We start from the raw sequence: 144,179 nt of genomic DNA, 5'->3' as shown, positions 1-144,179 counted from the left end.
CCACCCATCTCTCCAAAACAAAATCCCAAACCAAAAAAGTCTGTGTAACCATGCACACATGGCTAAAAAAAAAAAATATGGCTAGAGCCCCTAAATTTACCCTGTCTTTATTTTTTTTTTCACTCATTGGATGGAAGAGCACTGAGAGCATAGAACTAACCTGAGATCTTGGGAGCAATGGAGTCCAGCCGGGTTGGGGCACTGGCAACATTGGGGCTAGCAGCCAGGCTCCCAGCTCCCAAGTCTAAATACCTACAGAAATTTTGTTTGTTTTTCTTAATCTGGTACTATCATATTAGATACTATAATGTGATCGTATCAATATGACCAAGTCTTAGAGGAATTTTAAATTTATAAACATATTATTAATAAAAAATTACCCCAATACATATTGAATTATCCCAGTGTAATGCTTATACTTTTTAAAAAAATTTTAATTAGCTTTTAGTTAAAATTTAAAGAAACAGTATATCATTTTTTTTTCTTATTGTACTTTAGAAGAAGGTTTGCAGAACAAACTAGCTTTTCATTAAACAGTACACATATTGTTTTATGACATTGTTTAGAAACTGTACAACATGTTAACACTCTCCCTTCTCAACCTTGGGTTCCCTATTACCAGCTTTCCTGTCCCCTTCTGCCTTCTAGTCCTTGCCCCTGGGCTGGTGTGCCCCTTTAGTCTCATTTTGTCTTAGGGGCCTGTCTAATCTTTGGATGAACAGTGAACCTCAGAAGTGACTTCCTTACTGAGCTAAAAGCGTGTCTCGGGGCCGTACTCTCAGGGTTTCTCCAGTCTCTGTCTGGCCAATAAGTCTTGTCATTTTTTGTGAGTTAGAATTTTTGTTCAATGTTTTTCTCAAGCACTGCCTGGGACCCTCCATTGTGATCCCTGTCAGCAGTCAGTGGTGGTAGGTGGGCACCATCCAGCTGTACTGGACTGAGTCTGGTGGAGTCCATGGTAGTTGTGGCCCATTAGTCCTTTGGACAAACCTTTCCCTTGTTTCTTTAGTTTTCTTCATTCTCCTTGTTCTCAAAGGGGTGAGACCAGTGGAGTATCTTAGACGGCCACTCATAGGATTTTGAGACTATTCACCAAAGTAGAATGTAGAACATTTTGTTTATAAACTGTGTTATGGCAATTGAGCTACATGTTTCCCAAGACTATGGTCCCCACAGCCCTCAGCCAGTAATTCGGTCCCTCAGGGAGTTTGGATGTGTCTATGGAGCTTCCATGACCTTGTCTTATACAAGTTGTGCTGGCTTCCTGAACAGTATTGTGTACTGTCTTACCTTCACCAAAGTAACCACTTATCTTTTGTCTATTTAGTGTTTTTCCATGGTCACTCCTCCCCTCCCTCGTAACCATCAGATTGTTTCTTTTTTTGTGTAAACCTTTTCATGAGTTTTTATAATAGTAGTCTCATACAATATTTGTCCCTTTGTGATTGACTTATTTCGCTCAGCAAAATGCCCTCCAGATTCATCCATGTTGTAAGAATGTTTCACAGATTCATCATTGTTCTTTATGATTGCATAGTACTCCACTGTGTGTATGTACCCTAGTTTGTTTATGCATTCATCGGTTCATGGGCATCTAGGTTGCTTCTGTCTTTTTGCTATTGTGAACAATGCTGAATGAACATGGGTGTGCATATGTCTATTCATGTACGGCTCTTATTTCTCTAGGATATATTCCTAGGAATGGGATTGTTGGATCATATGGTGTTTCTATTTCTAGCTGTCTAGGAAAGTGCCATATCATTTTCCAAAAAGGTTGTACCATTTTGCATTCCCACCAGCAGTGCATAAGAGTTACAGTCTCCCCACAGCCTCTCTAGTATTTGTTATTTTCTTTTTTTGATTCGTGCCAGTAATGCCAGGATGAGATGGTACCTCATTGTGGTTTTGATTTGCATTTCTCTAATGGTTAGTGATAGGGAGCATTTCCTCATGTGTCTGTTGGCTGCTTGACTGTCTTCTTTGATGAATTGTCTGACTATATCCTTTGCCCACTTTTTGGTTGGGTTATTTGTCTTTTTCTTGTAGAGATGTTGAATTTTCCTGTAGATTTTAGAGATTAGACCTTTGTCAGATTTGTAATAGCAAAATTTTTTCCCCAGTCTGTAGGTTCTCTTTTTACTCTTTTGGTGAAGTCTTTTGATGAGCATAAGTGTTTAATTTTTAGAAGATCCCAGTTATCTAGCTTATCTTCTGGAGCGTGTGTGTTGTTAGTTATGGTTTTTATCCTGTTAATGCTGTGTATCAGGGCCTCTAGCATTGATCCTATTTTTTCTTCTATAATCTTTATAGTTTTTGGTTTTATATTTAGGTGTCTGATTCATTTTGAGTTAGTTTTTGTGTGTAGAGTGAGGTATGGGTCCTGTTTCATTTTTTTTGGAGTTGGACATCCAGTTTTGCCAGCACCATTTGTTAAGAAGACTGTCTTTTCCCCATTTGATGGATTTTGGGCCCTTGTTGAAGATCAGGTGACCGTAGGTGAACGGATTTACATCTGGGTTCTCAATTCTGTTCCATTGGTCAGTGTATCTGTCCTTGTACCAGTACCAGGCTGTTTTGACTACTGTAGCTGTATAGTAGGTTCTGAGGTCAGGTAGTGTGAGTCCTCCTGCTTATTCTTCTTCAGTAGTGCTTTACTTATCCAGGGCCTCTTCCCTTTTCTTGTAAAGTTAATGATTAGATTTTCCATCTCTTTAAAGAATGTCCTTGGTATTTGGATCAGGATTGCATTGTATTTATAGATTTCTTTGAGTAGAATTGTCATTTTCACAGTGTTGAGCCTACCTATCCATGAAGATGGTATGTTTTTCTATTTATGTACATCTCTTTTGGTTTCTTACAGTAGTGTTTCATAGTTTTCTTTGTGTAAGTCTTTTACATCCCTGGTTAGATTTATTCCTAAGTACTTTAATTTTTTAGGGACTATTTTATAAATGGTATTGTTTTCTTGATTTCATTTTTGCCATTCTCTTTATTGCTGTATAGGAATCCAACTAATTTTCGTATGTTTATCTTGTATCTTGCCACTCTGTTGAATCTGTCAGTTTCAATAGTTTTCTCGTGGAGTCTTTTGGATTTTCTATGTATAGTATCATATCATCCGCAAATAGGGACAGTTTTACTTCTTCGTTGCTAATTTGCATGCTCTTTATTTCTTTTCCTTGTCTTATGGCTCTGGCTAGGACTCCCAGCACAACGTTAAATAGGAGTGGTGATAAAGGGCATTCTTGTCTTGTTCCTGGTCACAGGAGGAATTTTTTCAGCCTTTCTCCATTAAGAATGATGTTGGCTGTTGGTTTTGCGTAGGTGCCCTTTATTATGTTGAAGAATTTCCCTTGAGTACATATTTTATTGCGGGCTTTTATCAGGAATGGGTGTTGGACTTTGTCGAATGCCTTTTCTGCACCAATCAAGATGATCATGTGATTCTTTTATTTATGTGGTGGGTTATGTTGGTTGATTTTCTAATGTTGAACTATCCTTGCATGCCTGGTATGAATCCTTCTTGGTCATGGTGTATTTTTTTTTTTATTTTTTTTATGATGCTGAACTCTATTGGCTAGAATTTTGTTGAGAACTTTTGCATTATATTCATGAGAGATATTAGTCTGTAATTTTTTGTGGTGTCTTTACCTGGTTTTGCTATCAGGGTTATGTGGGCTTCATAGAATGAATTTAGAAGATCCCTTTCTTTTCTGTGTTCTGAAATAGTTTGAGTAGTACCGGTGTAAGCTCTTCTCTGAATGTTTTGTAGAATTCTCCAGTGAAGCTGTCTGGGCCAGGGCTTTTTGTTTTTGTTGTTGGGAGTTTTTTTTTTTTTTTTTTTTTTATGTTTTCAGTCTCTTCTCTTGTTATGGGTCTGTTCAGATTTTCAGCATCATTTTGTGTTAGTTTGGGTAGGTAGTGTGTTTCTAGAAATTTGTCCATTTCCTCTAGGTTTTCAAATTTGTTTGAGTATCCAAACCCACTGCCATCAAGTCAATTCTGACTCATAGTGACCCTATAGGACAGAGTAGAACTGCCCCATAGAGTTTCCAAGGAGCGCCTGGTGGATTTGAACTGCTGACCTCTTGGTTAGCAGCAGTAGCACTTAACCACTATGCCACCAGGCTGGGATGGATTGTTCATGGCACATACCAGGGCTGACAAGGTGGGCTGGAGGTCAGTGCAGGGCAAGTTTCAGTAGGCCATGCCTGTGCCGCTTGGAGGTGCAATGTGTAGCACATGGTGCAGATAGGCAGGAGAGTGGGGGAGGGGAGACGTGATGTGTAGCGCTAGGTTGGGTATAGGAAAGAAGAGAGAGAGGAGAGAAAAACAGGAGCCAAAACACTCCAACAGGAGCCTGCTGTTGGAGTGGAGAGGTGAGATACTGAGAGATGAAGAAAAGCAAAAAGGAAAAAAGAAAATTAAATAAATGTCCCTGGGGATCTCACTGACATGGCTGTGCAGACTGGGCAAGTGGCTCCCCAGCTTTGCAGTACCCTGGCTAGAAAGGGTGGAGATGGCACACAGCACCAGGTATTCAGGCGGTAGGAAAAGAGGGTAAGTGGAAAAAGGTGCGAAACTGAGAAATAAAGAAAAAGAAAAAAAGAAAGAGAAAGCAGACAAACAAACAAAAAAGAAAAAAAAGCCCCTAAGGATCCCACCAGTGTGGTGGTGCAGATTGGGGAAGCAGTTCTTAGGCCAAGCGACGCTTCACAGCCTGTGAAGAAGCAGCAAAGATGGCCACAGAGTCAGGTGTTTGAGAGAAAGGAGAGGGAGGAGGTGAGAGGCAGGGAAGAAACCAAAAGAAGCCAAAAAAAAAAAAAAAAAACCCACCACCAGCAACAAAGAATTGGCATTGAGAAGCCAGTTGATGTGGTTGGGGTGAATCCGCATGGCACAGAGCCAGTGCCTCCGGGGCCACAGTCTCTAGGCCCACTGGGAAGTGGTGGCTTGGCCTGCTGGGAAGTGGTGGAGGCCAGGCAGGGGGAGGGAGGATGGGGAATGGGAAGCATTTATCCCTGGTTACTGGCTGCTCTGTCTCCTGCTAGGTGCTCTGTGAATCTGCTTTCCCATACTCCCTGTCCACCAATCTCTGACAGGAGTCCAAGATGATATATCTGTGCTGCCTTAGCTGATAGGGGACCTCTGCTCATATCTCTCCTTGCTCTCTGTTTTCTGTCAATTTCTTATTCCATTTGGTGCTTGGTTGAGTTATTTTTCTGTTCATTTGACACTTAGGGTTCCAGAATTGACGATTGTTTTACTTAGTTTTTCAGGTCTTTGCTGTGGAGGGATGGCATGATGATTCTGCCTAGAGCACCATATTGGCTCTTCCCTCTCACTTACAAGTTGTTTACTGAGCCTCTTTATGTGATTATTGAACAGTGGGCTCTGTGCTGTGGTTTACTCAGCATAAGCCCCTTATGTCCTGACCCAAGGACCTTGAGAGGCACTCACACCACTGTGGTCAGGCTGAGTTTCCACTGGCAAAGTTGAACCCAACATCTTCCACCTGAAGCAAGATCCAGAGTAGTAACTTCTTCCCTTGTACACTTCAGAATGTCTGAAAATTCCCAAAGGTGAAAGCTGGGAAAGAGGAGGAAGGGAGGCATAGAGAGCGTGAAGGAAAGTGAGAGGGAATCTAGACTCAGTAAAATGAATAGTCATATCTGACCCTACCCCAGTCTATTGGCCTTTATAAGATAATGTACCACTGGCCAATAGAAACTCAGCTTTTCACAGCCTTAGGCATTCAGAAAAGTCTCTACACCAGTACCCAAAACTTTGGAAATGAGGTGAGACATCTGTCTTCAATGTTAATAGTTTTGTGCTTCCAAAACCAAAGTAAGACTACAAATACAAAATCATAGCAAACATAGAGACAAACAAGCATCATTTCTTCGAGGATCTTTTGCCTCCTCACACCAAAGGGGGGGAAAAACAAAGCAAGCAAGCAAATAAAAAACATCTCATCCTTGTGTTGATGACCAAGCCACTTTCTCTGTTATAAGGACAAATAAAGGGAGCATCTTGTTTTGTGCCTGAGTTGGAGATGTTACCATTCTTTGAGCAGGCACCAATTTTACTGATATAGTGGACATGTTGTTGACTATCCACCAGCTTAGGGAAGACCTTGAGCTGTATCCCCACCCAAAAACAGTTGCAGTGAGTTTCTCTAAATTGCTGTTTATATAATTCTCATCCCTTCCTCTGTCTTGGGGTATTGCTAAAGAATCTAAGTGAGTCAATAGGAGTCAGAAAACATCAGTAAGGAGCTAAGCAGCCTCACAACATAGGCAGACATCACTCCCTGCTGGGCGATACTTAGTTTAGGGTTGGCTGTGGTCTGATGAGAGTCCTTGGGTGGTGCAAATAGTTAACACGCTAGACTGCTAACTGAAAGGTTGGAGGTGTGAGCACACCCAGAGTCTCCTCAAAAGAAAAATCTGATAATCTACTTTTGAAAACTCAGCCATTGAAAACACTATGGAGCACAGTTCTACTCTGACTTGCATGGAGTCTCCGTGACTCAGAATGGACTTAAGGCAACTGGTGGTCTAAGGGAAGCCTTTTTCTCAGTACCTGTGGGAAGGGGTGATGAGCAGTGCTCCCTCTAGTGAATGTGGGGAGAGTCAGCTTCCCTCTAGCTGCCAGGTCCTTGAATAAAATGCTCCCTCAGAGTGACCTCCTTGGCTTTAAAATCCCTCATTCTTCCCCATGTGAGTCATCCGTGTGAGGCCTTCTCATCTTGGGCTCAGCTGCTCACCACTCAGCCTGTGGAACTTTCGCTTTAGTTTCATAGGAGTTGGGGTGGAGAGAAGCTGTGCTTCAATTTGACTAAATCATCTTCATCCGCCTATGAGCATAGAATTTTGAAACAAACAAAAGCCAGGAAGAAACTCCATTTTTCTCTGTCGTATTTCTCCCCTGAAAAAATGACCATGTAACACCTAGCTGCTTTGGCTATAGAAAGCAGAAGAAGAAAGGAGTGGAAAAAAGACAACCCCAGGAAGAAAAAGCAAAAACAGTGGTAAATATCTAAAAATATTATCCTGCCATGCTTGTTATGCTACTAGCTCTAAGCATGTATGCATACAAACTAACTATAAGCCCTACTTTATAGCTCCTTAAGGAGGAATTTAGGGGACCAGAAAATATAACCATGGAAAATAGCAACTTTGGAAATGTCTCACAGACTGACCAATGAAAAAGAATAGCATTAGATCAGTGGCCCGCAACAGGAATGGCACTGCTCACTGGGAGGTGTCAGAGTGATTGGTAGGGCTACTGTCATTTAATGAGAAAGGACCAGGGATGCAATATGCAGGGCAGCCTGCATAAAGTTTTCCAGCATTCTGCATTACTTTTAACTGACCCACAGAACATCCATGTAGATAAAAATCAGTGCATAACTATCTGAACCTAGAACTTAACTCTGTTTTACATATGGTCATATATTTTTTGCATAGTGTTGAAATATCTTAAATTTTCCAGGGATAGAGATACTGAGGGAAGATTGTACTTTATTTTGCCTGGAAATTATGAGGAGTCATTAACCATAACGGAAGACCATGCCTCCAATGGCATGATGCTGCTTGCATTTTCCCATTGACTTTAGGGTTAGGTCTAAGCATCTGATTCCATTGTATATTATAGCCGAGCTCAAGCAGTTCTATATTTAAGTATCTATTATTTTATTATAAATAATTTATCTTTCATGTGTCCTTTTACATTTCAGTAAAGGCCTCATATGAATTTTTTAAAATTATGTGTTGATTATAGTATTTATGAATTTCATTTCAGAATATGAAAGGGAGTATTACAAAATTTTTGTTAAAAAAGGCAGCATTGGGTCTTCTATGGTTTAGAATGACTGTATTAAGCATAGAAAAATACTGAAAAGCAATAGAACAGCATCTTACTTATTCTGAGAGGATGGGTAGCTGATTACTACTTTGGCCCACCCTCTCTTTCAGCCTCCTTAATGTGCTACAGTGCAATTTTTAAAAGATAAGTCTTTGGAATTATACTTCCTGAATGAAAACCTGGTCTTACTATTTACAGATTATATTATTTAAGGAAGGCTATTAAAAAGTTATATGATTCAGTTTCTTCACCTATTAGTAAACTAAGGATTGAAAATACCCATACCAAAAAAAAAAAATACGAAGAACATAGTTAAATGATTCTTGGGAAACACTCAAAGGCCCTTAGCCATTACCGCTATTGTTAGGTCTCCTAGGAAGAAAATAGGATTATCAAGCTAGGAAAGTGAAGGAAGGTGAAGTGTTGGATGGTGGTGCCTTTTCAGGTTAGAATTTTGGAGGACTCGTGTTCTCAGTCTTAATCTCAATTAATCGAGGGAACATATGCTGTTTGAGATGATTCTTTAATTCTGGAAAATGAGAAGTAGATTGGAATCATCTGTCTTCTGGAGGCCTGATCAAGGCTTTTGGTTCAAAAAGAGAGAGCATAAAGCACACTTCTTTTTATTCCTAAACTGTCCAAACCTATTTGCTAAGGTACACATGAGGCAGAGATTCAGGGCAACAGTTCAGCTAAGTAATAAACACTTAGCCGAAACTTTTTTTGTGCTGCCTTCCTTGAGAAACTCAGAGTATAGCCTATGTGTGGCAGAGGAAAGCACCCCCCTCCCCCCACACACACATCCACACCTACAACTTAGCAGTTAACAACCTAAACTCATATAACTTTTCCTATTCAGGGTGAGCAAATCACATTATATAAAGAGATTTTCAAGTGCTTCAGTCATTGCTTTCCTGATATAGATAAAATTTACAAGAGTACGTAAATGATTCATTTAGCCAAAATGGGTTGCATAAATTTTTATCAAAAATACTTAGAATAAGAGAGTTGAAGACTGTATGATACCTCAGCTGAAGAGTCTCCATTTATGATAGAGGCACATACCACTTTATCCAAAGTTAAGTGGCAACAAATGGCAGAAAATGCAAATACATACTTTACATTAGTGAACTCGCATTCTAGATCTGCCCACATGGCATGGGGGTGGTCCTTGGGGATGAGTGACTCCTGTTCTCAACCTTCACTAACAGCTATTAATCTTTCTTCTTTTGGGGAAAAATGTTAACATTTTTCTCAGGGAAATCGAGTACAATTGAGCATGTTGGATAATGCAATTCAATAAAAGAAAAGCTCCCTAGGAGCTTCTCTCTGCTATCACGGAGGGAGATCAAGAACACTTACCCTCTGCCCCATCACAAAACACCTAGCATCCTTTCCAGATTTCAGCAACCCTGGGTAACTGAAAATTCCACCACCTGCTTGGGATTGTTGTTGTTGCTGTTAGGTACCATGCAGTTGGTTCCAACACATAGTGATCCTGTGTACAACAGAATGAAATACTGCCAGGTCCTGCCCCATCCTCATGACCCTTGTTATGCTTGAGCCCAACGTTGCAGCCACTGTGTCAGTCCACCTCATTAAGGATGTTCGTCTTTTTCACTGTGGCTCTACTACTACATGATGTCCTTCTCCAGGGACTGGTCCCTCCTGATAACATGTCCCAAGTATGTGAGACAAAGTCTCGCCATTCTCACTTCTAATGCCTATTCTGGTTCTACTTCTTCCAAAACATATTTTTTCGTTCTTCTGGCAGTCCATGGTATATTCAATATTCTTCGTCAACACCATAATTCAGAGGCCCCAATTTTTCTTCAGTCTTCTTTATTCATTGTCCAGCTTTCACATTCATATGAGGCAATTAAAAACACCATGGCTTGGGTCAGGTGCACTTTAGTCCTTAAACTGACATCTCTTTTTTTTTTTAAAACACTTTTTAAAGAGATCTTTTGCAGCAGATTTGCCCAATGCAATGCATCCTTTGATTTCTTGACTGCTGCTTCCATGGGCATTGATTATGGATCCAAGTAAAATGAAATTCTTCATAACTTCAATATTTTCTCTGTTTATCATGATATTGCTTATTGGTCCAGTTGTGAGGATTTTTGTTTTCTTTATGTTGAGGTGTAATTCATACTGAAGGCTGAGGTCTTTGATCTTCATCAGTAATTGCTTCAATTCCTCTTCACTTTGAACAAGCAAAGTTGTGTCATCTGCATATCACAGGTCGTTAATGAGTCTTCCTCCAATTCTGATGCTGTGTTCTTCTTCATACAGTCTAGCTTCTCAGATTATTTGCTTAGCATAGGGACTGAATAAGTGTTGTGAAAGGATGCAACCCTAACACACATCTTTCCCACTTTAAACCACACACTATCCTCTTGTTTTGTTGGAAACAAACTGCCTCTTGTTCTAAGTACAGGTTGTTCATGAGCACAATTAAGTGTTCTGAAATTCCCATTCCTTGCAATGTTACCCATAATTTGTTATGATTCACAGAGTCGAATGCCTTTGCAAAGTCAATAACACACAGGTAAACATCCTTCTGGTATTCTCTGCTTTCAGCCAAGATCCGTCTCACATCAGCAATGATATCCCTCGTTCCCCATCCTCTTCTGAATCCAGCTTGAATTTCTGGCAGTTCCCTGTTGATATACTGCTGCAACCACTTTTGTATTATTTTCAGCAAAATTTTACTTGTGTGTGATATTAATGATATTGTTTGATAATTTCCACATTCTGTTGAATCACCTTTCTTTGGAATGGGTATAAATATGGATCTCTTCCAGTTGGTTACCCAGGTAGCTGTCCTCCAAATTTCTTGACACAGATGAGTGAGTGCTTCCAGCGCTACATCTGTTTGTTGAAACTTCTCACTTGGTATACTGTCAGTTCCTGGAGCCTTGTTTTTCACCTATGCCTTCAGTGCAGCTTGGACCTCTTCCTTCAGTACCATTGGTTCCTGATCATATGTTACCTCCTGAAATGGTTGAATGTCAACCAATTCTTTCTAGTACGGTGACTGTATTCCTTCCATCTTCTTTTGATGCTTCCTGCATCGTTTGGTATTCTCCCTGTAGAATCCTTCAGTATTGCAACTGGAGGCTTGAATTTTTTCTTCAGTTCTTTCAGCTGGAGAAATAATGAGTGTGTTCTTCCCTTTTGGTTTTCTGTCTCCAGGTCTTTGCACATTTCATCATAATACTTTACTTTGTCTTCTTGAGCGGCCCTTTGAAATCTTCTGTTCAGTTCTTTGACTTCTTCATTTCTCCCTTTCTCTTTAGCTACTCCACCTTCAAGAGCAACTTTCAGAGTCTCTTCTGCCTTCCATTTTAGTCTTTTCTTTCTTATCTTTTTAATGACGTCTTGCTTTCTTCAAGTACAATGTTTTTGATGTCATTCCACAACTCATCTGGGCTTCAGTCATTAGTGTTCAATGCGTCAAATATGTTCTTGACATGGTTTCTAAATTCAGGTGGGATATACTCAAGGTAGGACTTTGACTCTTGTGGAGTTGTTCTAATTTTCTTCAACTTCAGCTTGAACTTGCATGTAAGCAATTGATAGTCTGTCCTACATTTGGCCCTGGCCCTGTTTTGACTGATGATATTGAGCTTTTCCATCATCTCTTTCCACAGATGTAGTTGTTTAAATTCCTGTGTTTTCTACCCGGCGAGGTCCACATGTATAGTCGCCATTTATGTTATCGAAAAAATATATCTGCAATGAAGAAGTCGTTGGTCTTGCAAAATTCTGTCATGTGATCTCCTGTGTAGTTTCTATTACCAAGGACATATTTTCCAACTCCCAATCCTTCTTTGTTTTCCGCTTTCACATTCCAATTACCAGTAATTATCAATGCATCTTGATTGCATGTATGATCCATTTCAGACTGCAGATGTTGGTAAAAATCTTTAATTTCTTTATCTTTGGCACTCATGATTGGTGTGTAAATTTGAATAATAGTCATATTAACTGGTCTTCCTTCTAGCTGTATGGATATCATCCTATCACTGATAGTATTATACTTCAGGATGGATCTCGAAATGTTTTCTGATGATGAATGCAAAGCCATTCCTCTTCACTTTGTCATTCCAGGCATAGTAGACTATATGATTGTCTGATTCAGAATGGCCAATACCAGTCCATTCCATCTCACTAATGCCTAGGATATCAATGTTTATGCATTCCATTTCATTTTTGTTGATTTCCAATTTTCCTAGATTCATACTTCGTACATTGCACATTCTGATTATTAATGGATGTTTCCAGCTCTTTCTTCTCGTTTTGAGTCATGCCACATCAGCAAATGAAGGTACTGAAACCTTGACTCCATCCAAGTCATTAAGGTTGACTCTACTTTGAGGAGGGAGCTCTTCCCCCATCGTCTTTTGGGTGCCTTCCAACCTGAGGTGCTCATCTTCCTTATATCAGACAGTATTCTGCTGCTGTTCATAAGCTTTTCACTGGCTACTTTTTTTCATAAGTAGACCATCAGATCCTTCTTCCTAGTCTCTCTTAGTCTGGAAAGTTAGCTGAAACCTGTCCACCATGGGTGACCTCGCTGGTATTTGAATACTGGTGGCATAGCTTCCAGCATCACAGCAATATGCAAGTCCCCACAGTATGATAAACTGACAGTAATCCAGGTATTGATGAGATTAAATCTGCTGCTTGGCATCCCTGCTATCCTAGACCCTCTAGTCATCCAACCCCCCAAAAAACCTTTTGTCCTGGAATGAATTCTGACTTCTAGTGACCCTGGAGGACCCAATAAAACTGTCCCATAGCGTTTTCAAGGCTGTAATCTTTACAGAAGCAGATTGCTGTATCATTCTCCCTCGGAGCAGCTGGTGGGTTTGAATTGTAGTCTTTTCAATTAGCAGCCAAGCGCTTAACAACTGCACCCCCAGGGCTCCTTTCTAGTCATCCAGCCACTCCCCGGTTCACAGTCTCATAGTGCTCTAGGGCTCCTCTTCACTGGCTCAACCCCATCTCTTATTCCTTTATATTCCCTTAAATCTTTCTTGAGCCAGGCTTTTGCTCCATCCCCTCCACTGAAACTGCTTATTAAGGTCACAGATCACCTTCATGTTACTAATTCTATTGGTCAGTCTCAGTTCTTGTTTTACTTGCTCTTTCAGTAGCATTTAACTTAGTTGATGACATCTTCCTCCTTAACATAGCTTTCTCATCTGACGTGCAGAAATGTGCACTGTCCTGATTGCCCCCCATCATCTCTGCAGCTTCTTCTATCTCTTTTACTGCTTCCAAGGAGTCCTGGGTGGCACAAATGGTTAAGCACTCAACTGCTAACCAAAGGGTTCGTAGTTCAAATCCACCTAGAGGTACCTCGGAAGAAAGGCCTGGTAATCTGCTTCTGAAAGATTATAGCCTATGAAGCAGTTCTATTCTGTATGTGTGGAGTTGCCATGAGTCAGAATTGGTGGCAATTGGTTTCATCTTGTTTTTGACTTTGTTCCATAGCTCTTAATGTCGAAGAATCCCAGTGCTCAGTCCTGTTTTTTTTTTCTTTCATCCTATATTTCCTCCTTTAATGATAATATCATGCCTTTATATCACCAATGTGGACTTCTCTCATATATACAACTGCCCACTCAACAGCTATACTTGGATGTTTAATACAACATTTCAAACTTAACTTTTCCAAAACTGACCTCTGTTCTGATGCCCCCAGATCCACTCTTCCTACATTCTTTTCTGTTTCAGTTAAGGGCATCTTAATCTTTTCAGTTATTTAGACCAACAAACTTGGAGTCATTCTTGGTTCTTCTTTTTCTCTCACTCCTGCATCTGCCAGGAAACTTTAAAATGTATTCAAAACTGATCAATTCTCTCCACTTCTGCCTTCTGTTTTCCGGATGGGAGTGGCCATATCCTTCTCCTGGATTGTTGCTATAGTGTTGTCACTGGACTCCCTGCCTCCACCCTTGCCTCTCTACACTGTAGCTGGAGTCTATACGTGACAAAATAGCAAGGCTAATTTTTTTTAAACAATTGAATTTTGTCATTCATCTGTTGAAAAACCTCCATTGGCTCCCCAGCTTACTCAGAATGAAGCCAAAATCTTACAATGGCCCACAAAGTCCGTTATGATCTGCCCCCCACTTACACCTCTGACCTCAACTCCAGCTACCACCGCACCTCACTCCATTGTAGACCAGTGTCGAACTTGCTTTTCTATGCGCATCTAAGGATGCTCTATCTTAAGATGTTTCACTGGTTATTCCTTCTTCCTGGGAAAGTCTTCTTCTGGGTAACTTTATTTTAACTCCCTCACCTGTTCAAGCCTTTGCTCAAATGTGACCTTCCCAATGACCTTGACCATCCTAATTAAAATTACAGCCTATCCCTCCCAACACCCGTGATTCCTCTTAATCTGTTCTCTTTTTCAATAACACTTATCAGACTTTACCATAAACAATATATTTCCTTTGTGTGTTTTACTGCCTGAGTCCTCTGACTAGAATTTAATCACCATAAAACCACAGATTTTGGTTATTTTTGTATTTTTGATAACTGATGTATTGCAAGTCCCCAGAAGAATATCTGGCATAGAGTAACTATTCAATAGATATTTACTGAATGAACTAATGACTGAAATATTCTTTCTTCATTAGAACACCATTGGCATTTATAGTAAAATGTTCCCTATAATTATTTACAAAGTAGCAAAATATATAAAAAACAAAACACATTGTCCTAAAACAATCATAGTTGTATCTATCTACTTTTAAGCTTTTGTCTTCACATCCAAATGTAGCTGAGGTGGCTCCCCTACACTGCTGTGTGCCCTCTCTCCATCCTCCTAACCCCACCCTCACTCAGCACCTTTATGAGTCCCCTAAAGGATCTATCTACAAAACATCAGTGTAAACAACAACAGCTTACAGAAGAAAGAACATTAAGGGAATTGCAAGGAAATCCTAAAATCCTCATTAAACACCCCTTGTTTTCTGATGCCCCGTTATTATTGTTAGGTGCCATCAAGTTAATGTCAACTTATAACAACCCCATGTGACAGAGTAGAACTGCCCCATAGGGTTTTCTAGACTGTAATCTTTATGGGAACAGATCACCAGGTCTTTCTCCTGCAGAGCCACTGGGTGAGTTCAAACCACCAACCTTTCAGTTAGCAGCTGAGCTTTTTTTTTTTTAAGCGATATCCATTCACTGTATAAAATATGAGCTAAATATCCATCAAAATAGGAACAGATTAATAAATGATCACATACTCATAATAATAAAATACAGGAGGTTCAACAATTTACTTGAAAAAAATCTCAAAAACAATATTTACCAACAGCATGTGATACCATTTCTATAAAATTTTAAAGCCTGTAAACAATACTATCTGGTACTGTTGGATATACACATAGTAAAATGTAAAAGTCTGTGTAGATTGATAAACAACAAATTTAGGATAGTGAAGATGGAGAGAAATGACTAGGAATGAGATCAAGGAAAGACACTCAAGTCAGGGGAATGTCGAATGTATGTACTAAACCAAAACCAAACTGGTTGCGGTCAAGTGGATTCCAACTCACAATGACCCTATAGGGCAGAGTTGAACTGCCCCATAGGATTTCCAAGGAGTGACTGGCGGATTTGAACTGCCAACATTTCAGTTAGCAGAAGAGTTTTTAACCACCGTGTCACCAGGGCTCCAAATGTATGTACAGGTTTTTTAAAAGCACATTATGAAGATGTGATTTGAATATAACAAAATCCATCCATTCTTAAGTGTATAGTTAATGAGTCTAAGTGTAGAGTTAATGAGATTTGTCAAGTATATAGTCCCCTGTAACTACCACACGGGGAACTATATAAACCCTGGTGGCTTAGTGGTTAAGAGCTATGGCAGCTAACCAAATGGTCAGCAGTTCGAATCCACCAGCCACTCCTTGGAAACCCTACGGGGCAGTTCTACTCTGCCCTTTAGGGTCACTATGAGTGGGAATCAACTCGATGGCAACAGGTTTGGTTTTTGGTTTTTTGTAACCACCAACACAAGTAATAGAAGAATTCCATCACCCTCAAGGAATTCTCTTGTGCCCATTGCTAGTCAACCTTCCATTTTGGCCCATGTACCATCTTTCTTTTGCTGTAATTTGATTTGTGTCTTAGAGTTGTAAATAAACGGAATCATACTGTACGTACATCTTTGTGTCTGGTTTCTGTTGATTAGCATAATGACATTGAGATTCATCCATGTTGTTGTGGGTATCAGTCCTTCATTCCTTTTTATTGCTGTGTGGTTTTCTATTGTATGGATATACCAAATTTGTAAATTTACCTGTTAAGAGTGTTTGGGTTGCTTCCAATAATTTGCTATCATAAATAAAGCCTCTATGAACATTTATGTAGAAAGCCTTAGGTGGACTTTTTAAAAATTTTTTGTCTTGGGTAAATATCTGCTGAGTCATATGGTATATGTTTAATATTTTAAGAAAGTGAAAAATTGTTTTCCAAAGCTATTTTACCATTTTACACTGCCACAAGTAAATGCATGAGTAGCCTAGCTCTTAACTATTGTGCCACCAGGACTCCTTGCCCCGCTAGGCTCAATTGTCACTAGAAGTTTCTCTCTGATAACTTTTCCCTATGGCACCCAGTTTTGTTGGCTCCAATATATTTCTTACTCTGTCAGATTCAAATTTTTCTCTGTCTTTAGTTTTGCAAAGCATTCAGCTCTGCCCTAGTGATATATCAAAATCAATGAAAAATATCTGCAAAAGAAAAACACTGTCATTAAAGGACTCATTGTTTCAGAAGGCTGTAAAACCCAAACCCTTTGCCTTCGAGTGAATTCCAATTCATAGTGATTGATCCTATACAACAGAGCAGAGCTGGCCTGTAGGGTTTCCAAGGCTGTGATATTTACAGAAGCAGACTGCCCCACCTATCTCCCCTGGAACAGCCTTTGGATTCGCTGCTGAGCGCTTAGCCACTGAACCACCAGAGCTCCTTTTCAGAACACAGCTGGTCTTATATACAGAATTTTTAGTTTGCAGTTCATCTTTAAAATATATAAAAAATAACTTTCCACTATCATTAAGTATTCTGGAATGTGATTTTTTAAAATGCAATATGTGATGTAATTTTTTTTGTGTGTGTGCCAAAGCCCTATTGTTAGGCATTTGTGCACATTTACCTGATCTGAAAATGTTGATATAAATATATAAAATTTCCTATTTGTAGAGATTATCTTAACAAAATTTGATTTTATACTCCGTTTCTGTCGATTCCAACGCATAGCAACCCTGTAGGACAGAGTAAACTGCCCCACAGGGTTTCTGAGACTGTAATCTTTACCAAAGCAGACTGCTACATCTTTCTGCTGCAGAATGGCTGGTGGGTTTGAACCATGGACCTTTTAGCTAGCAGTCGAGCACTTCAACCACTGCACAACCAGGGCTCCTTATTTGATCTTATATAAAGTTGTTATATAATTTATTATCTTTTAAAAAGTGATTTCTTGTTTTTTAAAATGATTTTTTGTTTTCCTTTCTTTTTTGGTCTTTTTTGTATAGGCTACTTTGTTTTTTCTCTCTAGTAATTTAAAAGATAAACACTTCATTTTCATTCTAGTAGTGTCAGTTTTTAGGTAAATATATTAGTTATTTTCCTTAAGTATTGTTGTCTAGGCATCTATTAACCACCTCCATGTGTTATTGCAAATTTATTTCTAGTTTTTGTTGGTGAAATCTGAAATTTAAGCCTGTGTTATCATTTCATAGTTTTTATATCGTATATTGTCTTTCAAGATTTTTTATACGAAGCTTTGTAATGAATTAACTGTGGAAGCCCTGGTGGCATAGTGGTTAAGTGCTACAGCTGCTAACCAAGAGGTTGGCAGTTCAAATCTGCCAGGCACTCCTTGGAAACTTTATGGGGCAGTTCTACTCTGTCCTGTAGTGTCACTATGGGTTGGAATTGACTTGACAGCAGTGGGTTTAATGAACTAACTAACTACATTCATTCAAACAATTTCTTATTTAAGTAGTTTTCTTATCAGGTTCATTGAGCGTCTTGGATGGTCAGCTTTTCATCATTCATAATGTTAGGTAAATTTTCTGTCAGCAATTCTCCAATGATCCTCTCTCTGTTTTCCATTTTCTCTCCCTGTTCTGGAGCTCGGATCACTCACAAATTTTTGCTTTTGATTGTATCCCACATAATTCTCAGGGTTTCTTCATTTTTCTTTGTTCTTTTCTCTGATTTTTTCTTAAACAGAGTTGTATCCAAGTGTTTGTCTTCAATTTCACTGATTCTGTCTTCCATCATTTCAAACCTGCTCCTCAGTGCTTCTGTGACACTGTCTGTTTGTGAAATCTTGTTTACCTTTTAGATTTCTAATTGTTTTTGTATGATTTCTAGTTGTGAATTTATTTTGGCATTTTGTTCCTGAATTACTTTGCTGAATTGTTCCATTTTTTTTGGTCTGCATTTTCCATGAATTTGTCTGCCTTTTCCAAAAATTTGCCTATTTTTTCCTCATTTTTGTCTGCTTTTTGATTCAACTCTTGGATTGCTCTGAATATGAGAAATTTGAATTCCCTATCAGGTAGTTCTAGTGCCTTTTCTCCTACTGGAAAGTCACCTGGTGTTTTATTTTGGACACCTTCTGGAACCATCCTGTCCTTTTTTATATGTTTTGATATTGTCTGCTGTCTTAGGGACATTCACTAGTTATTTTTTTGTTTCCTGATTGTAGATTTGTTAGTTTCATCCTGCTTTTTTGTTTTATTTGATTATGTCTGAGCAGGGAGGCTGTGTGTTTTTTGTTGTTTGCTCGTCTGTAGTCATGATACTTTTCACTTCCTCGTCCAATGGGCAGGGACATTCATTCAGCTGTGGTGCAGCAGAGCAGGTCCAGCTGCAGGGAAGGGCCAGGAATCAATGCTGGGCAGGTTCCAGTAGGCTGTGCCTGTGCTGTTCAGAGGTGTGATGTTCAGTGCATGGTGCAGGTAGACAGGAAAGAGGGGTGAAGTTGTGATATGTGGAGCTAATAGGGGTATGGGAAAGAGGAGAGAGAGGAGAGAAAAACAGGAACCAAAAACAAACAAAAAAAAGAGTGCTAAGGTAGCTTGCCATTGGAGTGGAGAGAAGAGAAACTGGGAAATGGAGAAAAGCAAAATGAAAAAAAAAAAACAACAGAAAGAGAAAGAAAAAAAAAATAACCAGATAAAAATTTGGAAAAGAAAAAAAGCAAAGTAAAGCCCCCAGGAGTCCCAGAGTTCTACCGGTAGGGCTGCTCGGACTGGGGAAGTGGCTCCCAGGCTGCCCAGTATAGCCTGGCTAAAGGGGGTATAGATGTCACATAGCATCAGGTATTCAGGAGACAGGAAAAAAAGATAAGTGTAGAAAGACGAGAACTGAGAAATGAAGACAGACAAAAAGGGAAAAAGAGAGGAAAGAAAAAAAGAAAGAAAGAAGAACAAAAGAAAAAGAGAAATGCCCCCAGGGATCCCACCTACGTGGCTGCGCAGATTGGGGGAGTGGCTCCTAAGCTGTACAGTGCAGCCCGGCTAGAAGGGGCTCCCAAGCTGCAAAAAGGAAAACAAAACAAAGCAGAATAAATCAGAACAAGGAAAAAAAAAAAAAAAAAAAAAACTGCCAGCATTGTGTTTCAGGCCGGGAGAGGGGGAGGTGGTTCTCCAGTTGAGAGTGGCTTCACAGCCTTTCAGGAAGAAGCAAATATGGCACACAGAGCCAGGTGTTCCAGAGAAAGGAGGGGGAGGTGGTAGGAGGCACAGAAGAAACCAAAAGAGATGGAAAGAAGCAATACTAGCTCAAGGGCCTGGCCAGTGTGGACAGGGCGAATCTAAGCAACCTGAGGCCAAAGCAGTTGCCACCCGGCCAAGATGCTGGGGCTGACAGGAAGCAGAGAAGTCTGAAGGTTGTGGAGGGGAGTAGAGGGGAACTAGGAAAGCATATATCACTTGTTACTTGGTGGTCTGTCTCCTGCTGGAAACTTTGTGAAACTGCTTTCCCATATTCTCTGTCCGCTGATCTCCAACGTGGGTGGGGCAAATCCAAGTGGCACAGAAGCTGCACTTCCCAGCCAGTTGAGCCACCGCAGACAGCCAGGAAGCTCAGAGATTGAGCAGCGGGGAAAGAATGGGGGTGGGAAAACGTGTATTGCAGGTTATTGGGTCTGCTGATCCCTGACCGGTGTCCAAGATGGGGGATCTGTGCTTCGTTAACTGATGGGCCCTCCACATGTATCTGCTCTCGCTTTCTGTCCTCTGTCAGTTTCTTATTCCATTCGGTACTTGGCTGAGTTCTCTATGTCTTCATTTGGTACTTCAGGTCCAGGAATGATGTTTGTCTGTATTTTACTTAGTTTTTCAGATCTTTGCTGTGGAGGGATGGCATGGTGCTTCTGTCTATGGTGCCATGTTGAGATTCTTCTCTTATTTTGTTGAATTACTACTTCAAAAAATATCTTGTATTAAGTGTATGTGGGTAGTATACTTCCTGAAAACTTGCACATCTAAAAATATTATTTTTGCCCTTGAATACAAATTTACCCTTGTTTAGCATTCTTTCATTACAATTTTTCTCCTATAAACTTCATAATTGTTCCACTACTTTCTGAACTTAAGAACAGTGTAGATAAAATTTGGAGGTACACATGTCCTACACCATCCATCTAATGTGTAGGGGGAGAACATGCAATTGTTAACGTGTGGTAACTTTTTCAAAGGTACGGATAGTGAATAATGTAAAAGATAAATTATGTTTCTGTCTGTTCTGTGATAAGGTAAACTTTGCTATATTTTCATCCAGAAAAATGGAAATAATACAACTGATGTTGCGTTTCAATCTCACCACCTGTTCTGCCTATATCCTGCTTACATGCCTGCCCAAACATACCTGCTTGTTTATGTTGACACTATACGATATTATCATGCATGGTAGACAAAAGCTCCTAAACTTCAGCTATTATTTGATGTAGTTTGTTTCTTGATACCTATTATGATTTTTAAAAGGTATCAAAATAAAACACTGTACTAACATTTTCACAATTTCTAATACATTCAACTAGTAAGTCAAAGAGTATAGAACAACTAAATATTTTATTATCAATAACTTTCCATTGGGTGCCAATATAATGAGAATATATTAAGGCTATAATATGAGTTTATAATCATGAATATAGCTTGAAAGTCATAAAAACAAGGGAGAAATAGTATCAATCAAAATTTACCTTTGGTAGATCACAACTTAAAATTTGAACACGTTTTGGTTTCAGATTTTTCCCAACATTTTGCATCTAGGAGGTAGTGTTCTCTCTTTTATGTCGTTTGTTCTAACAATAAAAAATTACCCATGGAGAAAACTCTTTACGGTACAAAAGGTTCTAGCTTAAATGAAACAACGACACTGGAAATTTTCAGATACTGTGGCTGGGCAAGGAAGAATAAAGAGAGAGAGTTCTGGCAAAATGTCTGTTTATAGTCTGGAGGCAGAATACACCTAGGGAAACTCCCCTTTTGCTCTTAAGGCCTTCAAGTGATTGGATGAGGCGCACTCACATAGTGAAGAGTAATCTGCTTTATTTAAGACCAAATGATTTAATCACATATAACTACTTTATAACAGAGCCTAGACCTAGTGTTTGACCAAACAATTGGGCACCATAGCCTAGCCAAGCAGACACATAAAAATTAGCTGTCACAGTGTCACACAAATTTTAGTTTTTTTTTTTTTTTTTAAATTTTTATTAAGCTTCAAGTGAACATTTACCATTCCAATCAGTCTGTCACATGTAGGTTTACATACATCTTACTCCCTTCTCCCACTTGCTCTCCCCCTATTGAGTCAGCCCTTACAGTCTCTCGTTTCGTGCCAATTTTACCATCTTCCCTCTCTCTCTATCTTCTCATCCCCCCTCCAGTTAAGAGTTGCCAACACACTCTCCTGTGTCCACCTGATTTAATTAGCTCACTCTTCATCAGTATCTCTCTCCCCCCCACTGACCAGTCCTTTTCATGCCTGATGATTTGTCTTCAGGGATGGTTCCTGTCCTGTGCCATCAGAAGTTCTGGGGAGCATTGTCTCTGGGATTCCTCTAGTCGCATTCATACCATTAGGTGTGGTCTTTTAATGAGAATTTGGGGTCTGCATCCCAATGGTCTCCTGCTCCCTCAGGAGTTGTCTGTTGTGTTCCCTGACAGGGCAGACATCGATTGTGGTCGGGCACCAACTAGTTCTTCTGGTCTCAGGATATTGTAGGTCTCTGGTTCAAGTGGCCCTTTCTGTCTCTTGGGTTCTTAGTTGTCATGTGACCTTGGTGTTCTTCCTTTGCCTTTGCTCCTGGTGGGTTGAGACCAATTAATGTATTTTAGATGGCTGCTTGTTGGCATTTAGGACACCAGGTGCCACAATTCAAAGTGGGATGCAGAGTGTTTTCATAATAGAATTGTTTTGCCCGTTGATTTAGAAGTCCTCTCAAACCAAGTTCCCCAGACCCCAGCCCCTGCTTCGCTATCCTTTGAAGCTTTGATTTTATCTCGGAAACCTCTTTACTTTTAATCCTGTCCAATTAGGCTGACCTTCCTTGTTTTGAGTGTTGTCTTTCCCTTCACCCAAAGCAGTTCCCATCTACAGATTGATCAATAAAAAGCCCTCTCCCTCCCTCCCTCCCTCCCTCCCCCCTTTGTAACCACAAAAGTACAAATTTTAGTTTTGATGAAGTTCAGCTTCATCCTTTTGCATGTGAATATCCAGTTGACTTAGTACAATTTGTTGAAAAGATTATTCTTTCCCTAATAAATTGTTTTACCACACTTGTCAAAAATCATTTGACTATAAATGTGAGGATTTATTTCTGGACTCTCAATTCTATTCCATTGATCTCTATGTCTATAGAAAATTTTGTGAAAATAATTTTATAAAAATTTTTATACTTATCTCCTAGTCCACATGGGCAAAAGTGTCTCCAGCTGTATTTCCATGAGTAATCAGTTTTTACAGCTTCTTTTTTAAAATAGCAGTGTTTGTTCCACAATCTAGTGTGTCCCCTCTGTCACATACAAAATTACCATATCTACTTGACATGGTTTTACTCCATTCCTTTTCTCAATTTGTCCATCATTGCCGTAGTATCACAGTGACTTAATTTCTATAGCTTTACAATAAGCCAAGGCACTTGTACAGTCTTACCTCCTCCTTTTCAGAAGAGTGGCTTTTTAGAAGAATTTTGCTTTTCCATATACACTTAAGAATCAGCTTGTCCAGTTTCATTAAAAAACTTAAAAATAAAAACAAAAACTTGTTGGGGTTTTGATTGCAGTTGTATTGAAATTAGAGATTAATTTGAAGGAAATTAAAATTTTTATATTTCTATAGTTGTCTTGTGCCATTTCTAAGAGACTAGAAGCACTTGGCCATGTGTTGACCAAGGTCACAAAGATATCCTCCTGGTCTTCCTCCAGAATCTTTAAAGAGTTATACTTTAGGTCTGATACATCTGACATCAGTTTCTATATATCATATGAGGTAAGTAGCCAAAGATTTTTTTTTTTCTTTATGAATTTCCAGTTGTCCAGAAAAAAAAAAAATTTTTTTTTTTTTTAAGACTAATTTAGGGTTTTTGAGTAAGGCTATGGGATGTTCATGGATGTATTTTCAGGAGATGGCTGTGACATCACTGGGTAGTAAGGCTGGCTTCTATGAGAATCTGGAGATTGTTAAACCAACTAACAAGATTTGTAAAATGCAGAAAAGAGGTTTCCCATGGCCACGACCCTGAACTATGAGCTATGACCATAACAACGAGAAAATGAGATATGACTTACAGAAGGCCAGTACACTTGAGCCTGCATACCATCCTCCTTCCCTTCCATGCTTTTTTGTTAGGGTCAGTTTGGTATCTATTCCTTTTTTCTAAGCAACTTGATCTGCATGCACTTTGAAGGCCACCATTCTTATAGCTTTTTAGAAAAAGATTTATCCCACCGGTGGGTTTCAGTTGTTAATGACAAGAATAATGTTGCTGATAAAACCTAATACTATTTGCCTGTTGTTGTTAGTTGCCCTCAAGTTAGCTCTGACTCACGGTGACCTTATGTTTAAAAAAACAAAATATTGCCGACTGCTTCATAATCATTGGTATGTTTGAGTCCATAGCTGTAGCTATCACTGCCTAGTGTTTTCCATAATCACAAAATCGACTTATACATTAACTAATTTTAGGTCAGACAGAAATAACTAATTTCATTTTTATATAAAACAGGCAGATAGATATAGTGAGGATGGTGAGACTTCATCTTGCTTACTTTGGACATGTTATCAGGAGGGACCCCTCCTTGAAGAAGGACATCATGCTTGGTATAGTAGAGGGTCAGTGAAAAAGAGGAAGGCCCTCAATGAGATGGATGATACAGTGGCTGCCACAATGGGCTCAAACATGTGAGAATGGCACAGGACCAGGCAACAATTCCTTCTATTATAAATGGGGTCACTATGGCCCTAACAACAACAACAAAGTAAGCATCAGTGAAGTTCAAAAATATTTTGTCTTGGCTATTTATCTAAGAGGCAAAAAAGCCTGTCATCCATCCTTTGTTTCGTAGTATGCTGACTACGTTCTACTCTAAATGCATCAGGGGATAAAATATGCATGCAGTTAGAAGGCCAAAAATCTATAGATTTGAGTCTAGCCCCACCACTTGCTTTACGACCTTGGGCTTTCAATTAACTTCTCTGAACAACAACTGTCTCTGTAAAATGGGGGTGATAAATATCCACCTGCCTTGTAGTAATAATTAAGAAACACAGATGTGAAAATATCCTTAAAGATATACAAATATAGTTTTTATATTTGATGACATGTATAGCAAAAAAGCCTAGACTTTGGAATGAATTAGCCACTTATTCAGATTTAAGCTCTTAACTGATTTTAGTCTCAATTTCTCCATCTGTAAAATGGTCACCATAGTACATTATAGGGATTTTTTTTATAGATTAGGGATAAAGTATGTAGTGAGCACAGTGTTTTGTGCATAGTGTATGTTTTGTATGCTTTAAGCAAGCTGTCCAATTAAAAAAAAAATCTCTCCTTCAATTCTTGATATCAGCTTTCAATTTTAGTTTCTGGTTGAGGTAATTCTGAAGCTTACAGAATGGCTTATGCATTGTTATTTACTAATTTAAGGTGGTTAGATTTGTGTGCTTCTGGCAGCACCATTTACACAGACTAGAGTGTGACTGATGCCTCATGGAATCATGCAGTTTGGTGGCCTGCTTGTGTCTTGTGTTCTCAGTATGATTCTTATTTATTATCTCTACTTTCTGGTTTGAATTTCTGTCACTGACTCAGGTCTGGCTCTGCAGTTAAGCTAAAATTTTAAATCATATATGTCTTGAAATTTACCCAAAGAAACTGCTCATAAAAACACACAAATGTAATCATTTAGATCGCTATATACATTCATAAACCAGAAAACCATTGGCTCTTGAATCTATTCTGACTCATGACCACCCATGTCTGTTAGAGTTTCCTAGGTTGCAGTCAGTACCGCAGTAGATCACCAGATCATTTCTCCCAAAGAGCCTTTGGTGGGTTCAAACGGCCGACCTTTCAGTTAGCCCCTGAGCACTTAACTACCATGCCACCGGGGCTCCTTACTTCACAACATAAAGGTCTCAGAATTAAATCTGAAAAAATGTATTTTCTTTGAGGTGGAGCCAAGATGGTGGAATAGACAGACACTTCCGGCGAGCCCTCTTTACAACAAAGACCAGAAAAAACAAGTGAAACGAGTATATTTCTGACAAGCTAGGAGCACTGAACATCAAAGGCAAGCTTAGAAAAAAAAAAAACAGAGGGGCAGGGGTAGGAAGAGACGGTTCAGAACCGGAGAGGAATTACCAGACCTGAATCATGGAGATACCTCAGGCACCATTCCCGGAGCCACAGCGGTGGGCTGGTACTAGCATTCAGCCACAGTTTCCTCAGGGAGAAGCAGCCAGCCACACAGCTTACTCAAACCTCCGGAACCAGAGAAGAATGGCGCTCTCGGTAAAAGCTAAGTACTTGCACATATCTTAATGCACCCCCTCCACCCCCAAGCTGGGTTCAGTGGCTGAATTCCCTGGGCCTCAGATAGGCACTGTTGAGCACCTAGGGCCATCCTGCTGGCCTTGTAGAAGGAAAAAATATGCATTTGGGGGAAAAAATAATTTGCCAGCTCCACCTTCTGGGGGAGCTCAGGACAGAAGCGGCTCCTGTCCAGGTGTAAACGGTCTGTGGACTTTGAGCACCTTTCCCCTCTGCATGGACCTGTGTAGGCCTATTTCGGGAGAATAGGCCCTTGTTGGCAGACTCCAACCATTTCAGCTGTGCAATGGAGAGGTGCATGTTTGATGTTTGACATTGCTTTGCCTATTAAACAGGATCTTCACCTACCCACATCAGGGGCCTAAGGACTGGTAGCTCCACTTGGGTCACCCAGCCACCTGTGACAGGGGTCCAAGGATAACTGGTACTTCCCAGTTCTTACAACCAAAAACATTGGGTGCCCTTGGTCCATCTGCAGAACCCACCCACCTGCACGATCTAAGGAACAGGGGTGCGCTTTCCTTAGAGACACTCAAGGGTCGGTTCTCAACCCCCTGCCTTGTTCAGAGCATGACCCCCTGCTGCAACCAGATAGTGATACCTACACCAATCACCCCTGCACCTCTAAGACTGTAGGACAGAGCCTGTACCACATACTTGATGATCAGCTACCTGGACATGTCAGCTGAATTCATACAAGAAAAGTGAATGGACTCCCAGACTGATATACCTGATAACAGCTCTAGCCATCTGGGGACAGGACATCAGAGCTCCAAAGGCAAAAATAATCAAGTTAGCTCACTCAAGCAACACATTTGGGCATATCAAAACAAAACAAAAGAAAACAAGAAGCTAGGATACAGTAAGCAAACATAAACTAATAAGATAACTTATAGATGGCTCAGAGACAACACTCAATATCAAGTCACATGAAGAAACAGACCATGATCACCTCAACAAGCTCTCAAAACAAAGAATTAGGGATCTTCTAGATGAAAGTGCATTCCTGGAATTACCAGATGCAGAATACGAAAGTTTAATATACAGAACCCTTCAAGACATCAGGAAGGAAATGAGGCAATACACAGAACAAGCCAAGGAACACACAGATAAAGCAAATGAAGAAATTAGAAAGATTATTCAGGAACATAATGAAAAATTTAATAAGCTGGAAAAATCTATAGACTGACAGCAATCAGAAATTCAGAAGATTAACAATAAAATTACAGAAGTAGACCACTCAATAGAAAGTCAGAGGAGCAGAATTGAGCAAGTAGAAGCCAGAATTTCTGAACTTGAAGATAAATCACTTGGCACTAATATATTTGAAGAAAAATCAGATAAAAGAATTAAAAAAATGAAGAAACCTTAAGAATCATGTGGGACTCTATCAAGAGAAATAACCTACGAGTGATTGGAGTACCAGACCAGGGAGGGATAACAGAAAATACAGAGAGAATTGTTGAAGATTTGTTGGCAGAAAACTCCCCTGATATGGTGAAAGATGAGAAGATATCTATCTAAGATGCTTATCAAAATCCACATAAGGTAGATGTTAAAAGAAAGTCACAAAGACATATTATAATGAAACTTGCCAAAACCAAAGATAAAGAGAGAATTTTTAGAGTACCTACAAAGGAGAGCCAATAAGAATAAGCTCGGACTACTTGGCAGAAACCATGCAGGCAAGAAGGCAATGGGATGACATACTTAAAAAATTGAAGGAAAAAAATTGCCAGCCAAGAATCATATATCCAGCAAAACTGTCTCTTAAATATAAAGGGGAAATTAAGACATTTCCAGATAAACACAAGTTTAGGGAATTCGTAAAAACCAAACCAAAACTACAAGAAATTTCTTTGGTTAGAAAATCAATAATATCAGATATTAACCCAAAACTAGAACACTGGGCAGAGCAATCAGAAGTCAACCTAAACAGGGAAATCAAAAAAAACAAAGCAAGATTAAAAAAAAAAAAGGTCAAAACAGGGTAAGAGCAATGTTATTATGTAAAAGAAGATAACATTAAAATAAAAAGAGGGAATAAGAAATGTAATCATAGACCTTCCATATGGAGAGGAAGATATGGTAATATAAAGAAGTAAAAGTTAGTTTTAACTTTAGAAAAATAGGGGTAAATAATAAGGTAACCACAATGGAGACAAACTCTCCTCATCAAAATAAAATACAAGAAAAAAATAGAGACAGCAGAAACAAAATCAACAACAACAAATATGAGGAAAGGACAATATATAAAGATAATCTACTCAGCACATAAAATTCAGTGGGAAAAAGAAACTATCAACAACACACAAACAAAAAAGACATCAAAATGATAGCACTAAATTCATACCTATCCATAATTACACTGAATGTAAATGGACTAAATGCACCATTAGAGAGACAGAGAGTGGCAGACTGGATTAAAAAACACAATTTATCTAATGCTGCCTACAAGAGACACACTTTAGACTTAGAGACACAAACAAACTAAAACAAAGGATGGAAAAAAATATATCAAGCAAACAACAATCAAAAAGAGCAGGAGTGGCAATATTAGTTTCTGACAAAACAGACTTTAAATCCATCATAAAGGATAAGGAAGGACACTATATAATGACTAAAGGGACAATAGACCAAGAAGATATAACCATATTAAATATTTATGCACCCAATGTCAGGGTTGCAAGATACATAAAACAAACTCTATCAGCATTGAAAAGTGAGATAGACAGCTCCACAATAATAGTAGGAGACTTCAACACACCACTTTCGGTGAAGGACAGGACATCCAGAAAGAAGCTCAATAAAGACACGGAAGATCAAATGTCACAATCAACCAACTGGACCTCATAGACATATACAGAACACTCCATCCAACAGCAACCAAGTACACTTTCTTTTCTAGTGCACATGGAACACTCTCTAGAATAGACAACATATTAGGTCATAAAGCAAGCCTTAGCAAAATCCAAAACATTGAAATATTACAAAGCATCTTCTCTGACCATAAGGCCATAAAAGTGGAAATCAATAACAGCAAAAGCAGGGAAAAGAAATGAAATACTTAGAAAATGAACAATACCCTGCTCAAAAAAGACTGGATTATAGAAGACATTAAGGATGGAATAAAGAAATTCAGAGAATCCAATGAGAATGAAAACACTTCCTATCAGAACCTTTGGGACACAATGAAAGCAGTGCTCAGAGGTCAATTTATATCAATAAATGCACACATGCCAAAATCAAAGAATTACCCCTAAAATTTGAACAAACAGAGAGCAACAAAAGAAACCCTCAGGCACCAGAAGAAAACAAATAATAAAAATTAGAGCAGAACTAAATGAAATAGAAAACAGAAAAACAATTGAAAGAATTAACAAGACCAAAAGCTGGTTTATTGAAAAAAACAACAAAATTGATAAACCACTGGCCAAACTTACAAAAGAAAACCAGGAGCGAAAGCAAATAACACCAGTAAGAAATGAGATGGGTGATATTACAACAGACCCAAGTGAAATTCAAAGAATCATATCAGATTACTATAAAATTGTACTCTAACAAATTTGAAAACCTAGAAGAAATGGATGATTTCCTAGAAACACACTACCTACCTAAACTAACACAAACGGAGGTAGAACAACTAAATAGACCCATAACAAGAGAAGAGATTGAAAAGGTAATCAAAACAACGCCCAACAAAAAAAAAGCCTTTGTCTGGACGGCTTCACTGCAGAGTTCTACCAAACTTTCAGAGAAGAGTTAACACCACTACTACTAAAGGTATTTCAGAGCATAGAAAAGGACAGAATACACCCAAACTTATTCTATGAAGCCAGCATATCCCTGATACTAAAACCAGGTAAAGACACCACAAGAAAAGAAAATTATAGACCTATATCCCTCGTGAATGTAGATGCAAAAATCCTCAACAAAATTCTAGCCAATAGAATTCAACAACATATCAAAAAAATAATTCACCATGACCAAGTGGGATTCATACCAGGTATGCAGGGATGGTTCAACATTAGAAAAGCAATTAATGTAATCCATCACATAAATAAAACAAAAGACAAGAGTCACATGATTTTATCAGTTGATGCAGAAAAGGCATTTGGCAAAGTTCAACACCCATTCATGATAAAAAAAAAACTCTCAGCATAATAGGAATAGAAGGAAAAATACTCAACATAATAAAGGGCATTTATACAAAGCCAACAGCAAACATCATCCTAAATGAAGAGAGCCTGAAAGCATTTCCCTTGAGAACGGGAACCAGACAAGGATGCCCTTTATCACTGCTCTTATTCAACATTGTGCTGGAGGTCCTAGCCAGAGCAATTAGGCTAGACAAAGAAATAAAGGGCATCCAGATTCGCAAGAGAGAAGTAAAATTATCTCTATCTGCAGATGACATGATCTTAAACACACAAAACCTTAAGGAATCGTCAAGAAAACTACTGAAACTAATAGAAGAGTTCAGCAGAGTATCTGGATACAAGATGAACATACAAAAATCAGTTGGATTTCTCTACACCAACAAAAAGAACATCGAAGAGGAAATCACCAAATCAATACCATTTACAGTAGCCTCCAAGAAGATAAAATACTTAGGAATAAATCTTACCAGAGATGTAAAAGACTTATACAAAGAAAACTACAGTACACTTCTGCAAGAAACCAAAAGAGACCTATGCAAGTGGAAAAACGTACCTTGCTCATGGATAGGAAGACTTGACAGTATAAAAATGTCTATTCTATGAAAAGCAATCTATAGATTTAATGCAATTCCTATCCAAATTCCAATGACATTTTTTAATGAGATGGAGAAACAAATCACCAACTTCATATGGAAGGGAAAGAGGCGCCGGATAAGTAAAATATTACTGAAAAAGAATAACAAAGTGGGAGGCCTTACTCTACCTCATTTTAGAACCTATTATACCCCCACAGTAGTGAAAACAGCCTGGTCCTGTTACAGCAACAGATTCATAGACCAATGGAACAGAATTGAGAATCCAGACATAAATCCATCCACATAGAAGCAGTTGATATTTGACAAAGACCCCAAAACAGTTAAATGCGGGAAAAGACAGTCTTTTAAACAAACGGTGCTGGCATAACTTGATATCCATCTGCAAAAAAATGAAACAAGACACATACCTCCCTCCGTGCACAAAAACGAGCTCAAAATGGATCAAAGACCTACATATAAAATCTAAAACGATAAAGATCATGGAAGAAAAAATAGGGACAACGTTAGGAGCCCTAATACATGGCATAAACAGTGTACAAGACATTACTAACAATGCAGAAGAAAAATTAGATAACTGGGAGCTCCTAAAAATCAAACACCTACTATCATCCAAAGACTTCACCAAAAGAGTAAAAAAATTACCTGCAGACTGGGAAAAAGTTTTTAGCTTTGATTTTTCTGATCAGTGCCTGATCTTTGAAATCTACATGATACTGCAAAAACTGAACTGCAAAAAGACAAATAATCCAATTAAAAAATGGGCAAAAGATACGAACAGACACTTCACTAAAGAAGGCTTTCAGGTAGCTAACAGATACATGAGGAAATGCTCACGATCATTAGCCATTAAAAATCAAAACTACAACGAGATTCCTTCTCACTCCAATAAGGCTGGCATTAATCAAAAAAACACAAAACAACAAATGTTGGAGAGGCTGTGGAGAGATTGGAAGACTTATACACTGATGGAAATTGATTTAGTGCTTCCTTAAAAAGCTAGAAATAGAACTACCATACGATCCAGCAATCCTACTCCTTGGAATATATCCTAGAGAAATAAGAGCCTTTTACACGAACAGATATATGCACATCCATGTTCATTGCAGCACTGTTTACAATAGCAGAAAGACGGAAGCAACCAAAGTGCCCATCAACAGATGAGTGGATAAATAAATTATGGTATATTCACACAATGGAATACTACACATTGATAAAGAACAGCGATGAATCAGTGAAACATTTCATAACGTGGAGGAATCTGGAAGGCATTATGCTGAGTGAAATTAGTCAGTTGTAAAAGGACAAATATCGTATAAGACCACTATTATAAGAACTCAAGAAATAGTTTAAACAGAGAGTAAATATTTTTTGATGGTTATGAGAGGGGGGAGGGAGGGAGGGTTGGAGAGGGGTATTCACTAATTAGATAGTAGATAAAAACTACTTTAGGTGACAAGCAAGACAACACACAGTATAGGTGAGGTCAGCACAACTGGACTAAAGGAAAAGCAAAGAAGTTTCCTGAATAAACGGAATGCTTCAAAGGCCAGCGTAGCAGGGGCGGGGGTTTGGGGACCATGGTTTCAGGGGACATCTAAGTCAATTGGCATAATAAAATCTATTAAGAAAACATTCTGCATCCCACCTTGGAGAGAGGCGTCTGGGGTCTTAAACGCTAGCAAGCGGCCATTTAAGATGCATCAGTTAGTCTCAACCCACCTGGATCAAAGGAGAATGAAGAACACCAAGGACACAAGGTGATTACGAGCCCAAGAGACAGAAAGGGCCACATAAACTAGAGACTACATCAGCCAGAGACCAGAAGAGCTAGATGGTGCCCGGCTACAACTGATGACTGCCATGACAGGGAACGCAACAGAGAACCCCTGAGGTAGCAGGAGACCAGTGGGATGCAGATCCCAAATTCTCATAAAAAGACCAGACTTAATGGTCTGACTGAGACTGGAAGGACCCCGGTGGTCATGGCTCCCAGACCTTCTGTCGGCGCATGACAGGAACCATTCCCAAAGCCAACTCTTCAGACAGGGAGTGGACTGAACAATGGGTTGGAGAGGGATGCTGGTTAGGCGTGAGCTTCTTGAATCAGGTGGCCACTTGAGACTATGTTGGCATCTCCTCCCGGGAGGGGAGATGAGAGGGTAGAGGGTGTTAGAAGCTGGTGAAATGGACACGTAAAAGAGAAAGTGGAGGGAGGGAGCGGGTTGTCTCATTATGTGGAGAGCAATTGGCAGTGTGTAGCAAGGTGTATTTAAGTTGTTGTGTGAGAGACAGACTTGATTTGTAAACTTTCACTTAAAAGCACAATAAAAATTTTTTTTAAATGTATTTTCTTCAAAGACAAAAATAATTTATAATCACTTTATTTCTTTTTCAAAATACATAGAAACAAGTAAAATTATATTTCAAGTGCTTTTCCATTTTCTTTTACAAAAGTAATCATAAACTGTATACTTCATAACAGCTTTGAGGTTTCATTGTTACATAATTCATCTGAACCTGACAAGTATGTTCACATATTCTAAAGAAGACTTTGTAAAAATACAGCAATGTGTAACATCTTTTAAAGGTGTTTGGAAAAACATTTTTTCTAATACAATTATATGCTGTCAAGTTTCACAAATGGCTGTTTACCACGTACAAAAGCCAGAAACACACAAATTTCAAAAGATTTTTTAAAATTCCTGTTTTATGATACAGAAGTCAAAGATATTGATTTGAACAATGGCTAAATATCAAGTCACAAACTGCAGTTAAAACATCACCTTATGAACAACGACTCAAGGGTATTAAAGAAGATAAAATCGGATGGATCGAAATTATTCAGTGTCATGTGCAAAATGAAGAACTTTAGTGGTTCCTGACAGTTTAGAATATTTGGCGAACATCTCAGACTATTATTGGAATCATCACACATACAATGTGAGACAGTTCTTTTCTATTTTGACCTTTTTGTTGTTCATTCTGAAATGAAGGTCTTACTTCATTGTGTTGTGTATTTTCTGTATATTTTACAGATGAACCAAATCCCCTTTTCAGTTGAGTGAATAACAAGTTAATGTGAATGTCATTAACTTGGGTTAGACTTTTTGTTTAAGAAACAAACAATAAATGTAGATGTTTTTCATGTTAAAGTTGGTCTAGTTGTTTTACTTATAAAGTAATAGAATGTATGAAGCTATTGACACTGGAGATAACTGTTCCAAAAAATGGAAAGCTTGAAACACCCTTTTAAAAAAAAATCAAACCTAGTGCCGCCGAGTCAATTCTGACTCATCGCGACCCTAGAAGGCAGAGTAGAACTGCCCCACAGAGTTTCCAAGGAGCATGTGGTGGATTTGAACTGCCGACTCTTTGGTTAGCAACTTAACCACTAAGCCACCAGAGTTTCCACACCCTTTAAAAGGCAAAACAAAATCAACATAATAAAATAAAACCCACAAAATTATCTTTATAGATATGAAGAGAATAAACAATGCAATTTTTTATAGAGAATGATCTGGGGCCAATTTGTAAATAGCCTTAGGGATTATAGTTTATTGGGTCCACAAATGTTATTTTACATCAGAATCATAGCGAAAACATAATACTCTATGTTGAAGTTAAGATTGAGAAAATAGAAAAACAATTTTGCAAGAGATAACAAAAAGAAATATTTGACATGTTAATCTTCCAACAATGAGAACTACTTCTCTTAACAATTTTAACTCATATCAGTAATATGTGTTGATATCCAATAAATTGTTTTTGAGGGAACAAACACATGAAATTGAATAACTGAAATCCATCACCCTGTACAGTGAATAGAGGTTCTTTGTACAACAGATGTAAACCACAACAAAATTTCTGAAGAAAATGGTAGATTTCCACACTCCAGTGATAAGATCAGACATAGTTTTGTCCTTCGGAGATGATTCTCTTTATCCAGGTGAGTTTGGAAGAAATTATTATTGGCTTGAGTTTGAAATATTTCCATACAAATACTATCTGCATCTATATAGCAGTCACTTCTATTGTCTCAGTGTAGATAAAAATAAACCACAACTCCATTGCCTTCGAGAGGATTCTGACTCATAGCAACCATACGGGACAGAGAACAACTACCCCATACATTTTCCAAGGCTATAATCTTTACAGCTGTACTTCCTCCAAGACAGATTTGTTCCTTCTTCTGCCAGTCCGTGATATAGTCAATATTCTTTGCAACACCATAATTCAAATGCATCAGTTCTTCTTCGATCTTCCTTATTCATTGTCCAGCTCTTGCATGCATATGAGGCCACTGAAAATACCATGGCTTGAGTCAGGCGCACCTTAGTCTTGGAAGAAGTACAGTCAGAATGGTCCTTAGAAGCGAGGACAGAGAGACTTTGTTTCACGTACTTTGGATATGATATCAACAGGGACAAGTCCCTGGAGAAAGACATCATGCTTAGTAAAGTAGAGGGTCAGTGGAAAAGATGAAGACCCTCGACGAGTTGGATTGACACAGTAGCTGCAGCAATATGTTGAAACATAGCAACGACTGTGAGGATGATGCAGAACTAGGCAGTGTTTCGTTCTGTTGTACATAGGGTCACTATGAGTCAGAACCTAACAGCAGCCACCTTTATGGAAGCACACTGCTACATCTTTCTCTTGCAGAGCAGCTGGTGGGTTCTAACCACCAACCTTTCAGTTAGCAGCCAAGAGCTTAACCACTGCGCCACTAGAGCTTGTTCTGATATCTCACTCGTAGCAGGAGTCTATTTAAATCATTTCAGGCATGGAGAAGCCTATTCTTTCTTTGGAGCAAATTCTGTTTGTTTTTTTAACCACTGTTTCCAGTATTTAAAATATTTTCATTCAGTAAATCCTTTTTATATTCCACCTTAGTTCTTGATTTAGTGTTTGTTCTCTTTTGTAAGGCTCTATTGCATGATATTGTAATGCTACCAAGTTAAACCCTGGTTACCTGTCTTTATGATGAACTGAATCAAAATAAACAATTTTTTAATTTGATGAGAAAACACCTGAACCTAATATTAATTAACTGCCACTGTTCAAATACACATCTTTCTGGTTAGCTGTTAATGGCAGATGACAATTACCAATATATCTGTTATTAAATTACCATTCACTGTAATTAACATAACATGAAATAAATGTAAAGTCTTATAATGGAACAGAAAACTCTTGCCTGAAAAAGTATCACTGAATAACATTGGAAATAGCATTTAGGTTAATGAGCTCTGTTTCTCATGTAAAATACAAACTTTTTTTTTTTAAATAATGGGCCCTTATGGTAGGTTCAGATGAATCATATCCTGAGCAATGTCACTGAGTAACTATTAAAATGCTGTGAAGTGGGGTTTTTGAACAGTGGTAGAGGATATAACTATATCTCCTCTAAAAGTTAAGGAGTTCTTTGATTTTGCATCTCAATATCTTTATTTTCATATGCTTTGACATCTTTGTTTAAGTGCCATTTAACTGTGTAGAATTTTACTTTAAATTATTTTACTTCCAGTGCTTTTGAATCATTTTTCATTGGCAGCAGTAAGTTATTAGCCTGCAGATTTGAAAGTTTAGATGACGTAAGTACCTCAGATCAACCAGAATTGTTTCAAGAACAATTTATGAAGCAAACAACTCCCTACATTCTATTTAGATTTAGTAGAGGCTGTATGATTTACTTAAATCCTTCCCAGCCTCATTTTTGTTTGTTTTTTAAATTATCAGGTAATAGGTTAGGAGGTTTGTTCCTTCTTTATGGTTCATAAAGTCATCACAACTAAGGTGACAATGAAATTAGATGTAACTTCATTCTATATAAACATATGTTCTTATAGATGGCACTGGGTTTGGGTTTTGATATAATATCAAGCACTCTTTTTAAAGAGGCAGATAAATTATCATGTGTTAAATGTTAAGATTTTGTGCCCCTTTGTTTGTAATAAATAGTCTTTGGCTCTCTTGGTAGCCCATTCTGACATATACAAGTTATATTTTGTTTTATGGGTAGTAAAATTTGAGAGAGTAGTAAATGTTTATTTTTTTCATTTTGAAAGCAATCATTAAATAAAAGCTTTGAAAGATTGACAGCTCTTTATTGAGTCTGCAAAATTTAAAAATAATAAACATTATAGCAGAATAAATACAGTTGGAAATGTCAATTAAATATCACAACCAAATAGGTGCAAATATATTTGCTTTTATCTAAAACCTGAGTCATTGTTGATCAGTTGTGATCTCCCTGCAGTAACTAGAACACACACACTCCCCAAAACTGCATAAGAAAGTGGGTGCTTTGCTCCGCACTTTTATCTCTATTTCCCTGGCACAAGTCCTAATAGTATTTTTTCCTGAACTGCAGATGTATTATATCAATGAATTTTTACATGTAAAATAAAGTACTAGACACACAGGGCTGGCCTGACAAAGAAAACTTTATATTATTAGAAAACCAGTATAAGAAAAACCAATTGTTCAGATTTTTGTGATAATACTGTATACTCCATAAACACTTAATGTTCTTTTCAGATTCTATTTACTCATTATTTTCTTGATTACTTGTTGGTGAATCAGGTTAAAAAAAAAAAAAACCTAAAAACTCGAAGAATATCAATGTTGTTAGGCTAATGAATCCATATTTGCTCCTTTTTCCCAGACTTATGTTTGGTAAGTCCCTGAATAAATCCCTGAATTAGGTATTCATCATATACCTAAGCTACAAATTCATAATGTATCAGTGCTGTCATTAAAATGTGGTTTCCCACACGTACTAGTGAAGGATATTTCTAACATGAAATCTTATTTTAAATGCTGAAACTAAACTCTTCCATCTTTAATCACAAGCAGAAAGAGGATAAGTTATGTGTGTAGGGACATGTGGTTGTATAGAGTGTAAATGTGTTACATTAAAAGTGGTAAGATGATGCTTTTTCCAATATGAGCTATCAAGTGAAATGATCATGCCTTATGAATATGAGGGCACATCTTCCTCATGTATTGCAGAAAAGGTAAGTTGTGGTGAATTTCCTCCTCTTAATTTTACTCTGGCATGATTAGTTTATGCTAAACACTAGGAATCAACTTTTTAAATATTTCTTTAAAAACTTATTTTAATATATAATCCTCAAATTAAAGTCTCCCGATTGGCTGATTGTTCTCATTTTTCATCACAAGTATTGGCTTTTCTCCTTAGGAAGCATGAACTTCTAAGGATGAATACAAAGTCCTGAAAATATGTTTTTGGGTATAAATAATTATTACATCACTTAAAAAAAAAAAAAAAGCCAAACCCAGTGCCGTCGAGTCCACTCTGACTCATAGCGACCCTATAAGACAGAGTAGAACTGCCCCGTAGAGTTTCCAAGGAGCGCCCGGCGGATTTGAACTGCGGACTCTTTGGTTAGCAGCCGTAGCACTTGACCACTATGCCACCAGGCTTTCCATCACTTAGGAAATGTAATTGCTGATTTACTTTAAGTTACAGCTATATCTACCAGTAAAACAATTTTCTCCAAAAATGTGATTCTATGAACAGTATGGAAACCCTGGTGACGTAGTGGTTAAGTGCTACGGCAGCTAACCAAAGGATCGGCAGTTCAAATCCGCCAGGCGCTCCTTGGAAACTATACGGTGCAGTTCTACTCTGTCTCATAGGGTCGCTGAGTCGGAATCGACTCGACGGCAGTGGGTTTTAGTAAGAGTATGACTTTTGCCTTCCCATTTGACAATTTTTATTTTCCAGTAAAACAAAGAGTTTCAAAGTAGAAGCATCAGGTTCAATCATTCTGCCTATGACAAGTGGTTCTTTTAGGCTTGCTAGTAGCCAACTGTTTTCAAACAAGTTTCTTCTCTTGTTTTCAATGGGAAAATGTTAGCTAGAAATACTTGTTTTCATTAGGATGGTGCCAACATTTTTGTTAAATTTAGGCAGAATTGTATTTGCTTTTAAAATCTTAATGTGTAAAATATTTACATCTTAATTAACAGTAATGTCATCCTTATGAGAGATACCAACAAACAAAATTTCAAGGCATTAAAAATTATTTTTTAATATTTAAAAAGAGATTTTGCTAAGATAAAAATCTGGCAATTGCTGTGGTAAGATTTTCTCATCCTGATGTATATGTTTTTAATTATATTCTAAGCTAAGATCTTATCTTTTTTCATCCTTCAAATCTCCTATTTTTTGGAAAATATATCCATCTCAAAAGTAAGTTTGGAGTAAATATATATATATATATATATATATATATATATATATATATATATATATATATATATATATAAAATCTTCTTATAGGGCCTGGAAGCAAGACAATAAAAAGTTGACCTGATTTAAAAGAAAGTTATGTCTTGCAAAACATTTGCATAGTTTTTACCACTATGGGCATGATCCTTGATCCTTATGAAGACACATGCCTTTCATGAAAGGACTATAGGTCTGGGCCTTTGGAATTCATTTGTTTATTTTTATTGAGCATTGAAGTATTGTTTGTAGTAAATTTATATAGTTTGCTGATAAATAAGTCCTCCTTTCTTTAAGAAAATACCTAATTCCTATGATTTTTTTTTTTTTATGATTAGACACTGATTGGGTTTAAAAGTCACCATTGCTTCATAAGCCTAAAGGACAATGAGCACAAAGTTTTATTGTACCTTTGGTGTCTGTTAGTATGGTCTATCAGAAATACATGATCTACATTACAGCTTCATGTCACAAAAATGTACATGTCACAGAACTTGAGAACCTTACAAACACTTAAAAAATGAACAACTTCTGATTCTATTCACTTGGGAATATTAATGCTACATTTGAGATGAAAATTATTAGAATTTTTAAAATATCAGTTACACGATGCAACAGGTATTTCAGTTAATGTAACATTAAGACAGTATAAAATAGTAGCCAAAATGGCTCTACCTCCATTTTATAGCTACTAAATATTACTTCTTAAATTTATATTCAAAATAGTTCTTTAAATATAGAGACTTATCTGTATGCTTTAAAGAACAAGCTTAAGTGACAAAATTTTGAGTTTGGCAAAGCCAAACCTAACCAAGAAAAGAATCTGCTTAGGATGAAAGAAAATATTATCAGATAAATAACATTAATTTGATTGCTCAAGGATTTAACACTAAGTAGGTTCGACATTTTCATTAAAGTTTATATAGAATTGTGTACAATTGGAAATGAATATACTTCTAACAAAATCAAAACCATACGCTTATGATATGGGCTACTTTATACAACAGCAGCATAAACTATATTTAATTTTATGTAAGTACTGATTCTTAAAAAAAAATTATTTCTTTGCTTCTGCAAAGAATTACAACTTATTAAAACACTCTTTGTACTAATAGGCATATGCCATGAAGGATAAAATACCTATGTAAGTAAGGACTAGTTATGTTCAAGTAAAATGTATTAATATATTTAAATTTAACTAACAATCAAAAAAGACCATGATGAAAAAGTTGCACATCAAGTTTATTCATTACCATGGATATACTTTAAATGGAGAAATCAAACCTTCCACTTTTTCTCGTTGATTTGATGAGCACATGGTTCTATGTTCTTACTATACTAGTCTCATTTTGGAGGCATTATGGCGTGGAAGGCGGTTTGGGAGATGAACAGGATCCTTGACTATCAAAACTGGTTGCCCGACCAGGTAGCTGAAAGAGAATGATTTCATAATATATGATCTAGTGCAGGACAACAAGTGAGAAATTGTTGCTACCTTTTAATAGTAAATATTCACCCATTATATACAAGTCTCTAAGTAGAATATATACATAACTCCCCCTTCCCTTCAGAACTTAGCTTCTGCAGTAGCATAAGATAACACAGATATCTTGCGGAGATATACACAGAGCACCACTGTACAGGCAACTATTTATGATTGCAGATTAAGTACAAATTTTATAACAATTTTTAGTTCTTTCCGTAAAATAATCAATCGTTTTCTATGCTGGAACAACTGCTAGGTAAGAGCAGTAAGATGTTCCAGACACAAGAGATCCTGTGTCACTTGCCGCAAGGTAGGAGGTGATTTTTATAGAGGCAATTAAAGTGAGGAGAGGGCCTGAGAATACTTTAAACAATACATTGCTGAAATGAAATGCAACTTTCCCAACACTTATTGAGCTCTTCAGAGAATACACGTGTCTATGTTTCTAAAACACGTTAGGGGAAAGTGCTCAGTGAATGTGCACCTGTAAGTGTGTGTGAATGTGCGTTCTCTGTGTCTGTCTTTTGTGATTTCCATTAAGCAATGAAGTCAGGTAAAAACGTGGACATTAATATACAAACAGATATAGATGATGACACTTCACCTCCCATTGTCTGAGCGTGCAAAGTTCATACAATGTTTATCCAGTTTTCCCTACAATATCCTGAGTAACACAGCCAAAGTCACCTTTTTGTGACTAAGCTGAGATTAGAACCTCGGCCCGCTGACATTTAGTCAATTACACCACACAGCTTCTCCCATGTAAACCAGTTCCTGGTGCCAGAACTAGAAGTAGATAGAATCTTACCCATGGAGAAAGGAAGATGTATCATTTATTTGCTAAATGTTCATTGTAACTATTCTTTTTAATGAATTGCATAAAATCCATCACTTAGTACACATTCTTTTGTCAACTTGTATTATTTCTCAATTAATCAGATCATATAAGTGATGTTGGAAACCAGGCTGCGCAGTGGTTAAGAGCTTGGATGCTAACCAAAAGGTCAGCAGTTTGAATCCACCAGCTACTCCTTGGAAACCCTATGGGGCAATTCTACTCTGTCCTGTAGGGTTGCTATAGGTCAGAATCGACTCAACAGCTATGTTTTTTTTTTTTTTCTTTTTTTAATAAGTGATTTACTTTGTGACTCTTCAAGGGACCCCAGCAATTGTCTTCGTGAGAGAAAGCCACTGAACCTAGCAGCATTGTGTAATGAGTAGATTGATGGCAAACTTCATAGTTAAAAGTCGTGACAAAAATTTCATGCTGATACTTCCTCTGGTTAATATAGCTATTAATAACAGTTGTAATAATAGCTAACGTTGTACCATACTCTGTGCTAAACAATAGTTAACATTTTGTTTAGTCTCACACGATGAATTTACTCCTATTACAGAATAATAGCAGAAACTTTGAGAGGTTAGAATAACTTGCCCATGGCTCCACAATATGTAGGCACATAACAGAAATAGGCTTTAAACTTAGGCAAGCTGACTCCTCAATATTTTAAAAATCTGTGAGCAGTTTTACTTCCTGACCAGAGTTGGGGGAGATATACCCGTTTCCTTACACAAAAGTTGCATTTGGTAACTGTATCTCTGTTTAGGGATTCTGGAGAACTTTAGGTTAGGTTGCTCTTTTTCACAAAAAAAGAGCACCAACATTTAGTTTCCAGTTAGTAATAAATTTACTAATTTGCTCCACCACTCACTGAGGTACGTTTTCACGCTATGCAAAGAAAATAATAGTTTCTATTTTTATGGGCTTGTTGTCCAAAGGTGTGTCAAACTCAGAAAGTCTAGTGGTGACAACGGAAATACAACTTTGAGTAGCAGACATTAGAGACTGTGGAACAAGAGCAAGAGCAATGTCTGGTTAAAAAATATATATGTATGTGTGTGTGTGTGTTTGCACATAAATGAATAAAACTTTAGATGAATGTTAGCAAATAAATAGTATTTAAGCAAAGAAGATAGCAAAGAGTAGATGTCAGGAAATCACAGAGCTTACCTCCACCAAGGGGTGCCAGTGGGTTATTGGTTTCCGGTGATAAGCCAGCATTTCATTCCAGTGGTCCCGCCCAAGACCCTCAGCATCCAGTCCCGTTCTGCACACGCCTATGACCTCATTGTGTCCTACCCTATGATTCACAGAATATTACACATTCATTTCAGACATTCAAAGAGAAATAAGAGCTTCACACATTTTGGTAGACTATTAACCATATGATTAAATCACTAGACTTCGCTATAGGTTCTAGATGATTTTGCAGATTAAACTTCTTCAGGTCAAAGAAAAAACCTTAAGTGAATTTTACTAAACAGGATCAGAATTTCATAGTAAATTTATGTACAGAGTACACAAAAACCAATTTAGTGCTCTATAATTTGAGCACATTTGCACAATAATAATAATGGTGAGAATGAAAAATGCCAGTATGCCCTTACCTATGTGATTATTTTCTTTCTCGAAAGCACTATTAAATTTAAGTGACATAAATCAAACCTTGTTTGTTCCATAGGCTTACTGTTTTATAATGATGTTTAGATTTCTCACCAAGAGCATAACACCCAGTTTTTTGTATCAATGGCCATATTTAACTGAGTCTAAATGATATGTCAGTGTACATTCCTACTTGTACTACAATTAAACAAGACAAGGCTATGTTCAGTACCACGGCCTTTGATTTAATGTATCACAGCAGTAGAGCATATTGGACAACACTCCTGTTTTTCTATTCATGTCTTGTTTTTGCAGCAACAAATCAAAATCAAAATAATTGCTAATATCTCTGAGAGCTTATTATGTGCCAGACACTGTTCTAAGTAATTTAAATGTACTGACCCACTTAATCCTCACACCATGACTAGGAGTATCATTATTATCGCCTCATTTTACAGAAAAAGAAACTAAACACCCAGAAGTGAAGTAGTGACCTGACTGCATACCAGTAAGAGGTGCAGACGGGATCTGAATCAGGGCAATTGACCCGAGAACACATGCGGTAAGTTGCTTCTCAAGAACAAAAAGGAGTTTAGAAGAGTTTCTTTACCATTATTTTGACAGATATTTCTGAGGAGACTTCTGAGAAGATTTTAGGACATTTCAATACTTTCTTCCTGTCATGGATCTAGAGATGTATATTTACTGTCATCTTCCTCAGTATGAAGTTTCACAAACAAGCATTTTTTTTAAGAAATCAAAATATTTTGTCTATTTGTCATCAAGACCCATTTCCTAAAATTGTGGGAGCTGTTGCTCAATTGTATCTACCTTCAATCACTGCTGTGAGCAATCAATAGTGGTAATTGGTGAACAGGACAAGGACTGCTGATAAAAACAGTAACGGAATTTTTAGTTTAAAATTTCAACTAATGCAAGATCTCTCTCTCTGTCCCTACACACACACACACACAATCTAATTAGTCACAGTTTTTGTACTTTGATATAAATTCATTTCAAATAGATGATGTAAATTTTATTTTTCAGTGCTTTAGTGCTTAGTTTTGATGGTGGCGCAGTGGTTAATCATTCAGCCGGTAACCAAAAGGTTGGTCGTTCAAATCTACCAGCTGCTCCATGGAAACTCCATGGGGCAGTTCTGCTGTGTCTTACAGGGTTGCTATGAGTTGGAATTGACTTGATGGCAATCATTTTGTTGTGTTTGTTTATTTTGCTTTAAGTCAGAGAGTAGCACATTAATTTCCCAAAGGTCTAGGGTCCTCGTTGCTCCCATTTTCATGATACTATAAAATGGACCTTCTTTTTGTGTATTTGTATATGTGTGTTCTGTACTACTTTTGTCATCACTAGAATAAAATAAATGTAGTAAGGCACTGTCTAGGTGTGATAATTTTGTAGATTAAATATATAATGCTCCTTTCCAAAAGATTTATAAATATAAAAAGCAAAACAATAACAAGGAATTATACAGAGTTCAAGTAGGGAGATTATTCATCTAAGAAAGGCTTAATAGGCTGACCTGAGCAGGGCTGGGAAGCATGGGTGGGACTAGATACACAGAACAGGAACACATTTCAGACAAGGGGACTCAAGGGAGGGTGAAGTAAGGAGCTGTGTCAAGAAAACTCTTCAGAGCTGCACTGGGGAGTTTTGGCTTATTCTATGAAAGCGGAAGCATACAAGTTGGAAGAATGATCACAAGGCAGTGTTTTAACATTAATGTGAAAGCATCAAGGTTGTATCCCTATGGCCACTATTCACCTTACATTCTAAATACTCCCTGTTCATAACTGCATGAAAGCGAATCCAAAAGAGATTAGGTAACTTGTCCTTTCACACAGCCAGTTAATGATAGAGCTCAGGCAAGAACCAAGGTGTTCATATTCCAGCGCAGCTGGGAAAACAAACTCTGTTTTATAATCACTGTTATTGCACAAAGAAGACTTCAAAACAATGCTCTCTGTAATTTATTCAATACTGGTTCTGGACCCATTCTTCCACTAGCTCAAGTATCTTATCTTTTAACTTAAGAGTATCTTCTTTTGAAAAAGGAAAAAAAAAAAAAAAAAAAAAAACTGTAGCATAGAAAACAATGTTTTTTAATTGTACTGTAGATAAAAGGTTTACGGAGCAAACTAGTTTCTCATTAAAATAATTCATACACATATTGTTTTGTAACATTGGTTGCTAATCCCACAATGTGTTAACGCTCTCTCCTTCTTGACCTTGGGTTCTCCATTACCAGCTTTCCTGTCCCCTCCTGCCTTCTTGTCCTTGCCCCTGTCCTTTCGTCTCATTTTGGAAAACAATGAATTTTGAATGAATTGTTTTTTCCTCCTGAAATTTAAATTAAAACATTTATAGCAGTAAAAACCTCAAAAACTGAATTCTGCCTCTGTATCACTTAGTGAAGAGACCCTGGGTGACGCAAATGTTTAAGAGCTGGACTACTAACTGAAAGGCTGGCAGTTCAGACCTACCCAGAGGCACCTCGGAAGGTCAAAGCCTTGAAAACCCCATGGAACAGCTCTATTCTGCACGCATGGGGTCACCATGAGTGGGAATTGACTGGACAGCAACTAACAGCAACGACATCGCTCGGTGAGGAGACAGATAACACTTACCTATCGTAATCCATGACCGCAATGGAGAGGCTGACCTGTTCCACGTTCTCTGGAGGGATATCAAAAATAATGGCCTCGTTGTACACAGGGTTTAGAGTGTTCTTCTTTGTAGTTGTTTTTCTCTTTTTTAATCTTCGACCTTCACACATCAGAGACACTTTGACATATGGATCTAATTAAAATGAAAGTAATAGTAGAAACAAAACTGTAGTTCATTCTTACTAAATAAGAAAAATGATATATTAAGCACTTAAGCATTACCACTTTTAAGTTCAGATTACTAATTTGGGCCAATTCTCTAAGACTTCTTATTTTATATGTAAGCAGTTGATCTTAAATTAGCAAAAAAAGAATTAACTTGATCTCACTTTTTTTTGATACAAGAGAGAAGCCCAGTGGTTTAGTCAAAAGCCAGTTCAGAACTGTAATGCATCTTTTAGACACAGCTATTTGAGAACACGGAAAGCCTAGTGGCGTAGTGGTTAAGTGCTACAGCTGCTAACCAAAGGGTCGGCAGTTCAAATCTACCAGGAGCTCCTTGGAAACTCTATGGGGCAGTTCTACTCTGTGCTGTAGGGTCGCTGTGAGTCAGAATAGATTCGACAGCAACAGGTTTGGTTTGTTTTTTGGTTTATTTGAGAACACATTTTGATAGAGCTGATTTTGAGGAAATATAACCCTAACAAATACGAATACTTGTATTAAGATTAGTCTCCTTCAAAATGATTTAAAATAAGAAGACTCAGCAACATTATCTCTAGAAAAGTATATAGGCTCACGATGAATAGAAATCAGAAGCAAAAAAATTATAGTTGGAATTTTTTTCACTTGTTGGAAAAGCTACTAACATTAGAGGTATCACTTTGCAGTCATAATGTTGGCACTTGATGAGGAGCTCAGGTTGAAGAAACTATTACTACAAATAATTTATAAAGTGCATAGCAGTATATGATAATGACGATAGTTGATTTTAAGATGGATCAACAAGGAAGGCTCCTGATATGACGTTGTCTACATGGTGTCAGTTGGAAAGAGAAAGATTTACTTGGGCTATATTTTTATGAACCGAAAGGATCAAATAATTGTTAACACGTTCTGTCCCCAGTTGACTTGGTCTCCATCCTCTTACCCCTGCCACCTTAGGTAGAAAAATTGTTACAGTTTTACAGAAAATTGTACACTATCATACAAAAATTTCTGAAAAGCCTTATTTTGTACCCTTTTATTAACAGGAGGCAAGACTTTTGGAGGTTAAAAATCAGTGTCTATCTTCCTCAATATTCTTTTCATTTTGGCAGCCCTCTAACTGTACCGCGCCACTTCTTTTCTCCATGTCCACTGATATAGAAATAAATTTTGTTTCCTTCAAATAAGCCAATATGATGGAAATAATTAATTTATTTTAGCAGATTAATGACTTTTAAGCTCTAGAAAAACGTATTTGTATATTTCATTAGCATTCCTATCAAAGGGGAAAATGTATTTTGTGGCAAGAAATAGGATATTTAGAGGAAAACAAGATAAAAGGGCAATGGTCAATGCTTGTTTTCCATTTTTTTTTTAAATCTTTTTAATAATAGGATGTATATTCTAAGGAAGAAACTCGCTTTTGTGCTACACTTTTGTGTATGAGCTCCCGGGTTTAGGCCTTCTCATTAACAATGACAATGCAAAAAAAAAAAAAAACTAAAACCCATTGTCATCAAGTTAATTCTGCCTCATAGGGACCCTATAGGACAGAGTAGAACTGCCCCATGGGGTTTCCAAGGAGTGACTGGTGGATTCGAACTGTGTACCTTTTGGTTAGCACTGAGCTCTTAACCACTACACCACCAGGGCTCCACAATGGAAATGAGACATGCTTTATTCTTTCCTACCCCCATCATGCCTCTAACTACACTTCTCTACTTGTGACAAGCCAGTAATTTACTGGCTCCTTAGTTGATTCACAAGCCTGTTGTGAGAACTAATGAGGTGGTGTTCTCAAAGCAGTTTCTCTGATGAAAATCTTCGTGTAAATAAAAAGCAATCTTACACTTATACCTTTGATGCTGTTTGCTTGTGTGAAAATTTGATTTCTTTTGATGCATGGCAGAAAGAGTAGAAGAAACAATAGGTTGCAGACTACGCTGTTTATCTTAAGTTCTTCAACATTTACTGCCTAAGATATTTTCACAAAACAAATGTGGAATGTACTTGCTATTCTATCTTTATATATGAATATAAAGGTTATATAAAGGTATGCTTTATATAAGTATTTAAAATTTTAAAAAATTAATAGGGAGTTCATGACATAGTTCAAAAATCAAAATGATAGAGATGTACAATGAAAAGTCTGTCTCCCAGCTGTCTCCATTCTTCTTCATGCCTTATTGTTTGTGTATAACTCCAGTATTTCTTTATGCAAATATTAGCAATATAAGTATCCTAAAATTCCCTATTCTTACAGAGGGGAGCCGAATATCCATATTGATTCTTTGCACCTTGCTTTTTTATTTTTTTCCACTTAATATATCCTGGAGATCTTTCCGCATCAAAAATTAAAGATCACGCCATTCTTTTAGTAATGCAAATTTAATTCTTTTTTTGTTGTTGTTGTCTTGAAGAGCCACAAAGTTATAGAATTCCTCCCTCCAAAATGACATAAATATATATGTATATATGTACATTTATATATATATATCACTATTTCTTTTCTGTTTTAATTCAACAAATGCTTATTGATCTTTCTATACAGCCCTTGCCATTTTTCTTCTACAAAGCTGTGCCAAAATTCACGTATTAAGTTATAAAGAAACCCCTAGAACTGCATTCATTCAAATGAAGGAATGAAGGAGCACAAGAGAACTTTCCTTTAAGAATTCCTTTAATAAACTTCAAGAAGCACTCATTTACTTTGTTTTTTCTTCCGGTCTCTACAGCTGCCCAAATTTTCAACTAGAAAGATGGCAAGAATGCAAATGCAAATGGTGGCCTGGCACACATCTCCTTCTCTGCAGATCAGGCGAGGGAAATAAATTCTGTCTAAATATGTCTGTCTATGGCCCTCACAAAGTAATACAAGTTTGAGTGAATTGCTTTAAAGTCCAAGAATCTTCCTTTATAAGCACTTTAATAGCCGAAAGTGGGGAAGTAGATAATAAAATTATGTATTTTTTTAGAAAGAACTATATCAGTAGAGAAATAAATAAAAATAAGAACCTACTTCAAAGTCAATATACTTGATGACAACTTTCAAAAATTTCATAATGATACACCAATTAAAGAGGAAAGTTGGTGCAGTTTAATTTGTAATTCTTTCTTTTCCTTTTATAGTACCCGTCTACAGACAAATGAACTCAATAATTCAATAGCCATATATAATTTTAGATAGGTAGAATATTTTATTTAGGAATGCACCCTTGATGTGATAGCCAACTGTGTACATACCTGATGAGCCAGTAATATCCATAGCCTTCAGATTTCTACACTTGATGACTGTCAATGTCATACGCCCAGCGGTAGGCAAATAACAAAGGGAAAACATGATTTCCCCCAGGTCTATACTTTCCTAGAAAGGTAATCGATAATGTTAATGATTTCAAACACCAGATAATGAAAACAAAATATAATCTAAGATGTTGAATGAAAAATCGTTGTAATAGAATGTCATTTTAAATTGTTTCATCAATTTTTTTTTTTTTTTTTTTTATGGATAGCATAGCAAGAAAGCTCCTCTGAACAGAAGAAACGAAGTATATAAACCATCTGTTCATTGGGTATCTCCACTTATATTTCTAACAGGCATCTCAAACTTAAGATGGCCCAAACCAGACTCCTGAGTCTAACCTGTTCCCCATCATCTTCAAAACCTATTCTTCTGTCAGTATTCCTAAAATCAGCAAATGGCACCACAGTTCACCCAGAAGCTGAAGCAAAACACCTAGTATTCATTTTTATTTTTTTCTTTCCTTCTCTTCTCTATCCAACCCATGGGCAAGTCTTGCTATACTATATAATATATCCCAAATCAGTGAATTTGTTTTCATCTCTACTACCACTGAAGCCACCATCACCTCCTGCCAGGATTACATCAATAGCCTTTAAAACTGATAGCCCATCTAATAAGTTAATCTTCGTAAAACAGTCAAAGTCATCATTATATAATGCAAATCAGACCATATCACTCTCCTGCTTAAAACTGTTTAAGGGCTCACAATGGTAAAAAAAAAAAAAAAAAAAAAAAATGGTACTGTAACAAAATTCAAACTCCTTACCCTGGTGTATATGTGGGGTAATTGTAAGTCTTGGTTTGCCTGGGAAATTCTTGGCTTATACTTGTTGTCCTGGTACAATTACTAAAAACATCCCTCTTCCACTCTTAAATATGTCTTTGTTTGGATAAAACATTACAAGGTCACTCTGTGGTTTATAAGGCCCCACATGATCTGGACCTTACCTGTTGCTCTAACTACATCTCTTAACTCTCACCCCCAGTTCACTCTGCTGCTGACACAAAAGTCTTCTCTGCTATTCAAAGAAATTAAGTTTGTTCCTGCTTTTGGACCTTTGTATTTTCCCTTTGACTAATACTTTTTTTTCTCTTATATCTTTACATAGCTGGTTTCTTCTCACCGTGTGGGACTCAGCTCAAACACCATTTCTTCAGTGAGGCCTTCCTCCATCATTCATTTTAAATCAGTCCCCCTTCCTATTTGATACCCACCTACTCCCAGATCCTTCACTTTTTTTTTTCCCCTAGCATGCATCACTGTCTGAAATAATCTTTTTAACTTATTTTATGCCTTCCTTGAATCCCATACATAAGGTCTAGGAGAGGAAGGTTCCTGTGTGTCTTATTTTCCACATCCTACTGCAGAGTCTGGTACATAGTAGGTTTGCAGTACATATTTTTATTGAAAGAATGAATAAATTAATTAATCTATAGAAAAATGACCTGTTTTGTTTCATTTATAAAGCAGAGCTGTCCACAGTGACCCTGATACAGATATGTTTGCTGTCTTTGGCTGCATAGATGGTAGCTAAATGAAAATGAGTATGGACAATAAGCAGTTTAGGATGGTTGCCAAAGAGTTGTGTTACTAAAGGATTCAACTGAATCATTCCTGGTGTGGCAATTTGTGGTATATTTAACTTTGGGAGATATTAAGTTGTTGACTATGGATCTAGGTACATAGAACTAGGTTCTTAAAAATTCTTCATGATGAACTATTAGCATTTATTGGACTTACTCTTACAGCTCACCTTCTGATTTATGTAATTCCCATCTCTTTAGTCATGCTCTAGAAGTAGTAGTACCTAATGGTTAAGATCATACACTTTAGAGCCAGTTAAACTAGGTTTGCCCCTCGGCTCTGCTACTTCCTACTTATGATATCTTAGGGAATCTATTTGAGCTCTGAGTCTCAGAAAACATCATTTTCAAAATGAGGAGAAAGGTATATTCAAATGGGTCTCACCTGGGCTGATGGACTGCTGCAGATCAAAACTAGGAGAGTGCTGAGGAGAGATAGGAACAGCACAACCTCCAGCTAAGGATTCATTCTTTTCATTAAGTAGCAATTACTGAGTATCTGTTATTTGCTAGGTGTAGTAATAGGTCTGAGTTCAGAAGGGAGAGTAGGCTTTAAAAGGCTAAGAAAATAAGTCTGAATCCCTTTTCATTTGATGGTCCTCTCCTTTTTCTCTTTCTGTCTCTTTTTCCAAGTGTTTTTTTGGCATAGTCTTTGGGCTGAAGTTTTCTGTCTGCTAGCCACACCTCTTTCTCACTCCCTAGCTTGGATATTTCTTCTTCCAGAAGCTATCAATAAGAGTAGGCATGTTTTGTTGCCCGCTGGTCAAAATTAAAGGATCCTTCAATATTTATAAAACATTATATGAAGTTCCACCAAGAAACATGGTGGGCTGGCGATGGAGAAGCTAGGAAAGAAATAGACATGGCCTTAGGCATAAAATGCTTAGAATCCAACAGGAAATGCACCACATGCAAACAAAAGTAAGTACACTAATAGTACATCTAGGTTAATTAATAAATAAAGCATATTTTCTTGTGCCCGACTAAATCGGTTTCATTTTTACACATTAAGCAATCTGTGGAAGTAATCTTTCTATATCTCTAGATATGTCACATGCTTTTTGGCTGAACAGAGTTTGGTTTCATCTCTCAGAGATGCTTTCTGTGGATTTTGACAATTTATTCTTAACAGGTATTTTAAATAGAGGTTAAACTGAGGAGTTGGTCAAAGCATTGGCCCAAATAAATCAAAAGCAAAGAGCATCATTAAAGAACACATCCCATTAGTTCTATGTTTTAAGCTAGGTGACTTTTTACCTAAAGCAGTGGTAAGAAATCTACTTAAATGTTCAAACTTCATGTAGTCAGAAGTTTTCAGGAAACTGAATTAGGTGGTAAAATTTAAAGTACACATGTGTAATGACTATACAAAAGTTTGAGTCTTTATTAGATTAATCTTTTTTCTTTTAGAAAGTTTAAATGTTAAAGGACTAAAACAACCTACATCATGAAAAAGGAAGAATGCTCTTTAAGGTAAATATCAGTATTCTTCAACATTTTAAATCTGGAAAGTATCTAAGAGATAATCATGAGAAAATGAACTTAATGGAGGTAAATGACTGCATGACCTTAATAAAGGTCCTATACCAGATGTAACAGCAGAGCTCTATGTTTGGGCTAAGTGCTCTGGCTACAGTGAACACTATTTCTCAGTGGCCACCACTGAGTTTGTCCCTGAATTGGCTGTCCAACTCCAGTAAGCAGGTCACATTTTAATTGCCACTCCCTCTCAGTCTGCCCTATACCTCTGAGGTTTATAAGGTCATACTTAGCCCCAACAACCAGAACTCTCTGGTGTCCAGCAAAGAGCCATAAAATGAGCTCAAAAGTCTCTGAATGTTGTTGTTGTTAGCTGCTGTCGAGTTGGTTCCGACTCATAGTGACCCTATGTACAACAGAACGAAACACTGCCCTGTCCTGCACCATCCTCACAATCGTTGTTATGCTTGAGCCCATTGTTGAAGCCACTGTGTCAGTCCACCTCGTTGACCATCTTTCTCTTTTTCGCTGACCCTGTACTGTGTCAAGCATGATGTCCTTCTCCAGAGACTGATCCTTCCTGACAACATGTCCAAAGTATGTGAGACGCAGTCTCGCCATCCTTTCTTCTAAGGAGCATTCTGGGTGTATGTACTTCTTCCAAGACTTATTCGTCCTTCTGGCAGTCCATGGTATAGTCAATATTCTTTGCCAACACCCCAATTCAAAGGCATCAATTCTTCTTCGGTCTTCCTTATTCATTGTCCAGCTTTCATATGCATATGATGCGATAGAAAATACCATGGCTTGGGTCAGGAGCACCTTAGTCTTCAAGGTGACATCTTTGTTCTTCAACACTTTAAAGAGGTCCTTTGCGGCAAATTTACCCAATGCAATGCGTCTTTTGACTTCTTGACTGCTGCTTCCATGGCTGTTGATTGTGGATCCAAGTAAAATGAAATCCTTGACAACTTCAATCTTTTCTCCATTTATCATCATGTTGCTCATTCGTCCAGTTGTGAGGATTTTTGTTTTCTTTATGTTGAAGTGCAATCCATACTGAAGGCTGTGGTCTTTGATCTTCATTAGTAAGTGCTTCAAGTCCTCTTCACTTTCAGCAAGCAAGGTTGTGTTATCTGCATAACGCAGGTTGTTAATGAGTCTTCCTCCAATCCTGATGCCCTGTTCTTCTTCATATAGTCCAGCTTCTTGGATTATTTGCTCAGCATATAGATTGAATAGGTATAGTGAAAGAATACAACCCTGGTGCACACCTTTCCTGACTTAAAACCAATCAGTATCTCCTTGTTCTGTCTGAATAACTGCCTCTTGATCTATGTAAAGTTTCCTCATGAGCACAATTAAGTGTTCTGGAATTCCCATTCTTCCCAGCATTATCCATAATTTGTTAATGATCCACATAGTTGAATGCTTTTGCCTAGTCAATAAAACACAGGTAAACATCCTTCTGGTATTCTCTGCTTTCAGCAAGGATCCATCTGACATCAGCAATGATATCCCTGGTTCCATGTCCTCTTCTGAAACCAGCCTGAATTCCTGGCAGTTCCCTGTTTATATACTGCTGCAGCCACTTTTGAATGATCTTAAGCAAAATTTTGCTTGCCTGTGATATTAATGATATTGTTCTATAATTTCCACATTTGGTTGGATCACCTTTCTTGAGAATAGACATAAATATTGGATCTCTTCCAGTCAGTTGGCCAGGAAGCTGTCTTCCATATTTCTTGGCATAGATGAATGAGCACCTCCAGTGCTGCATCTGTTTGCTGAAACATCTCAATTGATATTGCATCAATTCCTGAAGCCTTGTTTTTCGACAATGCCTTCAGAGCAGCTTGGACTTCTTCCTTCAGTACCATCGGTTCCTGATCATATGCTACCTCTTGAAATAGTTGAAGATTGACTAACTCTTTTTGGTATAATGACTCTGTGTATTCCTTCCATCTTTTTTTGATGCTTCCTGTGTCTTTTAATATTTTCCGCATAGAATCCTTCACTATTGCAACTCAAGGCTTGAATTTTTTCTTCAGTTCTTTCAGCTTGAGAAACACCGAGCGTGTTCTTCCTTTCTGGTTTTCCATTTCCAGCTCTTTGCACATGTCGTTATAATACTATACTTTGTCTTCTCGAGCCACCCTTTGAAACTTTCTGTTCAGTTCTTTTACTTCATCAATTCTTCCTTTTGCTTTAGCTGTTCGACATTCGAGAGCAAGTTTCAGAGTCTTCTCTGACATCCATCTTGGCCTTTTCTTTCTTTCTTGTCTTTGCAGTGACCTCCTGCTTTCTTCATGGATAATGTCCTTGATGTCATTCCACAACTCGTCTGGTCTTCGGTCACTAGTGTTTAATGCGTCAAATCTATTCTTTAGATGGTCTCTAAATTCAGGTGGGATATACTCAAGCTCATATTTTGCCTCTCATGGACTTGCTGTGATTTTCTTTAGTTTCAGTTTGAACTTGCATATGAGCAGTTGATGGTCTGTTCCACAGTCGGCCCCTGGCCTTGTTCTGACTGATGATATTGAGCTTTTCCATCATCTCTTTCCACAGATGTAGTCAATTTGATTTCTGTGTGTTCCATCTGGTGAGGTCCATGTGTATAGTCACCATTTATGTTGGTGAAAGAAGGTATTTGCAATGAAGAATTCGTTGGTCTTGCAAAATTCTATCATTAGATCTCCAGCATTTTTTCTGTCACCAAGGCCATATTTTCCAACTACTGATCCTTCTTCTTTTTTTCCAACTTTTGCATTAAAATCACCGGTAATCATCAATGCATCTTGATTCCATGTTTGATCAACTTCAGACTGCAGCAGCTGATAAAAATCTTCTATTTCTTCATCTTTGGCCCTAGTGGTTGGTGCATATATTTGAATAATAGTCATATTAACTGGTCTTCCTTGTAGGTGTATGGATATTATCCTATCACTGACAGCATTGTACTTCAGGATAGATCTTGAAATGTTCTTTTTGACGATGAATGCAACACCATTCCTCTTCAAGTTGTCATTCCTAGCATAGTAGACTATATGATTGTCCGATTCAAAATGGCCCATACCAGTCCATTTCAGTTCACTAATGCCTAGGATATCAATGTTTATGCGTTCTATTTCATTTTTGACGATTTCTAATTTCTTTAGATTCATACTTCCAGAACTCTCTGGTGTTTAGCAAAGAACCATAAAATGAGCTCAAAAGTCTCTGAATATACAGCATAAATATAACAAAGTTATACAGTAACATTCTGTGGTGTAAGGAGACTACAACAGTTCTTATTCACCACCCATTTACTCATTTCAGAAAAAAAAAAATCTAATGAGAGTGTTTACATGGTTTATTAGTCTACAGCAGGTCAAAACTCACAAATACAATGTGGAGTTGTGGGACCTAGTAGCAGTAGATCTGGTGAAGGCGACAATAAATGATAGCTGCAAAGACACAATACAAACACATATAGCAAATACTCTACAAATTATAGCAATCCGGAACCACTTGTATTAAGAGGAATCGGTCCTAATGATGCCTCCGTAACTTAAAAACTTAACACTTCCTACAGCTCTGAACAGTAATTAATATTTAAGTCATCAAGATAAAGAGACATACCCCATATTTTCTGTTTAAGAAGGTAGAGAAAGTGATGGTTTTCCTCACGTACTTAAAAGCAAGAGGTATTACTAGATCAAATCAGCTTCTTTATCAAGCTATTAGTCCTTCATCCACCTGTTTACAAAATGAAGCTACAGTGAAATGCAGACAGGAATGAGTCTACTGGAGTCAAACTACTTTATTATTCCCATTTCTCTCAGACTGCACCTCCTGTTCACTTGAGAAAACTCATAAAATTTAACCTTGAGTAACCCATTTAACCTCCACTTGACCTCAGTTTCCTTGCTATAAAATGACCATGTTCAGAGAGATGAATTCATTTATTTTCAAGTCCCAAAGTTTCATCGTATTAAGCTTTGGTAAAATGAGAACTAAGAAGCATATTTAGTTCAGAAATGTCTGGATAAGCCCTCTCAGGCATTGTTGATATACAGCTGGTAAAACCTCATTGGAAAGATCACAGAGGATCACTTGGTGCTATTGGCTAGATAAAGAACAAGTGGTCATAAAAATGGCTATCATTTAATTAAATTTCCAGACAATGTGCTGTAAGAGGAAAGAACCAATCCTCAAGGCAGAGAGCATCAAGGTTCATCTGGTTGCAGATTCATGAGGAAAGACCATTTTGGACAATATTGTCCTCTCATTCTGCTAAAAATCTCAGGGGGGTTATGACTGACTCTTTGATATGTGTTGGACACACAGAGCCTACAATACAATATAAAATCCAAACTCCTTGACATGACAGCTATGGTCCCTAACTTCTTTTCTGCTTCTCCTTAAGCTCCCACAACTCCAAAACTCTGCACTTCAGCTATATATCAAATGCCTTTTCATTCTCTAAACATTCTTTCCTTCATTAGCATGCTCACACTGGAGAACATGATGATCAAGACAAAATTTTCCTCCATATAGGGCTTATGTCCACTACCCATCTGTCAGTTTGCCATACTGTGGTGACCTGCATGTTGCTATGAAGCTGGAAGTTATGCCATTGGTATTTCAAATACTATCAGCGTTACCGATGGTAGAAAGTTTTAGCAGACCTTCCAAGCTAAGATAGACTAGGAAGAAAGGCCTGGTGGTTTAATTCTAAAAATTAATCAGTGAAAACTGTATGGATCAAAACAGAATATTTGATATAGTGCTGGAAGATAAGTCCCCCAGGTTGGAAGGCAGTCAAAATACACAGCGGTGTCAACAATGGGCTTGAGCATACCAACGATTGTGGAGATGACAGGGGACCAGGCAACATTTCATCTCTTGTACGTGGGGTCACCATGAGTTGGAGTCAACTTGACAGCAACTAAGCAAAATAAGAAGGGCTTATGTGTGAGTTTGGGCAAGTCGTTTCACCTCTCTGAACACCACACAATTAATTAGGGATCCATCACACATCATACAATTAATTAGGGAAAAAAGTTGAAATAAAAACACACGTCTGCATAATTTAAAAGAATATGCTTTTTGGATATAGTATTATAGGTGCTTTTTAGAGGAATTCTTGGGTTTTAACTCTAGGGTCGCTATGAGTCAGAATTGACTCGACGGCACTGGGTCTGGGTTAATGATAGGAATACAGAGGAAAGGGACCTGATTCCATGAGGATCCTAGAGGGGTTCAGAGGGGGGTGACATTTAATCTGAACGTTTAAGAATGATTAAAGGTAAAGGGAATTCAGAACAGAGGGAGAAGCATATAAGGAGGCATGAAGGGTCCAACAAAGACCAAAAGATGCAAAAGAGACCACTTGGCTCTGGCAAAGCCAGAGATTTTTAGCAAGACCAGAGGATAATCTAAATGACAATACACTGGCCTTATTCTAAATGTACCTTTCTCAGAAATGCTGAACAAGATCAACCCTGACTTTGTCTGCAGTCTATGTGAGACCCAGCTTCATGGCTAATAGCAATTACCTGGAAGGGCTGAAGTTAGATGTAAAAGGGATAATATAAAAGGATAATACATGTAATGGGTCCAGCTTGCAGTCTGACACACAGTTGATGCTAAAAAAATACTCCTTTTTTTCTTGTTCATATCAGTGTTTTTGGAGTCAGTGACCGACGTAAGGTTGATGCTCAACAACAAGCTTGTTGGATGAGTAAATGAATAAATCATTATAAAGACATCAGGTCACATCATGATATCAGTGGCAGTGGCGCAGGGACATCTACTCTCTAAAGGAGAACACTTCTCAGTAATCAGTGAAAAACTAACCCCCTAGTGAGCAGAGGTGCTGTTTATGCATCTGCAAGTTATGGTGTGTGATCTATGTGAATGAAACTCCCTAGATTGTGCGAGGGCATGTCCATATGTGGTGGCCGTGAGCATAAAATAAACTAATAATCATAACAGTTTTGAGACATTTAAAGATGGGGTTGGAAACTAAAGGATCCTTATCTTGTCCAGTGTAATGTGGGATTATTTTCCTTAATCCTGTAATGCACTGGAATTTCAGAATCAGTGTATCCCTAAAATCTATGAATTGCCTTTTTTCTTTACACACCTGGTCAGCTTCCTCAACCAGCTAGCACACAGAATCTTGTGCCTTTGGGAGGCAAACAAGAAGGAGGAAGCTGTTTGATTGAATACAACTAGGGAATGTAAATTAACTTTATAACCCTTCTCTAGTTGCTAGCTCACTTCCTCCCTTTTCTTTCAAAGAAGCACATGTTTCACATAGCACTTCCTCTCTGCCCTTCCTTCATCCAGTTATTCTGATTAAATCCAGCTTTCATTGTATTCAGTGGGAAAGGGGCAAAAAATGGGGAAAAGAGCCCTCTATCACTTTTGGTTTATCACAAAACGTGGTTAAATTCTTGGAGGTTTACATCATATTTTCATTACTGATTCTTTCTCCACCATCCCCACTTGAAGACAGAGAAAAGCTCACTAAGTGCCCTTTAGCAGAACCTCCCTGTATTTCTGCTTGAAGGAAGGAATGCATTTTGTATTAAGCACATATTCTTAAGCATTGTGCTTGGCCATGGCACAGAGTCCAATTGAAGTCAGGGCAGAAAATGGTCAGAGACTATGGCAGTGTTGGAGATGGGCCAATCACAAATCCCACCAGGCATTAATGTAATGGTTACTACCCAGAGCTACTACTGTCAGGGATGCTGTTTAATAGTGCCCAATCTTCTGCTCAGAAGGAGATCTATTTTCAGTTCCCACTCCAAGCAGAAAGTTCTGTGCCTGCCAAAACAGTTTTGCTCTTATCCAACACAGCCATGAACTTTAGCTATCAGGAGTCATGGAATGCTCAGGTTATAAAGACAGAGTTCTGAGGCCTTTAGACGACCATTCCTAGATTTAACAAGACAAATCTCGTTAAGTACCTGTGTAAGAAGGACTATGAGGTGTTTGGGGGAAAGCTGAGTATAGACACTAGGAGAAGAACAGCTTGGGAGATAAGAAGAAAATATAAATGATAAGAACTCTTCCTTTAATCATGCAGGTTAAGAGATACCGTAAGCTTCATGGTGAAAGAACCAATTTATTTTCAAACCTTATATCATTATGCATAGATGGGGGGTATAGAAGCTTGTACAGTAAACTATATACAGCTCTTCTTAGAGTTTTCAATACCTTTCAACACAATTTTTGTTGTTTTTTTTTTTGGTCTTTATAAAGTTCCAAATAAAAAGAACTATTGTGTATATACCGTTGGTGTATGGAGACACCTAGATTGGATGAACTTGGTTGCACTCTTTTAGAGTATATCTTAAATTGGTTTCTGTGGCTTTATCCTTGCCCGGCAAAGTAAGTCCATTCTCTACAAAGTAGCTAAGAATCTTACTGATACCGAAGTGTGATTATGTCTCTTTTCTAATCAAAAAGCTTCAGTGGCCTCATGTAGCACTCACTTTAATTCTAACTATGTTAAGTACTTAAACCAACCAAAATCAAACCTGTTGCCATCAAATCAATTCCAATTCATAGCAACCCTATAGGACACAGTAGAACTGCCCCGTAGGGTTTCCAAGGGGTACCTGGTGGATTCAAACTGCCAACCTTTTGATTAGCAGCCATAGCTCTTAACCACTACTCCACCAGGGTTTCCTGTTAAGCACTTAAAACCCTAAGTACTTAGAGCTTCTAATTCTGTAGGCCAAACATTGAACTTCAATGTTAAGAAGAAAATTCTTTTATTTCATTTTAGTATATTCCAAGAATGGTAAAACTCTAACATAACTCAGAAAAAAAAAAAAAAGCAACACTGAACTAGGAGTTACTTAAAGATTTAACTCCTGTTCTGGCTCTTTTAAACAGCTGTGTGAATTTAAGTGATTTTCCTAATGTCCCTGGGCCTCCATTTTCTAAAATATAAAATGAAAGAATCGAACTTGGAGTCTCATCAATTCTAAAATAATAGGATTATATGAGCTGGATATGAGACTTCTCAAAATCATACCTGGAAGACACTTGTGAACTTTCAAGTTAATATGAAAAGACTTTCAGTCTCTTACAGTTTCACACAGTTCACTCTGAGAAAAAGACCCCAGGTTCTTATTTAAGAGTTACCGATTATAATTATACACAATTGTAAGCAAAGTAGGTACTTGGTTGCGCAACGTAAAAGCAACAGATCAGAGAAGAAATTCAGGAAGCATGTAGTAGAGATGAAATAGTGTAACAGATGGACCACGAACAGAAAAAAAAAAAATCTGCTCATTTTATTTGTTATAATAATTCATGGTCATAAAGATCACCACTATTTAGAAAAAATTAAATTGCAGTCAGTATATCCTACTTAAAAAGCATGGACATACATAACGTTTTGTAAGTATTTCTATTTTAGATTTCCAAAGTAAGAAATTGGGCACATACAATATGTTTTGGAGCCTATAAAATTAAATAGTTATTTTTCTAGACTATTCTAAATAGATACATCATTTCTGTCTGAAATTTTGATTTTTAAGAGGCATTCTAATTTTTTTCATTTGCATTGAAATGTGAAATTTAAGGTGTTCTGTCAAACTTTTCTATTTGGTAAAGAGTAGAGAACTTTAGCGATAGTCATGGTTCTTTTCCATTTTTTTTCATTGAAAACTTGTCTTGTTATCAAGTTTTTAAAGGGCTGATTTGGCTTCTCCAAAGGTAATGAACACACAGGACATCTCGGACACATGGCATAGTCCAAGAAGGTTATAGGAAATTAAGCTGTTGTAATCAGAGATCATTTTCTTTCTTTAGGATATCATCAGGAAACAGATGGCTCACTCAAAATTTGAGTAATTCCAGAGGGCTTAATGAAGGGAATATTTAAAGAGATATGAGCAGGGAGTAGGGAAACCACAAAAGATAGGGTAGAACCCTGGAGTTGATAACCACAAATAACCACCCCTAGGTCTGCGAGGGCTAGGGAGGGTATAGTTACCAGGACTCAGAGGAAAGTGGTAGGAAGAACAGGCTGTTTTGAGAGAAACTATAACCTTCCAGGTGACGAACAAAGCCAGCCTGAGGCAAACTTGCAGTGAAGGACCTGAAGAGAATAAATATCCTACCGTCATTCTCTTCCCTGCTTAAAACCTCTTGCGGGAGCTCAGAGAACAGAGAGCCTATGGACCAAACAGGCCAGCTTCCTTCATTGCCAAACAGGGTGGAGGATGAATTTGGAGAGTGAATCAGGAGGGACAGACAGAAGACATCCAGTATCATTTGCCCCTGAGGTTTTGTAGTATGCACCTCAGTAAGTGCATGTACAGGCTAGTGAGGGAGGAAGTGCCTAGTGGAAACAGAAGTGAATCACGTCAGGCATCTCTGAGGAAGAGATAATCTGAGTTGAATCTAAAAATCTAGAAACTTGAAAAATAATGTAATGACTATGGTGATTTATTGAATATTAAATATTCATGAGACTTTTTTTCTTTTCAACAAAGTCTGGCCTAGTTGGGCAGGTGTTAAGGCCAAGAAGCATTGTGCTTTGGGAATGCTCATAATTTATGATAGGCTCTATGACACTCTATGATAGGCTTTATTAATTTAACACTTAGATTTAATTTTATCTTGAAAAAAAAAGAAGATGCTTCCTATAAATTCTTCCAAAACGACTAAATTATCATCATCACTGAGGTGATTAGGGACTCATCAACTTTCAGGTGTGGTATTTCAAATGCTTCTTTTGTATATACAATAATGCATTGCTTAATGTCCATGATACGTTCTGCGCAATAGGATGTTATATGATTTGGACGTTGTGCGAACACCATGTGATATACATGCTGTCCCCGGATTACAAACAAGTTCCACTTCTACATCTATCTTTAAGTCGAATTTGTATGTAAGTTGGAATAGTTAGGTATGGTTCATATCTCATGTTTGTCAAATGTTTGTCTGAGTATATAGGGTACATTTCTATGCATAAAAAACATTAAAGAAATACTTCCAGATACACTAAAACATGTTTAACTTAATAATACAGTAATAATGATGTTTTGATGCGAGTGGTAAAGTAGTGCCTATTTGTTGTTACAAACCATTGTATGTACCTCGAATTTTTAGTATGACAGGTATGGTGGGGGTTGGTTTCTACCTACCAGTTGTACATAAGTGGGACATTTGTAACCCGGGGATGATAGAAAGTGCAGTGCATGCATAAGCCAGTAACATAGGTGTTTATTATGGCTATCAAGACATATATATTATAGGTTATATATCTACTGTACCATTATACACCTGGCAGCACAACCGCTTTGTATACAAGAAACATGAGATACACATGTTGCATGCGGGAAGCTATTGCATTTGCTACATCTGGTTACGTTTGCTACGTCCCGTACTCCAATCGTGATTTCTGAACCCCATTATAACCTTATGGGACCACAGAAGTATATGCGGTCAGACGTTGCCCAGACGGATGTGATGTGGCACATGATTGTATGTAGGTTTTTTTTTTCTTCTAAAATAGCACCATGAGTCAGTTCTCGTCAATGGTGCTGATGGCAGAAGCCATCCATGGATGCTGCATCATGTGATCTTCTGGTGACCCATTGTTGCTGGAGTTGTTAACTGCCATCAAGTCAGCCCTGGACTCATGGTGACCCCATGAACAACAGGATCAGACTGCTGTGATCCAGAGGGTTTTCACTGGCTGATTTTTAGAAATGATTTTTCTTCCTAGTCTGTTTTAGTCTGGAATCTGCTGAAACTTGTTCACCATCATAGCAACACAAAAGCCTCTACTGACAGGTAGTGACTGCACTTGAGGTGCATTGGCTGGGAATCAAACCCTGCTGTCCCACATGGGGGTCAGGAATTCTACACCTAACCACCACTGGAAGCCCAGTAGCAGGTGTATAGTCTGTAACTCTCCACAGTCAGATTTACAGCAGAGAAGAAACAGAAAACTAAGAATGCTCCAACATGGGTTCATTGTCCCAATCTTTAGGCCTGTGGCTAAAACACTGCTTGCTGCACTCGGGGAATTCTAGTGGAACAGACAGCCCCTGACCAAAAAATCTGCTCCTTACCGCCCTGAATTCCATCACACTTTTTTCTTTATAATGAAGTTGGAATATTGCCTCTCTTTAAAATATTATTAGCTAAGACATTGTTCCATAGTTAACGAACTTTAGGAGAGTATTCATTGATAGCTAAATGCAAAAAAAAAAAAAATACAGTATTATTCTGATCCTGGTATAGATCCAGGAGGATTGGGGTTAGATTTAAAAATATAAAACTAGAATAAAACTAATTTAAGACAATCTAAAGTGTTCAAAGATTTTAATAAAGTGTAATAAAATAGGTTCCTTCAAACCCAAACTCAGCTAGTACATTTAGTACTGTAAATGGTTGATACAATAAGCCCAACAGTTCCTTTGTATTTGTCATGTCAAGGCCTACTCTTTGAAACAATACTTGACAGGTGCTTAGTTAGAAGATAAAAGATTCAGACTTATTTTATAGCTGTAAACCAGGTCAACGTGGTTATGCACGTGTACCTTCCTTTCTTGTGAGAATTCCTAAGTGTCAGAACATGGTTGATGTGGGGGAAAATGTTCACTGAATAGATGAATAAATAAATAAATACAAAAAATTAATTTGGTTCTGTTTAAGAAAAAAAGCGGAATTATGCTTTCAATAGCTTCTTAACTATGATTGGGAAAACTACATTTAAATGTTCAAAATAGATCAGTCTTTGTAATGACTGACTTTAAAAAAAAAAGTTATTTAAGCACTTGAATAATACTATGCATGCATGGCTTAGAATTAAAATATATATAAAGCAATATATTGCAAATCATTTCTTTTTCATATTCATCCAGTTTCTACCATTTTTTTACTCTAGGTAAATACTATTATTAACCCTGGTGGCACAGTGGTTAAGTGCTTGGCTGCTAGCCGAAAAGGTTGGTGGTTTGAACTCACCAGACGTTCCATGGGAGAAAGATATGGCAGTCTGCTTCTGTAAAGATTACAGCCTTGGAAACCCTATGGGGCAGTTCTACTCTGTCATATAGGGTTGCTATGAGTCCAAATCGACTCAATGGCAGTGGGTTAGTATTAAGTTCTTGTGCATCCTTGCACAGACTTTTTTTGCATATATAAACAAATATGAATAGATATTTCTCCCTCTGGGCTTACACAAGTAGTGAGACTGTTCTTCAGTGTGATTTTTCCCTACCTTGGAGATGTTTCTATGTTAGTATGAGAGGTAACTGGCTTGCCATATCTGTGGTATATAGTAGGGTGCTCCTAAAGTGGATAAAGACACCTTTGCCATTCAGTCTCAAATTTAAAAAAAAGAAAAAATTGGTAATTCCTGATAAAATATTAACCCTTCTCTTATACAAATAACTTACCTGTGATGAAATCATAAATGCAAAATATGTGACTTGCTTCAATATGATAGAATTTTGACAGTAAATTTAAAATAGTTCTGGCTTATTTTAAATATGAATTGTGCCATATATTGTTGAATAATTTTTAATTTTTTTGCCAATAGATATAGTAAATGCTAACAAAATATAGCTGCATATACTTACTGATTTAGGGTCAATAGGGTATATGATTGCCTTGTTTTTTCCTCTCTTGGTGGTAGATTTATACTTACATACATTCTCACACTTGACCTTGTATGAAAATTTGCTAACTTTTTAATTCAACAAGTATTTATTGATTAACCACCGAACACGCATATGTACTACAAGGGATGCAAGACATATATACAAGATCATTTCTGTCTTCCAGAAATTCAGAGTCCAGTGGCAGACATAAGATGTATACTTATAGAATATTTAAATAAGTAAATGTGACAGACAATGCTTCCATTAATGTATATTATTAGCTCCTTTCCATCCCCATTGCTGTCAGCCTCAGTCAGGCTTTATTTCATCTGATCTAGACAGTCGGCTGTGTTAGGAACCCATCTGGCCTCCCACATTTCACAATCCTCCTCTTCTATCCACTGTACACATAATGTTGCCATATGAGGTAATAGCTCCAGTAGTTTCACTCTCCTGATAAAATAAATATAAATCCCTATGGCTTTAAAGACCCTCCTGATTGTAGTTTACATTTGACATAAAAAAAAAAAAAATTTTTTTTTTTTTCTAGTTTGTGTTCTCTTTACTCCCTTTTTCATCTCATCTTCCCCACTCCGAGTCTACTTTTTTTTCATGAAAACATTCTACACTGTCTTGATTTATTTCCTTTCCCTCATGCTGTTTTCTCTTCAAGGAATATCAACTCCTCTTTTCAGAATTCTATCATCCTCCCAGGGCAATCTTAGGTAGTATTTTCAAATAATATATAGCCTATACCAAAAATGTGTGTGTGCGCGCAAGTATGCGTGCAAGACTACATTTGTGGAGGTTATCAGGAAAATATTATTTAGTATTATTCACATACTGCTGTATACTATATTTTTATTATGCATTTAACCAAATCTTACCTTTGCAAATTTTTAAGATATAAACTCCATAGTCCTATACAATTTATTTCAGTAATTGGGTTAATAATTAGTTTTATATATCAAAGAAGATCAAATATAAACCAGTATGTTGGTGGGATTATTACTTACTGTGGTAGCACAATGAATATCTTTCCACACCGTGGCTTCCCTGGAGAGATCAGAGACTTCAAACAGATTATCAAGAATCACTTCCCCAATCATGTCATGTCTAGAAAATCTGTCAAAATCATATACACTGAAATGTAATTTTCGGTTGCTTAGTTGATCGTATGCTACAGGAAACTGAAAGGTTTCATCAAATAGAGGATTTAAAGTCTTTCTGTGCACGCGGGTCTGAAATTTCTTTTTCCTATCTGGAAGAAGATACATCTTCACATATGGGTCAGAAGTTCCTGTGAAGTCTTTAGCAGGGAGATCTAAGGCTTTGATAATTTTAACAACTAGAAGTTCATTTTCATAGTTATACTGGAGGGTGAAGTTAAGCTTCCCACAGGTTTTGACATCTTCACTGTTGCCCTCAGAGTCAACTGATTTCTGTTTGTAGAGCTCTGGTTTTATCCTTCCAATGCTGGTTGTAGTTTCTCCTCTTTGTAAAACAGGTTCTGTGCCCATGCTAAAATCAATACTGGAAACCTGCATTTGCCTCGGTAGGTGTCTCCGGAAGGAATTGTGGCTGTACACACACACACATACAAACAAACATCATTTAGGTAGATCATTTTGATGACAGTGTTACACATTTGCATACCAACTCTCCCCCATACCCAGGATAATTAAGATATACAATCAAAGAGCTACTTTTGAAAAAGCAGAAATGCAATATTTAAAGGAAAATTTCTCCAAAACTTATACAAACACCCGAAACATACAACTATAATATTTTTAATGAGTTTTTGGAAATTTGTACTGTCCATCAAAAGCACATAATAAAATATAATTACAAAAAGACATGATTACAACAAAGTTCAAAATTCCACACAGTATTATAAATGTTATCAATCATCTGAGTATATCTCAATATAAACATTATGTAGACAAAAGCATTCAGGTGGCTGGTTTCTTTTCATCAAGATTTGGGTCTCATGCATTTTACGTTTCAGTCACTACAGTATTGAAAAATACATAAGTGCACGTATTCCTATGTGGTAATTATTTCTAATACTGGAAATAACTAAATAAATATTTACTTTTAAAAAGAATATATAGTTGTGACAGCCAAAATGAGTACATTTTCCTTTTTTCAACATGGAGTGGGCTTCTGAAGTTCTAAGGATAAATATAGAATTTCAGACATTGGGGCTAACATAATAGAATTTTTAAAATTAAAACTGAGCTTCCTGTGGTCACTGTTACTATTCATCTAGTCAACATTTTTAGAACATTAAATATGTCTGCTTAATGTCTTGTAAATGTGACTTGCGTTAAGATCTACTTATATTCCTCCATGATTTCTGGTATGAGCTGTGCCAACCTATGTGTCTCCTCACGGCTTAGTCTTAGATCTTCTAAGACTGATTATCCGTTCCTGAATTATAATTATTAGCTTGAAGCTGATGGTTCCCCAACTATAACTTCTAGTCTCATATTTCTAAATCTCTAAGGAAGATTTATAAGCTGATGTTCTAATTTTGCCTCAAACCCAAACAAAGTCATAATTTTTTCCCTTCTGGTTTCAAACCAGTTCTCTTCCTCCTACAATCTCTGACAATAGTGCTAACATTTTTATTAGTCATTCATGCAGTATGCTTGAATACCTTCCCTTCATTCAGTAAATTTAGTTAATTTTCTAAATCCTATTGATGCTTCCTTTGAAGTATCTCATAAAGTCATCCATTCCACTCCATTGCCATTCAGTCCAGATCGTCATCACCTTATATTTTGTTTTCTCTATTAGCTTTCCACTGGCTTTCTTTCTTCCTGCTTCCTCTTACACTTAATATCTACCCAGTACACTGTCAGGGCACGCACTTCAAAAACTTTTACTTGCTTCTCTTTTCTACTGAATCAGGTTTATACCTTTACACTGCCAGGTAATACTGAGTACATTGTTTAATGAATACTTGATTAACCGATGCACACACAGAGATTGATTTATTTAAGCCAAATAAAAAATTAGTGAACATTTGGAAGTGAGATACCTATGCATGAAAATATTTGAGAAGTAGTTAGAAGTAGCTGTTGAACCTAGGAAGGAGACGAGGCAGAGGCAAAGGGCAGAGGGCAAAGATGAGATTAATGCTAGCTATCGCCTTTTATTATCGCCACATGTAAGGTGGCCATAAGTTGGAGTCAACTCGATGGCAGCTAGTTTATCTTCTAGTATCTGAGGACAGTCATGACTATTGCATATTGAAAAATGTCTCATTAAGTTAAAATCTGATTATAATTAGAGGCTTTTTTTAAATTTCTATGTAAAGAAACATAATACTTCATCTCGGGTGACGGAATTAGCTCTGAATTGTAACTACTGAATTTAAGATCCAATATTTCAGTTTCTGTATCCTAGTGAATATATGGATCTCTGGTGGCACAGTGGTTAAGAGCTATGGCTGCTAACCAAAAGGTTGGCAATTCAAATTCACCAGCTGCTCTTTGGAAACCCTATGGGGCAGTTCTACTCTGTCCTATAAGGTCGCTATGAGTCACAATCAACTTGACAGCAATGGGTTTGCTTTTTGCTTTTTGAACAAATACATATATAAAAGTCTTAATTTAAGACCTAATTTAAGACCTGAAATGATCTGTTTCTTCAGATCTATCCCATCTTAATGCATTAGGCATGTAATTAAATGTATTTGACCTTTAATCTATTCCAGATATATATGATCTAGAGGATAAATTAGGGTCAGAAAAAGGCCAGAAAACATTTATGAAACATAAAAATATTAAAAAAAGGAAAAGAGACAGTATATGTTGTTCTGAATTATTAAAGAGGTCAAATATAATCTAGTTTGTATATTCAATGTTCCTAAAGTATTCAGGATATTTTATTAAATAAATAATCTACTACTCCTGTGAAAATCACTTTCACTTATGCACTATGCAATAAGATTTTAAAATATTTCTATTAATTGTTGTGAGCAAAAACATCCAAGAAATTGATTTCTTATAGATAATAGATATATTTCATAATTTCACACCTACTTGTGCTTATTAGTATAATACAAATTTAATCTTATATCCCTACCTTTTAAAAATCAATAATTCCTTCTTTATGCCTCTGAATATAATTGTGCAGCTGTAAAGCCTCTTCTAAGAGGAATCAAAAAGTATAACATTTTTGTCCTAGTAAGCCAGTGCTCTAATTATAGAGTAAATAGTGCAGATTCTAAGTCACAGTTTAGCTAGTCAGTTACGTGAAGCTTTAATTATTACAATGCTACACTATTGCCATGACAACACAGATCTTTTTCTTCTTGGCTTTCCCTCCCCCCACCCCTTTTTTTCCTGTTTTGGAATGACAGCGATAAGTAACTATTTAGACTTAAGCAAATATCCAGTCAAAGTACAGGCCACTTGACTATTACTGATCCCATTCTTACCCTTCAAACTTAAGAGGACACTATCCATGTACCTTTCCAAATAGAGAAGGAAGAACTTTCCCCATCCCACCTGGAACATCTGAAGATGACTCGATATAGTCAATATTATTTAGTGCTACAGGAATTTAATGCACTAAGATGCTGGTTTTCAAATATTTATTGTCAACAGATCTTTCCCTTCAAATAAAATCTAAGTTCAGAAGTTGAATATATATAGAGCCACTCTGGTGGGCAAGTGGGTAGTGTCCTGGAATCTCACTCCAAACCAAACCAATTTTTCCTCTGCTCAGAAGAAAAGTGTGAAGATCACTACGTTGAGACATGGTGGAAAAGTGCTGGACTGGAAGTCCAGCAGCTTGGTCCCAGCTTCCCAAGTAGTAAGGACAACTTTGGGCAAGTCTTTTAACTTGTTTGAGTTTTAATTTCCTGGTCTATAAAGTAGTCTTTTCACAGTTTTTGAGACTATTAAATGAGATATTATAGATAAGATGACTTTGAAAACTATAATTTCTCGTACATATATTAGGTCACTATGGGGCATGTGACAGTCACCACAGGGTCACCGTAAGTTGGAATTGACTCGGGAATCCACTTGACAGCAGTGGGATTGGGTTACAGGAGCCCTGATGCCCAGTGGTTAAGAGCAGTGGCTGCTAAGCAAAAGGCTGCAGTTTGAATCCACCACCTGCTCCTTAGAAACCCTATGGGACAGTTCTACCCTATCCTATAGGGTTGCTATGAGTCAAACTCAACGGCAACGGGTTTGGTTTTTCTATTAGTCATTACTATTAAAACTCAGGACACAAGGAGCTGAAGTGCAAACCCCATAATGAACTCTCTAGTCCTGATAATCTCAAATCTAGGTTTTCTATTTGAAGGCACAAAGTCATTCCTGTGTGACCATGACCAGGACCACTACCCTGGACAACAGGGACCCTCTGACTAAATTGCTTCTCAGCATCTAGCAGTTCTTTTATCCTCCTGTGTATTTGCAGTGGCTTTGTTGCTGTTATTGTTGTTGGGTGTTGTCAAATAAGGTTCAACTCAGAGACCCGTATGACAGAGTAGAACTGCCCTATAGGGTTTTCTTGGCTGTAATCTTTACAGGAGCAGATTGCCAGGTCTCTCTCAGAGCCACTGACCTGGATTATACCTCCTTAGTGGACTTTCTGCTTCTATCTTTGTGCCTCTTCAATGTCTATTCTCAAATCAGCTGACAGAGTAATCCTTGAAAACATAAGTCAGATCATGCCACTCCTCTGCTTTAAAACTCTCCAGTGGCTTCCCATCTTACTTAGGGTAAAAGTCAACCGTGCTCCCCACTACCTCTCCTAGAATGGTAGCACAAACAGTTAAGCACTGACTATAAGCCAAAAGATTGGCAGTTAGAACCCACCTGGAGGTACCTTGAAAGACAGGCCTGGCAATCTGCTTCTGAAAAGTCACAATCTTGAAAACCCCGTGAAGCAGTTTTACTCTGCACACATGGGGTCTCCATGAGTTGGAATTGACTGGATAGTAACTAACATCAACAACATCATGGTGCACCTGACCCAAGCCATGGTTTTTTCAGTCACCTCATATGCATGGGAAAGCTGAAGAAAGACTGAAGAATTAATGCATTTGAATTATGGTATTGGTGAAGAATACTGAATATACCATGGACTGCCAAAAAAACAAACAAGTGTGTCTTGGAAAAAGTACAGCCAGAATGCTCCTTAGAAGTGAGTATGGCATGACTTCATCTCATGTACTTTGGATGTATTATCAGGAGGAACCAGTCCCTGGAGAAGGACATCATGTTTGGTAGAGGGTCAGCAAAAAAGAGGAAGAAACTTAACAAGATGGATTGACACAGTGGCTGCAACAATGGGCTCAGGCATAGAAACAATTGTGAGGATGGCACAGGACTGGGAGGTGTTTCACTTTGTTGTTCACAGGTTCACTGTGAGTCAGAAATGACTAAACTGCACCTAACAATAACGTATCTAGTTCTAAATCCGTAGCGCATACATGTCAGCGATTTCTTCCCATGTGCATTTTCCTGCTTTTTTTCATTTTCAATTGTATCTGCTGTTATGTTTCCTAATTGCCTATTTTTTTTTTTGTAGGTACTTAGAATCCTCTCTAGCCACCTATATAATTTCTCAATCTCAACAAATTATTTTGCCACTTACACTCATCGCATTTTGACACCATTAATGAATGCACAATCGGTCTTCATACCCATCCCTAGGAGTATACCATCATTAACCTCTTTCTAATATGAACATAATGTTATTTCACCACCTGATGCTGTCTTTAAAGGAGCAAAGGGGAATGGAGAGATCAGTCAATCAAAAGCATTCATTTGATGCTTATTATGCACCTACATAGTGCTGGAAATTAGAAGGATATAAAAGTAGGTCACACATTCTTTGTTCTCCGAGAACTTAGCATCTAGTATGGCAAACAGCTAGAGGCCAATATTAAGACAATAGATAATTGTTAGACTATAACTTTAGATAATAAAATGTGATAGCTTATAACTGACAGGGAAAGTAAACTCTCAGATGCATTTTCCTTAAAGATCTTATAGTAGATAAGAAAGATGTGATCATTATAGAAAGGGAGCAGCATGAGTCAAAGCAAAGAGGCAGAAGAGAGCTGAAGTCTATAGGAAAGTAATAAAAAGACCAAGTACGCTTCTAGTGAGCAACCATGAAGGATCTGTTTGGATAGATAAGATAAGGTCATGGACTTTATTTATTGCTTTTTTTTTAATTCAAATATTCCCTGAATTCTTATAGTACTTTGTCTAGATCTCAAGAGCAATAGCGAAGTGAATATTACAGATTTTCTGCCTAAGAAAACTTATCATTTAGCAGTAACTATTTATATATATATATATATTTTTATATTAGAAGTGGAAACCCTGGTGGCGTAGTGGTTAAGTGCTACGGCTGCTAACCAAGGGTCGGCAGTTCAAATTTGCCAGGTGCTCCTTGGAAACTCTGTGGGGCAGTTCTACTCTGTCCTATAGGGTCACTATGAGTCAGAATCGATTCAGTGACACTGGGTTTGTTTTTGGTTTTTTTATATTAGAAGTGGAAACCCTGGTGGCGTAGTGGTTAAGAGCTACAGCTGCTAACCAAAAGGCTGGCAGTTCAAATCCACCAAGTGCTCCTTGGAAACCCTGTGCAGCAGTTCTACTCTGTCCTATAGGGTTGCTATGAGTCGAAATCTACTCAACTGCAATGTTTTTTTTTTTGTATTAGAAGTTACCATATGTCCCATTTAAATAGTACACATTGAAGGGTATAGGAGTTCAAATAAAAAGAGGGTCTCTTCTGGCTGGAGTGAGACTGGTCTAGGAACTGTTGGTAAAGTTTCTAACTGGTGAAGAAGGAGGAATAGAGCCCTTTACATACTGGAAGCAGGGTAAAGAAAGCTCAGGGGTAGGGAAGCACCCAGAAAAAGAGGAGTTTCCTAGTTTATTTGAAATGTAGAGTTACATGTTTGGGGGAATATGGGACCAAGTGCTCTAATGGTGGCTCTGCATCATCGGATGATAACAGCCTTGAATGTCGGGCTTTTAAAAGGTTTGAATTAGACTTGGAAAGACTGAAGTGTTACTTAATGTTTTATATAAGGGCTCTTAGATTCTTACTTTACAATTTCAGAGGTTTCCATCTTTATTTACTTATTTTTGACTTCCTGATATTTATTGTGCTTCAAATACTGTATTAGTTTCAAATAGATGTCTTCCTCTAGAGTCCATCCTATGTAGAAACTTTCACCAGATTAATTATCCTAAGATATAGTTCTTATCCAAAAAAACTCTTCTGCTGCAAATATTTATGACAGGATAGACTCTGATCATCTTAGCCAGGATTTCAAGGCCTCCCAATAATTTAATTCTAGCTGACTTGATCTTCCAGTATTCCTCCACTGAACTCCATTTTCTGAGCAAGGTAGCTTACCTGCTGTTTTCTGAGCAATACTTCCTGTTCTATGACTTTTTATATAAAATGTTTCCTAGTTACATAAAATGAATTCCTAGTTTCCTTCAGCCTCAGCTTAATGATCTTTCTCCAGGCCTCAGCTGCTGGAAACAAGTTCTCTAGTCTCTGAATTCCACATTCTCCACCATACATTTGGCACTTACAATTCCTTTTATTAAAGTTGGTATTATATGGCTTATCTCCACATTATTATTGTAAATTTCTTTACAGCTTCTGAGAGTTTGCAGGATGGACGGAGTGTGCAGAATACACTGCCTATACCTGGATGTAAATATCTGTTGAATAATGCTATTAGGTGAACAATGAATCAAGGGGAATACTAGAAGACTAGAAGACAGCTAGTAATAAATACACAAATGCCAAGTGAGTTGTTGCCTGGTAGGCTGGTGAGGTCTAATGTCCAGGTCTTTGAAAAGGGAGATGAGAACTCAGGAAATGTGTCAGCTTCCAGCAATGCAGTTAACTCCTGGACCAATCAGGATGCTATTAAATATAGAGACAAATACAATTTTAAGGGTATGTTGTTTATCATCTACTGTTTGATCCAAATAAAAGGGAGTCCTAACAGCAGACTGGAGGTGTAACATCCCAATAAGGTGAGGAAACCAAGTATTAAAGTTACATTCATTGTGTGTGTGTGTGTGTGTGTGTGTAGGTTTCATTCTGTTACATCATTGTGAGAAGTTGGCCTTTGAGCAGAATAATTTGATTTATAATAATGTACCTTGGTCTCTGTGTCCAAGTGGACTGCAATAAATTCAATAATTTCCTCTTCCTCTCCACATGAATGCAATTTCTGGAAAGATGAAGTAATTCATGTAGATGAGGGTTTTTTTCAGAGCTAGGAGTAATCAGGCTTTCTGCAAGGAATTCATCCCAAAGCCAAAGAGTTTAAAATCATGACCTTAGTCAGTCAGGATACCACATGCAATTCCAGACTCCTAGTTGAGTAAAAGGAGCAGGAAGATGCCCCTGTCCTCTAACTGCCAGACTACCCATCCTCAGCAGATTTTGTAACTGACATCTTCGATTGCAGAAAAACTACATTCCACTGGGTTCAATTAAAACGTGTTCTATCAGTCTGGATAAATTTAAATTGCACCTCTTGCCAGTTACATGACTTTAGGCAAATTTTTTAATCTCTCTGGGCTTCGGTTAACTCACATGTAATGGGGGTAGTTAATAATATTTCAAGCTGGTGGCACAGAATTAGCAGGAGTACCTGGCATAGTGACTAAATTTCAAATGCTAAAAAAAAAAAATAATACTTTTTCCTCCTTCCCCAGCCAACCATATAAAACAAGGAAAGTCAAAGGCAGACCAAATGACATCAAAGTTCTAGGAAAACTATGAATTTGTATTGCACTTTTCTCTTAGAACATATGAGATATTTACAATCTAATTTTTGTTTTGTAAGGTTAAGAGAAAAAAATTTTTTTCTGGTTTATTCTATTTTGCATAATTAGTGAGGGATCCAGAGCTAGGATGTGTCGGATGTGTCTTCATTCTAAGTGTATGTTATTCCCAGAAACCAATTCTGTATTCAAATCCAAGTCTTCGCAATTGTGTTTTTAGTATACATTCTTTCATTCTCCCATAGCTAGGAATAATCAAATAATCAAGAGATAATATTTGGAGAGAGTATTTTGGCTTTTTCTCCTAAAAAACACTTTGGCAAGCAGCAGAGAGAGCTTACCTCAATTTTTCTTCATTAATTGCGTGTCCTGATGTAGGGTCCACTTATCAACTAAAAGAGTTGAGTAATTCTGAATGGTAAGTTTTTCTATATTTATAACTGTCATTAACATTTTTAAAAATGTTTTTCAGATTAATTGAACATTTCCTCTGAATTTCTCAGTATCTTAAGGCTTTGGGGACATCAAATATCATCTATGGCCACAGTTCCCAGGGACGATAGTAATAGTAAGCAAGTAAGCACATGAGATAAGTTTAAAGTGGTTTTCCAATAGTTATAGTGGGACATACATTTTGGGGAAACAAGCAAGTCCCTCCAAAGGTATTTTTACATTTCTGTAACATTTAAAAAAAAGTGGTATATGAGAATATTATTTTTATAGTTACCAGTCATATCCATAATAAAATTAACATCTACTGGATTAGTTTACATAAAAGTCGTGAATAAGAAAAATTAAAAATGACTCCAAATGCCACTACTCAGGAAAACTAGCTATAATAATAAATATTAGGCATGCCTTGGTTATAGAATTCAAGTAGCACAAAAAAAATGTAACATGGAAAAGATACCCTCATCCATCCTTCCTTCCAAAATTTCTTACCCCAAAGTTAACAGTTATTAACAGCTTCTTACTTATCCTGTAGAATATATTTCAGAAAGAAATAGATTTATTTATAGATACAATCCTTTCTTTAACTTACACAAAAAACATGTTGAACATTCTTTCCATCCTAGTAGCAAATATGACTCACATATAGTTTTTTAATTTGATAGCTTTCTAAACCCACAAAAGTATGTCATATCAGAAAGCATAGATGCACCTTACTCAGATTTAGAGCGGTAGGAGGGAAAGATTAGGAAATAAATTAGTTAGCAAGAAACAGCTATTACCTCCCCATAGTTGATTTTACCCTGCTTTAGGGTAAACCGGAAACCCTGGTGGTGTAGCGGTTAAGTGCTACGGCTGCTAACCTAAAGGTCGGCAGTTCAAATCCACGAGGCGCTCCTCGGAAACTCTATGGGGCAGTTCTACTCTGTCCTGTAGGATCGCTATGAGTCGTCATCGACTCAAAGGCAATGGGTTTGGTTTGGTTTGGTTTTGGTTTAGGGTAAACCAGAGAAAAATGGCTACCCCCATCTTGTTGTTCGTTTTAAGAATTGAAGACCATACTTAGTAGAAAGAATGCCTCTTCACAGGAATCTTTTTCCTTTAGACTTAAGACAATTTGAAATACACTACAACAAATTCCTTTCATTCAAACAAGACTTTTCTGATTTTTCCATGCTAAGTTAAAATATATTGTCCTTAAGGAAGTCTTCCTCTTCCTCCCTTAATTGTGTACATTCCTTAGTATTCTCGTGATATTTAGGCTCTCGTAGGACTTATCACACTAGGGCCAGTATAAGATCTTGGTCTATGAAAGTTGAGTAAGTAATGAAATGTATATTTCCCAGCAGTTCCTTATTTATGGTATTTAAAAAAAAAAAAAAAAACAGTTCTCATCAGGTCAATTCCAAGTCATGGGGACACCATGTGTGCAGAATAGAACTGTGTTCTTCAGTGGCGCCTCTGGGTGGGTTTCAACCACCAGCCTTGTGGTTAACAGGCATTTAACTGTTTGCAGGACTCCTGTATATGGTATAGGTGCTAAATAATTGTAGACTAAACATTCGTCTCTTATTCAGTTGTGACTGTGAACAACTAGATAATTTCTGTTTTTTTTGTGCCTCCATGATAAGCATTGACAAAAGATGCTTTGTCAATATTTATTGGCTGAATTGAACTGAATTATAAGATTGCAGGTAGCAGCTAGTCAACCAATGATATTTTAAGGGAAAAAATATATATATTTTTTTTATTTTGGTTAATAAATGATGATATTCTGTAGTTTTATTCCGTAGTTACATGATTTTACCGGATCCTCAAATTCTACTAAGCCCCTTTCCTGGTACCCCTCCCTAATTGGCTTCTTTGTCCTCAATTTCTCTCTCCAGCTACATATTCTGCCCTACTCACTTCTTTCCTACCATTTCCCTCTTTTTCAGTTATCCATTTTGATGTCTTTTCCATTTCTCTTGTTTCTTTTCTCCCTTCCCATCCCAGTTTTTCTCTGTTATGAAATCACACCACACACACATAATTTTATGTGTTTGATGTTTCCTTACCGGGATGAAGATGTAGGCTCAGTGGTTTGTCTTTGCACACGTGCATGTTTAATCAGATGTTCTTTTAAAGCAGTCTGGACTTCTGCTGGGATATCAGGGGAAGTGTGGCTGATTTTTATTGAGGGTTCAATAACTGTTAGTGCCGGCTTTCCATTTTCTTTAACCTCTTTTTTCTCTTCAGTCTCAAAAACTTCAGTAGGAGCACTCGAAATGCTCTGTGGAAGGGCACTGACATTGGAAGTTACAGGTTTGCTTTTCCAACAAGGCCAGCACAACTTCCAGAAGACGAAGAGTGAGACAACCAACAAGGCCAGGCCACAGAAGCTGACAATGACTGCTAACAGGCTGACCGAAATATCTGGAAAAAAATGACAATGCGAAGAAATATTAATTCATCGATATTATACATAAAAGGGCAGAAATGGTAAGGTAATTTTACATTTTGATTATTATTAATACTTCCCTGATTTATAGTTTCTAAAAAGAACTTTCAAATTGTCTTTGCAGGTAAGAAATAGTAATAACTATGTCTAGAAATTCTCAAAGGAGATATGTGAAAAATTCCAGCCCAGGAATAGTTTCCAACTGTACACAGGAAAAGCATGAGATATACATACAATTCCCAAGAATGCTACAAGAGGTCCAAGATTTTGCAAAATGAAGATTGGCAACCTGCCACGAAGCCATAAAGTTTAAGAAACTCTGAAAACGCACACAACAGAAAATGCTTCTGTTTGCTCCATATTTGATCTAAAGATGCAAATTTCTCATTAACTAAGCAGGGAATCATGTTAAATATAAACTGCTTTCTGTAATCTAAGTGAGAATAACAGTGCTAATAGAGGACGGATATACTATTAGCTACATTTTCAAACTTCACAGGCTCTTTCTTATAATCTTGTATGGTCCTCCTTTAAGTCCTAAATTAATGATTTGCTATCTAGCTTTCTTTAAAAGATTATTTTAAAATAATTACAAAATGAATATATGCTTGTTGTGTAAAATGATCTAACAAAATATGCTAAAAATGTTAATAAGACTGAGTAAATAAATAAATGGAAGAGACAAATCTTCCATGCAGAAGAATTCCAAACAATTTATGTAGGTGCTTCACCATCTGGAATGGGAAATGTAACTCTCCACTCCTCAGGTTTGGGCTGTACATAGTGAATTCCTTCCAAAGAATACTATATGGAAAGTGGGAAAGAAGAGTGGCTTTACAGTGGATAAACCTACCAAACACTATCTCAGCAAGGTGATCAAGGTCAACATCAACAGTGATAAGCCATGTTGATAGTATGTATCCTTGCTGTGATGTGATAAAAATGGTACTTTACCTCTGAGGTCTTCCTCACAAAAACCCATAGGACAAATATAATCATGAGAAAAACATCATAAAAATATCAATAGAAGGGTATCCTACAATATACCTGACCAGTGCTCCTCAAAACTGTAAGGCCAGCATAAACAAGGAAAAGTCTTGAGACCTGTCACAGTCAAGAGGAGCCTGAGGACCATCTAGAATACTCCACTGTTCTCACTCCTTCATGAGCAAGGAAGAATGAAGAAAACTAAAGATACAAGGGAAAGATTAGTCCAAAGGACTAATGGACCACATCTACCACAGCCTCCACCAGACTGAGTCCAGTACAACTAGATGGTGCCTGGCTACCACCACGCTCTGACAGAGATCACAATAGAGGGTCCTGAACAGAGCTGGAGAAAAATGTAGAACAAAATGATTCTAACTCAAAAAGAAAGACCAGATCTGCTGGCCTGACAGACACTGGAGAAACTCGGAGAGTATGGCCCCTGGACACCCTTTCAGCTCAGTAATGCAGTCACTCCTGAGGTTCACCCTTCAGCCAAAGATTGGACAGGCTCATAAAACAAAACGAGACTAAAGGGACACACCAGCCCAGGGGCAAGGACTAGAAGGCTGGAAGGAACAGGAAATAGGGAACCCAAGGTTGAGAAAGGTGAGTGCTGACATGTTGTGGGGCTGTTAACCAATGTCATATAACAATATGTGTACTAACTGTTTAATGAGAAACTAGTTTGTTCCGTAAACCTTCATCTAAAGTAAAATAAAAAAAAAAAAAAAAAAAGAGGAGCCTGAGGAGACATGACAACTAAATGTAATGTGGTATCTTGAACAGAAAAAGGACATTAGGTAAAAAGTAAGGAAATCTGAATAAAGTATGAACTTTAGCTAATCATAATGTATCTACACTGGTTCATTAATTTTAACAAATATACCATGATGTTAATAATAGCGAAAATTGGCTGAGGGATATATGCGAAATCTCTGTACTATCTTCTCACTTGTTCTGTAAATTTAAAACTATTCTCAAATACAAAGCCTATTTTTAAAGTTCATAACATCTCCCCACCCACTTCCATTTTCACACTTTGAAGATAACCAATGTTCAAGGAGCATTGGCGCACAACAGCTAAGTGCTTGGCTGCTAACTGAAAGGTTGACTGTCCAAATCCACCCAGCTGCTCCACAGGAGAAAAACCTGGTGATCTGCCCCCATAAAGATTATAGCCTAGAAAACTCTATGGGCCAGTTCTACTCTGTCACATGGGGTCACTATAAATCAGAATTGACTCAATGGCACCCAACAACAAGACAACCTGTGTTAGCAATCTAATGTTATAGCATTCTTAAAGTTTTGAAGACCAACTATACATTACATTTATCATCTACCATCTATTTCCAGATTTTTTCATCACCCTTAAGAGGAGTTTACTGCCCCCTAAACAATGATTCCCTCTTTTCCTCGCCCTCCCAGCCCTAGTTACACTAATAAACTTTGGCCTCTATATGTTTGCCTATTTTAGATACTTCATATAAGTGGGGTCATACAATATTTCTTCTTTTGTGACTGACTTATTTCAATCAGCATAATGGTTTCAGGACTCATCCATGTTGTAGCATGTAGTAGGACTTCATTTCTCTTTTTGGCAGAGTAATATTCCATTATATGTATGTATCGCATTTCATTTTTCCATTCATCTATGGATGGACATTTATATTTTTTCCACCTTTTGGCTATTGTGAATAGTGCTGCAATGAACATTGGTATACATGTATCTATGTTCCTGCTTTTAATTATTTTGGGTATATACCTGGGAGTGGAATTGCTAGATCATACGGTAAATCTATGTTTAACTTTTTGAGGAAGTGGCAACCTATTTTTCATAGCAGCTGTACTTTTTTACAATCTCACCAGATATGGATGAGGATTCCAGTTTCTCCACATTCTCACCAACACCTGTTTTTCTCCTCCCTCCCTTTTTTTATCATAACCATCTTAGTGGGGGTGAAGTGATATCTCATTGTGGTTTTGATTTGCATTTCCCCAACGCTAATGACGCTGAGAATCTTTTCATGTGCATGTTGATCATTTGTATTTCTTCTTTGGTGAACTGTCTATTCAAGTCCTTTGCCCATTTTTTTTTGATTGGGTAGTTTGTCTTTTTGTTATTAAGTTGTAGGCATTCTTTATATATATTCTGGATATTAAACCCTTATAGTTGTTGTTGGTAGGTGCCATCAAGTCAGTTCCCACTCATAGCAACCCTATAGGACAGAGCAGAACTGCCCCAATAGGGTTTCCAAGGAGTGGCTGGTGGATTTGAACTGCCAACCTTTTGGTTAGCAGCCGAGCTCTTAACCACTACCACAGCAGGGCTATAGAGTTCTCCCCAATTGTTTTCAATTCTGTAAGCTGTCTCTTGACTTTCTTGGTAAAGCCCTTTGATGAAAAAATGTTTTAATTTTGATGAAGTTCCATTTATCAATTTTGTTGCTTGTGCTTTTGATATCATATATAAGAATCCATTGTCAAATACCAACACTGAAAGCATTATGCCTGTGTTTTATTCTAACAGTTTTATGGTTTGAGTTCTTCATTTAGGTCCTTGATCCATTTTGAGTTGATTTTCTTATACGGTGTGAGGTAAGGGTTCAGCTTTATTTTTTTGTATGTGGAAATTCAGTTGTCCAAGCATCATTTATTAAAGAGACTATTCACTCCCCATTGAATGAACTTAGAGCTTTTGTCAAAAATCAGTTCCATAGATGACAGATATTCAGTTTTTTTCTGGACTCTCAATTCTGTCCCAGTGGTCTATATATATGTCTATCATCATACCAGTACCAGACTGTTTTGATTACTGTAGCTTTATAGTATGTTTTGAGATTGGGAAATGGGAGTCATCCTACTTGGTTCTTTTTCAAGATTACTTTGGCTGATTGAGGCCTATCTTAGGCTAGGTTCCCTAGAGGAGCAAAACCAATGAAGTGTATATATAAATATATATAGAGAGAGATTTATTTCAAGGAAATAGCTCATGGAATTGTGGAGGCTGGCAAGTCCCAAATCCATGGGTCAGTATGGAGGCTTCCCCTGAGTAATGTGGTTACAGGGGCTGATAAACCCAAAATCTGCAGGTCAGACAGCAGGCTGCTAGCTCATGGGGTACGAGAGCTGGTGAGTCCAAAACCTGCAGGTCAGGCAACAGGCTGAAGGCTTCTCATGTCCAAAGACAGGAGGTCAGATGAGACGAATACAAGAATTGAGAGAGAGGTTTGCCAGAACATACATTGATCTCATTGATGCAGGCCACACTCCAAGGAAACTCCTCTTCAAACTGGCTAAAAAAGAAAAACTACTCACCTCAAAACACAAAATGAGAAATGATTGCATACTGTCTGCCAAACCACTAAGAATCATAGCCTAGTCAAGTTAACACATAACATTAACCCTCACAAGGCCCCTTGCCATTTCATATAAATTTGAGGATTGCTTTTCCCATTTCTGCAAAGAAAGCTGTTAGAATTTTGATGGGGATCGTGTTGAATATATGGATTGCTTTGAGTAATATTGATCTCAACAATATTGCCTTGCAGTCCATGTATACAGAATCTCCTTTCATTTATTTAAGCATTCTTCAATTTTTTCAGCAATGTTTTATAGTTTTTGGTGTACAAGTCTGTCATTTCTTTGATTATACTTATTCCTAGTTATTTTCTTTTAGATGCTGTTATAAATAAAATTGTTTCCTTACTTTTCTTTTCAAAATAATCATTGCTGATGTATAGAAACTGAACTGATTTTTGTGTGTTCACCTTGTATCCTGCCACTTTGCTGAATTTGTTAGCTCTGGTAGCTTTCTTGTGGATTCTTCGGGGTTTTCTATACATAGGATCATGTCATCTGTGAAAAGGATATTTTTATTTCTTCCTTCCTGATTTAATAGTTTTTATTTCTTTTTCTTGCTATTTGCTCTGGCTAGGACTTCCAGTACAATACTGGATATCAGTGGTAAGAGCAGGCATCTGTATCTTGTTCTGGATCTTAAGGGGAAAAGCTTTCAGTTTTTCACCATTGAGTATGACGTTAGCTGTGGGTTTTTCATAAATGTCCTTTATTATTTTGAGGAATTTCTCTCATATTCCTAGTTTGTTTTTTTTTTTTTCCATGAAAGGGTGTTGGGTTTTATAAAATGCATCTATGGAAATGATCATATGGTTCTTTTCCTTTATTCTATTAATGTGGTATATTACATTGATTGATTTTTCTACTGTTGAACCACTCTTGCATTCCTGGGGTAGATCTCACTTGTTCATGGTGTATAATCCTTTTAATATGCTTTTGGATTTGGTTTGCTAGTATTCTTCTGAGGATTTTTGCATTTATATTCATAAGGGGTATTGGCCTACAGATTTCTTTCCTTGTGGTGTCTTTGCCTAGCTTTGGTATCAAAGTAATGCTGTTGTTGTTGTTGTTAGGCCTTCCTCTTTTTCATTGGCCCTCTACTTTACCAAGCATGATGTCCTTTCCCAGGGACTGATTCTTTCTGATAACACATCCAAAGTATGTAAGATGTAATCTTGCCATCTTTGCTTCTAACAATCATCCTGGCTGTACTTTTAAGACAGATTTGTTCGTTCTTTTGGCAGTCCATGGTATATTCAATATTCTTTGCCAACACCAAACTCAAAGGCGCCAGTTCTTCCTCAGTCTTCCTTATTCATTGTCCAGCTTTCGCATACATATGAGCATTGAAAACACCATGTTTTCAGTACCTTAATCTTCAAAGTGACATCTTTGCTTACTAACACTTGAAAGTAATGCTAGTTTCATAAAATGAAATAGGAAGTGTTCCCTCCTCTTTTATTTTTTGAAAGCGTCACTTCTTCTATAAATGTTTGGTTGAATTCCCCAGTCAAGCCAACTGCTCCAACAATGGTTTTCTTTTGGGGGAAGGTTTTTGATTACCGATTCAATCTCTTCTCCTCTTGTTATGGATTTGAGGCAGCTTGGGAGTTTATGTTTTTCTAGGAATTTGCCCATTTCATATAGATTATCTAATTCTTGGCATACAGTTGTATATAGTATTCTCTTTTGACCCTTTTTATTTCTGTAGTGTTGGCTGTAATGTCCCCAGTTTCATTCTTAATTTTAAATATTTGCATCTTCTTTTTTCCTTTGTCAGTCTAGTTAGGGGCTTGTCATTTTATTGACTCATTCTCTGAGGTAGCATTACCAAATAAAAACCAAACCCAGTGTCGTTGAATTGATTCCGACTCATAGCGACCATATAGGACAGAGTAGAACTGCCCCATAGAGTTTCCAAGGAGCGCCTGGCAGATTCAAACTGCTGACCCTTTGGTTAGCAGCTGTAGCATTTAACCACTACACCACCAGGGTTTCCGAGGTTAGCATTAGTTACTGTATATTTCTTTCTTCAAGGTGCTTTATTTTTTAATCAATAATACTTGAGGTCTAGTTTCATTGCCACATAGCATTCCATAATAATTATGATGAGTATTTAGATTGTCTGATTTTTTGTTATTATAACTACAAAGAGTATCCAGTACCTTTTGCCTTTTCATATTTGTGAATGTTTCTCTAAGGTAAATATCTAGAAATGGAACTTCTGGGTCATAGCTTATACACATACTTAGGTTTACTATACATTACCAAAATTAACCCCAGAGTTGCTGTAAGAAAATAGTACATGAATTTACTAATTCCCACAATATCAGAGAAATATTGTTGTACTTTAATTTTTGCTGATATGCTGGGGAAAATGATACCTTGTTTTAGTTAACATGTCCCTGATTGGTAAGATAAAATGTTTCATTCAAAGCCCCGTTTTGTCGCTAGTGGAGATCCAAGCAAAAATGGAAATAATTCCAGTTTTTACTGCTACTTAATTATAAGAATGCAAATTAATTTTGACATGCTATGATATATAGGCATCAATATTTTCCAGTTGCTTCCTAAAGCAATTATTAACTATGTTTCCCATTTCCATTCCATTGGTGATGGAGTATGTGATATTTTTATATTTTGCAGTTTATTTATTTTATTACTTTCTATTATTTATTAGCACCATAATGTCAGGAAAAGAGAAAACATGTAAATGTGCTTACTGATTATCAACTATGGTCTACAAATATTACAGTTAGGGTTTTATAATCTTCATGTATTTTTAGAGCCAGTAATCAAATGCATTAATATATCTGGTAATGAAATATATGAATTAGTCATACTAAGTGGGGTAATTGAAGACTGTAAGTAGCTTCATGCCAATTCAGGCAAGGTATTGATGCCAAATTGCCAAAATTACAAAATAATGTCCCTTTTCAGAGGTTTTGGTATTTCATCAATGTGGATAAAGTATTGTGGATCTGCACTTATTTTGCTTATGCAAATACCTCCTACCAGTACTAGCACTCCCTGATCCTTTGCATTTTTGTTTTTAATGTTTAGTATGAGTCAGAATTGACTCGACCGCAGTGGGTTTGGTTTTTTTTTGGTTTATATATTACATACTTAAAAAGGGTTTGCACAGCTACTGAATAAATATTTGGGGAGTTATTTGAAAAAGTCCTCAAATGTCTTTGGGTTTTAAGATTCTTGGATGACTAAAATTTGGGTGATTTGGAGGGAATATGCAGAAATCTTTCTATTAGGAAGACAGTATAACATAGTTTGTATTTTACAACCATTTAGACTTGGGTTCAAATGTCAACTCCAACACTGGTTGATTTTGGCAAATTGTTTAGACTTTATGAGCCTCAGTAAAATTAGAGTTTTGTTGTTGTTCATTGCTGTAGAATCAATTTTGCCTCATAGCGATCCCATGTGTGCAGAGAACTGCTCCGTAGGGTTTTCAGTGCTGTGACCTTTTGGTAGCTAGGACTATCTTCCAAAGCACCTCTGAGTGGGTTTGAACTACCAACCTTAAGTAAAGTGCTTAAGTGTTTGTGCCATCCAGTGACTCCAAAATAGGAGTAATTATATTTATTTCAAACATATGTTTGAGGTTTAAATAAGGAAATGTATGTAAAGCATTTAGTATCATAAATTACATAATAAGTGCTCAGCAATGGAATGGTATCATTATCAACTATTTGTCTTTAAACAAGAGTGCCTAGAAGAAAAGAAGTATGGATTGAATGGTGATCCACAGGGTAGTAAAAAGAGGAGAAACTCATCTTCTGATGATATTTGGCACTGAGAGAAGTGAATTTGTTTATCATGGAGCTCAACATATCAAAGTAGACTTCAGTGTCTCAGGAGACTAGTAATTTACACTCTATATTCTTACCCATTTGTGTTCAGAACAACTGACAGACACAATGATCAGACAGGTAGCAATTAAACTACTAGGGAATATCAGGTTAGGTCTATCAGCAAATGGATTTGCTGATATATCACCCTGAATTAATTATATTTACCCATACAGTCACAGCCTTGGCTGGACAGCCATGGGTCTTCCTTATAGAGACATCTCTGTAAAACTTACAGCATGGAGGAGCAGAGAATGTTTGTTACCTGAAGATATCACGCATATGTCTCAAAGATGGGGGAATCAGATAAGTTACTTCTCAGGGAAAGGGAGTGGGGCAAGCTTTTATAATTATTCCTGTTGTGTAGCTCCCACCTGAAAACATAAAAAAAAGAAAAGAAAACATAAAGCAAGGAAGAAAGTGGTTTCTCCTCAACAGCTAAAATTTGGGCAAAATTTGAATTAGGAATGGGTGGGAAATGTGTTGAGTCAGATGTGTTTGGCAACACTGCCAACATTCCACATCCTTGCACAGCTATCTATCTTTAGGACACAGCACAAATGGCCTTTATGTCTTTTACATCTTTTATAGATTCTATTATGAAAAAAAATTTGAATCATTAACACTTTTGATACAGCACTCTTAATGTGTGGAAACAAGGGCATCGCCAATTCTGAATCAAAAACCCATTCAGAAGAGTCAACAACAATTATATATATACATATATGTGTATATGTCACAAAACACTATGTAAACCTATGTAAACAACAAAACACTGCCCAGTCCTGCACCATGCCCACAATCATTGTTATGCTTGAGCCTGTTGTTGCAGCCATTGTGTCAATCCATTTCGTTGAGGGTCTTCCTCTTTTTTCTTGAGCCTGTATTTTACCAAGCATGATGTCCTTCTTCAGGGACTGATCTCTCCTGACAACATGTTCAAAGTATGTGAGATGTTGTCCCGCCCATCTTTGCTTCTAAGGAGCATTCTGGTTGTACTTCTTCCAAGACAGACATTTTTGTTCTCTTGCCAGTCCATGGTGTATTCAATATTCTTCGCCAGCACCGCAACTCAAAGGCGTCAGTTTTTATTCTGTCTTCCTTACTCTTTTTCCATCTTTCTCATGCATATGATGTGACTGAAAATACCATGACTTGGGTCCAGCGCACCTTAGTCTTCAAGGTGGCATCTTTGCTTTTCAACACTTTAAAGAGGTCTTTTGCAGATTTGCCCAATGCAATGTGTCTTTTGATTTCTTGACTGCTCCTTCCGTGGGTGTTGATCCAAGTGTGGATCCAAGTAAAATGAAATCCTTGACAACTTCAATCTTTTCTCCATTGATCATGATGTTGCTTGTTGGTCCAGTAGTGAGGATTTTTGTCTTCTTTATGTTTAGGTGCAATCCATACTGAAGGCTGTGGTCTTTGATTTTCATCAATAAGTGCTTCAAGTCCTCTTCACTTTCAGCAAGTAAGGTTGTGTCATCTGCATAATGTAGGTTGTTGATGAGTTGTCCACCAATCCTGATGCCCCATTCTTCTTCATATAATCCATCTTCTCAGATTATTTGCTCAGTATACAGATTGAATAGGTATGGTAAAAGGGTATAACCCTGATGCACACCTTTCCTGACTTTAAATCATGCAGTATCCCCTTGCTTTGTCCAAACAACTGCCTTTTGATCTATGTACAGGTTCCTCATGAGCACAATTAAATGTTCTGGAATTCCCATCCTTTGCAATGTTATCCATAATGTGTTATGATCCACACAACTGAATGCCTTTGCATAGTCAATAAAACACAGGTAAACATCTTTCTGGTATCCTCTGCTTTCAGCCAAGATCCATCTGACATGAGCAGTGATATCCCGGGTTCAGCATCCTCTTCTGAATCTGGCCTAAATTTCTGGCAGTTCCCTGTGGATATACTGCTGTAGCCACTTTTGAATGATCTTCAGCAACATCTTACTTGCACGTGATATTAATGATACTGTTTGATAATTTCCACATTTGGATGGATCACTTTTCCTGGGAATAGGCATAAATATGGATCTCTTCCAGTCGGTTGGCCAGGTAGCTGTCTTCCAAATTTCTCGGCATAGATGAGTGACCACTTCCAGTGCTGCATCCATTTGTTGAAACATCTCAACTGATAGTCCATCAATTCCTGGAGCCTTGTTTTTCGCAAATGCCTGCAGTGTAGCTTCGACTTCTTCCATCAGTACCATCAGTTCCTGATCATATGCTACCTCTTGAAATGGTTGAACGTTGACCAATTCTTTTTGGTATAATGACTGTGTGTGTCCCTTCCATCTTCTTTTCATGCATGTTGTTTGGAAAACCTGGTGGCGTAGTGGTTAAGTGCTACAGCTTTTAACCAAGATGTCGGCAGTTCGAATCTACCAGGTGCTCCTTGGAAACTCTATGGGGCAGTTCTACTCTGTCCTATAGGGTCACTATGAGTCAGAATCGACTTGATGGCAGTGGGTTTTGGTTTGGTTGCATGTCGTTTAATATTTTCTCCATAGAATCCTTCACTATTGAAACTAGAGACTTGAATTTTCTTCAGTTCTTTGAGCTTGAGAAATGCTGAGCGTGTTCTTCCTTTTGATTTTCTATCTTCAGCTCTTTGCATGTCATTGTAATACTTTTGTCTTCTCGAGCCGCCCTTTGAAATCTTCTGTTCATTTCTTTTACTTCATCATTTCTTCCATTTGCTTTAACTACTTCACGTTCAAGAGCATCCCATCCCATAATCGTCGTTATGCTTCAGCCCATTGTTGCAGCCACCGTGTCAGTCCATCTCGTAGAGGGTCCTCTTCTTTTTCGCTGACCCTCTACAGGCATGATGTCCTTCTCCAGGGACTGATCCCTCCTGATCCAGTGCCTCATAGTATTAAATTTTAATAATAATATGGATTGTTAACTACTGAAATTAACCATAATATGGCAATAAAGTATAACGAATGAATTTTGATAGATTACCTTACTAATTATAAATTAACAAAAACAATTTGGTACTTTAATGTCCTCTATTTTCATTATAGGCTTTTTTACGAATATATAAAGAGGCTATATTTGGAATTATAAGATTTCACAAATTGTTCATTTCAAACACACTAAAACCTTAACATGATTTTAGCGTTGATACAAATCAATTAGAACTGGCCGGGAAATAGGAGTAACAAACACCCGTATCCACTCAAGTGCATATGCATACATACATATGCATGTAACATTGTGTGTCATATTTAGCAAAAACCAAATCTGTTGCCGTCGAATCAGTTCCAACTCATAGTGGTACTATAGGACAGAGTAGAACTGACTCATAAGGTTTCCAAGGAGGGGCTGGTGAATCTGAACTGCTGACATTTTGGTTAGCAGTCAAGATTTTAACCACGGCATTACCAGGGTTTCATGTAATATTTGGATGACAGTAAATCTAATAAAAAGAAAAGTTTAGGATTTAGGTTATAATTAAACACTGATAAACCTTATTGACCGCTTATATGCCACTAACTACAACCAAAAGTATAATAGTTAAGAGCCTAACTTCACAAGCTTTTCCCCCAGTGCTATTTAATCTCAAAGATGCCGTTCTTTGCCCCTCCCCCATCTCCTCTTCTTCCTGTTTTTTTTTTTTTTTTTTTCTTTTTTCTTTCTGCTGAACCTACGTTAGGATCTAAGGAGCCCTGGAGTCTCATCCTAGCTCCATCACTAACTAGATATAATTTTGGGAGAAGTTACTAACATTTTCTTGGCCTTAGTTTTCACACCTGCAAAATGGTGATTTCTAATTCTAACTGGAATGACTAATAACAATTTTAATAATGATATAGTTATGTTTCCCGCACTACTTTCTGCTTAACCGAAGTACCATGGTTTAGTTTTACTATTGTAAATGGGTACAATACAGATATTCCCACTTTTCTAAAATGTCAGTAAGCTCAGTACATTTATTATGTAACACTTATTAATTTAGCTGTGGACTCATAGCTGTGTTTGAACCCACTCTGAAGAAAGTCAATGGTCGTCCATATGGTATTCAGTTGCTATTTCATGGGTAGGTTGCTCATTAAATTCTAACTCTAAATGCTTCAATTGCTGTAATTTCTGTCATTATTATGAACTACATATTTTGCATGCCTATCTAGGATATAATATTAAACACTAGGGACACAAAGGAAACCCTGGTGATACAGTGGTTAAGTGCTACGGCTGCTAACCAAAGGGTCAGCAGTTTGAATCTGCCAGGTGCTACTTGGAAACTCTGTAGGGCAGTTCTACAAAGATCTGATATATATATATATATAATTAAGTTTCAGAAGGGACTTGGGGGTTATTAAGTAGTATTCCTTGTTTTAAAAATAAATAAATTGAGGTTATTGAGAATAAATTAATTGATTCATTCATTCTTTATTTCATTGACAAATACTTACTGAGCTTCTAGTAGGAGCCACAGATTTTTTTAGGCATGGAGAATAAAGCAGTAAACAAGCCCTTGCCCTCAAAGAGCTTACATTCTATGACTTGCTGGTCAGAACATGAGTAGAATAAGATGTAGATCAGGAAGAAAAGAATTCTATTTCCAAATATAATTTGTTTTAATTGGCATTGAAAATTTCATTAAACATTTATGATAATGTTAGTCTTCTGCCAGAATTTCATACACAAAACCCATAAAGTTGTAAATGAACGCAGATCTATCCCCCAAAATGACTAACTTTTTCCATAAGAGCAAAATTACAATGATGATAAGGTCTTAAGAAAAATGTGATTTAAATGAAATGTACAGCTATATGCTTTTTATGTAAAATCACTCCTGTAAGAATTAGATTTAAGAGATTCAAAGCTCATAAAAAAAGGAAATACAGATCTTAGTTTGTCACAAGAAAATAAAAACGGCTAAGGTAAAAAAAAAAATCCTCCCAATATTGCCAAAATGTTGATGTTCATAATTGAGAAAAATAGATGTTTGCTGACAGCTGCTTGTCCTTTGAAGACAGCTGTTCATTTTCCTTTGGAGTAAATGAGAGCAAGTGTTGATGATCATGTGAGAATGAGATGAGGAATAGTAAAAGCTGGCCATTTTCAGGGAGGTGACAAGAGGAGGAAGGAAAAAAAATCCTTCTCATCCATCCTTCCTCAGATGGGCTGTGTGCCTATAATTCTGAATTCATTGTAGTTCAGTTAGTCTTTTTCAGATCTACAATTCTCAAGAAAAAAATCCACTAATATATGTTTCTAAACTGTAATTCTTTCTATTACCATTAGGATATGTGAAACTCAGAGTTATAACGGTACAGAGATTATAGCTTAACTAAATTATTTGGGTAGTCATTTGCTTTGTGTGTGTACAGAAAATCTATGAAGTGCCCCTACTCATTTTAAGCCCTCATTATAGACTCAAAATGCTTTAATCTCAAAGGAGAATCATGATATAAGTTTTAAAATTTCACTTAACTTTCTTTTTTATTAGCCAAGTAACTTCAACGACATTCTTTGCCATATACCTACTCATTGTCCCCACGTTTAATAAATTGAAGAATACACGTGTCAATTTAGAGGAATTTTTTAAAATATTTATTTTAGAATTTTTAGTCTCCAATTAAAATTGTGTAGAAATGAAAAATTAAAAGTGATGACTTAAATGCTTATTAAGAATATTTAAATTAAGGTTAGGTCTATACAATATGGTATAAGCTTAAGTGACTGTGAATTTAAGTGGGTTTGATTAGCTGTGATTTATGAAGTCTGTCTTTTAGGCAGCATGGGCTCCTTGAACCTCATAAGCATTTGGATATGGGTAAGCAGTTAAAGATTGAACAAAAATTAACCCAAATCCAATTTAAAAACTATTATGTATAGTGTAGTCAAATCACAATCTATCCATCTGAAAAACAACATGTGAGATCAATATATTGTTTTGCATTTCCCTTAAGCATCATTCTATTATTAAACCATATTGTGCATTAAGATGAATTTAGTGGGTGGCATATTTGTTTCGAGGAGGGGAGAAAATGGTAAAGAGGTTCCCAAAATCTGATTTTCTAAAAATTGTACTTGATGAGCTTTCTAGTATACTAGTAATGTCGAAGTATACAATGGCTCAAATAAACTATTCCCTAAGAGTAAATTAACTAGTGTTGGCAGAGCAGTCTAAGTCTTCATATATTTTACTAAAATATGGAATTGGCCAATTTGATTGGCAAATTCTCAATGACAATAATTCTGCTGCTGTTTCTGCTACTGATGTTATGGTAAAGAGGTGGTGATGCTTGCTATCTGTTGGTATTTAAAGAGACAGTAGGATAATATCTTATTTGTATATGTGATTCATAACTCTCTTAATGTAGAATGACTTTAATTGGAATTACCTGAATTTCTCTCCCTCTTCCCCTTTGTGAAGGAATCTAAAAATATGCACAGTCTGGAAGCCTGCCACTGTCACTGCAGCCTTAGCATAAATGACACCATCTGGGCAGTGATGATTAACATTCAAACTGAATAACCACTGTACCAGTCAACGTCATAGTCAGTGTCCTGTTACCAATAACATGCATCTTATTAAGCAAACAGAGTAGAAGAATCACCTACTGGAAGTGCTTATTTAGGGACCTAAAATAAAAAAAAAATTTTTACACACTTCATAAGAAAATATACTTTAAAGAACAATGGGTAGCTAGAAGGCTAATAAGTATAATTAAATATTATGTAAATAATCTTTGAATCCACTTCATAGGTATCTGTTAATAAGGGTAGACTATTCTCAGATTAAAGTAGTTTACCTCTAACTGTTGCACAGATTTGCAAAGAGAAAATGTAAATCCTGTTGATCTTTATAACACACCACCTAGTAGGCTGGTAGATCTTTATAACATACCACCTAGGGGTAACCTTTAAATATATATGTTCATATATTCTGTTGAATACCTAGTTTGAATAGTTTATATTTCCCTTAAGGGGCAAAGAATATCCATGCAATTGTTTTAGACTAATTTTTCCCCAGTTTTGTTTTGGGAGGGAAAGTCCAAAAGAATTAGGGATACAACTGCTTCTCGTAGTGCTTAGGAAAAGCTCAGAACCTTTTGTACAGTCCATATACTGTGTTTTATCTTAAGCTGATATAGATTTGTATTTATTTAGAAGCTAGTATTTGGTCCCAACCTTTACACATTTTCTACATTACCAGCCAATCCAGAATCCAGGAAACTAATTATGTGTTGCATTATCACAAAAGGGGAAGAATGAGTTTTATTCACAGCATCAACTGTTATATGACCAAAAATAGGTTTTAAACTTAAATACTCTGGTTTCTTCTACTGTACCCCTTCTCTGAGTCTTATCTTTAGTATTTATGCCATTAAAAGACATTTCAGAGGAGCTTATGTAATATCACCACAATTATGAGTGCTTATCTCACGCTTAGGAACTATACACGATATATACACACAAGATGTTCCCCCAGGCCCTTCTAGTAGAATTACTCCTAGAAATTTAACACCTACAGTTCAATTTCATACACTTCTAGAAATATAACATGTACTAGGCAAATAGAAAAGACTCTGAGTTGTGTATATTCATTCACAGAATATCTAAGTTTCAAGCAAGTTGACAGTAGCAATGATGCTTCCTTCCGCTCCAGAGACCAAACAGCAGTATCTCCTCAGGTTCTGCCAAGCAGACAGAAGCCCCTCTTGGCCCCTGTTGCCAAGATCAGAGAATCTGAAAAGCCTGCATAGATGCAATTTAACAATGCTTTGTAAAAGCTGAACTGAATCCATTCTCACCCCTCACCTCCCCCTTTGTCTTCGTCTGGGGGTGGGCGGTGGGGTGGGATTCACTGTGTGTGCCCTCCTTTCCTCCTAATTAGCACGCCTGGCTCCTGACAGCTCTGCTCCGCCCAGAGCTTGGCATCCACTTCTTACTTATTGCCCTGGCTACCCTCAGGAGACACCAACAGGACACCAGAATGACAAGGCATGACAAGGGGAAGAAATAAGTTAACATGCTTAAAAGCTGCTGTTCCAACTGGCCGGTGTGATGTCGAAAATTAAGAAACTACTGTTCGTTTGCCTCCCAAAGCAACAAGTGACCCTCAAAGCGCTTATGAACCACTCGGCCGATACATAGCTCCCGAGCCCATCTCGCCTGTGTGACTAGTACAGCAGGCTGGACAAGCCAACTACTGCGCAGGTGGTTGAAACCCTTTCCTCCAAGCATGACTGAAACAGTGGGAGTGATAAAGTCTGGTTCTGATACAGGCACCCCCCCCCGGCCCCCAACACACATTCCTTTTTTAGCCTTGAGAAAAATCTTTCACTTTAGACTTATTTCCACCTCCAGATAGTTGATTGTCGATGTCCTCCTCCATCCCACCCATTTCCTTTCAAGTTTCTTGAAAGAGTAGGGAGGATGCCTGTATGCTGGGGTGTGAAAGCGTGAATGTGGAAAGGATTTATAATCCTTCCCTCTCTTCCACTTAATCGACATGTGCCCTGAGCCTTAGATGTCGCCTCAAAATGGGATCAATAGTCCCTGCGGTATGAAGTCCTAGAAAATGATGTAGATGAAAGGGTTTTGGAAACTGTCTAGCGCTCTACAGGTTGCAGCCCCGGGTTACACCGACGAGGATTTGCTCCTCTCTCCGTGGCCAAGCTACCCCATCTGAAAGGAGGTTCTGTGCGTCCAAGCACGAATTCTCTGGCTGGGTCCCTTCACCTAAGCCAGCTCGACCCGCGGGACAAGCAAGGGCACCCGAGTCCCCGCCGGCGAGCCGCCCCCGCGGGTAGCGGCGCCCAAGCGGTCCAGGCGCCGCCGCCCGCGCTTGCCTCTCTACTCCGGTAGGGAGATCTGGCGTGGGTGAGAGCGGAGAGACAGAGTGCGGGAGCCAGGGAGCAAGAGACGGCGCCCGCAGGCAAGAAGCAGGCAGAGAGGTGGAAGAAGCCGGGCAGGTAGAGAAAAGGGGGAAAGGACCCAAACAACCGCAAGGTCGAAGTCGCAGGAGCTGAGAAGAAGGAAGGAGCGAGGTGGGAAGACGCGGCGCCTGAAAGATGCTTCCAGCGCAGCGCCGGAGGCGCAGGACCCGGGAGCTTGGAGCTGAGCGCACAGGGTCCTAGCGGAGTGCAAGGGCCCGAGCCGACCCCTTTTCCGTTACCTGTGTTGCCTCCGCCCTGGCTGCCCCTGTCCGGGGGGAAGATACTCGAGCACTTCTCCCACTCCACCTGTCCCGCGAAGCACAGCTCGGTGACGATGTGCAGCGCTTTCTGGCACAGGCTGCTCACTCCATCCTCCTTGTGGAAACTCATCGTGTGGGTTTTCTTTTGATTTTTCCCTCTCTTCCCAGTGAGCCGTCCTTTCCCCTTCCTTTTACCTCGTGGCTGGCCGCTCTTGTGCCCTAAGCCATAGCCCGCCCGCGGGGACTTTGGCCGGAGAGCGCGCTGGTAAGAACAGGCAACTCTTAGGAGCCCCAAGTTGGCCCCATGGCGGGAGAGGAGGGCGCGGGGGAAGACTGCGGGAGCCCGAGCGAGGCAGTGGCGGCGAGGTTTGTGCTAACTCTCCCCCGGCGCGAGGAGAGCTGGAGGCAGAGACCCGGCATGGAGTGCGAAGGGGAGGGAGAGACGTAAAAAGCCAAAGCCCTCGACTCGCAAGAACGCCCCTCTCCTCCTCCCAGCGTGTTTGTGCTTCTGGCGGGTGCCTGGCGGCGGCGCATCCAATCGCAGCCCGGCGCGGGCCCGGAACAACGGGTGGCAGAGAGCGCGCAGGCCCCCTTTCACCAGTCAGATGGGGAGGGGACCGGCGCAGGAGGAGGGGCGCCGTCCGGCCCGGCCCGGCGCCTTTGCTGGGCCCTCCTGCTGAGGCTGGGGGTGCTCATCTTTGCAGCAAGGGGTCAGAGAAGTATTCTTCGTTTTCTTTGTGCTTTTCACAGCTCATCCTCCTCCCCCAACCTTTCCCCCCCGTCTCTCCAACTTATCTACAGATGCCCTTGTTCAGTTTTGTTGTTCGTAAGAGTCATTCCATGCCATCCACATCTGAAGAAAAAACGAAAAGCTGCAGTTTAAAAATTGAATATTCAAACTAAATCATCTAGAGAAAAAAGAAAAAGAGACGTCCCTGGAGGTAATTTTTAACATGATTGCCGATGATGATGGTATAGGGACAGAAAATATTTTACTTCGGAGGTCTTTATTGTAGTGAAATTCGCTATAACGTACATTTCCTGTAAAGCTAGTTCAGTTTTTCCTTATGCATACATGCTGCGTATAGGCAAATAAATTTATTGCCTTTGATTTGTTAAACGATTCTAGGTAAATCGCAAAAAAAGTTATCTATATTAATATTCAGTTAGGATTCTTTTGATTAATCAGTCATTGGCAATTGAGAATGTACAACTTGACTCCCTTTATCAGTATTGCTAGAGATGTAAATACTGAAAAGAAGACAAGGCATTGGTGTTAAAAGGGAGGGGGATTAAGTTCAAATCTGTCCCACAGCCTTGCTTAACCTTGAATAATTTGCTGTCAGGTGTTTATCCCAGTCTGTAAAATAAGAGGCTTGGACTGGAGTGTCTTGAGCTCACCTGTTCTTACAGTTCTGTAATGCAAATAGGTGCAAATTGTTAATGGAGCTAAAGCTACAAAATAAAAATAATAAACAAGTACCATAGGGATATAGCAAATGCATTTACATAGTTTTAAATCATTTTAGACATAATTAGATCCCATATTATAACCTAAGGATTGATTTGACAGTTATTAGGGGAGTCTTCTTAATTTTTGAGATGGAATATCCTGAGCTTTTTAATGTATCTATACTAGTAGAATTATTTTAAACTGGGAATCTGTTTCATGGCGCATTATTATTTGCTTTGTATCAGACACTATGGTAAAAGCTACTATAAATATTAGGCAAGCACTCTGGTAGGTAGGCATTCATTAGTTGAATCATTTTTACTTGATTCACAAGACAATTGGTTTAAGCAGGACTATTTTTACCATGAATTTAGACAAGCTAAAATCTACAGGCTTCATTTACTTTTTGTATTTATGCACATTGATTTGAGTAGTTTTTAGATCGAATCATCTAAAAAAATGATTTCACTGTCAATCAAAAAGATATTGTGCTTCTACTGTATGTTTGAAGCTAGGTAACACACTTTAATAAGGCCCTCTCCACTTTCCCTTGCCCTCCAGCTCACCACAATCTACTGGACAGACAGACCTGTATAAACAACCTGCAATGCAATGCTGTGCTTTCATGTTTAGTGTATGAACAAATGGCTGTGTGGGAGGACCAAGTGAGTAATTTGTCTTTATACTACTTGCAGACTCTAATTGCTTAAGTGGAGTAATGCAGAAGTTCTCATTAATGACCCTCTTATGTTTGATTTCAGGGTTAAATATTATTAAGTAAATAAATTCTGAAAATAACTTTCCTGGTATTTGTTTATGCTGTTACTGGCTTATTAGTACTCTTACTGCTGTGATTTCACAACAAGTAGATTTAGTTTCATGTAAATATTCATTTTTCTGAATTTAGTCTTTGGGCTTTTTTTTTTTTTTTTGCTTTCATCTAAAATTAATACCACAAGGTTTTGCTTTTTTTTTTTTTCTTTCTTTGTTCATTAGAGTATCTCACAGCTCATTAGAAGGTGAATCAAACCAGTTTTTCCTGTCATTTATAAACAGCCCCGGTAAGTTTTGGGGGAAAAGTAAAACTGCATTCAAGGTCATTTTTTTCCAATGCTGAAGGATAAAAATTAGGATAAGAATTTCAGTTCATAGTCTTTATTTTTCTGCCAACTCCTTCAATCACCAAGAGCTTAAAAGTAAACCAGAGAGTATAGATCGGCATTTACTTCTGTACCTACACTGTGGAAGAATTCTTAAAACAGTAAATGGAGGGGAGAGAAGGTTAGACTGGCATTTATGGAGCGTACTTTGATGTGCCAAGTGCTTACTAGGCATTAATAGCAAATAATAATAATAATACAGGCTCTAAGGGTCTCTGTGGCAGCTTCCTTCTGAATGACCTCTGCATTAAAAAGAGGAGGAATTTATTTCGAAATGAGAAGCCTAAGAGAATTCTTGTGGGAGTTAAGTGAGCTTCATGAGTGGTGATTTTGAAGTTCAACACTGTGATTTCCCTATTTGCTCAACCCTTGTCCAATTCCTTCTTCTTAGCTTCCCACGCCCCTTTCCAAACCTGAGGTAGGAGGAGATATCTTCTTAGGTAGATACATCCCTAAAGGAAGAGGATCTTGGGAATCATTCCAAGTCTAAAATTTAAATATTAATTGAAGCCCAAGAGAGGAACTAAGCAGGGTGGGTAAATGAGGAAATCTTAGAGCAGTTGAGTTCAGTCCGAATAAACATCACAGACAATGTTATATTTTAGCTTACTTAAAGCTTTACTACTTTCCTTTTCTGTGTTCTGCAGGCAGCTCAAACTCAAATCTGCCCAATTTATACTTTTCTTACAGACTTGGGCTTCCTCCAGTGTTTCTTAATTCAAAGAATGGCATTCCCACTCATCCTAACTGCCAATGATGATAACTAGATTTCTGGTTTGCCTAGATGGGTATCGCTTTTGAGAAGTCCAATTTCGTTCTAATTCCGGGTCCTTTTAATACAACCATGATTCATCATTCTGAGAGCTTTGGTGTCTTCTCTTTTCTCTTTGTGTTCACTTGTTTCATTCATCCTAATGGGCACTTAGTATTCTTTCAAACTGAGACCCACTTTTCAGTCCTTCAATTTTGAGAAATTATACTGATTTATTACTTTAGTGATTATCCTTCTTTAGTGGAGTTCCTTCTTGGAATTCCTTTCTGTTGGATATTTGACCACCTAGACTGAATCTCCAACTTTTGTTTCTCTCCTGTTTTTGTTTCTCTCCTGTTTTCCATCTCTATCATCCTCATTCCTTGTAATCTAATTTTTGGAAGAGTTCCTTCACTTTATCTTCTGAGCCTTCTATTAAATTACTACAATTTCCGCTATTAAAGTTCTATGCATACTGTCTTGTTTACTGACTGTTTTTATTTCATAGATACAAAGTCTTTGCTTGTTTCTCTGACCATATTAATTATGCATTTTTAACTTTTTTTCCCTTGGCTTCTGCTTTTGTCCTTTTCCTCTAGAAGACTTTCTCCTTTTCCTTAGCTTTTGTTCTTCACCATGGATGATCTCCTCAGGTGTCTGCTGATGCTTGGCTCTCCGCTCATATTTAAGAGCACTGTAGTAAGAATTTGAAGCCTTGAGTGCATCAGTGGGGTTTGTGACCAGCTGGCTGCACCGAGGGGTGACTCAGAACTGAGCTGTATTCTTAAATGGAGCACCTCCAAGTATCATTGTCAATAAGTTCTTTGTCCTGGAAGTTCTTTGATTTTTTCAGAGAGGGACTTTCTAACCTCTCACTAAAAAACTAGGGATATGGAATAATAACTAGAGTCCACCTGCTTTCACTTCACCCTTCTTTTTCAGTCTGGAGCCTCACTATCCCTCTTTGGAGTCTGACATCTAGGTCCGGAGGCTTTCTCGTTTAATATTTCCAGGAGTTAACACTTTTATTTGCATGTTTGGGGAATGGTAATCATCTCAACACAGATGTGTGGATGGAAATTTGAGCCTTGAGATTCTTTTAGAATTACACTAGCTCTAACTACTACTTTTTAAAGCTTCTTACCCTACTCCCATCTTCTGTGGAATTGGTATGAGGTGCTTCTATTTCTGGTGCTTCCTGAGGCTCTGTGGTGTGAATCACTAGGTTTTCATTGCTATTTGCCTCTGGAGGTTTAAGCTGTCTTTTCTCTGCTTGGCAAGGCAGAGCTCCCTTCACTGGTTTCCATCTTTAAACCTATTGACATCTTTTGTCGTCTCCTTTATTCTCTCCTATTCTTTTTGTGTTTTTGAGTTCATTGCTTTTTATTGCTGTACTGTCGTTTCACTGGCATTTCAGGAGGGGCAGGAACACATGCACTTCTTCAATCTATCATATTTAACTCTTTAAGAAGGTAATCCTGATCATGTCATTCTCCTTTTTAAAACTTTGTAGTATCTTCTCACTGTACTTTAGATACATCAAATACTTTTAGAGTGACCTGCAAAGCCCCACATGATCTGGCCTCTGCCTGTTTTCTTTGTACTTTCATAATTCTTTGACTTTGTGCTTTCTTTGCATCTTCCATTTCTCTTTTGTAGCACACATCGTGATTAAATCAAATAATTAATTTGATGTAAATTCAGAAGGTAGGGAACCTTGCTTCCTTCATCCTTTTCTTAGTGCCTTACACCATGATTAATAGCTACAGCTGCTAACCAAATGGTTCACAGTTAAAATCCACCAGCTGCTCTTTGGAAACCCTATTGGGCAGTTCTACGCTGTCCTATAGGGTTGCTATGAGTTGTAACCGACTCTATAGCAACGGGTTTCATTTTTGGGGTTTACACCATGCCAGTAGTAATAGCCACTCAACAAGTATTTTCTGAATGAATGAATAAATTAATGTATGTCATTTCTTAACCCTGTTTCTTTTCCTCTGTCATTGTTAGGTGCCATCAAGTCAGTTCTGAGTCATAGCGACCCTATGTACCACAGAACAAAACACTGCCCAGTCCTGCACCATCCTTGCAATCGTTGTTATGTTTGACTCCATTGTTGCAGCCACTGGGTCACTCTAGCTCATTGAGGGTTTTCCTCTTTTCCACTGGCCCTGTACTTTACCAAGCATGATATCCTTCTCCAGGGACTGATCCCCACTGACAACTCTTCCAAACTACGTAAGATGTAGTCTCGCAGTCCTTGCTTCTAAGGAGCATCCTGGTTGTATTTATTCTAAGACAGATTTGTTCGTTCTTTTGGCAGTCCATGGTATATTCAATATTCTTCGCCAACACTGCAATTCAAAGGCGTCAATTCTTCTTCAGTCTTCCTTATTCATTGTCCGGCTTTCACATGCATATGATGCGATTGAAAATACCATGGCTTGGGTCAGGCGGACCTTAGTCTTCAAGGTGCCATCTTTGCTTTTCAACACTTTAAAGAGGGCTTTTGCAGCAGATTTACCCAATGTGATAAGTCTTTTGATTTCTTGACTGCTGCTTCCATGGCTGTTGATTGTGGATCCAAGTAAAATGAAATCTTTGACAACTTCAATTTTTTCTCTTTATCATGATGTGGCTTATTGGTCCAGCTGTGGGGATTTTTGTTTTCCTTTTTTTTTATGTTGAGGTGTAACCCACACTGAAGGCTGTGATCTTTGATCTTCCTCAGTAAGTGCTTCAAGTCCTCTTCACTTTCAGCAAGCAAGGTTGTGTCATCTGCATAGCACAGGTTGTTAATGAGTCTTCCTCCAATCCTGATGCCCTATTCTTCTTCATATAATCCAGCTTCTTGGATTATTTGCTGTGTTATACAGATTGAGTAGGTATGGTGAAAGATACAACCCTGACGCACACCTTCCTTGACTTTAAACCACTCAGTATCCCCTTGTTCTGTCCGAACAACTGCCTCTTGATCTATGTGCAGGTTCCTCAATTCCGGAACACTTAATTGTGTTCATGAGAAACCAGATCTTTCCCTCTAATTACCAGCGATAAAGACCTTTAGCTTTACTTGCTTATTGCAGAAATACCAGAGTGTAGTAGAAACTGGTAAGCTTCTATTCCCAGGGAAATTGGGAGAAGAGAGACAAGAAGGAAGAGCAAGTGATACCAGTGAAATACGTCTTTTGAGAAGAGAGAAAATGGTCATTTGTACCTTGAGAACAGATACCAACATTTGAGCACCTGTTTTATGTCAGGTCTGTGTTGTATGTTTTACATATATGATGTAATAATCATCATAAATATTATGTGTTATAAGACCCATTGCCGTCGAGTCGATTCCAAATCATAGTGACCTTATAAATCTATATAAAAGTAGCTACTTTGCAAACTAATTGTTATAGTAACTCATGTATTAACTCACTTAGAACAGTGTCAGGCACAGTTCCAAGGCCTTTACATATATTAATTCATTTAATGGTCACAACAAATCTATCAGGTAGGGATTACTGTATTATTATTCTCATTTTACAGATGAGAAAATTGAGTTGCAGAGAGGTTAAATGGCCTTTTTTAGGACATGCAGCTAGTTGGTTGTAGAGCCTGGATTTGGACTAAGGCCTTAATGTTGCAAAAGTAGGTTCCTAACTGCTGCAATATCCTGCTGCTTCTCGTCTATCCTTATGAGACACCTACAGAGTAAGCAAAATCCAGCTTAGGAGCCATTCAGCTAGGCAGATGCAATTGGAGTAGTAATGATAAAAACATGGCCTTTTCTGCTTCTCCATTCATATTAGTAACCAATCTATGCCCCTGATAGTTATGCCATTTAACAAGCTAGCATGCATCTTATCATATTTTTTTTCTCCCAGGTAATTAAATAAGCACACAGAGAGACATGTGCATAAACAGGCATTGTTCTGTCATTGTCTATTTTTGAAAAAGGTGCAGTTCTTACACAAATATAATAATGAAAATTTTTCTAACTAAATAGTTGTAGCTTTAGTAATTACTTTTGATGACTAGAAACTTCTCAACATGATGATGTACCATAATTTTTTCAACTATTTCCCTACAGATGAGGATTTGCTTCATGTTTAGTTGTTCCTCACCTGTCGTTGCTGTTGTTAGGTGCTGTCAAGTCGGTTCTGACTCATAGTGACCCCATGTACGAAAGAAAGAAACACTGCCTGGACCTGCATCATCCTCACAATTGTTGTTATGCTCAAGTGCATTGTTGCAGCCACTGTGTCAATCCATCTGTTGAAGGTCTTCCTCTTTTTTGCTGACCCTCTTCTTTACCAAGCATGAGGTCCTTCTCCAGGGACTGGTCTCTCCAGATAACATGTCCAAAGTATGTGAGATGAAAGTCTTGCCATTCTTGTTTCTAAGGAGCATTCTGGCTGTACTTCTTCCAAGACATAATTGTTCATTCTTCATGTTTGTTCAGTCCATGGTATATTCAATATTCTTCGCCAATGCCATAACTCAAAGGTATCAATTCTTCTTTGGGCTTCCTTATTCATTGTCCAGCTTTCACATGCATATGAGGATATTGAAAACACCTTGGCTTGGGTCAGGTGTGCCTAGGTCCTTAAAGTGACACCTTTGTGCTTTTTAACACTTTAAAGAGGTCTTTTGCAGCAGATTTGCCCAGTGCAATGCATTGTTTGATTTCTTGACTGCTGCTTCCATGAATGACAATTGTGGATCCAAGTAAAATGAAATCTTTTACAACTACACTATTTTCTCCGTTTATCATGATGTTTAGCTTATTGGTCCAGTTGTGAGGATTTTTGTTTTCTTTATATTAAGGTGTGATCCACACTGAAGCTGTGGTCTTTGATCCTCATCAGTAAGTACTTCAAGTCCTTTTCACTTTCAGCAAGCAAGGTTGTGTCATCTGCATATCTTAGTTGTTAATGAGTCTTCCTCCAATCCTTATGCCCTGATCTTCTTCACTTAGTCAAGCTTCTTGGATTTTTTTTTTATTTGCTCAGCATACAGATTGGATAAGTATGGTAAAAGTATACAACCCTGACGCACACCTTTCCTGATTTTAGACCATGCAGTAGCCACTTCTTCTGTTCAGATAACTACGTCTTGGTCTAAGTACAGCTTCCTAATGAGCACAATTAATGTTCTGGAATTCCTGTTCTTTGTAATGTTATCCATAATTTGTTATGATCCACACAGTTGAATGCCTTTGCATAGTCCATAAAACACAGGTAAACATCTTTCTGGTATTCACTACTTTCAGCCAAGGTCCATCTGACTTCAGCAATGATATCCCTCATTCCGCATCTGCTTCTGAATTTGGCTTGAATTTCTGGCAGTTCCTGTCAATGTCCTGCTGCATTCACTTTTGAATGATCTTCAGCAAAATTTTACTGGTGCGTGATATTAATGATATTGTTCGATAATTTCCATGTTCTTTTGGATCACCTTTCTTTGAAATGGGCACAAATATTGATCTCTTTCAGTCAATTGGCCAGGTAGCTGTCTGCCAGAGTTCTTGGCATAGAGGAGTGAGCAATTCCAGTGCGGCATCTGTTTGTTGAAATGTTTCAGTTGGTATCCCATCAATGCCTGGAGCCTTGTTTTTCGCAAATACCTTCAATGCAGCTTGGACTTCTTCCTTTACTGCCATTGATTCTTGATCATATGCTACCTCCTGAAATGGCTGAATATCGACCAATTATTTTTGATACAGTGACTCTGTGTATTCTTTCCATCTTCTTTTGATGCTTCCTGCGTTGTTTAATATTTTCCCAGTAGAATTCTTCACTATTGTAACTCAAGGCTTGAATTTTTTCTTCGGTACTTTCAGCTTGAGAAATGCCAAGCCTATTCTTCCCTTTTGGTTTTCAATGGAGAAGTTGTTGGTCTTGCAAAACTCTATCATGCGATCTCTGGCATTGTTTCTATCACCAAAGCCACATTTTTCAGCTACCAATCCTCTGTTTCCAACTTTCACATTCCAATCACTAGTAATTATCAATGCATCTTGATGGCATGTTTGATCCATTTCAGACTGCAGAAGTAGGTAAAAATCTTGAATTTCTTCCTCTTTGGCCTTAGAGCTTGGTGCGTAGATTTTAATAACAGTCATTTTAACTCGCCTTCTTTGTAGGTATCTGGATGGATATTATCATATCACTGACAGCATTGTACTTCAGGATAGATCTTGAAATATTCTTTTTGATGATTAATGTAACACCATTCGTCTTCAGTTTGTCATTCTCAGCATAGTAGACCATATGACTGTCTGATTCGAAATGGTCAATGGCAGTGCATTTCAGCTCACTAATGCCTAGGATATCAGTGTTTATGCATTGTATTTCATTTGATGATTTTCGGTTTTCCTAGATTCATACTTTGTTCCACATTCCAATTGTTAATGTATGTTTGCAGATGTTTCTTCTCATTTTGAGTCATGCCACATCAGCAAATGAAGGTCCCGAAAGTTTGACTCCATCCACATCATTAAGGTCAACTCTACTTTGAAGAGGTAGTTCATCACTATGGGCCATGTTTTAATGAACTTCTTTGTAATATTTATTAAATAGTAATAACTTTATTTCTAAGGTCTACATTCCCCAGAAGGAGAATTCTTCTATATGAAGTTGAATTTAAATTCACATTTCTGCTAGAAATTATAAGGATGCCCTTTCTTTTGGATTCCCTGCTTACAACAATAGGTGTTGCTATTTTTACATCTTGCCATTCTTTTGAGTGCAATTTTTTTTTCCCAAGGACTGCACTAAAAAAGATGTGATATGATAATTTATACATTTATGTAAAGTTTTATCTATATAATGTGTATGTATATAAATGAAGTTAAAATTACATTAAATTTTAAAACGATTATTTTTAATAATAAAGAAGTATAGGGTAGTCGTAACTTATCCTCTGACTCAAACTTCAGAATGTATCAGAATCACCTGGAAGGCTTGTTAAAACATAGATTTCTGGACTGTACCCCCAGAGCTTCTGATTCAATAGGCCTGAGGTAGAGCCTGAGAATTTGCATTTCTAACAAGCTCCCAGGTGTTGCTCATGCTGCTGATCCAGAGGCCACATTTTGAGAACCATTGTTCTATATGGGCTCTTTAAAAACAAGAAATATTGCTAAGAATTTACACCAGAAGTAAATGCTAGACATTCATACCTGTAAAATAACCAATTTAAAATAATAAAAGATTGAAGTCATTGGATTAACTTAGGTAGAAAACCATAGTTTTAGTGTAAATTCCATCATTTACCAGCAATGGGATGGATGTTGTTGTTAGTTGCTGGTTGGTAGATGACTTTGACTCATGATGACCCCATGTGTTACAGATACTTTGAGCCTAGTTTTTCTTTAAAGTCAAAATACTATTACATGTTCTGAGGCTCAAAAGAGGCAATGAATGTGAAAATGCTCAAAAACTTGTGAAACACTATGCAAGTATAAATTATCATCAGCATTTTTTGCATCAAGATAATTTGTTATGTAAACGAGATACAACCCAGCCTTATTACCTGTGTCAAAGTTTTTCTCAGATTAGCGTCTCATAAAGATTAGCATCTCATTCATAAGTAAAAGAATTGAAACCTCCCCATCCCCCTCTAAAGAGGCAATAAGTAAGGAATTACCTCACACAGCATACCATTGACCTCCCTAAAATTCCTCTTTAGACAACTCTGTCCCCCAAATCTCACCCATTGAGGAGGTTGCTGTCATTATAAATCGTATTAGAATATTCTGTCATTTCTATAGTGCTAGCCACTCTTTGAAATTAACTTGCTTGTTTATTTATGTGTTTACCTTTTATTTATGTGTTTCCCCACACCTTCCCTACACTGGAGTGCAAACTCTATGAGAGCCAGATCTCTTTTTCATCACTGGGTCCCCAGAGCTGAGACCAATGCTGGTCACAAAGTAGGAATGAGACAACTATTTAACTCCTTAGTGACTGAATGAAACTTTATGATAGTTTATAAGTAGGCATTGACAAAATAGGAGTTTATAATGTTTTTTGCCAATTTCTAAAACCCAGAAACACATAAATATTAATGGTTATTTTGCCAAGTTCCATAGAAAGGAGATATTGATCAAAATGCTGTGTAAATTGCTATGATTATGATTTATTCCTTCACTGAACAAATATTTATACAAGGTAGTATAAAAAGTACATACATTTTTAGTGACTCTAATTCTCAATCACTTTCTTGGAAGAAAGCTGGCTTGGAAAAAAAGCAATCCTAACTTGATAGGCTAAAATTAATTCTTCTCATATCAAGTGCACTTTTCCCATCCAAAAAAATGATAGACTTGTGTTCTCTCGTGACCAGGACTAGGGTAAAATGTGTGCTAATATAAAAATCATTACCACTAATAAACAAGTTCTGAAGTGTTGCAGGATATAAGACCAATACACAAAAATCAATTGTACTGTTATATACTGTCACTGAACAATTAAAAAATGAAATTAGTTAAATCACTTTATAATAGTTTCAAAAACTAAAATATTTAAGAATTAATTCAACAAAAGAAGTGCAAGACTTGAACCCTGAAAACTATAATCATTGTTGAAAAATATTAAGGAAAACCTAAATAAATGAAAATTATCCCAATGTTTATGAATCAGAGGACTTAATATTGTTAAGATGACAATACTCCCCAAATTGACCTATAGAAACAATGCCATCCCTATCAAAATCCCAGCTGATTTTTTGTAGAAGTTGACAAGCTGATCCTAAAATTTGTATGGAAGTGCAAGAAAACCAGAATAGCCAAAACAGTCTTTAAAAAGAAGAACAAAGTTACAGAACTCACACTTCCCATTTGTCTTGGTTATCTAGTGCTGCCATAACAGAAATACCGCAAATGGATGGCTTTAACAAAGAGAAATTTATTTTCTCATAGTCCAGTGGGGTAGAAGTCTGAATTCAGGGCACCAGCTCCAGGGAAAGGCTTTCTCTCTCTGTCAGCTCTGGAGGAAGGTCCTTTTGATGCATCAGTCTTCCTTGGTCTGGGAGCATCCCAGTACAGGAACCTCACGTCCAAAGGATGTGCTCTGCTCAGGGCACTGCCTTCTTGGTGGTATAAGATCCCCAACTCTCTGCTTGCTTCCCTTTCCTTTTATCTCTTGTAAGGTAAAAGGTGGTCCAGGCCACACACCAGGGAGACTCCCTTTATATTGGATCAAGGATGTGACCTTAGTAAGGGTGTTACAATCCCACCCTAATCCTCTTTAACACAAAATTATAATCACAAAATTGAGGACAACAGCAGAATACTGGGAATCATGGCCCAGCCAAACTGATACACACATTTTTGGGGAAACATAATTCAATCCATGACACCATTTTCAAAACTTACTACAGAGCTATAGTAATCAAAACAGTATGGTACTGACATTAGGAAAGATATGTAGGTGAATGGAATAGAATTCAGAGTTCAGAAATAAACAAATTTATGGGAAATTGATTTTCAATGAGTGCCAACACAATTCTATGGGGAAAGAATAGTATTCTCAACAAGTAGTCCTGGGACAACTGGTATCCACATGCAAAAGAGTGAAGTTGGACCCTCTACCTCACACCAAACATAAAAATTAACTCAAAATGTATCATGGACCTAAATGTAAGTGCTAAAATGGTAAACATTGTAGAAGAAATCATAGGAGTAAATTTTTGTGACTTTGGAAGATGGAAATGTGGCAGAGACTATACTTCTGTTGTTTCTGCTGGCAAGCATGGTCATGGAAGGGTTTAAATTTTTGCTGCTGCATCATCAGGGGTCCCAATGTAAAGTTATTTATCACTTGGCTCTTATGGAGCTGGGCATGAGACATTGATTTTGCTGGTGTGTATTATGGCATTCACAGGGTAGATTCTGGAGCAGTTTTCTAGTCCTGGTGGTGATGGCATGGCTTTAAATCCTAATTTCTAATCATAGAAAAGCTAGCAGGTCCCTGGCATATGGCTTTGAGCTTCATTCTTAAAACGCAACCTAGAATTTGTCTCTTCACACCCTACAATAATTCTGTAAGTCATTTAGTACTTATTAAAATATACTTTGATGTGGACTGGCAGATGAATTCTATTCTCTGCAACTCAACATCTATACAATTGGGTTAGTGTTATTTTCATCTTTTAGTTTGTATTATCATCTAAATTCTCTATATGATATGAACCTAGATTTACCTAGAACAACCACATATTACTATTGTAATATGAAAAATAATTTTAGATAATAATAAGATTGTTTGGAACAAATCTGAAGCTTTTGAAGGGACTTCTTTTAAGATTACATTAATCTTTAGAAAACGGTATTATAGTTTGGTAGTGAAGACTTTGGGCTCTGGAGTCAGACAGCATAGGTTCAAATCTCAGTAACATCACTTCCTCCATTAGTGACCTTAGGCAAAAACCCTTCTAAAACCTCAGATCATTTTTTATAAATTGGGGGTTATAACACTTTATTTATGGTGTGAGGATTAAATGAGATAATGTATATAAAGCTGAGATCCCAAGTGCTTAATATTTTGCAGGAATTCAATAAATGATTGCAGCCTCCCAGTCTTCCTCAAATGTTCATAGAGCTCACATTTCCCCATCTTGATCATAAGAACATCCATAATTCTTAAATGCTTTGCTTTAAACTGCCTTTCATTATACTGTACCAAAATGAATACAGATAAATGTCCTAATCTTATTTAAATTCAGTGCAACAAACATCATGAAAATATTAAATGAAAATTATTTTTCCATGTGAGCCTGTATTTCATTACCATTGACATTAGTTAAGAAAACAAATTTCACTTTAGATTTAAGTGTTTTTAAGATTTATTCAGCTCACTGATTATTCCAAATAAAACAAGTGCCAGCCTCGTGTTCAAAATACAGTAACACATCAATGCCTGATAATTAAAGAGTCTATTCTTCTTTGGATTCACATGCGTAACACTTAGTAAAGTTAATAGCAAATGAGGCCATGCAATGAATTTCCTAGGAATTAAAAGTAACAGCATACTTGTAAATGTTTTTTAATTCAAACATCTAGTTATAGTGATAGTGATAACCCATTGCTGTCGAGTCAATTCTGACTCATAGTGACCCTGTAGGACAGAGTAGAACTGCCCCATAGGGTTTCCAAGGAGCAGCTGGTGGATCTGAACTGCTGACCTTTTAGTTAGCAGTCATAGCTCTTAACCACTGCACCACCTAGGCTCCAGTAGTAGTGATAGTTGTACCATAATTATGTGAGTCTAATAATCCCAGCATAATGAGGCAGTTATAATTATTTTAGTAGTTCAATCAATGCCTGTATATGTAACTATGAAGCTGATAAAACATAATAACTATAAGTTCTTGAGTGTCTATTACGTATTTTACTAGGTTCTTTTTATGCACAAATATGCACATATATACACACACAGCAAAGGTGTGTGCATGTGCGCCCTTGTATGTTTATAGGTATATACATATACATATGGTATTGACAAACAATATTGAATATGCTGTGGACTCCCAAAAGAATGAACAAATTAATCTTAGAGGAAATACAACCAGAATGCGCCTTACGTAAAGGTGGGGAGATTTCAACTCGCTTACTTTGTACACGTCATCAGGAAAAACCAATTGCTGGAAAAGGACATCGTGTTTGGTAAAGTAGTGAGTCAGCAAAAACAAGGGAAACCTCAATGAGGTGGATTGACACAGTAGCCACAACAGTGAACTCAAACATAGCAATGATCATGAGGACGGCGCAGGACTGAGCAGCACTTTTTTTCTGTTATACATAAGGCTGCCATGAGTTAGAGCTGCCTTGACCACAGCACACAACATATATGAGTGTATGTGGATGCACACACACAAACGTTATCTCTAATTCTCACTATAGCCCTCGAATGTACGTACGATTATCTTCAATTTATAGACATAGAAGCAAAAAGAGGTTCTGTAACTTGCCTCTTCCCAAGTTTATCCAGCTGGTAAATGCTGGAACTAAAATATAAACTTAGTTTTTTTTAAGACTACACAAACAATGACAATCTCACTGTGTGAGCAATACTCCAATCTTTTGTCAGTGACAGAGAGCTACAGGCTTTCCTTGGAAATCTCTTTTTTGGTGGGAAAGCCTAGAAATCATTGTTACAATCTATTTAGAAATACTGGCTATTGCTTCATCATCACCATGATACCTTTCAAAGCTTTCTAGAATCCCAGTTACCCTTCCTTATACAGAATGGCTACATTAAGAGTGACAAAATAAATTTTCTGCCATATGTGTACTTTGATTTATCATTAGAAGAAGCAAAGAACCTGGTGCTTTTAATGACATTATGCGGAGAGGACAGAGCAGGTCATGAGAAAGGACATACAAACACTGTGGTTTCCATATCAGAAATAATAGGACACGAATCAGATATCTTCAAGTTTTATTTGACTTTCTAGGCAGACTGAGATTGAGGCAGACTTGGTAGCTTACATTAAGTAGTTACTAAATTTTAGGGCTTGATGAAATGTATTTACTATCTTGTGGGAGTATAAAACATCCTTTTTTGAGTAAGATCAACTGTAGTTTATTTTTTATTTGACTATTAAGTAAAAATGTAAGTGGTCCACAAAATTAATTTTGTTAAATTCATACATATATTGACATTGTTGACTTTGAAAGAGGAGTAGTGATTAAAATTTTGCCTGATCAAATGGGCATATATATATGTATAAATAAATTTACATATACTTATATATGTGTGTGTATACATAGACATAATTCAAATGCATCCATTCTTCTTTGGCTTTCCTTATTCATTGTTCAGCTTTCGCATGCATATGAGGTGATTGAAAACATCATGGCTTGCGGGCAGGGACATCTTAGTCCTTAAAGTGACATCTTTGCTTTTCAACACTTTAAGGAGATCTTTTGCAGCGTATTTACCCAGTGTAATGTGTCCTTTGATTTCTTGACTGCTGCTTCTGTGGGTGTTAATTGTGGATCCAAGTAAAATGAAATCCTTGACAACTTCAATATTTTGTCCATTTATCATGATGTTGCTTATTGGTCCAGTTGTGAGGATTTTTGTTTTCTTTATGTTAAAGTGTAATCCATACGGAAGGCTGAGGTCTTTGATCTTCATGTAAGTGCTTCAAGTCCTCTTCACTTTCAGCAAGCAAGGTTGTGTTGTCTGCATATCACAGGTTGTTAATGAGTCTTCCTCCAATCCTGATGCCCTGTTCTTCTTCATATAGTCCAGTTTATCAGATTATTTACTAGGCATATAGATTGAAAAAGTATGGTGAAAGATACAACCCTGACACACACCTTTCCTGACTTTAAACCACACAGCATCCCCTTCTGTTCAAATGACTGCCTCTTGATCTACATACAGGTTCCTCATGAGCACAGTTAAAGATTATGCAATTCCCATTCTTCATGATGTTACCCATACTTTGTTATGATCCGCACAGTTGATTGTCTTTGCATAGTCAATAAAACACAGGTAAACATCTTTCTGGTATTTTCTGCTTTCAGGCAAGATCCATCTGACATCAGCAATGATATCCTTCACTTCCCGTCCACTTCTCAATCCGGCCTGAATTTCTGGCAGTTTCCTGTCGATGTACTGCTACAACTGCTTCTGAATGATCTTCAGCAAAATTTTACTTATGTGTGATATTAATGATATCCTTCAATAATTTCTGCATTCTGTTGGATCACTTTTCTTTGAAATGGGCACAAATATGGATCTCTTCCAGTCTGTTGGCCAGGTAGCTGTCTCCCAAATATCTTGGCATAGATGAGTGAGTGCTTCCAGTGCTGCATCCTTTTGTCGAAACATCTAGATTGGTATTCTGTCAATTCCTGGAGCCTTGTTTATTGTCAATTCTTTCAGTGGAGCATGGACCTCTTCCTTCAGTATCATTGGTTCTTGATCATATGCTACCTCCTGAAATGGTTGAACGTTGACCAATTCTTTTTGGTACGGTGACTCTGTGTATTCCTTTCATTTTCTTTTGATGTTCCTGTGTCATTTAATATTTTCCCTGTAGCATCTTTCAATATTCCAACTCAAGGCTTGAATTTTTTCTTCAGTTCTTTCAGCTTGAGAAGTGCTGAGTGTGTTCTTCCCTTTTGATTTTCTATCTCCAGGTCGTTGTTTATTTCATTATAGTACTTTACTTTGTCTTCTCAAGATGCCATTGGAAATCTTCCATTCAGCTCTTTTACTTCATCTTTTATTCCTTTCACTTTAGCTACTCTATGTTCAAGAGCAACTTTCAGTGTCCCTTCTGACATCCATGTTGGTCTTTTCTTTCTTTCCTGTCTTTTTAATGACTTCTTTCTTCATGTACAATGTTCTTGGTGCCATTCCACAACTCGTCTGGTCTTCGGTCATTAGTGGTCAATGTGTGAAATCTATTCTTGAGATGGTCTCTAAATTCAGGTTGTATATACTTAAGGTCATACTTTGGCTCTCGTGGACTTGTTTTAATTTTCTTAAGCTTCAACTTGAACTTGCGTGTAGCAATTAATGGTCTGATCCACAGCTGGCCCCTGGCCTTGTTCTGACTCATGATGTCAAGCTTTTCCATCCTCTCTTTCCACAGATGTAGTTGATTTGATTCCTGTGTATTCCATCTGATGAGGTCTATGTGTATAAAAAAAAAAAAAAAATGTGTATAGTCACCATTTATTGTGTTGAAAAAAGGTCTTTACAATGAAGAAGTCGTTGGTCTTGCAAAATTCTATCATGCAATCTCTGGAATCATTTCCATCACAAAGGTAATATTTTCAACTGCTGTTCCTTCTTCATTTCCAACTTGCACATTCAATCACTGGTAATTATTGATGCGTCCTAATTGCATGTTTTATCAATTTCAGTCTGCAGTAGTTGGTGAAAATAGTCAATTTCAATACACATATACATATCTTCAATTTTAATATACATATGTATATATATATTTATGTATGTGTGTGTGTATATATGCTGAAACAGACAACTGAGTCAGCAGCTTCAGAATTTTCTAAAATACTTGCACCTGGACCTTACCACAGACCAATAAACCAGAATCTCCAAGGGGAGATTCTAGAAATCTGCAATTTTACATAGTATCACAGGTGGCTTTGCTTTCTGGCTGGTACTGAAAAACACAGAATTAAGAAAAAAGAGCCTTCAAAATTGGGACAGTTGATTGAATCATTTGATTTTCTACCACGCTCTCCCTTTCTAGCCCAGTACCCCTTCCCACACATGTATTCCTAATTATTTTTGTTAGATTCACTTTGCCACCATTTTCTTTTTATACTGTCTGTTTAATCCAACCCTCCCAGGTGGACGGGAACATTTTCTTTAATTCTGACTTTGGTTTGGCTTAAGGATTTTGTAAATCCTTGACATACATCATTATTGGTTTGGTGAATCTATTCTTTTAAAAATATATATTTGATTTTCATTCATAGGTATGAGTATATAGAGCAGTTACTCAGATTCCTTGAACATCATGATTTGTTTGTTTGCTTCATTGGAGAAAATGAATAAATGGAATTTTGAAAACAAATATGAAATGACTTATTTTCCATCAGTTGAATTCTGGAGGAACATCAGAAATCAGTTGTGCTGAGCCACCAAATTAAAGCAACACACTCTATTCTGAATGTTTTCATTTTAAACATGTAGGTTTAGCAAAGCTTATTGATCATCTAGAATATATAAAGAACATTTACAAAGAAGAGCATAATTTCCGTTTGTAATTGTGATGTCTGTCTTAACATTTTGTCACACCTTTTTGTATAAAATTACTCTTCATTGAACTTATTTAAAAACTGATGGGTTGAAACTGGAAACTGTATTAGTTGGAGTCCATTCAGGAGCCAGAAGCCACACAATAATTTCAACAAGAAAGATTGAATATAAAGAATTATTAATAATAATGAAATTACCTACTAAAGAAGGAACCCTCGTGGTGCAAATGGTTAAACCCTCAGTTGTTAACCAAAAGGTTAGTGGTTCAAATCCTCCCAGTTGCTCCACAAGAGAAGGATCTGGCAATCTGCTATTATAAAGATTACAGCCTAGAAAACCCTGTGGGGCAGCTCTACTGTGTAACATGGTGTCCCCATGAGTTGCACCTAACAACAACAACCTACTCAGAGAAATGAAAACTTAAAAAATACAGGAAAGGTATATCTACTTTTGTTATTAATTATTAATTGTAATGAAATTATTTATTAAAGGAAAACGAGTACTTAAAAAAGTATGGAAAAGGATCTGCTTTTAAGGCTAAGGTGGAGCACTCAAGGAAGGAACAGATTTAGAAAAGCCTTACTTCCAGGGCTTAGATCCAGATCTTGTGGGAGAGGTATGGCAGTGACCCGTAGGATAGCGGAAAAGTTTGTTGAGGTGCTCACTGGGGTGGTGTGCTTAGCTTGTGGGGGAAGCTGCCCATGGGGAAGGGCTGCTGGCTGCAGTGCACTGCAGGAGTTTACCAAAAGGGGCATCCGGAAACCAAGAAGAGAAGATGGTTCCTCCTGCCATGTCCTTCCAGTACTCTGCACTAACAAAGCTTAATATTATGCCATCTGGGAATGCAAAAATGTTTGCAAAGTCCACTTCCATTATTGCAGAGCAAGAAATAAAAGGTGGGTTTTTGAGCTGAAAGACAATAAATTGATAACAGGCAAAAAAAAAAAAAAAAACTATTCTAATTAAGTTTAGATAAAATATCCTACACAAAGGTCAATAACTGCCTCCAATATTAATTCGTGATTCATAATCCATATGTGGTTATTTAGTTGTTATCTGGGGTTGTGCTATTCCCTCCAATCATCTAGGATATATTCCTTAGGAAAAAAAAATAGGCTAGTTTTTTGTTTTTCCCAGTCATATTAGATTATAATGCTTAATTGAAGTTGTTAGATAAAAATGCAATGATGAATTTGAAAATATTTTATTATCAATAAGACATGCTTCTTGATTAAAAAAAAAAAAAGGCATAATCTTCCATTCAGACTCTCAGGGCTAATCATCACTTTCAAGTAAGCTGATCGCACAGAGTACTATATAAGTAGTGAAATGATAACTAGTCGTACTGGAAAATATGCTAAAATAAACATTTCTAAATGACTAAAATTTTTTTAAAAGCCAGATTCTGATCAAATTGAATGAGAACATTTAATATGATTCCAAATAACTATTATGACACAATTATAGCATCCCCATTATGAAATTACTCTTTCTAGCATTTTTTAGAGAAAGGTATAATGTATCAGAAAAATTATTGCAATAGAGCATTGTTTAAAGGTTATTATTTTATGGGATAATATTTCCTGGCTCAACTTTGATATTTGTTTTTGAAAAATGGGCTTCACTTCAACATTTATATAGCAGCAGGAGACCATTATCTTATGACAACACTTCAGTGCATTGACATTATCTGTTAATTATCTTTGCCACCACTAATTTTGACCCTGGTGTGCTGTGTATGCTACATCTACCAGTTGTATGAGTGCTTTTTCCTTCCTCAGTGATGAGCCTGGAAAAGATACAAACCTTAATTAAAAGTGAAACACAGACAAAGGTTATAGTTTGCAAAAGGGTTTCTATAGATGCAATGGCCATACAAACTGGTTTAAAATAATCTTCAGGTATTCAAAATTGCCTCTGATATGCACTGTCTGTGTTTGTATGGCCACAGTGCCCCTTCTCTCCTGGACACATCTATCTCTTCCAGATGACCTGTGGGTGCAATTCCATGTAATTTAACTAAATGTCTCCACTTCATGAATGCCCTATTCAGATATTTATTGAACATTTATCTTGTAAAACCATAATTGATTGTGGATCCTTCTTGGGGCCAAAAAAGAGTAATCAGTAGACCTCATCAAAAATAAGAAGATTAATAAGAGAGACCCCATCCTCAGGGAAATTATTACTTAGTAGAAAAGATACACCTGTACCAAAATATGTAAACATACATTGTCTTTATAATTGGCAGTTTGATTAAGGCAATTTCTGCTTAATTTCTACTCCCTTAGTCTTCCTGTCTTCTTACAGAGAGGTTTCATAAAGCTCCCTGATCTGTTAGCTTAGATCTTTCTTGTGCCCTTTGGGGAGGATATACTACTTCCTTTTGCCTGTTATGCTCCCCAAAATGGAATGGATTGTGCTCCTGAATTCCCACCTCTTCACTATTGCTTTTTCCACTCTTTTTGCCATCAGTTACCATTCTTGGTACTAATGGGTAGAAAATGTAGTTCTGAGTCCCAGCCTTTCACTTGCCAGTCCCTTGCCTGGCAATGTATCCTGCCCCCATCTTCATGTGGCTGCCTCTTATAATTCAGTTCTCAATTCAAATGTCCTTCCCTGAAACAGGTGTTACCTAAACATCCTATTTTTAACCTCCAAATTTATGTTATCCTTGACCCATTATTTTGATTTACAATTTCTGTAACAGTTATGATTCTCTAAAATGTTCATGTTGTATTAGTTATTTACTGTTTAAGGTCTGTTTTCTTTCATTATAATGTTAACATCAAAAAGGTTAGTACATTTTTTAATTTAATACTCTATTTTTACCATCTAGAATGGTGCCTGGCACATGATAAAAACGTAAAAGTTATTTGTCAAAGATGTAAATGAATGAGCCTCACCCAAACCCTCTGACTCCTTCAGGTCTAGATAAATGTATTGCAGTGAGTGAATACCTGTATTTGTTAATGGAGGGTCCTTGATACTTGATTGAAGATCCCCAGATTTGAGAATTTCTGAAATTATCAGTGTACAGGGCTGTCATATTACACAACTCCAGGGGACACATTTCGTATCATAATCACATATGAAGTACACAGCCTACATGACTGTACACACTCCTCATACTAACCCTGTTGGATTCTTTGGAATGCTACCCAGTTTTACTTTCTAGAGAAACCCCCTACTATACAATTCTGCTTTGGGAAAAACAAAATGAAATGCTAGGGATAGGTGGAAGGCAAAGAGAAATGTAGATAATTGTGTACTTGCAGAAATAATCTGAGAGGAAGTTGAATGAGTGGTGGAATGTATTACTTTATTCAGGTTATTGTTGTTAGTTTCCATGGAGTCAATTCCAACTCGTGGAGACCCACATGTGCAGAGTAGAATGGTTCCATAGTGTTGTCAAAGCTGTGGCCTTTCAGAAGTAGGTCACCAAACCTATCTCCCAAGACACCTATGGGTGGGTTTGAACTACCAATCTTTCAGCTAGTAATTGAGTGCTTAACCATTTGTGCCACCCAGCATAGCTATTTTTGCACTAAAATCTCCTTTTATAACTCTTTCTAAGCAGCACTTTTTTTGTTATCATATTCAGTACACAGAGGCAATGTAGAGTTGTAAAAGAAAATTTGATTTTAAGAAACTCATTTCTTTCATTATATAATGCACATTAAACCAGAAACCAAACCCACTGCCCTCCAGTCAATTCTGACTCATAATGACCCTATAGAACAGAGTAGGACTGCCCCAGAGGGTTTCCAAGGCTGTAAATCTTTACAGAAGTGGATTGCCACATCTTTCTCTCATGGAGCAGCTGGTGTGTTTGAACTGCCAACCTTTAGGTTAGCAGCCCAGTTCTTAACAGCTCCACCAACAGGATCCCTTCTTAATGTGCATTAGAATTCATAAAAATAATATTCAGATTTTCATTTCCTATAGTCTCACTTTTATGCACACTTCCTTTGGGTGAAAAGTCGTTTGTCAATGTTCCCAGGTAACTGTGACCCTTGAAACTTGTCTGTTCCCAACCCTTCACTGATCTATTATCCATAGCTCTGAAACATCACAGCCTGTTCACTGACAGTTTCAAAAATCCCTGCATTTTGTAGTTTTTTAGTAAGTTTATCACTGATTTTATTTAATAAGAACTGTGTTCTTACCTATTTCTAGTATTATAAAGTGTTCTTGTGAGCTGTATAAACGATGTCAAATCTGAAAACTAAACCATGAACAAGATCATTTAATTACTGACATGCAAAAATATATAGCAAAGGAAGAAAACTCTGTAAATAAAGTGATAAAACAAAGGCTAACAGGTGAGTAGTGTGAAAACAGACTTACTTTTGTAGACAAGTAGATCAATAAACTCGTGGCACTGAGCCCATCAGTTACTGATGTTATTAAATTGCCCTTTTGTCAGTGTCCTCATTACTTGGAAGTGTTTTTTAAAATAATTGTTAGTTGTGTGTTTGTGGGGGCGGGGAGAGTGTGTATGTATGTGCACACAGGTGCGCACAACTTTTTTAAGATAAAGGTACCTATCGAAGGTATATATATTGCGTTATTGATCCGCATTATATTACTACTTTTTTTTTTTTTAAATATTAAAAAAAAATTAGGTTGTTTTAAAACTTGCTCAGGCTTTTCTCCCTAGAAAAACCCACAAAAGCACGTATCTTAAAAATTTATAACACTAAAAAGCAACTTAGAAGACCAACTGTTATGGGTTGAATTGTGTCAACCACAAATATATGCTGACATCCTAACCCCTATTCCTGTTTGGAAGTAGTCTTTGAAGGTGTCATCAGCTAGGTTGACATGAAGTCATACTGGAGTAGGGTGAGTCTTAATCCTATATGACTGGTGTTCTTATAAAAGAATACAAGATACACAGAGACAGAGAGACAACAGCCATGTAAAGATACATCTACAAGTCACACATGCAAAGAATTGCCAGCCATTACCAGAGCTTGAGAGAGGCATGGGACCTTCTCTCCATCAGAGCCCTCCAGAATAAACCAACATTGCCTACAACTTGATTTCAGACTTCTAGCCTCCAGAACTGAGAATAAATTTATATTGTTTCAAGTCACCCAGTTTGAGTAGTTTGTTATGGTAGCCCTAAAAAATTAATACACGAACTGACATAACTGTCTTCTTTTAGAGATGAAAAATTGAGGAAAAGGAAAATCATTTAACCCACTCAAGTGTACACATTTACTGAGATTATATGTAAACAATGCATAGCTTAGTGCCTGGCACATAGTAAACTATCAACAGATCATAGGCATTACAGAAAATCACCAAGTATATACAAATCTACTGAATATTTGACCACATATGGGAAAAATTCTCTGATATTTAACCAAAATATGAACAAACCCTTTCTTACCCTTTTGAGATATTTTTAATGGCATGTGTTTTTATGTGTATGTGACTCTGTGTGTCTATTTGTCTTTTCCTATATGAAATACTTTTGGCTCAAACAGAAGAATTTAATATTTGGTGATTTAATATTTTCAATGGAAAGATATTTTCTCCTCTACCCTTAAATTAAACACAAGCATAATCTCTCCTCACTAGGAGTTATGTAAGACTTGAATGGCAGGTGGAAATAAGGTAATACCACTAAAAATAATCTACTTTCACTGATTAAAAGAACATTGAAATAGCTATATCAATATAAAATATCTTTTACAAAAAACATTATCAAGGAAAGGTCACAATATAGTGTTAACAGGTTCAGGCCTCCAGGAAGGCAATTTACTTTTGAACATTAAGTCTGTAATAGTATAACCTTAGAATATATGAGGGAAAAATTGACTTAACTGTAAACACTGGTGGGCAAATTAACCATCATTATGTGAGATTTCAACATACCGACAGGTCAAGTAGAAATGTTAAAGATATAGAATGCAATTAATAAGCTTGGTAAAATGGACATACATAAAACATTTTAACAAAAAAATTAAGTAACTCATATTCTTAAGCATTCATGGAAAAATTTCCAAAATTGACCAATTAATATGCCAAAAATTAATCCTCAAAATTTCCAAATAACTGGTAACCATATAGATAATATACTCTATTTGGATCAACAATCAACGTTCATGGAAGTAGCAGTGAAAAAATGAAATGGTGTATTGCATTGAAAAAATCTGCTGCAAAAGACCTCATTAAAGTTTTAGAAAACAAAGATGTCACTTTGGTGACTGAGGTACTCTGAGCCAAGCCATGGTCTTTTCACTCACCTCATATGCATGTGAAAGTTCACATATTGAAAAAGGAAGGCAGAAGAACAATTGATGCATTTTTAACTGTGGTGCTGGCAAAGAACAACAAATATGGTATGGAGCACCATAAGAATGAACAAATCAGTCATAGAAAAAATACAGCCAACAGGTTCTTTAGAAGTGAGGATGGTGAGACTTCAACTTGCTTACTTTGGACACATCATCAGGAAGGACCAATCGCTAGAAAAGGATAGCTTGTTTGGTAAAGTAGAGGGCCAATGAAAATGAGGGAAACCCTTTATGAGCTGGATTAACACAATAGCTGCAACAATCGATTTGAACGTGCCAATAATGAAGATGGCCCAGGACCGGGCAACATTTCATTCTGTTATACCTAAGGTTGCCATGAGTTGGAGCTGACTCAATGGCACCTAACAACAACAGCAACAATGAAAATTTAATTAACTAAAAATCAATAAGTTAAAGATAACATATTTCTAAATACCTCACCTCTTAGGGTAAAGAATAATTTATAGGGGACATGATTATATACTCACAACTGTATTGAAATATCACATATTAAAACATGTGGATGCAAGTGATGTCAGCAAGAGAGTAGAATAACCCTTTCATTCCCATGGGCATAAACAGTATGTCAGCCACTTTTTATGCCTCTGGACCTCAGAGGTAAGGCATTACTCTGGTTATAATGGATTTAGTGTCACGGTGGGTCCCTTTAGAAATGCATAAAGCTCAGCAGACCATACTTTGAGCCTTATTATTGTGTAGGTTAGGTGTTCTATTAGGTGATGATTCCTGAATATGTTAGTTTTGTAAACTTTTGCCTTTTTTTCCTTTATTTCTGTGAGATAAAGCTCACAAGCATAACTGTGTTTCCTGTGTGATAGGGAGTCCTGATGGGTTTGTTTTGGTTTTTCTGTGTCATGTTTGGAAAACCAGAGGTTCCTCATGTAACCTAATGAAACGGTGTCAGCAATAAATTATCTACCTAGTTCTCACTGGCATACTATCATGCCACAGATAGGTGGCACCAAAGTGCCACTCACTTCACTGGCGGATTGTATTGCCAGATCATATTTCTCAAAATCCATATTACCAACCAAAAATTTAAACACACTCAATTAGTAAGCATGCATTCCAATACTGAAAAAACGTCATCGAAAAAAAATTTTTTAAATAAAAATTTGGTAATGAAAGGGATAATCAGCTCCACTGTCCTGTCCCCCCCATATGAACAACCAAAAACAAGCAGAAACTGATGGGGCCAACTTTGTCATAACTCTGGAAATCAATCAAATATTTATATCTACTAAGCAAACGCTGAATCAATAACAACAAAAGATGACGTCTAAACACTAGGAAAGCTTTAGTTTTCTAGATTTCCATGCCCTACCCTTTCCTTTGCTCATTGGCAGTCTTAAGCAATGGCAGCCTATATTCCCTGGCCCTGGAGGAAGCAGAGCGGATTTTACTGATCTTCTTCATAAATTATTATATGTATCTCTTCTAACACCTCTAGGGGCTATCTGGAGGACAGATACAAAGGCATTATCTCTGGCTTATCTCAGAAGTCATGCAGGGAGGAAGAGTAACAGGTATTGCCTGAAAGTTATAACAATCTGTATCTTGCTGGGGCTAAAAAATCCAATTGAAAATACAATATGCCTAAAGAACTGGGAAGAGAAGACGTTTCTTTGGGAAATTAGGATATGCAAAAGCTCCCATGTTTATGGAGGAGTTTAGAAAGCAACATGCTTACTCAGAGCAAGAGACATGCTCAGAAAATATCTCAGAAGACACTATGCCGTCACCTCAGGCTGATTCCTAGACTCACTGCAAGGCTGAATAAGTATTGAAGGAGAGCCCCGGCACAGAGTCAATTTGCAAAAAACAGGAAGACGTGTGTTCATCCCTGTACTCCCTCCCCCGCACCCCCAGCATTCTTTGTCAAAATAATAGCTGAATACAAGCTAAGGAACAGAGAATTCAATGGACACACACATGATTAGGAAGGCCATATTTGCAAAAATAGTTAGGGGAAGTATGTAAACAAACAGAATACTACAGCATTCAGCCTTAAAAAAAAATGCAAACACTGGGAAAGGGGAGAATCTGATTTCCAAAGCTACCACATTCACATGTCCAGTTTTTAAGTGTTTTTAACAAAAAATAACAAGGCATACAAAGAAAGTATGAACAGTTAAAAAAGGACAAAATAAAATGACAGAAACCATCTCTGAGGAAGGCCAGGTAGTGGATTTACTAGACAAAAATTTTAAAACAACTTATTAAATATCCCCAAAGGACAAAAGGAAAACACAGACAAAAAAATAAAGGGAATTAAGAAAATAATGCATAAAAAATGAGAATATCAACAAAGAGATAAAAATTTTAAAAAAAGGAACCAAACAGAATTACTGTAGCTGAAAAGTACGATAACTGAAATTAAAATATTTACTAAAGGGGTTTAACAGAAGATTTGAGCAGCAGAAGAAAAAATCAAGTCAATTGATGATAGGGCAATTGACATTATTGACTCTGAGAAACAAAAAGAAAAAAGAATGAATATAACTGAACAGAGCCCAAGAAACCTGTGGAATACCATCAAGCAGAACAACATACATACTATGGGAACTCCATAAGGAGAAGAAAGAGAAAGGAGCCAAAAGAATATTTGAGGAAATAATGGCTGAAAACTACTCAAATTTGATAAAGACACGAATCTGTACTTCCAGAAAACCCAACTAATTCTAAGGAGGATAAACTCAAAGAAATCCAAACCAAGACATAGTATAATAAAACTGCTGAAAATTAAAAATAAAGAGAGAAGCTTGAAAGCAGCTAGAGAGGAGCAAATCATCACATTCAAGAGATCCTCAATAAAATTAAGCACTAATTTCTTATCAGAAAAAGGTAGTGGGATGACATATTTAAAGTGCTGAAAGAAAAGACTGTCAACTGAGAATTTTATGTCTTGCAAAAATGTCCTTCAAAAATGAGGGTGAAATAAAAACATTCTCAGATAAACAAAAGCTGAGGAATTTGTTACCACTGTAGCTGCCCTTGGGAGAAAGATGTGGCAATCTGCTTCTGTAAAGACTTACAGCCTTGGAAACCGTATGGGATTGCTATGAATCAGAATTGGCTCGACAACAGTGGGGGATAGCTGCCCTGCAAGGAATGCTGAAGGGAGCCTTTCAGGTAGAAATGAAAGGACACTAACACAAAACCATATGAAGAAATAGAAATCTCCAATAAAGGTAATTTCATCAGCAAATATAAAAGACAGTTTTATTGTATTTTTGTTTTGTAACTCTACTTATTATGTCCTACATGATTTAAAAGACAAATTCATAAAGAAATTATTAATTTATGTTATTGGGCACACAGAGTATAAAGGTGTACTTTGTGACAATAACATCATAAAGGGAGGGTAGGAAGGAGCTGTAGAGTTTTCATATTTTATTGAAGTTGGTATCAATTTCAAGCTAGATTGTTATAAATTTAGGATGTTAAGTATAATCTCCATAGCAATTATAAAGAAAATGCTAAAAGAAAAAAAATACACAAAAGGAAATGAAAAGGGAATCAAAATGATTTACTACAAAAAAAACAATTGAACACAAAAGAAGACAATATTGGAGGCAATGATAAATATATAAGGCACACAGAAAATAAATAAAAAATTGCCAAAAGTTTCATCTTATTTGTAGTTATTTTAAATGTAAATGGATTAAATTCTCCAATTAAAAGGCAGAGATTAGCAGAATGCATTTAAAAAATAAGATCCAACTATATATTGTCAACAACATACTTTATATCCAAAGAAACAGGTTGAAAGTGAAAGCATGGGAAAAACATTTCATGTGAATTGTAACCAAAAGAGAGCTGAAATTAATATCAAAATAGACTTTAAGTGAAAAACTGTCACAAGAGACAAAGATGGGAGGCAGGGCAAGATGGCAAAGTGAGTGGCCACTCCCATTTTACCCACAGCAATCAACCCCCTGAACAACAAATAAAAACAAGCAGAGAGTGAGATCTCAGAACTCCAGATGGAAGCTGAGGTGCTGGAGAGTAGGGATGAGTCCAGAAGTGGGGGAGAGGAAGAACGGGGATTGCAAAGAACCTGAGAGAAGCTGCCCACTATCATCTGAAGCACTCACTCGTTGCAGCCATTTATAATGGGGTTTGGCAACACACCAAATTGGGAACACAGAATGGGAGCTAAACTGAGGTGGTGCAGGTTGGCTGTGGGAGTTCCCAGGCTGCAAACTGGCAGGGGGTGAAAGGAGACCGTGGCTCTGTGAGAGAGTGCTGTTGAATCTCTCTGAGGCCTGAGATGAACGGGCACTGGAACTGAGAGGAGATGAAAGGGCACCAGAGTAAAGGGAATACTTTGGACAGGCAACACAGAGGGAAATGGGTGGTTCCCTGCCCACAGCAGGGCACCATGGGAGAGCCTGTGCAGGGGTACCCATGAGAGAAAGACATGGAGCACTCCCCATCTTCACCACAGGAAAGCCGAGTACCAATGCTTATGTCAATGTCTGTGGACAGCTAAAACTCCTTGCTTATGCATATTGAACTTCAGTGCCCAAGCACCCAGAACTCCTGAATGCAAGCTGAAAAAAACCCAAGGATAAGCATGCCATTTACTGATTTTTAGGAGAAAATAGTGGAGTTAAACCAGTCTCTTGAAATCAGATAATTTTCTCAAAAAAATGAGAAAACAGAATTTAAATTATTAAAAACAAATATGTCAGAATGCTCCAAGTTCAACAAAAAATAGTAAAACACACAAAATCACAAGAGAAGAAGGGCCAATCAAAAACAAAATGTGAAGACAAGGAAATTTCTTCTGTGGAGGCATGGATAATGGAACAAATTAAAAATTTTCACATAATGGTGCTAAATATGTTTAAAGAAAGCAAAAAGCACAAAGAAAACTAATGAAGATCAGGAATCAAATGGAAAAACAAAATGAGAGACTCAACAAGAAATTTGAAAACATCAATTAAAAAAAGAACTGAAGAATAAAGCAACTGAATTAGAAAAAGCAAGAGAAACACTGAACAATAAAGTTGGACAGACAGAAGATAGAATAAATGAACTAGAAGACAGAATAACTGAACTTATCAAGTCTCAAGAGAAAGAAGAGAAAAGAATAAAGAAAAGCGAACAAACCCAAATGGAGTGGTGGGATTCAATTAAGAAATCTAACATTAGCACTATAACAACAGTAAAGGCATAGAAACAATTTTACAAGAAATATCAGAGATAATTTCCAAGAACAGAGAACCAAGCCTGCAAATACAGGAACAAAGCTTGCAAAAATACAAACCTCAATTAGAGGAAATAGAAAAAAATCATCACCATGCCAAATCCTAATAAAATTCTTGAAAATCAAAGACAAGTAGACAATTCTGAAGGCAGCAAGAGAAAAACTCATTATAACATTCCAAGGGCCCTTCATAAGAATTCATGCAGATTTCTCCCCAGCAACTATAGAGGCTAGAAGACAATGGAGTGACATATATAAAATATTGAATGAAAACAACTGCCAACCAAGAATTCTTTACCCAGCAAAGTTGTCATTCACAAATAAGAGAGAAATCAGGACATTCACATACAAACAGATGCTCTGAGAATTTGCCACTACTAGACCAGCTTTGTAAGTATTACAGGAATTCTCCAAATGGAAAGGTAAGAACATTAAATAAATACTTGAATCTATACACGGGAAAAATAAATGAAAAATAAGAGGGAGAGATCTCCAAAAATGCAATCATAAGGACCAAGTATATGATATTTTCAGGGAATAAAATCATTAATTTAATCATGCAAACAATACATCAAAGTTTTAAGAAATAACTATAGAATAAACCTATTGAATATAAGATGTACAATGATGTTAATGGACACTTAATGTTATGGATTGAATTGTGTCCCCTCAAAATGTATGTCAACTTGGCTAGGTCATGATTCCCAGTATTGTGTAATTGTCTATCATTTTGTCATTTGATCTTCCTATGTATTGTAAATCCTATCTCTATGATGTTAATGTGGCAAGATTAGAGGCAGTTATGTTAATGAGGCAGGACTCAATCTAAAAGTAGGTTGTATCTTGAGTCAATCTCTTTTGAAATATAGAAGAGAGAAGTGAGCAGAGAGGCAGGGGGACCTCATGCCACTAAGAATGAAGAACTAGGAGGGAAATGTGTCCTTTGGGCCTGGGGTCCCTGCACTGAGAAGCCCCTAGACCAGGGAAGATTGATGTTAAGGACTTTCCTCCAGAGCAACAGAGAGAGAAAGCCTTCCCCTGGAGCTGGTGCCCTGAGTTTGGACTTCTAGCCTCTTAGACTGTGAGAGAGTAAATTTCTGTTTGTTAAAGCCAATCACTTGTATTTCTGTTATAGCAACACTAGTTAACTGAGACACTCACCAACAGAAAGGAGGAGGGAGGAGCTTAAAGTTGTATGTTAGCTGTTGTTCGTATGTTAAACATTGTTGCCATTGTACATTACACAGTGTAATATCTGTGATAACCACTAAGAAATCAGTGAGAAAAAATCCACAGGAGAAAAGAAGGGAGAAAGCAAAAAGGTTCATCACAAGAAAGCAGCCAAACAAAAATAGAAAAATTAGAAGAAAAAAAACAGAATATATGAAACCCTCAAAAAACAAATAGCAAAATGAATGATGCAGGCACTTCATTTTCAGTAGTAACCTTAAACATAAATGATTTAAATGGCCCATGCAAAAGGCAGAGAGTGGCATACTGGATAAAAACGAAAACGTAATCCATCCTTTTGCTGTCTACAAGAAACACACCTTAGATATAAGGATACAAACAGCCTGAAAATAAAGGACAAAGGAAAATTTTCCATGCAACCAGTAAACAAAAAAGAGCAGGGGTGGCCATACTGATATCTGGTAAAATAGACTTTAAACCAAAATCTGTTATAAGAGATAAAGAAGGACATTACAGAGTCAATCCAGCAAGAACACATAACAATTATATATGCACTTAAAAGCAGTGCTCCAAAATACATGAAATACTAACTTATATGAAAGGAGAAATAGACGATTCCAAAATAATTGTAGGGGACTGCAACACACCACTTTCAATTATAGACAGAACATCTAAAAAGATCACTAAGCACACTGAGAACTTGAATAAGCACACTGAGAACTTGAATAAAGCCATAAACTATTTGACCTAACAGTCATATGTAGAACACTCCACTCATCTTCAGAACAATACATGTTCTTCTCCAGTGCACATGGAACCCTCTTCCAGAATGATCATGTGCTAGTACACAAAACAAGTCTCAACAAATTTAAAAAGATTGAAATTATGCAGAACATCTTTTCTGACCCAGTGGTTTGAAGCTAAAAATCAACAACAGGGAAAATAAGGGGGAAAAAAAAAGTATGTGGAAACTAAATAATACACTAGGAAAAAAACTACTGGGTCATAGAAGAAATCAAAGATGAAATTAAAAAATTCTTAGAATCAAACAAAAATGAAAACACAATATATCAAAACCTTTGGGACACAACCAAAACAGTACTCAGAGGGAAATTCATACCAATAAATTCCTACATTAAAAAAAAGAAGATCTGAAGTCAATAACTTAAACGGACAATTTGAACAAATAGAAAAGAAAGAGCAAAAGAAGCCAAAAGCTACCAGAAAAAGGAAATAATATCAGGGCAGTGGTAAATGAAGTTGAAAAACAATAGAAAGAATCAAAACCGGAAGTCAGTCCTTTGAAAAGATCAATAAAATAGACAAACCATTGGCTAGGCAGACAAAAGAAAAAAAAAAAAACGGATGAGTCAAATAACCAAATTAAGAGATGAACCTGGAGACGTTACAACTGGTTAAGCCTAGATAAAGATGATCATAGTAGGTTTTAGTAGGTTACCATGAAAAATTGTACTCCAACAAATTTGAAAACCTTGATGAAATGGACAAATTCCTAGAAACACACTACCTATCCAAACTAACACAAACAGAGATAGACAATCTAAACAGAGCCATTACAAAATAAGAGATTGAAGATGTCTTCAAAAAACTGCCAAAAAAAACCAGGATGGGTTGACTACACTGGAGAATTCTACCAAATATTAAGAGTTGACACCAATCCTTCTCAATCTCTCCGAAATATAAAAGAGGAAAGAACACTACCGAACACTTTCTGTGAAGCCAGCGTAACCCTGATACCTAAGCCAGACAAAGACACACAAAAAAGAAAATCACAGACGAATATCCCTCATGAACATAGGTGCAAAATTTTTCAACAAAATTTTTGCCACAGAATTCAGCAATATATCAAAAAATCATACACCGTGATCAAATGGGATTCATACCTAGATTATAAGGGTGGTTCAACATTAGAAAATAAATTAATGTAATCCACCACATAAAGGAAAAGAACAATATGATCATATCAATTGATGCAGAAAATGTATTCGATAAAATTCAGCATCCTTTCCTGACAAAAACCCTCAGCAATAAAAGAATAGAAGGGACATTTCTCAATATAATTAAGGGCATATATGCAAAATCAACAGCTAACATTATTCTCAGTGGAGAAAGGCTGAGAGGGCCTTCTCTTTGTGAACAGGAATGAGACAAGGATGCCTATTATCAATACTCTATTTCAATATTGTACTGAAAGTCCTAGCCAGAGCAATAAGGAAAGAAAGAGAAATGAAAAATATCCATATCAGAAAGGAAGAAGTAAAACTATCTCTCTTTGCAGGTGACATGATCGTGTACATAGAAGATCCTAAAGATTCCACAAGATAATTGCTGGGACTAATAGAAGAATTCAGGAATGTTACAGGATACAGGATCAACACACACAAATCAGTTGGGTTCCTCTACACTAAAAAGAGTACTCTGGAAAAGAAATCAAGAAATGATACCATTTACAGTAGCCACCAAAATGATAAAATACTTAGGAATTAACCAGTGACATAAAAGACTTAAACAATTAAAATTATAAAACACTAATACAAGAGACTAAAAGAGACCTACAAAGATGGAAAGATGTCTGTACTCATGGATTGGAAGACTTAATACACTGAAAATATTGATTCTGCTACCGAAAGTGATGTACAGATACAATGCAGACCCAATACAAATCCCAACAATATTCTTTACTGAAACAGAATAACTAATGACCAATTCACATGAAAGGGAAAGAAACCCCAAATAGCCAAAGTGATACTGAAGAAAAAGAACAAAGCAGGAGGCCTCACACACCACAATATCAAAACATACTATACAGCCACTGTAATAAAAACAGCTTAGTATTGGTTCAATAACGAACACATAGATCAGTGGAATAGAATTGAGAACTCAGAATTAAACCCAGCCATCTACGGACAACTGATTTTCTACAAGGCGTCAAAGCTCATTCAATGGGGCAGAAATGGCCTCTTTAATAAATTGTGCTGGCAAAACTGGATATTCACTTTGAGGAAAATGAAACAGGACCCATACGTCACAGCATACACAAAAACTAACTCAAAGTGGATCAAAGACCTAAATGTTAAGCCCCAAACCATAAAACTCCGAGAAGGAAACATAGGGAGGGAACTATGGGGCCTAATCTTTTGCAAAAATACAGTAACAAACACAACAAACACGAATAGAAGACAAAATAGAAGGGACCTCATAAAAATGAAAAACTTGCGCTCATCAGAAGACTTTATTAAAAGAGTAAATAGACAACCCACAGACTGGGAAAACATCTTTGGAAATAACATATCTGATAAGGGTTTAATCTCTAAAACCTACTGAAAACTATAACAACAACAAAAAGAGAAATGACCCAATCACAAAATGAGCAAAAGACATGAACAGAACCTTCACCAAAAAGGACATCCAAGCAGCCAACAAACATATGGAAAGATGGTCATGATTATTAGCCATTCAAGAAAAAAAAAAACCCTTGCCATTGAGCCGATTCCGACTCATAGTGACCCTGGAGGACAGACTAGTACTGCCCCATAGAGTTTCCAAGGAGTGCCTCATGGATTTGAACTGCCGACATTTTGGTTAGAAGCCAAACACTTAACCACTATGCCACCAGGGTTTCCTATTAGCCATTAGAGAGCTGCAGACCAAAACTGCAATGAGATACCATCTCATCCCAGGTAAAAGATATGAAAAAAAAAAACAAAAAACAGGTAACAACAAATGTTGGCGAGGATGTGGCGAGATTGGAACCCTTATCCATTGCTGGTGGAACTGTAAAATGGTAAAACCACTATGGAAAATCGTATGTCACTTTCTCAAAAAACTAGAAATTGAACTAACCTAATACTTTCTTATGATCCAGCAATCCCACTCCCCTTTGTTCCTGCAGCATTATTCACAATAGCAAAAAAAATGGGAACAACCAAAGTGTCCATTAATGGTTGAATGAATAAGCAAAATATGGTACATACAATGGAATAAGGTGGAATAAGCATCAAGAATTCACGAAACATAACATGGATGGACCTGGAGGGCATAATGCTAAGTGGAAGAAGCCAAGCTTATAAAGACAAATATTTTATGGTTCCTCTTTTATAAGAAGGCATGAATAGACATAGAGAGAGAGAGAGACCAATGTTCATTCGTGGCTACAAGGGAGAGAGGGAAGCATGCTTTATATCATAGATACCTGTTATTTTTGGTGATGAGAAAAGTGGCACCGAATGTGTGTGTGTAGTGAGCACAGCAAAACCAAAATAAATGATGTCACTGAGAAACCTTGAAGAGAAAAAGATGTCTGTACTAAAGAATTTGACATAAATAAGATGGAAACTACTCCAACAAAGACCAAAAAATGAGTGTTTGACCACATATGTCTGAGTATAGATATATATGGTTAGGTACAAGTATGTACATAGGTAATGAAGTATCTTTATGTATGTGTGTATACAAATGTGTGTTTGCAGGCACATACATTCACTGAAGACACAAATACAGATACTCCTCAGACATAACCAAACACCTTCCAAGATTGGTTTTCTTGGCTTGAAGGCTTAGAACTGTACTCCCATGGGACAACTCAGTCAGTTGGCATAACATAGTTTGTAAAACTCATGTTGTGCATGCTAGTGAAGTGGGTAGCATTTAGGGTCTTAAAAGCTTGTAAGTAGCCATTTAAGATACAACTATTGGTCTCTACTTGCCAGGAACAAAAGAGTAAGAAGATAACCAAAAGCTTAGAGAAGATAGATGTCTACAAGGCTGATAGTCTACACAAACTACAACTTCATCTACCCTGAGACCAGAAGAACTAGACTGTGCCTGGCTACCACCACTGACCATTCTGTCTGGGGTCACAATAGATGGTCCCAGATAGAATGGGAGAAAAACGTAGAACAAAACTCAAATGCTTAAAATAAGAGGCCAGACTAGCTGGACCGGTAGACACCAGAAGAATCCCCAAGACTATCCCCCTGAGACACTCTTTAAATCTTGAACTGAGTCTGTCCCCAGAGATCACCTGTAGGGAAATAGCAGAGTGGTACAGAAAATAAAGGATATCACCCATAAGATTGGTGCTCTGCTTAAAAACCATCTCTATGAGACAAAAAGTCAACATTTATTCAAAAGCGAAGATGAGAAGATAAGGGGGCAGGTAAGCTAGAGTGCTGGAGATGGAACAACCAGAACACAACTAAGGAGAATGTGGACACATTCTGAAAAATGTAAATAATGTCACTGAAAAATTTGTGTGGAAATTGTCAACTGGGATCCTGACTTGCTATGTAAACTTTCACCAAAAACAAAATAAATTATTATTAAAAAAACAAAACAAAACAAAAGACAGGGAAGGATGTTTTATAATGATAAAAGAAGAAGATATAACAATTATATATATGCACCTAACAACAGAGGCCCAGAATGTATAAAGGAAACATTGACAGAATTGAAAGGAGAAACAGTTCTACAATAATAGTTGGAGACTATAATACACTATTTTCAATAATGGATGTAATGTCTAAACAGAAGATCATTAAGGTAATAGAGGGACTGAACAAACTATAAATCAACTGGACCTAACAGACATACATAGAGCACTCTGCCCAACGACAGCAGAACACATGTTTTTCTCCACTGCACCTGGATCATTCTCCAGGCTAGTCCACATATTAAGTCACAAAAGAAATCTCAATAAATTTACAGAAACTGAAATCATACACAGTATCTTCTCTGGCCACAATGGAATCAATCTAGAAATTAATAACTGAAGCAAAACTGGAAAATGAACAATTATGTGGAAATGAGCAACACATTATTAAAGAACCAATGAGTCAAAGAAGAAACCACAAGGGAAATGTAATAATAGAGTTGAATAAAAATGAAAGCACAGCATACCAAACTTACGGGATGCAGTGAAGGCCATGCTCAGAGGGAAATTTATAGCTGTATATGCCTGTATTAAAAAAGAAGAAAGATCTCAAATAACATTGCTCCTTGAAGAACTAGAAAAATAAGAGCAACTAAGCGCAAAGCTAGCAGAATAAAATAATAAACGTTAAAATAGAGATAAATGAGAGAATAGAAAAACGATTATGTTAGATGCTGAAGAGTTGGTTCTGCCTCATAGAGACCCTATGTACAACAGAAAAAAACACTGCCCGGTTTCATGCCATCGTCTCAACTGAGAAAAACAATAGGAAAAAATAATGAATTCAAAAGTTGGTGCTTTGAAATAACTTGCAACAATAGTTGCAACAATGGACTCAAACATACCAAAGATCATGAAGATGATGCAGGATCAGGAAATACTTTGTTTTCACTCAATGTCAGCTAAAAACAACAACAAAATATCAACAATCACTAATGATGTTGAGCATCTTTACATGTGCTTATTTGCGATCAATATATTATCTTGGTTAAATGTGTGCTCAAACCTTTTTTAATTTTATTTATATATTTATGTTTAATTTATTGTGCTTTAAGTGAAAGTTTACAAATCAAGTCAGTCTCTCATAGAAAAACTTATGGAAACCTTGCTATGCACTCCTAGCTACTCTCCCCCTTAATGAGACAGCACACTCCTCTCCACCCTGTATTCCCCATGTCCATTTAAACAGCTCCTGTTTCCCTCTGCATTCTCATCTCACCTCCAGACAGGAGCTGCCCACATAGTCTCATGTGTCTACTTGAGCCAAGAAGCTCACCCCTCACCGGTATCATTTTCCGTCTTATAGTTCAGTCCAATCCTTGTCTGAAGAGTTGGCTTTGGGGATGGTTCCAGTCAGTCTTGGGCTGACAGAGGGTCTGGGGACCATGACCTCCAGAGCCCCTCTAGTCTCAGTCAGACCATTAAGTCCGGTCTTTTTATGAGAATTTGAGGTCTGCATCCCTCTGTTCTCCCGCTCCATCAGAGATTCTCTGTTGTGTCAGGGCAGTCATCGGTTGTAGCTGGACACCATCCAGTTCTGATCTCAGGCTGTTGTAGTCTCTGGTTTATGTGGCATTTTCTGTCTCATGGTCTCGTATTTACCTTGTGTCTTTGGCATTCTTCATTCTCCTTTGCTCCAGGTGGGTTGAGACCAACTGATGCGTCTTAGATGGCCACTTGCTAACGTTTAAGTCCACAGACACCACTCACCAAAGTGGGATGTAGAACGTTTTCTTACTACATTTTGTTAGGCCAATTGACCTAGATGTCCCCTGAAACCATGGTCCCCAAACCCCTGTCCTTGTTACTCTGGCCTTTGAAGCTTTTGATTGTGTTCAGAAACTTCTTTGCTTTTGGTTTACTCCAGTTGTGCTGACCTCTCCTGTATTTTGTGTTGTCTTTCCCTTCTCCTAAAGTAGTTCTAATCTACTATTTAATTAGTGAATACCTCACTCCTTCTCCACCCTGGTAACCAACAAAGAATATTTTCTTCTGGGTTTAAACTTTTCTTGAGTTCTTATAATAATGGTCTTATACAATATTTGACCTTTTACAACTAATTTCATGCCGCATGATGCCTTCCAGATTCCTCCATGTTATGATATGTTTCACGGATTCACTGTTGTTCTTTATGGTTGCATGGTATTCCATTCTGTGAATATACCATATTTGTTTATCCATTCATCTCTTGATGGGCACCTTGTTTGCTTCCATCTTTTTGCTATAGTAAATAGTGCTGCAGTGAACATGGGTGTCCATATATCTGTTCGTGTGAAGGCTCTTATTTCTCTAGGATATATTCTAAGGAGTGGGATTGCTGGATTGTATGGTAGTTCTATCTCTAGCTTTTTAAGGAAGCACCAAATAGATTTCCAAAGTGGTTGTACCATTTTACATTCCCATCAGCAGTGTGTAAGTGTTCCAGTCTCTCCACAACCTCTCCAACATTTATTATTTTGTGTTTTTTGGATTAATGCCAGCCTTGTCAGGGTAAGATGGTATCTCATTGTAGTTTTGATTTGCATTTCTCTAATGACTAATGATCATGAGCATTTCCTCATGTCTCTGGTAGCTGCCCGAATGTTTTCTTTGGTGAAGTGCTTGTTCATGTCCTTTGCCCATTTTTTAATTGGGTTGTCTTTTCGTAGTTGAGTTTTTGCAGTATCATGTAGATTTCAGAGATCAGATGCTGATTGGATTTGTAGTAGCCAAAAACAATTTCCCAGTCTGTAGGTAATCTTTTTACTCTTCTGGTGAAGCCTTTGAATGTGCATAAGTATTTGATTTTTAGGAGCTCCCGGTTATTAAGTTTTTTTTCCTGGTGTTTGTACATTGTTAGTAATGTTTTGTGTACTGTTTATGCCGTGTATTAGGGCTCCCAGCACTGTCCCTATTTTTTCTCACTTGGTCTTTATCATTTTAGATTTTATATTTAGGTCTTTGATCCATTTTGAGTTAGTTTTTGTGCATGGTGTGAGGTATGGGTCTTGTTTCATTTTTTTGCAGATGGATATACAGTTATGCCAGCACCATTTGTTAAAGAGACTGTCTTTTCCCCATTTAACAGATTATGGGCCTCTGTCAAATATCAGCTGCTCATACGTGGATAGATTTATGTCTGGATTCTCAATTGTCTTCCATTGGTCTGTGTATCTGTTGTTGTATCAGTACAGTACCAGGCTGTTTTGACTGCCTTATAAGTTCTAAAGCCAGGTAGTGTGAGGCCTACCACTTTGTTCTTCTTTTTCAGCAATGCTTTACTTATCTGTGGCCTCTTTCCCTTCCATATGAAGTTGGTGATTTATTTCTCCATCTCATTAAAGAATGCCATTGGAATTTGGATCAGGATTGCATTGTATCTATAGATCACTTTGGGTAGAATAGACATTTTTACAATGTCGAGTCTTCCTATCCATGAGCAAGGTATTTTTTTCCACTTATGTAGATCTCATTTGGTTTCTTGCAGTAGTGTCTTGTACTTTTCTTTGTATAGGTCTTTTACATCTCTGGTTAGATTTATTCCTAAGTATTTTATCTTCTTTGGGGCTATTGTAAATGGTATTGTTCTGGCGATTTCCTCTTGATGTTTTCTTTGTTGGTGTAGAGGAATCTGACTGACTTTTGTATGTTTGTTTTGTATCCTGGGGACGCTCTGCTGAACTCTTCTATTAGTTTCAGTAGTTTTCTTGAGGATTGTTTAGGGTTTTCTGTGTATAAGGTCATGTCATCTGCAAATAGAGAGACTCTTACTTCTTCTTTACCAGTTTACATGTCCGTTATTTCTTTATCTAGCCTAATTGTTCTGGCTAGGACCTCCAGCACAATGTTGAATAAGAGTGGTGATAAAGGGCATCCTTGTCTGGTTCCAGTTCCCAAGGGGAATGCTTTCAGACTCTCTCCATTTAGGATAATGTTGGCTGTTGGCTTTGTATAAATGCCCTTTATTATGGTGAGGAGTTTTCCTTCTATTCCTATTTTGCTGAGAGTTTTTGTCATGAATGGGTGTTGGACTTTGTCAAATGCCTTTTCTGCATCAATTGATAAGATCATGTGGTTCTTGTCTTTTATTTATGTGGTGGATTACATTGATTGTTTTTCTAATGTTGAACTATCTCTGCATAAAAAAAAAAAAATACCTGGTATGAATCCTACTTGGTCTTGGTGAATTATGTTTTTGATATGTTGTTGAATTCTATTGGTTGGAATTTTGTTGGGGATTTTTGCGTCTAAACTCAAGAGGGATATAGGCCTATAGTTTTCCTTTTTTGTGGTGTTTTTACCTGGTTTTGGTATCAGGGAGATGCTGGCTTCATAGAATGAGTTTGGGAGCATTCAATTGTTTTCTGTGCTCTGAAATAGCTTTAGTTGTAGTGGTGTTAAGTCATCTCTGAAAGTTTGGTAGAATTTTCCAGTGAAGCCATCAAGGCTAGGGCTTTTCTTTTGTTGTTGGGAGTTTTTTCAATCTCTTCTTTTGTTATGGGTTTATTTAGTTTGTGTAAGTTTAGGTAGGTAGTGTGTTTCTAGAAATTTGTCCACTTCTTCTAGGTTTTCAAATTTGTTAGAGTCCAATTTTTCATTGTAGTCTGATATGATTCTTTTAATTTCAGTTGGGTCTGTTGTAACATCACCCATCTCATGTCTCATTTGGTTTATTTGCTTCCTCTCCTGTTCTTCTTTTGTCAGTTTGGCCAGTGGTTTATGGGTTTTGTTACTTTTTTCAAAGAATGAGCTTTTGGCCTTGTTAACCCTTTTAATTGTTTTTCTGTTTTCTATTTCATTTAATTCTGCTTTAATTTTTATTATTTGCATTCTTCTGGTGCCTGAGGGTTTCTTTTGTTGCTCTCCTTCTATTTCTTCCAGTTATAGGGATAATCCTTTGATTCGGGCCCTTTTTTTTTTTTTTTTTTTTTGACTTTAACAAAGAGAAATTTATTTTCCACCCTTAGAAACACCAGAGGCCATGGCTCCACCCTTTGAAACCCCTGAGGTAATGGCCATACCTTTTGAGACTAAGGCAGCTCATCTTCTTGTGTTCCTTGTCTCTTTAGCTTCTGCTTCCTGGTTTCTTGGCCTCTCGGCTCCTCGGACCTCACACCCACATTTGCCCTGCTGGGGCAAATGTTCCAAAGCTCAGTAGCTCTGTCAGTAAGTGCCTGGGAGCACCCTATTCCACCAGGAATCCTCTTGGCCACAGGCACTCAGCTCTTTCACTCCATGGTCAGATCCAATGCTGTCTTACGCTGGTCTCCTGGTTCTGCTGCTGCTGGTTCTCTGCTGTTGCCGCTTCTCTACCACTGGTCCTCTGCCACTGTCACAACTCTATTCATTCACAGTTTCAAAACCGCTTCTATGTTTTGGGTATCTGTTAGAGCAGCATTGCACTCTCTCGGTACCAAATTCTGTCTTAATCATCTAGCGCTGCCATAAGAGAAATACCACAAGTGGATGGCTTTAAAAAGAGAAATTTATTCTCTCACAGTCTAGTAGGTTTCAATTCCAAATTCAAGGTGTCCGGTCCACAGGGAGGCTTTGTCTCTGTCAGCTTTGGAGGAAGATTCCTTATCCTCAAACTTCCCCTGGTTGAGGAGCTTCTGAGGTACAGGGACCCCAGGTCCAAAGGACAAGCTCTGCTCTCAGTGCTGCTCTCTTGGTGATATGAGGTCCTCCACCCTTTCTTCTTTTTGGATGTGTGCATTTATTGCTATAAATTGACCTCTGAGGACTGCTTAGCTGTGCCCCAAAGATTCTGATGGAAAGTGTTTTCATTCTCATTGGATTCTATGAATTTCTTTATCCTGCCCTTAATATCTTCTATAATCCGGTCATTTTTGAACAAGGTGTTGTTCAGTTTCCATGTGTTTGATTTCTTTTCCCTGCTTTTTCTGTTATTGATTTCTACTTTTATGGCTTTATGGTCAGAGAAGATGCTTCGTAATATTTCAATGTTTTGGATTCTGTTAAGGCTTTCTTTATGACCTATTATGTGGCCTATTCTAGAGAATGTTCCATGTGCATTGGAAAAGAAAGTACACTTGGCTACTGTTGGGTGGAGTGTTCTGTATAATCTATGAGGTCTAGGTGGTTGATTGTGGTGTTTAGATCTGCCATATCTTTACTGAGCTTCTTTCTGGATGCCCTGTCCTTCACCAAAAGTGGTGTGTTGAAGTTTTCTACTGTTATTCTGGAGCTATCTCTTATTTCAATGCTGTTAGAGTTTGTTTTATTTATCTTGAAACCCTATCATTGGGTGGGTAAATATTTAATATGGTAATATCCTCCTGGTATATTGTCCCTTTAATCATTATATAGTATCCTGCCTTATCCTTTGTGGTGGATTTAACTTTAAAGTCTATTTTGACAGAAATTAGTTTTGCCACTCTTCCTCTTTTTTAATTGTTGTTTGCTTGATATATTTTTTTCCATCCTTTGAGTTTTAGTTTGTTTGCGTCTTTACGTCTAAGGTGTGTCTCTGGTAGGAAGCATTTAGATGGATTGTGTTCTTTTTATCCATTCTGCAACTCTCTGTCTCCGTATTGGTGCATTTAATCCACTTATATTCAGCGTAATTGTGGTTAGGTATGACTTCAGTGCTGTCATTTTGATTTCTTTTTTTGTGTGTTGTTGAGAATTTTTTTTTCCACTTAATTTTTTGTGCTGAATAGTTTTTCTTTATAAATTGTGCTTTCCTGTTTTTCATTGTCATTGATTTTGTTTTTGCCGAGTCTTTATGTTTTTCTTGTATTTTATTTTGATGGGTAGGTTTGTTAATCTCCTTTGTGGTTACCTTAGTATTTACCCCTATTTTTCTAACTTTAAATCAAACTTTTATCTCTATATATCACCTTGACTTACTCTCCATATGAAAGATCTATGACTATATTTTTTAGTCCTTTTTTATTGATTTAATGTCATCTTTTACATAGAATGTCTCTGTTTTCCTGTTTTGAGGGCTTTTTTATCTTGCTTTATTTTTGTGATTTCTCCATCTGTGTTGATATCTAGTTTTTCTGCCCTGTGTTTTAGAGTTGAGTTGTTATATAATATTGATTTTCTAACCAGAGGACTCCCTTTAGCATTTCTTGTAGTTTTGTTTTGGTTTTTCGAATTTCCCTAAAATTTCTGTTTATCTGGAAATGTCCTTTTTGCCTTCATGTTTGAGAGACAGTTTTTCTGGATAGATGATTCTTGGCTGGCAATTTTTTTCCTTTGTGTCTTTATATATGTCATCCCATTGCCTTCTTGCCTGCATGGTTTCTGCTGAGTAGTCTGAGCTTACTCTTATTGACTCTCCTTTGTAGGTGACTTTTTCCTTATCCCTAGCCACTCCTAAAATTCTGTTTTTATCTTTGGTTGTGGCAAGTTTCATTATAATATATCTTGGTGACTTTGTTTTGAGATCTACCTTGTATGGGATTCGATGAGCATCTTGGTAGATATTTTCTTGTCTTTCACGATATCAGGGAAATTTTCTGCCAACAAATCTTCAACAATTCTCTCTGTATTTTCTGTTATCCTTCCCTGTTCTGGTACTCCAATCACTCGTAGGTTATTTCTCTTGATACAGTCCCACATAATTCTTAGGTTTTCTTCATTTTTTACAATTGTTTTATCTGATTTTTCTTCTAATATATTTGTGTCAAGTGTTTTATCTTCAGTCTCACTACTTCTGACTTCCATTCCTCAATTCTGCTTCTCTGACTTTCTACTGAGTTGTCTAATTCTGAAATTTTATTGTTAATCTTCTGAATTTCTGATTTGCTGTCTCTCTATGGATTCTTGCAGCCTATTAAATTTGCATTATGCTGTTGAATAACCTAAATTTTCTCGACTGTTTTATCTGTGTGTTCCTTGGCTTGTTCTGCATTTTGCATGATCTCCTTCCTGATCTCTTGAAGAACTATTAATCAAAGTTTTGAAAAAATTTATTTTGTAAGTGAAGATGTTTAAATACACAGCCAGGCATCAAGGTCAGAAATCTCCTGGGGAAGATCTGATGGATATGCATGTCTAGAAACTTGACCTTGAAGGTTTCAGTGACTTACCCTAATCAAAATTATGAGACTTTCCAGCATGTAATATACAATGTGAAATTGTTCCTTTATTAATTTCCAATGACACGGATAATTTCCAGTGAATGACCTTGACCAATTTTCACCAGGAAAACTATATGGAAGCTAAATGCTCAATGCACATTTTCTTTTGGGGGTAAAGGTATATGTAGGCTCCAAGCAATGCCAGTTACATATAGGATTTTATGTTTAATAGTATCAGGTTCTAGGATAGTTTGCTAGTAAGTTAGGGAACCATCTACTGAGAATATTTGTAAGGGGCCACCTCCAACTACCTCACTGAACTCTGGCTTTCTAGATTCCTGGCTGAATAATCCCAGTTCAGAATGATACATTGACTCTTAAGATATGTCAATTCATTTAGTTAAGGAACATTCAGATATTGTGGGTGCTTTTATGTTTTTTTTTTTTTTTTTGCTTGTCTTTGTTCTAATTCAGTGTGTGCAGACTTTATAGCTTATCTCGCTAAGGGCAATATTATGTCATTATATCCAAGGACATGGGGAGATCAGTCTTGTATGATACACAAAATCTGTTGGGACATGATAATGCAACTTGAAACTTTTATTTTAGTTATTTTTATAATGGTTTATTGTTTGGGACATTGAAATAAGTGATCCATGTTTTCTTTCATTATGAAAATTGACACTATTTTAGATTTACAAAAGTCTCTAAGACAGATTATTCAATTTCAGAAATATGTGGTGGAAGCTAAGATAATCAAGATAGTAGCAATCATATTTACTATATCTTAAAGACTGTGTCTAGGTTTCTATAATTTTAAATATTCATTTATTAGGTTGTATAAATTTGAGTCAAAATATATGAAAATTAATTTTTGAATGATATAGTTTGGTCCAAATGAATTTTTCATTGAGTTATTCTTATAGATATTGTGCAATATGTTAATCACACCAATACATATAAGGTACAGTTTGAAAGTTTTCCTGTATTACTATTTCTGCAAATTTATTTTGACCTTAGGTGCCAGGAAAATGTTGGTCATATTTTTGCTAATTGAGTAACAAATTTTGTGTACATTACAAGTAAAGACCCATTTCCCCTACTCTTGGATATAAATGACAGAATATGTCTTTATGAGACAGGATTTAAATTCTGCACTAACTGAAGTAGAGCAAAAAAAAAAAAAAAAATACACCTTTCTCTACTCTCTTCTGTAGTTGTGGGGAAGGAACTCTGCAAACTACCCAGACTCATCTGCCAGAAGGCTCTGCCAATAGGAGGCACTAGGTTAATGGTTCTCGGCTTTGGCTCCATATTGGAATCACCTGGGGAGCTTTGAAACTATTAGTGCCTAATTTCCACATTGACAAATTCAGATTTCATTGTTTGGGAGAATAAACTGAGCATCAGGGTTTTTAAAATTAAGTGATTCTAATGTGCAGCTAAGATTAAGAATCATTGCACTAGAGGGAAGTAGTTGGGAAGAACTTTTCTCTTGTTTTTGATGTGTCTTTCAGCACCAGGTGGGTAGCAGTATTCATCCCAACAGGGACAGTTGGCCTTTGTCTCCAGCCTCTTTAATTAAGCACTGCCAGTACCATTATTAGAGGTACCATTGGCAGCTGGGTGGTACTTCTATCCCTCCCTAAGAGGCCCGAGGAGTCTCCTTGAAGTTTTAAGGTACCAGGAGCACCCAGGTCACCTCCCTCCTTCAAAGTCTGTGCTCACTTAACAAAGCCTCACCTCTGAGTTCCTAGTTTCTGAGAATCCCAATCTCTTTCCTTTTATTCCACCATCTTTGATGTGGCAGCTGATTTCTGCAGCTAATATCCCTGAGTTATCTCAGGGTCCTCCTTTTTGTCTTTCAGCCCTTTAAAATTTGAATAACCAATCTCCTATACATGGCATATTTTCTGTTTTCCTGACAGGATCCAACTGGTACGATGGTGTGTCTTTTCTATTTCTTAACATATATACTTGTATTACTGTATTAGAATCATGGGGAAATTTTCTGCAGTCTTTGAATGAGGACCTATGGGAGGAGAGCTGAAGAGAAAAGAGACATGGGAATTTGTATTAAACAGTAGGGAATATGGGCGGAGTGATAAAGAGATGTGTATTGATACAGCCTTGTCTTAGGATAGAAATATGGTGACATTTTTACATGGCGATTGTTCATTCCAAATCAAGGGACTGTACCAGAGATAAGAGTTTCCACTAATGAGGAAGACCATAAAAGTAATTTTAAAATGAATCATACAGGAGACAGAGCCAACATGGTGCCCTAGACAGTCACATCATGCCGTCCCTCTGTAGGAAGGATCAAAAAAAAAAAAAAAAAAGTTACATAAAACAGATACAAATATCAATCTTGAAACCCTAAACATCAAACAAAGGCATGAGGAAATAGATCAAACACTGAACGGAACAAGAAACTGAAGGAAAACAAAACAAGGAGAGATATGGAGGTCCCCTGACAACTAAAAGCTCAATGTTGCCATCTTGGTGCACAGCCATCAATGACCCTGGACAGGGAGTACAGGAAGGCAACTTCACAGAGCTCCCAAGAGGAGTCAGAGCATCTGGTAACCAGAGAAACACACTTTCCCACCTCTCACCCTTCTGCCCCATATGCCACCTCCAGCCCTCCTGATGGGCCACACCAAGCCAGCTTTGATAGAGAGTTCCTGGTTCACCTCCAGCCCAGGTCTGCCCTGCCTCCACCTGCTGGCTTCTGCCACACCATTTTCACCTTTTCCTCTTTTTCTTTCTCCCTCCCATCTGGCCCATACCTCACTTCTACCCCTTCCTGCCGGGCCATACCACACCACCTTGGCTAGAGTAGGCTAGAGAGACACTGGCCTGCCAACAGTCTGAGTCTCCCACCCCCAACCGCTGGCTCCTGCCAGTCATTTTTAATTTTTTTGTCTCTTTATTTTCTTTCTCCCTCTCACCTAGCTCATACCTCATTTCTAACCTCCCAACTGAGCCACGTCACACTGCCTGGCTAGAGAGACACCAGCCCACTGTCAACCCAGGTCTGCCCACCCCTACCTGCTGGCTCCTGCCACGTCATTCACCCCCTCTTTTTACTTTTCTTCTCCCTTCCACCTAGCCCCATGCCCCAACTCTACCACTTCCTGCTGAGCTACAACAGGCTGCCTTGGCTACAGAGACACCAGCCCAGTGCCAGCCAGGGTCTGCCCTGCCATCACCCACCAGCTCCTGCCATGCCACGTTCCCCCTTTCCTTCTTTTCTTTTTCCCTCCCACCTATCCTCATACCCTACCTCTACCCCTCCCCACTAGGCCATGCTGCGCCACCACAGGCATAAAGCTACTGGCCCCCCACCAGCCTGAGCCCCCTGCCCCACATACCAGCCCCCATTGTGCCATTTTTTATTTAATTTAATTAATTTATTTTTTCTGTCCATCCCCTTTAGCCTCATAAACCACCTCCTCACTTCCGTCTGGACCATGCCACACCACTGCAGCTAGTGAGGAAACAGCCCACTGCTTTCTACCTCCGTTCTACCTCCCACTTAGCCCTGTATGCCACCTACACACCCTTACCACTGGCCCCAGGTCTGCCCTGCCCCCACACACCAGCTACCTGACCTTTTTTTTTTTTTCTACCTATCTCTTCTTTTTCTTTGTTCCCCCTACCCAGCCACAAACCTCTCCCCTCTTTATGGCTGGCCCTCACCATGCTGCCATGGCTAGACTGTCCCTGGCTCAGTGCTGCTGCTGCATAGGGCCCACACTTCCCCTCCCCTCCCACCACTAGACCAGCTGCTGAATGAAGGGAAGACCTTACCGCTCCACATCCAGTACTCTTGCCTATTAGGTGAGGGGGTATGAACACTCCCACATTGCTGGATCAACATCAGGAGGCAGGCAGTGCCTTCCCAGTCTGTACTCAACCCTTCACCAAACCAGTGTACAGTGAACTGGGCTCACCCTGCCTACTGCTACCCTGTCCACTAGAACAGAGTGGTGAGAGG

General features: G+C 37.5%; 1 protein-coding gene across 1 annotated transcript; it reads right to left on the bottom strand.

Annotated features, from left to right (window-relative positions):
* Nucleotides 1–40,282: 40,282 nt before the first annotated feature.
* Nucleotides 40,283–95,005, bottom strand: SYT10 (synaptotagmin 10). The gene is made up of 7 exons (XM_003405717.3): nt 94,826–95,005; nt 77,073–77,430; nt 65,773–66,337; nt 48,998–49,118; nt 45,569–45,740; nt 42,492–42,621; nt 40,283–40,424 (listed from the first exon to the last, which is right to left on the bottom strand). Exons 1-7 carry the CDS (start codon nt 94,974–94,976, stop codon nt 40,353–40,355), a joined length of 1,569 nt encoding a protein of 522 aa, XP_003405765.1. The 5' UTR covers nt 94,977–95,005; the 3' UTR covers nt 40,283–40,352.
* Between the last annotated feature and the right edge of the window lie 49,174 nt (nt 95,006–144,179).

Source organism: Loxodonta africana, chromosome 4, assembly GCF_030014295.1.
Source record: "Loxodonta africana isolate mLoxAfr1 chromosome 4, mLoxAfr1.hap2, whole genome shotgun sequence".
Lineage (NCBI taxonomy): Eukaryota > Metazoa > Chordata > Mammalia > Proboscidea > Elephantidae > Loxodonta > Loxodonta africana.
This window is presented reverse-complemented; position numbering and strand designations above follow the sequence as displayed.

What these genes read in the sequence shown, in the direction of transcription:
- SYT10 (XM_003405717.3), bottom strand. Translation starts at nt 94,976, where the DNA reads ATGAGTTTCCACAAGGAGGATGGAGTGAGCAGCCTGTGCCAGAAAGCG. An exon ending in ATATTCATTGTGCTACCACA is followed by an intron (nt 49,119 to 65,772) that starts GTAAGTAATAAT and finishes TTACCTTTCTAG; the next exon opens with GAAAGTATAGACCTGGGGGA. An exon ending in ACTGGCACCCCTTGGTGGAG is followed by an intron (nt 40,425 to 42,491) that starts GTAAGCTCTGTG and finishes ATTCTCTTTCAG; the next exon opens with CTACCTGGTCGGGCAACCAG.